General features: G+C 39.6%; 1 protein-coding gene across 2 annotated transcripts; it reads right to left on the bottom strand.

Moving 5' to 3' along the window:
• Positions 1–19233: 19233 nt before the first annotated feature.
• Positions 19234–72058, bottom strand: LOC306865287 (leucine zipper transcription factor-like protein 1). Of its 2 annotated transcripts, none has more exons than XM_079409820.1 (10): positions 71814–72058; positions 70791–70915; positions 70482–70676; positions 26202–26259; positions 22861–22932; positions 22688–22753; positions 22242–22319; positions 21466–21642; positions 21044–21147; positions 19234–20941 (listed from the first exon to the last, which is right to left on the bottom strand). In XM_079409820.1, exons 1-10 carry the CDS (start codon positions 71814–71816, stop codon positions 20923–20925), a joined length of 897 nt encoding a protein of 298 aa, XP_079265946.1. In that variant the 5' UTR covers positions 71817–72058; the 3' UTR covers positions 19234–20922. The 2 variants fall into 2 exon arrangements, with proteins under 2 accessions (XP_079265946.1, XP_079265947.1); XM_079409821.1 differs by having other exon boundaries at positions 21466–21624.
• Between the last annotated feature and the right edge of the window lie 56687 nt (positions 72059–128745).

The following is a 128745-nucleotide window of genomic DNA, read 5'->3' as shown; positions in this document are numbered from 1 at the left end:
ATTTGCTGGTGTTTTGTCTATTTGCATGTGTTTTCTGAAGTTGCAGCGCGTTGAGCTCTCTCGGCCACCGTAGTTTAATTTTCCTTATTACTTCCCCCCTTGCGCAATGGTCAAAACCATGCGCATCTGCAATGAGAATATTCAAAAGTGAGGTTAGTGCGACAATTTGTCCTTCATGTGCACGCCAGATGTCTTGTGAGTCGTTTTTAGCTCCCCTTTGGTGCCACATTGATCGTTCATAGGGGCCTGCTTGTTGTTGAATTCAAATTATATCATCCAATTGCCTCCACACTGCTCCAAATAGATGACATACACCATGAGCATATGCTGAATCCGTGAAAATATTGGCTGTTTGTCCTTTCGCTAACTGACATGCAGCTGTAAGAGCTTTTAATTCTGCTAATTGAGCAGTACAAGGTTGTACACAATGTTGTGATATCACAGGTACAAATTCTTCTACAAAGTCCTGTATGATTTACTACATGGCCTCTAATGCTTGAACCATCTACAAAGTAAGTGACTTCTGCTTCAGGGATGGGTGTTGATTCAAGATCAGGTCATAATCTTGTAAATGCTAATGAGTCATTCACACAATCATGGGGTTTTCCTTCAAAAACCAAAGGAATTAATTCAGATGGATTAACTGTTTGGCAACTTTTTATAGTAACATCTGGATATGTGAGTAGGGATGAATAGGCCAGAATTTGAGCTTGAATCAGAACAAATTTCCGTTGTTCTAATAATTTCCCAATTTTGTGATGAGTATAAATAGTTACTTGGTACCCCATGGTTATTGTGGATGCTTTTTCATAAGCATAATATACTGCTGTCAGGCCTTGTTGGTAACATGGTGGGTAACCCTGTGCTACATTATCCAACTTTGTGCTGTAATAAGCTATAGGCAGTTTTTTCCTCTCACTACAGGTCTCTTGCATCAGTACAGCTGCTGCATAACCATCAGCTCTATTTGCCACATACAAATGAATTTTTTTAGAGTAGTCAGCCATTCCCAATGTAGGGGCTTGTTGTAGTTCTTTTTTTATAGTCTCAAATGCTATTAAGGCATCTGTGTTCCATTGTAATGGATTACTTAAATGTTGCAATCCTGCTTGTTTCATGATTTCTCTCAATGGCCCTGTCTTCACTGCATAGTCTTCTATCCAGTCGGCACTAAAGCCAGTCATTCCTAGGAAAGTCATCATTTGTCCTACTGTTTGAGGCAATGGTGTTTTACTTACGCCTTCTAATTGAGCTGGCGCTATAGCTCGCGTGCCAAATGCAATCAATCTTCCCAAGTATTCAACTTGAGGCTGGCAATACTGTATTTAGTTTTTGGACACTTTATGACCTCCTTGTGCTAATTTCTTCAAGACCTTAATAGAATCTTGATGACATTGTTCTAGTGATGTAGAACAAATAATCAAATCATCCATATATTGTAATAGTGTACTGTCTATTGTAAGACCTTCTAAATCTGCTTTTAGAATTTGATTGAATAAATGTGCTGAATGTTTAAACCCTTGTGGGATTCTGGTATACGTATACTGTTTACCAGCATATGTGAAAGCAAATAAATATATACTCTCTTCTGCTAGTGGAACACTGAAGTAGGCCAAACAGAGATCAATTACTGTAAAGTATTTTGCATCAGGAGGGACATTCGCCAGTAGCGTGTGCGGGTTTGGTACCTCAGCTGGCATATCCTCTACTATTTCATTGTTTGCCCGTAAATCATGCACAAGACACCTGTTTTTGTCTGCTTTTATCACAGGCATAATTGGAGTGTTACAATAACTATTTGTTTCTATTAATACTCCTGCCTTCACTAACCCTTCAATACTGTTTTTTATACCTGTTTCAGCATCAGGACGCAAAGGGTATTGCGATTTTCTGGTTGTACTCTCACTGGGTTTGCTGATTTTATTAATCCTATATCTGAGTATAGGATTAATCCTATATTAATCCTATATCTGAGTCATGTTGGGACCATAGTTCAGTTGGTACCTGCCGCTCTACTTCCTTAAATAGTGCAGTGTCAGGAATGTCTATTAATTCAAATGTGGCAGTTTCTTTTGACTAATAACCACTTCCTGATGAATTCCCATCAAACTAGTTGCACACAAAATTTTGATGTGATTTTTGTCAGCTGAGTGAAAAATCAAAGGATGTTCTGTTGGTTCCCATTTGCTTTGTTCTGCTTTTTTCATCATTGGTCCTAAATCTTTTGCTTCCCAATTTTTTCCTACATATACTGCAATATGTGGGACAGAATCAGTTACACTGAACCATTTTTTAACAAATTCACAATCTGACATATTTAAAGCTGCTCCCCGTTTACCTATTATGATGTACTGTGAGACTGTTTGAATTTGTTGTCCTTTTGTTTCTTCCTGCCATTTTTGTTCTATTATTTCATCTCTTTCGGCATCAAACATCATTGTGCAATGAAATTCTGATTTTGGCAACTGAGCTTCTGGTATCGGAGCTTCAATAAACTTTCCCCATTTATTGACTGTTTGTCTAACATCTTGTTCTATCTGTTCTATCCAATAAACATTTGCTTTTGGCTCTACAACCATCATTTGAGTTTCTACTCCAATTGTGTCTATATAGACTCCTTCTGGAGAACACCAAATTTGTAGCCCCAATTTACATAATGCATCTCTCCCTAACAAATTAACAGGAGTCTGATTTGACACAAGAATGGGATTTGTTACACTTTGATTTTTTGTTTGTAGACACACTGGAGCTGTCATCGGAATTAGCTGCATTTGTCTTGAGAATCCTATTGTCTTTGCGAATTTTCCAGACAAGGGGAGATGTGAGGCATAATTTGAATTTACTCAAGTGTAAACAGCTCTTGTGTCCAACATCATTGGTGTGACTTTTCCCTCTATCTTAATTTGCAGAATAGGCTCTTGATCAGCTTTAGTTGTTAAAATTGGAAGCTGACTCTCCCCTGTAGGATTCTCTGGGCACCCCTAATAGCCTTGATTGGGACCTCCCCAAGGGTTTACTGGGCCCTGTGATGGACCTGCTGGGCTGCTGCCAACTCTCCCCCCTTCCACCCCGAAGTGGCTGTTGCCATGGATTGGTGGGACAATCAATTTTGTTATGTCCGAGTTGTCCACATCCCCAGCACATTCCTGGAGGACCAGTATACAGCTTGCCTCTTCCTCTCTGTCCTCTTTGTACTAGTTTCCTTTTCCAACCCATTGTCTCTGGTTGTTGAGTATAGACATTAATGATGGGTACAGGAATGTGGTGTGCATTTGGAGGGACCGCTGCAGATGGGCTCGGCTGAATACCTGCTTGAGGAGTATTTACTAGAGACATCAATGACATTTGTTCTGATTCTTCTTTCTTTATTGTAGCTTGAATCTTTTTCTTGTTCGTTTTTGTCAGTTCTTCAAGTTGTAACTGAGTTAATTTTCTCTGTAGCTCTTTCTCTTGGGTCTTGAGCTTCTGTTCATTTTTTCTGTGCGGTTCCACTGCATGGGACACATGGTCACAGAATTCTTTGTGAGTTTTAGAGTTTAAGCCGACCACGTCCTCTAGCCTGCTCTTAACAGCTTGTGGCATGGCATCAATCACAGCATTTCTAAACAGTGTTGCCATTAATGGGTCTCCTTCTGGATTTCTTTCAGTCTCTTGTTTCCATCTTTTTAGCTGTCTCTGAACATATGTGGTTGGATTTTCTGTTTCCCCCAGCTGTTCTCCCTTTAATGATTTAGGGTCTAGTCTAATCGAGTACTCAGCACGCAGTGCCTGCCACACTGCTGGACGGAATGCATCAAAAACAGGTCCATCCATGTAGTGAGAGTCCACAGCTCTGTTTAGATTGGATGCTTGAAGAATTTCTTCCATCTTTGCTCCTCCCATAATCTTTGCTAGAAGTGCTTTAATGTCCCCCACAGCTAAAAATTTGCCCATAGTTTCTTCTTCAAACACCTTAATCCACTTTCCAGCCCCCTCATGAATATCTGGGAGGCGACTGACCAGCCCATCGAGGTCCTGTGAGGCCCAGGGGACATACTGTCCCTGTGCACCCTTGATTAAAATTGGGAGTTGTGCAGCCAGTGGTCAGTCCCCTTTTCTCTGCCCTGTGCCCATTTTCCTGTATCAAATGATTCCTCACTTTCATTCACATCCTCACTACTGTCAAACAACTTATTTCTCCCTCTCTCTAATTTACTTGCCTCTTGTATTTTTTTCCCTGATTCTTTCATTTTCTTCTCTATTTCTTTTTCCTTGGCTACTACTTGTGCTTCAATTTCCCTATCTTTTCTCCTCATCTCTTCTAACATTTCTTCATATTCCATTTTGCCTTCCTGGTTTGTTTTCATAATTTCTAATGCTATGCATGCCTGTCTATAACAATCTATTGGTAAATATCCTTCACTTTCTTTTCTCTGTCGCCTCTTTGTTTTTACATCTGGTTCCTGTTTTCCTTCCAACTCTACTTGTCCTTCCATTTGCATTTCTCCCGACACTTCTACCGTACCCTTAAGTATTGGTAACTGTCCCTCTGGGGGCAGATATGGGGGTGGTTTAGAAAACAACTTTTCCTTTTTCTTTGTCTCTTTGTCTGCCTCCTTTAGTATTTTCCTTACCTGTTTTAAACTTTTTAATGCGTCATTCCCTTCCTTTTTAAACATGGCTAACACTTCGTTCTCTTTTTCCCTTTTTGCTTCTCTATTTTCTCTACATCAAATGTCCCTTCTTTTGGCCATTTTGTCATCATATTCTGAGTTCTCTTCTGCCATTTGTTTGAGACCATATTTATCAGTTCTTTACACAGTGAATATTTTAATCCTAATATTAACTTACTACTTTTCCCACTTAATTTAACTATTTTATCCAATGTTTTCCTCTTTATTTTGTGACTTGCATCTTTAAACCTAGTTTTTTTTATTCTGCCTGATGCATGTACACTTTCTGTATGAGTTAACCTGTTACCGTTCACCAGAGCGACCTCGCACTGAACGCTCTTTGTTTGCATGTGTCATTGTTTTCTAATAGAATAAATTAAACGGGACAAAGTTAATCTTGACAAACTATATATCATTCTGAGGGTCTAAGCCTCAAGCATCGACGACAGATCGCTGTTTTTCGATGGAAAGCTTATAAGGAATGAGTGGCACAAATTTGCTACATTTGTGTAAGCAGTACACATCCAAACACGCAGAGTAAAAAAGCCGTACGTACCTTTATCATTGTAATAACGAGCCACAAACACGTCCACTGCTGAAATCCCAGTTTAGTTAGAGAAGTAAGGGTCCACAGAACAACATCCCAGCGAGCACTTTTAGTCCAGCGAAACAATAACGTTGTAATAAGGATGAATATTCCTTTGTTTACGGTTCATTTCTTCAGAGAGTTATTGTTCGCGTCCGTTATGGAATAAATTACGCTCAAAAACAGCGTCTTGGTGGTAAAAAAACAAAACGGTGTTGCAGCATACGGTTTTACAAACATAATGAGACCGTCTACGGAAAAAAAGTCTCAGAAAAGCGGAATATAGATTATTTGAATTTGGCGCTCCCTCCTGCCGGCAGTGAACAGTTGAACTGTCATCTGAGCGGGGCGTAACTTAGCGATCTGCTTTATCCATAAAAAACTGTTTTTTTTTTTTCTACATTTTTTATATGTGTGTGTGTGTGTATTGTGTGGGGAATGTGGCCGTGTCTGCATGATTATAATATGTATGGACGCACATCAGCGTGTTTATTAGCGACTCTATGACGGCTATCATTGTGATTCATTGATCAGCTATTATTGATTATATGGCCCATCTGTATGATTATCATCTGAATGGAAGCACATCAGCGTGTGTTTACTGACTCTATGACCATGTCTGGCAATATCACTTCACGTCTGGCAGTGATATTTATCATTGTAATAACGAATAACGAAGAATACTTCAGTATACATACTATATACAAAGCATTTTTTTTCTATTTTTTTTCCTTTTTTATTACTCAAATAATTATTTTTGTATTTTTTAGTGCTCAAATAAATCTGTCTATTATTTTATAATTGAAAAACTATGCAGGAACATGTATAATGATGGTTATTTTTCCTCAAACAGGGGGGTGGGGGGACTATAAATAGTTTCAGAAAAAATATTGCAGGAATCTCATTTTTCATGGTATCTTCTTCAAATTTGAAATATGAACTCATGAGACACATGGCTTTCGATCCATTACTTTTCTGGATTGCTCCAGGACTTATTTCATGTATTTGTATATGAAATAAAAAAACATTCAGTGTGGAAAAATATTTTTCAAGGCACGTCAGTGCCTATAACTTTTTATCTTTTTGAGCATTATCAGCTTTGGATGATAGATAGTAAAGCCCAGAGTCTCTTCTTTCCAAAGATACCTAATTTGTTTGTGTAAGCACACTTTGTCACAAACTGTTACCATTTTAATTTAGGTAGGTTATTTTCACCTGCGAGGCCCTAAATGGGGGTGAAGGTTAACAGGTTAATAGTTTCAACTCTATTTTATAATCACTCAATATCCAAAACTACAAAAAATAATTTTTATATTTATTTTTACTTCTCTTCTATTTTTAAAAATTATTTTGTCCGCCCTTAAAATATTTTTAATATACTTTTTTAACTTAATGCCTTGATCTCACTTCTGCTGCTTTGATCTTAGAAATGTTCTCCTTTTCTATCACACAGATCTCTACAATGTAAAAGCTTATAACAAATCTTAATTCAATTTTTATTGATATAAATTGTTCCTAAACACATTCACTCCTTCTAGTCCCTTTATTCACACAGGGCTCATTCTTTCATTCTTTGTCCCCTTATTTATAGGGCTTATACAGTCATTCATCCCTCTCAGGTGCGGCACTGGCTGCGTCCCGTCCAAGGGTGCGCAGCTTTTACCCACCTAATACAGAATTTATTTATTTTTCACACAACCACAATCATTCACGCAGACACAGACATTAAAACAGACAACACTACACTCTTCTTGAGCGACCTGTCAGTTCTACTCGCTCTTTTACTGATAACCTTCCTCGACAGACAGTAAAAAAAACAGCACTCTGTAGGATTTTTGCCTGCCCGTGCAGTCCCCTGTTTTCCTCCTACAACTTTAACAGAGCGGTATCCGAAGGACTTTGCGTGCTTTCCTATACTTTATCTGCTTAAAGTTTACGTCATCCATCAAAGGCCCTCTTGACAGTAAACAGATGTTTACATGCAATTAGTTATTCAGGAATCAAACCTCCTTTTCTTTCTTTTTTCTTTAAATTTGGAAGAGCAATTTTAAGTGTCCTCACCACCAAGGGCAGACCAGCAAACAACACAAACTAATTATATAAACAAAACTGCTTACCTGTTTTTATAGTGGCCACCGTTTGTGGTTCTTGTCAAAGTTCTGCCCAAAGTGGTCGCCCACCCTGTTGCTCCTTTCCAATCATGTTTGTGATGCCAATTTATGGTGGCTTCTGCCTTTTCTATGAAGAATCACTCTCAGAGTCTTGGGGTTTTGATGCCAGAAGATAGACTTTATTACAAAAGAGAATAAAGCCGAGACGTTTTCTGCAGAAAAGCTCTCCAGAATGTTCTCTGTGTCCTCTTTAAATAGTTTTTCCTCTAGGCATGTTCAGTACATTTCATACATATGCGTTTTACCTTTTTTGGCTTTATTCCTTATACATATGTTCCCTCCCTAGAGAGAAGGGGCTCCTAGCCGTGTTTATAGTAAGGAAAGAGGCCCCCTTTGTATGTTTACATATGTTTCCTATCCCGAGGGTCAGCACATTCCATCCATGCAGGCCTCCGACACACAGGCATATGATTATAATGGAAGAATAGCTTAATACATATATGGCTAAATTCACATTAATTATACTTGATTAATTCATATTTTGACTAATAAAAATCTTCTACACTACTCGCCTATCGTGATCCGCGACAACTTTCTTTTGATCTCTCATCTCCCCTTTAATAAGATCCAGTTTAGAGCATAGCGACTGAACAATTGACATGTGAGAAGTGAACTCCTTCCACATCACCGTCAAATCAATTCTTAGAATGTCCTAACAGAGTTCATCATCTTGTCCACCGTCGTGTTCGGTGGCTTGGATTTCTTCTTAATCTAAGAAGCCGACAGAGAAAATTCCTGCTATTTCTAACTGTATGCCATCAGTGAAAATTTTATTAATGAACAAAACTTAAAACAAATGAAAAAAATCTGCAAAAAAGGACCAAAGGTACGGAGCTCTCAAGTGAGACTAGGTTCATGAGCACGCCACGTGACTCCCCGATGGAGTATAATTAACAAGAAAACTGTTAATGTAATTAGGTCCTTGCCCATTACAGGCTATATCCGTAATAAGAAGGACATTATAATTCATTCTAAATTTTATAGGAAGCCAGTGCAGTGTAACTAAAACTGGTGTTATATGCTCTCTTTTTTCAGTTCTACTCAACAGCCGAGCTGCCGAATTTTGGATAAGCTGAAGTCTATTAATTGATTTTTGTGAAAGACCAGCAAAAAGTGCATTGCAGTAGTCAAGTCTGCTTTAGATGGAAGCATTAATTAATTTTTCTGCATCTTTCTGGTTTAAAACAGGTCGAATTTTATGAATGTTCCTTAAATGAAAAAATGTTTTTATCAGTAATGATAAATGGTCTGGTCCAGTAATGGTCTGAAAAAGGTAACTGAGACACACAAATATCCTCAATATTTAATCCTGTCGTTATTACAAGATCTAATGTGTTACCATGCTGATGAGTGGGTTGCTTAATGTGTTGGGTGAGTTTAAAACTATCCAAAAGAGTCAAGAGCTCCCTAGCCTTGGAGTCATTCTCTTTATTATGAATATTCAAATCCCCACTCAAAATTATTTCATCAAGTCTATTAATACAATGTTAAATCAATTCTGATAATTCCTGAAAAAATGTCGGTACATATTTTGGTGGATAACAAGCATTGATAATTCACCTTTAAGCTCAAAAGCTAGATATTCGAAAGTTGCAAACTCACCCAAATCAATGTCATTACACAAACTGCAAAGAGAAAATAACTGCTAATCCACCACCCTTCCTGTTTTGTCTGACCGACTGGTAATAATTAAAAGCCTCTTCAGTGTTGTTACACCAGTAATATTATTGAGCCACGTTTCAACTGAAAGCATACAGTTAAGCTGTAAACTGAGCATCTTCGCTTCTTCTAGTACTCTGCCTGACTCTTATTTTTGGACTGTTTCTACATTATACATTACAATTACAATTGTCCTCAGTACCAGTACTGTTGCTTTCCCTACGAAGCTTAATGCTACATCCGTGAACTCGCTGACGTCAGAGGAACTCGCCCGGAACATGTCCCAGTCAACGTCATCAAGCGCCGCCTGCAGCATAGTCTCTGACTGGGAGGACCAGCGCGTCACTACTCTCTGCACCGGAGGTTCCTGAACGAGCCTTTGTTTGTATGTATTTGTATTGTTTGTATTGTTGGTGTTAGAAAAATGGCGGCATGGTCCAATTTGCCAAAAGCCGGTAGTGAGCGGGCTTTGTAGGCATCCTTGAACTGAGTGTAGCAATGATCCAGTGTGTTTGGTCCTCTAGTTGGACAGGATACGTGTTGATGGAAGTTCGGCATGACCTGTCTGAGGTTGGCTTTGTTAAAGTCCCCCGCGATGATGAAGGCAGCGTCAGGATGTTTGTTAATGTAGCCGCTGAGCACATCGTGAAGCTTAGACAAAGCCAAGCCGGTGTCCGCCTGTGGTGGAATGTACACAGCAGTAACAATGATCGATGAAAACTCCCGGGGCAGATAAAATGGGCGGCAAATAATGGAAAGATGTTCCAGATGAGGCGAGCAGGAACGTGACAGAATGGAGATATTCCTGGGATCACACCATTTCTTGTTGATCATGAAACATACTCCTCCACTCCTGGATTTACCGGCCTCTGCTGTTCTGTCCGTCCGAAAGACAGAGAAGTTATCACTTGGCATAACAGCAGTGTCCGGGACCATGGATGAAAGCCACGTTTCTGACAAACAAAGGATGTTACAGTCCCTTATGTCCCGTTGGAAACTAACCCTGGCTCTAAGATCGTCCATCTTATTCTCCAAGGATTGGACATTAGCGAGGAGAATGCTTGGAAGAGGAGGACTGTGAGCCCTTTTCCTGAGTCTGACTCGAATTCCAGCGCGCTTTCCGCGGTGTTTCTTGATCCGTCGCCTCGGGGGGGTATTGTTTATCTCCGCGTTCCGAAGAATCTCCAGAGGCCACGCAGGATTCGTGGATAAAGTGTCCTGAAGCAGGTTGGTGTAGCGGTTTCCAATGTCCAAAAGTGTTTCTATGTTGTAGGTGATCAGTGCCGACGTGAGATGTGTAAAAAGAGAAAGTAAAACTAAGTAAAAAAGAAAGTTGATGCAAAATCTCAGCGGAGCGACCCGAACGGCGTCCGAACACAGCGGCGCCATCTTGTTGAATCTCAATATATTTTATGCATATAATATCATCACACCTGACTGCATTTAAGGCACAGAACCAGAGAAATATATGTAAACCATACACTCTTAACATTCTAGTTACTGATTTTCTTATCAGGACTGACACCATGTTACCTTAACATCAATTTTTCCTTCTGCATTGGCAGAAAATAGAATTGTTTTACATTCGTTTGCACTGGAATGTCTGTTTGAAACATTTATCTGGAGGAGTGCATTCATATTCATACACATAGGAACTATAATTAAACAAACACAAATATAATATGAATAATCAAAAATATGAACATCATAACTTGCTAACTGGAGCCTGTTTGAATCAAATTAAATGCATTTCACGAGCACATGCATCCATTTCACAGTGTCCACAAAATGTCGGACGATCTACGCATTTTCAATATTTGTACAAACCGAAACATTTATACACTACATGTCTACAACGTGAACATACACATAGGAATTATATGACTCATTAATTATATGCATATTTTTCAAGTAGGGCTCGCTGCATCCTGCGGTGGACATCCAACCCTGCCCACATCCAAGTGTGACATCATATTGGTAGGTTTAGGGGTGGAGATGGGGTGGGTTTAGGGATCAGGGCGTGGAGATGGGTAGGTTTAGGTAAATGTAAGGTGGGAGGAGTTGGATCTGGATCTTTTTTCTCTCCAATACGGTATGAAATGAAATGTGGAGGATGTTAACAGTGACAAGATGATTGACAGGCCAGTTTACAGTGACAGGGTGCGTGTAACAGATGCGACAGAGCGGTCCCTTAAAGACACAGTTGTGTGACGTTATAGTATGTCCCAAAGCTTGCCTACTCTTCCACTACACACTCAAAAGTGTGTACTTTTTCTTCACCAAAAGAGTACTACACTTTAAGGGCGTAGTATAAGTAGGCACATTGGGACGCAGCATATGATATTTACTTGACATTTTTCAGCTTCCCAATACATTTGACATATGTAAGATACAAAACAGTATATGGTTTTGTGCTTAATAAACAAACTCCATCTAGTCCAAATTGCAGCAGCTAGAGTTTTTACTAGAACCAGGAAGTATGACCATATTAGCCTGGTTCTGTCAACACTGTACTGGCTCCCTATTAAGCATTGTATACATTTTAAAATCTTGCTAATTACTTATAATTCTCTGAATGGTTTAGCTCCTCGGTACTTGAGCAAGCTCTTATTGCATTATAGTCCATGTCCACTGCATTCTCAAAACTCTGGCCATTTGATAATACCTATAGAATATCAAAAGCAACTGCGGGTGGCAGATCCTTTTCCTATTTAGCACAGAAACTCTGGAACAATCTATCTAGTGTTGTTCAGGAGGCAGACACACTCTGTCAGTTTGTATCTAAATCAAAGACCCATCTCTTTAAGCTGGCTTACACATAACACGCTAACACATTTCTATTAGTGATGTTCGGTTTTTGAACGAATCGTTCTTTTGAGCCGGTTCTCAGGAAGTAACAGGTCGAGCCGGTTCACAAATTGAACTGAAATTGAACTTTAGTTCTGGGTTGTTGTTTTTTTTTTTTTTTACTTAAAAATATTAATAATACAAATATAATAAATTAATGGCAATAATCAGCAAAATGATTTAACACAAATAATTTTTTTTATGTTTCAATTTGTGTTGACACAAATGACTTATTTGAATTTTTCATTGAACATGGCACTGAGTTGTTAGAAAAGAAATGCGTAGAGACGTTGTTGCTTGATGACGTCAGGAACCTACGAAACCGGCTTTTTGAACCGGTTCAATGAGCCAATCTGTCCAAAAAGAGCTGGTTTGCAGAAATGACTTTGCATCACTAATTTCTATTATTCAAATCCTTTAAAGCAGGGGTGTCAAACTCAATTCCTGGAGGGCCACAGCCCTGCAGAGTTTAGCTCCAACCATAATTAAACATCCCTGATCCAGCTAATCAAGTCCTTCAGGCTCAATTGAAAACTACATGGTTTGTGTGTTGGAGCAGGGTTGGAACTAAATTTGGAACTCCAGGAACGGAGTTTGACACCCCTGCAAAATTGTGTTTTGATTTATGTCATTTGAACTTCCTTATAATGATCATTAACCTGTTAACCTTCAACCCCATTTGTGGCCTCGCAGGTGAAAATAACCTACCTAAATTAAAATGGTAACAGTTTGTGACAAAGTGTGCTTACACAAACAAATTAGGTATCTTTGGAAAGAAGAGACTCTGGGCTTTACTATCTATCATCCAGAGTTGATAATGCTCAAAAAGATAAAAAGTTATAGGCACTGACGTGCCTTGAAAAATATTTTTCCACACTGAATGTTTTTTTATTTCATATACAAATACATGAAATAAGTCCTGGAGCAATCCAGAAAAGTAATGGATCGAAAGCCATGTGTCTCATGAGTTCATATTTCAAATTTGAAGAAGATACCATGAAAAATGAGATTCCTGCAATATTTTTTCTGAAACTATTTATAGTCCCCCCCCACCCCCCTGTTTGAGAAAAAATAACCACCAAATGGATTGCAGAATTATACAAGCTATTTTAGTCATTATACATATTCCTGCATAGTTTTTCAATTATAAAATAATAGACAGATTTATTTGAGCACTAAAAAATACAAAAATAATTATTTGAGTAATAAAAAAGGAAAAAAAATAGAAAAAAAATGCTTTGTATATAGTATGTATACTGAAGTATTCTTCGTTATTCGTTATTACAATGATAAATATCACTGCCAGACGTGAAGTGATATTGGCAGACATGGTCATAGAGTCAGTAAACACACGCCGATGTGCTTCCATTCAGATTATAATCAAACAGATGGGCCATATAATCAATAATAGCTGATCAATGAATCACAATGATAGCCGTCATAGAGTCGCTAATAAACACGCTGATGTGCGTCCATACATATTATAATCATGCAGACACGGCCACATTCCCCACACAATACACACACACACATATAAAAATGTAGAAGAAAAAAAAAAACAGTTTTTTACGGATAAAGCAGATCGCTAAGTTATGCCCCGCTCAGATGACAGTTGCGTCACAGAAGCATCACTGCCGGCAGGAGGGAGCGCCAAATTCAAATAATCTATATTCCGCTTTTCTGAGACTTTTTTTCCGTAGATGGTCTCATTATGTCTGTAAAACCGTATGCTGCAACACAGTGTTGTTTTTTTTACCACCAAGACGCTGTTTTTGAGCGTAATTTATTCCATAACGGACGCGAACAATAACTCTCTGAAGAAATGAAACGTAAACAAAGGAATATTCATCCTTATTACAACGTTATTGTTTCGCTGGACTAAAAGTGCTCGCTGGGATGTTGTTCTGTGGACCCTTACCTCTCTAACTAAACTGGGATTTCAGCAGTGGACGCATTTGTGGCTCGTTATTACAATGATAAAGGTACGTACTGCTTTTTTACTCTGCGTGTTTGGATGTGTACTGCTTACACAAATGTAGCAAATTTGTGCCACTCATTCCTTATAAGCTTTCCATCGAAAAACAGCGATCTGTCGTCGATGCTTGAGGCTTAGACCCTCAGAATGATATATAGTTTGTCAAGATTAACTTTGTCCCGTTTAATTTATTCTATTAGAAAACAATGACACATGCAAACAAAGAGCGTTCAGTGCGACGTCGCTCTGGTGAACGTTAACAGGTTAATGTCTTTAAAATTACGTTTCATGCACTAGTATATAACCGAAGCTATAGGTTGTGAAATCAAACATTAGAGTTACAAACGACCTGCTCTTGGCCATGGTTGTATCTCTTTGTTAGTGCTACTGGATCTTAGCGCCGCTTTGACACTATCGTTCTTTTAAATGGACTGGAAAATTATGCTGGCATTAGAGGAAAGGGAAAGGGAAGTGGTGTGTGGCCAAGTATGGTGACCCATACTCGGAATTTGTGCTCTGCATTTAACCCATCCAAGTGTACACACTGTAGTGAACATACACCCGGAGCAGTGGGCATCCAATGCTGCAGTGCCTGGGGAGCAGTTGGGGGTTCGGTGCCTTGCTCAAGGGTCTCACCTCAGTCGTGGTATTGACTGGCGGACCTGAGACTCGAACCCATGACCTTCGGATTACAACTCTCTATCCATTAGGCCACGACTGCCCTTGACTGGAAGTGCACTGGCATGGTTCAAATCGTATTTATCTGACCGCCATCAATTCGTGGCAGTAAATGAAGAGGTATCATACCAATCACAAGTGTAGTATGGAGTACCTCAAGGCTCAGTACTATGCCCCTTATTTTTCACGCTTTACATGTTACCCTTGGGAGATATCATTAGGAAACATGGTGTTAGCTTTCACTGTTATGCTGATGATACTCCGCTCTATATTTCTTCGCGACACAATAAAACATACAAATTTGCAAAACTAACTAAATTTATTGTTGATATCAAAAATGTGGCTATCCCAAGCCAGCCGGCGTCAGTCAAGTTCGCAGTTAGTTCATCAGTCAAGTTCGCAGGCTGCTCATCAGTCAAATATGCGGGCCGCCGCTCGCTCATGCTCGCCAGCCATTCCGAAGTCAAGCCACCGGCTGCGGCTCCCTCAAGCCCGCCAGCCGCTCCGACGTCAAGCCCCCTGGCTGCGGCTCCCTTCAGTTCCTGTGGATCCAGTTCCCCAGTTTCAGCCAGGAGTGCCGTTCCCAGTTCCGGAGGATCCAGTTCCGTAGTCACGGCCAGGAGTGCCGCTCTCTGTTCCAGAGAGTCTATTGCAGGCTCCAGCCCCTGACCAGAGTCATGTCCCCACAAGTATTGTCCACAGGAACTGTTTTAAATTAATCCAGTCTTGTCGGTCTTGTCTGTTGGGGTTCTCGTGTTGCCTTGACAGAAGCGGTCCCTGAAATCACCCCTGAGAGGGCCCCTGACTCCACGTCCAGCCCAAGGAGGGCCGTTGTGTACCCGTCCTGCCCAGAGAGGGCCTCAGATTCCGAGTCTAGCCCTAAGTGGGCTCCTGTTCCTGTTGATAGCCCAAGGAGGGCTCTTGACGAAGACCGCCTGCCATGGTCTCCAGAGCTCCCAGCTCCGCCATGGTCTCTAGAGCTCGCTGCTCCGCCATTGCACAGGAGTCCCCTGGTCTGTTCTGGAAGCCTCCCCCGTGTCTGTCCTGAGGGGCCTCCAGAGTGCAAGCCCACCCCACCTCCCCGTTGGATGTTAGGAGGCGTGGGGACGCGCCTTCAGGGAGGGGGGAATACTGTCAGTCCTGTGTCCTGTCTTGTGTTGTATTTTTCTATCTTTGTGCTCCCCAGGACCTTGGTTTCCCTCTTGTATATGCAATAATGCAGCGGTCTGAAAAGAGCTATTCTATAGATATTGTTATACCACGTCACATTAATACACCAAACGTAAATTACTACAATTATTCTCCTGCCTTTTGAAAATAAAAAATGAATGAGAATTTACATCCCATTCAGTCAAAATGACTGATTAGGATTATTTGTAGAGCAATCTTATGATTTGAAATGATTTGTTGCTGTCTTTTTGGGTGGAACTTCCCCAAACCAGAAGCACCTCCCATACACAGTAGGCTCGTTAGGAAAAAGGTAGAGAGCCTACTGTAAATGCGATACACAAATTTAAAGGGAAAATAAGCATATATAACAAACAAATATAGCCCTAATAACTTAATATACTATTATTATTATTATTATTAAATAAAAATACATGATCAGTTAGATTTATAAGACTGTGGAATGGATAAAAATGTTTTATCCATCTCTGGTAATCCCAGGTTGCTATGGTCACGCAGGTTTGTTTACACATTAAACTCATGGCCAAGCCATGAGTAAAATATGTCGTTCCCTCAGTCGTGGCCACCTGAAATGGATGATGTTCCCTCAACATAGGATTGTCGCCAAGGCCCACGACGTTACCTCGACAAAATCTCATGGCCACAACATTTTATCACGTTCCCATGAGTTTATATGACACTCCCACTAATTAATATTTCGTGGCCACGACATATCACGTTCCCATGAGTTAATATGTCGTGGCCTCAACAAAACTAAGTGAACCGAACATGTCCCTTCCCACCCACCCTATTTAACAATATTTCAGTGGTTTGTTCTTTATTCAGAAATGCCATAAACCAGTACCATTGTTTATCTGGGGTTTGAATACTCACACCAAGCCTTCTGTATCCTTTATCCTTTGTTTACACGACCACACATAGAAGAGTCAATGAAGAGTTTTATTTGTATACAGAGTACAAATCACTCAGTCATCTCCAACGAGGGCTGTAGGGTTATTTGTGCCTGTTACTTGACTTCTTGAGGCCTCTAAAATTGGTCACAGCCTTACAAAGAACCAATAGTAATTTATCATTAGTATTATTAATAATTACTATTAATATTATTACTAACCCTAAAATTATTTTACCCTGAAATCCAGTAAGTCTGGAATTCATGTGACCCTGGACCACAAAAGTTGCTGGGGTATATTTAAAATATATTGAATGGGTCAAAATTATCCTTTTTTCTTTTATGCCAAACATCATTAGGATATTAAGTAGAGATCATGTTCCATGAAGATATTTTGTAAATTTCTTACTGTAAATATATCAAAACTTCATTTTCAATTAGTAATATGCATTGCTAAGAACTTCATTTGGACAACTTTAAAGGCGATTTTCTCAATATTTAGATTTTTTGCACCCTCAGATTCCAGATTTTTAAATAGTTGTATCTCAGGCAAATATTGTCCTATCCCAACAAACCATACATCAATGGAAAGCTTATTTGTTCAGATTTCAGACACTTAGGACTGGGTTTGTGGTCCAGGTTCGCATATAATTTAATACACTAAATTAAATTCTGGTAGTAGCCTATTACTTCCATGACAATTCAATCATTTCTGCCAACAACCGTTTTACAAGCAAAATGTTTCAGGGTTTAATATTACAGGGTTGAAGGTCAGTGCAAAAAAGATGTTCTCCATCTTCGTTTTATGAATTTCTCTTGCGCTATATATATAAAAACTCCTCGCACCGCTGCTGCTGTATAATTAGGATAATCATATTATAGAATTACCCTTCACAATACAATACGAAAAAACCTTCTAAAACATACAGTTAGGTCCATATATATTTGGAAACAAGGCACAATTTTTGTTATTTTAGCTGTTGACCAAAACATATTTAAGTTACAGTTATATAATGCATATTAGCTTTAAAGTGCACACTCTGAACTTTTATTATGAGGTTATACTCATCAAAATTGGAGGAAAGTTTAAGGAATTACAGCCCTTTAATATGTAACTCCCCCTTTTTCAAGGGACCCTTTTTTTAATTGTACAATTGACTCAAAAGCTTCATGGACAGTTGTGGGCTATTCCTTCATTATTTCTACATCAACTGAGCAGGTAAAAGGTCTGGAGTTGATTCTAAGTGTGGCATTTGCTTTTGGAAGCTGTTGCTGTGAACCCACATCATGCGGTCAAATGAGCTCTCCATGCAAGTGAAACAGACAATTGTTAGGCTTCAAAAACAAACAAATCCATCAGAGAGATAGCGGAAACATTAGGAATAGCCAAATCAACAGTTTGGTATATTCTGAGAAAAAAGGTGCGCTCAGCAACATAAAAAGGCCTGGACGTCCATGCAAGACAACAGAGGTGGATGATCTGAGGATCCTTTCCGTGGTAAAGAAAAATCCTTTCACAACATCCAGTGAAGTTAAGAACACTCTCCAGGAGGTAGGTTTTCTTGATTGTGGACTGGCAAAGTCCACAATCAAGAAAAGACTTCAGAAGAGCAATAACACAGGGTTCACCACAAGGTACAAACCATTCATAAGCCTCAGGAACAGAAAGGCCATATTAGACTTTCCCAAAAGAACATCTAAAAAGGCCAAACCACTTCTGGAAAAGCATTCTTTGGACGGATGAAACTAAGATCAACCTGTACCAGAATGATAATAAGAAAAAAAGTATGGAGAAGGCTTAGAAAAACTCATGATCCAAAGTACACAAAGGCAGCGTGATGGCATGGGCATGCATGGTTTCCAGTGACACTGGTTCACTGGTGTTTATTGATGACGTGACAGAAGACAGAAGCAGCCAGATGAATTCTTAAGTGTATAGGGATATACTGTCTGCCCAGATTCAGCCAAATGCAGAAAAGTTGATTGGATGGTGCGTCATTGTACAAGTGGACAATGACTTAAAACATACAGCAAAAACAATTCAGGAGATTTTGAAGGTAAAAAAAAGTGTAATATTCTGCAATGGCCAAGTCAATCACCTAATCTCAACCAGATTGAGCATGCATTTCACTTATTAAAGAAAAAACTAAACGCAGAAAGACCCATAAACAAACAACAACTGACGTCAGCTGCAGTAAAGGCCTGGCAAAGCATCACAAAGGAGGAACCCCAGTCCTTGGTGATTTCCATGACTTCCAGGCTTAAGGGAGTTTTGGTTCCTTGCCGCTGTCGCCTCTGGCTTGCTCAGTCGAGGACACTTAATTTCTAGCGAATTATCGTCAATTTGATTTCACAGATACTATTTAAACTAAACTGAGCTACACAATGACATCTCTGAATTCAATAATGAAATGCCTTTAACTGAAAATTGAATGTTTAATCTTATTACTATACATTACTGACACTCTATCCTCCAATCTGATACTGTTAAGTGCTTTGACACAATCTGTATTGTTAAAAGCGCTATATAAACAAAGGTGACTTGACTTGACTATGCCTGTTTAAGCAAATGAGGCCAACTGCATAATGATCTGATGAACAAAGACATTTAATAGATCCAAAAAAAAAAGAAAGATAATTCAGAACACCAATGCTGTAAAAACTTTACGAACTCATGTGCACGACTGCATTTGACAATATTACATCGCTACAATATTACATTCACACGATAAAAGACCCCAACCACAGGTGGAGTCATATCACCCCTGCACTGCTGTTCCAGTGAAGTCTTACAAAAATATACTGTGGATAGCATAGAAATATACAATGAATGTGCTATATAAGAAACATTTTAAAGAACTTGTGTCTCCACTGATGTAAAGACTGCATTCAGTTTCTAATTGGCCTGTAGTGTTAAAATGTATATATGTTTCAGCTTTTCAAACTGACCTCTAAGTTGACAAAATCTTTCAAAAGATTCAAAGTAATAGGAAGAGTAAAGGTCAACACAAAGTATGTGTTTGTAATGTCATTAAAGGAAATTAACATTAAATGAATAGTTTACCCAAAAATGAACATTTGCTGAATATTTATTCACCCTCAATCCAAGATGTGTTTCCTCCTTCGTCAGAACAGATCTGGAGGAATTTAGCTTCACTCACTGACCAATTGTCATGACTCCAGTTCATCAGTAAACATCTTATAAAGCTGTTTGTTTGTAAGAAACAATTCCATCATTAATTATTTTTTAAATTCAAATGAGTCTACAGTTTATAAAATTGGTTTCCACGGTGAAAAGGTCATCTTGACTGAATCATAAAAGAAATATACACAGATCAAGCACTGTTTAAAAATGAAGAGAGGCTAAAACCCTTCTAAACAAATATGTTGGAAGATTTTGATGTGAGAGGACAATGGGGGATTGACGTTTTAACTGAAGGAAGCATTTTTATGGATTATGCACTTGTTTTTGGCCACAAGCAATGGTTTAAAGGTAAAATGCCTTGATGGACTTGTTTCTTACAAACACGCTTTTCACTCCACAAGACATGAATTGATCGACTGGAGTTATTTGGATTAGTGGATTGTTGTGATGTTTTTATCAGCTGCTTAAACTATTATTCTGATGACAACCATTCACTGCGTGAATTCACATTCAATTGCTGAGCAAGTGATGCAATGCTAAATTTATCCTACATCTGGGGGTGAGTACATTTTAATTTTGGGTGAACCATCCCTTTAATAAAAACACTTTCACTACAAACTATTTATTTTTTTTAAAGAAAATTTTTTTGATGCCATAGGGTTGTTCTTAATTATAAAATTATATACAGACAAATTTATGTATAGGTTATATACTTGTTGATACAGCTAAACCTCCTAGTAGATGAATGTGATTAATGTATGTATACAAACATAAAACAGAAATAATTAAATTATTTAATGCACAGATATGTACTTCTTTGAAACAATGTTTGACAAGAGTGTCGAGCTGTATTTTTCCAGAAGGGAGCAAAGCTATGGGCAATACATTTCCTCCAAAGCAAAGTGAACCCACAAAATATATGAATATATGAGGGTACTTGCTTTCTTTCAGGTAACCAGCTGTAAATACTGAAAGTACAGAGAGGTGATGAATAACTAGTTAACTGTAGTGTGAATGTCCAAATAATATTTCGAATCCACTGTAAACCATACAACAAGTTGTAGCTGATACATCAGATCCAGTAGTGGTAATATTTGTTGACCTCTTCATTTGTGTTCTTGTGAGTTAAAATTCACTCATCTGATTCATACCTGAGGAGGGAATATAATGCAACAAATTCATAAATATATTTAATTAAAATCAAAGGCAGTTCTCACAACATTTCAGTGATGGTCATAATAGAGAAACTGTACCTTTGTAATCTCTTTCTCAGATCTTTAATCTGTTCATTCTTTTTAGTGAGAATCTCCTTCATGTTGCGGTAAGCAGCCGTCTGCTGAAATTTCTTCTCCAGTTCCTTAATGGGTAAATAAGCATAATATTATTCATCAAACACATCAACCTTCACTTAAATATTTATAAACATATACATTTATAAACAATAATAATTACTGTTATTAATAATACTTGATTAATCAAGTAATTAAATTATTTGAAATAATGAATCGAGTAGGTCTGTAAACGAGACTTCAACAGTGTTTTTATAGGTTAAAGTTGACTTTCATGTGTCGAAATAAACTGAATATGTATCTGTTTTTTGCAATGTGATTTCAGTGTGAACAATCAGAAATTCAGATTAGTGTCTGATAAGTGCTACAGCGCTGAATAAGTGTACCTTCTCAGCAAGAGAAAGTTGCTCCTGGACACGGAGCAGGTCATGTTTGGCAGATACCAGGCAGTCCTGCAGGTCTTTCTGAGAAGCAACGTTGGCATTCAGGGTCTTTTCAAAGTCAGCCTGCATTGCTGCAACTGTGCCTTCCAGATTTGTTATCTCCTGAGTGTGTATTGCAGACTATTAAAGAAAATGCCTGTAAATATTTTGTCATTATACTGCTGTGTGTACAATTTACAAAAAAATAAATAAAATAAAATTTACATGCATATATCATACTGTACACTTTGCAATAAAATTAAAACAGCACATACCACAGAGTTTCCATGAAGCCAAACAAAAAGTTATATAAAAAAAGAGGTGAGAAAAAAAAACAAAAAAACAAACAAACTCATAAACAACAAAAAGTAAGTCATGTTACCAACAGTCTAAAATTGCCAGTTTAGCTCAGTCAGTGATATACAGTATTTAAAGCCCAAAGTATACTCTGGCAGTCCGTGTTCCACATAACACAATTTTCATCACCAGAAGTGTCTGCGGACATCCGCACACATCATCCACATGCAGCCCAATTTTGATGTCTGTGCAGACGATCTGCATACAACAGCGCAGACGCGAGGTTAGTGTTGAGACCAAATGAGTCCACTAAGTGGTACTGCGCGTGTGTCAAACTTGTTCATCCGCGGTTGAGTATACTTTAAAATCTGCGTGGACACAGCTACAGCTGTGCACGATACAGAGCGGAACACGGAAAAACAAGTATACCTGGGCCTTTATACCTGTTGATCTCCTTGGCTCTTCTGAAGGTCTTTCAAGGCTCTCTCCGCTTTTGACTTGTCATCCAGAGCACTCATGGCCTACAATACAACAGTTATAAAGGCAACACAAAAAATAATGTACAATAAAGGGCCCCTAAATCTATTTAGACATTGTCAAAATTAAAAAGGTCTTAATGTTATTGCATTAGATACAAAATATCAAATTTAATTTTCCTTTTATTTAAAGAAATGTACCACAACTTTTAAAGTTTTTAAACGTAAGCACACTTTTAAAGCAAAATATAAAAAAATATATATCTGCTGGTTTTTAATAATAAAAAAAAAAGAAGCAAGTTTCAGGGACCACAGTATATATCAAGTTTACCAATTTAGTACAGACATTCTTAGATTTAAAAATTTTTAGTTAAACATTATTATTAATATTATTATTATCACCATCTCTTCACCTGAGATTCCAAAGTTCTGAGTCTAGCTTTCAGTTTGTCATTGTCCTCTTGTAGTCTGGAAATCTCCTAAAAAAGAAAGTAAAAAAAGAGCTTCTTTATATACAGAACCTGTGTACATATTTGATTTGTTCAAAAAATAATAATAATAATAAATTTAAAAAAAATAATAATACCTTCTGGAGTAGTTCAGACACACCTCCTTCATTCAGAGGTGCTAATTTTGGCTTACTAGACTCCTGATTTACCTAAAAGCAAATAAAATAGATGCTTAATGTAATTCACTATTCAATGTCATATAGTACGGTCATTTTTATGAAAAATAAAAATTTGAGTGTTGTGGTTTATCAGCTTTGAAGCCATTAATATTGCTCATCTAAGGTACTCCTAAAAACCTGCTAAATAAACTCAACTTAATGCATTTCATGGGGTCTTTAAATAAATAATCTTTACGTTGAACCCATGAACTTGTGACCATGACACTGATTGGCTTCATCACTCTGTCTCCTCTCCACCAGTAAGCTGGTGTGTGGTGGGCGTTCTGGCGCACTATGGCTGCCGTCGCATCATCCAGGTGGATGCTGCACACTGGTAGTGGACGAGGAGACACCACCCCTCACAATGTAGAGCGCTTTGAGTGCTTAGAAAAAGCAGAAAAGCGCTATATAAATGTAATGAATTATGACAAGATACTAAGGGAATTTTAAGGGAAGTTTATTTGCTATCATTATAAGATTCGCACGAAAAGCTAAGAACATCACATCTTATGACCAGTGTTGGGGGTAACGCATTACAAGTAATGCAAGTTACATAATCAGATTACTTTTATTAAACTATACTTTTTCTAATAAGTAACACAGTTACTTTGTTTCCCATGTCTTGACTGACTGCTCTCATATTGCCATGTTGAGAGAAATCAGGAGTAAGTGCAGAGGCGTTGTGCGTGCTGTGTGAATATGATGCTTACTGTAGTTCTAGACTAAATATGAACATGTATTTACAGAATGACATATTCAGTATTCCTCAAAATGAATAAAACCAGTCAAATGCAAACTCAGAATATTATAGAAACCTGCAATAATTAAATGTTAAATAAGACAAAAACATTTATATATTTAATCCCATTTTATTAACCAATGTCTTTGCTACTGACCTTCAATGATCCAATTCAATCATACTAAGCAAAAATGACACATTTGTGTTTATTATTATTATTTATTATGACACATTTTTGTTATTGCTGAATCGTGTTGAACTTTCTTCTCCTGTATATTTTCGAACTCAATTTGTTTGAGCTGTACAGACATGAATTTACATTTCTTTCAGCTTGGGACATATTATTTTCACTTTTGTTGTGAAAAGAGCTTTTACATTTGTAAAAGAAGAACTTTTTATATTAAAATCAAACAAGCAAGCCCTTCCCAGATTTAAAAAGTAACTCAAAAGTAACAGTGCATTACTTTCCATAAAATGTAACCAAGTAACACGATTAGTTACTTTTGCGGCAGTAACGCAATATTGTAATGCATTACTTTTAAAAGTAACTTTCCCCAACACTGGCCATGACAGTCTAGAAGGACAAAAGATGTATTTCACACATTAACCTGAAAAATGTGTGAATTCTGAGCAGGCTGCCAATGTCATATATAATCAGTGGTGGAAATGGGGGGGGACGCGGGGGGACGGAGTCCGGGGAGTGAATTTCGAGGGGGGACGGCGTTTCATTTCCAACTGGTTAGATTTATTTGAAAATTAAAATGATTTCTATATTATATCCATTCAAAAGACTACAAAAGCGATCCCAGTTCTGCATAAACCGTAATGCAGTGCAGACTAAACAAAATGTAGCGGGATATTTGTGTCTATGGTTTGCTGGGCAATGCCGTCTTTGATTGGCCATCAAGAGCAGACTGCAGCCAATGGAAATGCTTCTCTATTGCTGCACATGCTGCTCCTCACAGCACAGATCGTGAAAGCAGACTGCAGTTTGTCATTCATTGTAACAAACAAAGTGTAGAAATAATAGATTCAGTTTGCAGTGTAGAGAGCTTCATTCACTAAAATAGAAGTTTGTGAGATCGTGATGAACTTAATGATTATAAAGAGTTTGCAAATGTGAAATTGAATTATTACAACAGATTTATACATTATTGATTTTATTCAAAAGTTAATATAAAGCGACTTACATTTTAGGAACACTTGTCTGATCTGTTGAGAACTATTTTGTTGATGAAATAAAGTCACAGCTGAGCCACTGCGCATCTCCAAGCAAACAGTGCTGTTTCAATTATGAATGAATCTTTGTTTTTGAACAAATCTAGTGAGTCGATGATTCTATGATCCATTCATAAAGAGAGTCACTTGCTTCATTCCTGAATGAATCAGCAGTTTGAACGAATCGATTAGATGAATGATTCAGTGACAGACAGTGACTTGCTGCCACCTACTGGGAGTTTCATTTTTAAAGTATACATTTTAATTGTTTAATGTTTCTGTATTCAATCTCATAACATTGTTTTTATTAAATATATTAATGCTACCTCTGAGTCTTGTTAAAAAGTCTGTAAATATTCCACATTTGTGCTCTTCTGTTCCGTGCAAAGATTAATTGTTGATGCTGATTTCAGGTCTTCCTGATTGTATCTTATTATTTTAAATGAATTTATTGTTTAATAATTTATTTATTTTTTACAAAAAGTTAATAAATTAATTTTGGCACAACATATGACATACATTTAATAAAGATAAAAATGGCATTACAAAAGGTTAAAAAAATACTTTAAGGAGTCAAACATCATCTTATAATAGTAAGTTTAATTTCTGTCATTGATCAGAAGTTGTTCCTAATTTCTTTCTTTATTTTTTTAAGTAGAAGCACTAGTGCTCCTGAAAAGAAACGTAAGTGTAGAGTCCTTAAGAATGTAATGTTACCTTTTAAAACTAATTGAAAAGGTTTTTGCAAAGTGTAAACTATGAAATATAATCTACAAATCATGCAATACTGTACCGCTAAATAAGACGTGTTTTGAGGGCTTAGCTAATCAGGCCAATGAGAGACAATCATTCTAATATTTTATGAAATCATCAGTTCATTTCACTAATCAATGTTTTTTTGTTTGTTTTTTATTAAACACAAGAGGTCATTAATAATAATTATATTATAAGATGCACAAATTCAAACACAACGCATCTTTAATTTGGGCAGAATTGCAGGTGCCTGTCTTAATGTACAAGAAGGTTTAGAGAAAATATGACATAAATTCTTAATAAATGTTTTCATAGATTATAAATGTTTTTATGATAAAATACATCCAAAAGGTAATCTAAAATTACCATTGTTATATAATGTGCCATGTCAAGACCTGTCGTCAAGTCAATATTATTTGTATAGCGCTTTTAACAATGCAAATTGTGTCAAAGCTTATTTACATCGGCTTGATATAAAGCTGGGTGGCTTTATATCAGCTTTACAGTATTTAGACGCGGAAATAGTTTGTCGAAATAGCAATGAGCTCACCTTGCTGTTGGCTTTGAAATCAGTCTTCTCAAACTCAGCTACTTGCTCCAGTAATTCTCTAATAGGATAATAAAAAATAAAAAAAATAAAAAAAAAACAGGGAATGAGAGAAATGTAAGGATTCGTTATGAATTTGGCACAACAGATGATTATAGATCATCTAATTACAGATAACCTAATAATAAATAGTTATAATTAACTTTAAAGGAGTCAAACCATAAGGATACATACTTCTATCTTATAGTATATGTATATATATATATATATATATATATATATATATATGTATATGTATATGTATATATATATATATATATGTATATATATATATATATATATATATATATATTAGGGCTGTCAACATTAACTCGTTAACGCATGTGATTAATCTAAACATTTTAATGCGTTAATATTTATTAATGCAAATTAATCGTTTGATAAGGTTTGACCCCAACTTTTTGCCATCATCGCAGCGCGGAAGGAAATCATTACCTGCGTCCCAATGTGCACGCTATCCATCCTAAATTCTATGTGATATTAGTAATTTTCAATACTATTTAGGGCAGATAGGGTGTTTGCACACTGGGACGCAGGGATTGTGTGATTATAAAGCGCCGGGCTCGACAAAAGTGAAGCGAACGCAGAGAGAGAGAGCGAGTATCCGAGAGAGAGAGAGCGAGAGAGAGAGAGAGAGAGAGTGCGTGAGAGATATGTATACTCATATGTGATAAGGGTACAGCGAACCAGTGTTGCCAGGGTTGCGGTTTTTCCGCACAATTGGGCTATTTTGAAAATACAGTGGCGGGAAAAATTACAGAGCCGTGGGTTGTGGTTTTTGGGGCTACTTTTATAATGTACCGCAGCCGCCCAAAGTTTATATATACACATGTGATCGCAAAAGGAAGTTATTACAAACCCTCAATGGTGGTTTAAAGTGAGTTCTGAGTAAAAGTGTACTATTAATCTCATAAATTGTCTTATGTAGCATAATGCTAATGTTAGCGCTAATGCACCTGCAGAATAGGTCCAATTATTCTTCATAATGCATTTTATCATAATACTTCATGTAAGGTCGCACAAAAATGTTTTGTTATATTTATTTAGAAATACTTTTGATAATAGTTGGGTAAATGTGTACTGGGATTGAAGCAATGTGGCTTGGTAAACGTTTTATTGTCAGTATAAAGGCTGATAATGGCTGAATTAAAACAAAAGAATAATAAGGATTATGTCTCATACCTGGCAGAGATGTGAAAGGTTAGGTTCCTTAAACTAGTTTGTCATGCATTCCTTTATTTCAACACATTTACAGGTAAGTAAATTTTAATCGATTGACAGCACTAATATATATATATAAGGAAGGAAAAGTGTGTATGATCTGTATATGTATACATATATGTATAGCATTTAGACATTTAGCAGAATATCCAAGCTGCTCTTTTCCATACATTCAATCCAAGTGAATGGGGACAGGAACTTTCAAGCTTCAGAAATGTCACAAAAAAAAAAAAAAAAAAAAACTATCATTGATATCACTGAAGTAATCAATATAACTATTACTAGTCCATTTAAGTCTTCTACAGAGCCCCTAAAGGGACATTTGCAAAAAATAAAGAATAAAGACTTTCGCGTGCGCAAGAGAAACGTTTCACGTGAGAACGAGAAACTATTGCTTGTGCATGAGAAACTATCGCGTGCTCACGAGAAACTTTCGTGTGCGCAGGAGAAACTTTTTGCGAGCTCAAGCGTTACAGTTTCCGTTTCCGTCACTTCTTCCATCTTACAAAGAAGAAAACAAGAGCATGCATGCACATGAATTAGCCTAATTGAGATCTATTTTGGCCTTCAATACGAAAACATTGTTTCTGTTCTTGCCTTTGGACACAGAGAAATCATCACTGAATGGCATAAGAACAGCTTCTTCCCTCAGGCTATATTCTAGCTGAACAATACATAGCCTAACATCTCAGGACTGTACATCTGTATGTAATTTCTCAAAACTTTTCATCTGTAAAATAGCACATTCATAATTCTTTAAATTTTCTCTATATTTTGTACATAACTTCCTAAAATATTTGCACGTTCATAATTCTATTAGATCTATATTTAATTACCATATAGCTATAATATATATATATATATATATATATATATATATATATATATATATATCAAGTTCAAGTTCAAGTTGAGCTTTATTGTCATTCCGCTACATGTGGGGACATACAGTGGAACGAAATGTCGTGTCTCGCAGGACCACGGTGCTACATAAATACAGACATACAACAATGAAGTAAAAAAAACACTATAAACCTATACACTACTAACAGATTTAACTATAAGTATACTATATATAACTATTTACCCTATACAAACTAAAAGAATAAAGGATAAAAAATACAACTATACGAATGCTTCACATAAATATTACCCTATACAAACTAAAAAATAGAAGATAAAAAATACAAACTATACGAATGCTTCACAAATACTGTACATGTGCAAAGAGAGACATTTGAGTCAGCAGCTGGTTGGGGAACAGTGCAGGATGATTTGTAGTGCATGAGCAAGTAAACATACATATATTGCTGAGTCTTTTGTGAGATTGTGCACACGCAGCAGTGTGTGTAAGTGTCCATAGTGCACATAGTGTAAAGTGTAAGTGTCCATAGTGCACATAGTGTAAAGTGTGAGTGTCCATAGTGTAAAGTGTCCATAGTGTAAAGAAAAAAAATAAATAAAAATAATTAAAGTTCCATACAGTTTTTCTTTGGTGTGGTAAGGTTTGGGGTGGGGGGTGGTCCATGTTCAGGAGGTAGGGGTTTGCATGGGGTTTCATGGGGTTTCAGAGGGGGGCGGGGTGGTTTGAGTTCAGGGCTCTCACAGCCTGGGGGAAAAAGCTGTTGAGCAGTCTGGCGGAGCGGGCTCTGATGCTCCGGTACCGTCTTCCTGATGGTAGGAGCTGGAAGAGACTGTGGGAGGGATGGGTGGAGTCCTTCACGATGCTGTTGGTTTTGCTGGAGCATCGTGTAAGGAAGATGTCCAGGATGGAGGGGAGAGGGGCACCGATGATCTTTGCAGCTGTGTTCACTGTCCGCTGGAGGGTCTTGCGGTCAGCAGCACTGCAGTTCCCGTACCAGACAGTGATGCAGCTGGTCAGCACACTCTCAATGGTGCCTCTGTAGAATGTGGTGAGGATGGGTGGAGGGAGACTTGCTCTTTTCAGCCGGCGGAGAAAGTGTAGGCGCTGTTGTGCCTTTTTGGAGAGTGACATGGTGTTGGTGGTCCAGGTGAGATCCTCTGTGATGTGCACCCCCAGGAATTTAGTGCTGCTGACTCTCTCCACAGTCGAGCTGTCGATGGTCAGTGGGGGGTGGTCAACGGAGTTTCTCCTGAAGTCCATCACAACCTCCTTTGTCTTCTCCACATTGAGGGACAGATTGTTTGTGCCACACCATTCAGCCAGCTGTGCCACTTCCTCTCTGTAGTGCGTTTCATCGTTGTTGCTGATGAGACCTACCACTGTTGTGTCATCAGCAAACTTGATGATGTGGTTGGAGCTGAACTTGGCAGTGCAGTCGTGGGTCAGCAGTGTGAAGAGCAGCGGGCTGAGCACACAGCCTTGTGGGGCACCTGTGCTCAGTGTTGTAGTGCTCGAGGTGTTGTTGCCGACACGGACTGACTGAGGTCTTCCAGGTAGAAAGTCCAGGATCCAGTTACAGAGGGAATTGTTAAAGCCCAGCAGGTTTATCTTATTTATGAGCTGTTGTGGGATTATTGTGTTGAATGCCGAGCTGAAGTCAATGAACAGCATTCTAACATAGGAGTCTTTATTTTCTAGGTGGGTAAGAGCCAGGTGGAGGGTGGAGGAAATTGCATCGTCCGTAGAGCGGTTTGGACGGTATGCAAACTGGAGCGGGTCGAGTGTGTTGGGGAGGCTGGTTTTGATGTTATGCATGACTAGCCTCTCAAAGCACTTCATCATGATTGGAGTCAGTGCTATGGGACGGTAGTCATTGAGACAGGACACAGGTGATTTATTTGGTACCGGTATGATTGTTGTGGATTTGAAACACGTGGGGACGACTGCCTGGCTCAGCGAGGTGTTGAAGATATCTGTTAGGACATCTGTCAGCTGTGCAGCACAGTCTCTCAGAACACGGCCAGGTATGTTGTCAGGACCCGCAGCCTTGCGTGGGTTAATCCTAGATAGGGTCTTCCTTACGTCGGCTGGAGACAGACAGAGCGCCCGGTCGTTGGGAGGTGTGGGCAGTTTTTGTGCAGGTGTGTCATTCTGCATTTCAAACCGTGAATAAAAGTGGTTGAGTGCATCGGGGAGGGATGTGTCCTCATCACAGGCCTGTGGCGGGGGCTTGTAGTCAGTGATGGTCTGAATGGCTTGCCACAGGCTCCGTGTGTCTCTGCTGTCTGTGAAGTGGTTGTTGATTTTTTGGGCATATGACCGTTTTGCTTTTTTGATGCCACAGGACAGATTGGCTCTTGCTGTTTTGAGGGCTGCTTTATCTCCTGATCTGAATGCTTCATCTCTGGTCTTTAGCAGCCCACGAACCTCTGCTGTCATCCATGGCTTCTGGTTTGCACATGTGGTGATGGTCTTGGTGACTGTCACATCATCAGTGCACTTTTTGATGTAAGCAGTCACAGTTTCAGTGTACTCATTCAGGTCTGTGTGGTTGTTGTAGGTGGCTGCCTCTTTAAACATGTTCCAGTCTGTGTCCTGGAAGCAGTCCTGCAGTGCTGAGGTGGCATTGTCTGGCCATACTGTGATCTGCTTTTCAACCGGTTTGGTGAGTTTGAGAAGTGGTCTATATGCTGGGATTAGCATAACAGTGATGTGGTCGGAGTACCCGAGGTGGGGGCGGGGTTCAGCCTTGTAAGAGTTCTTAACTGTTGTGTAAACAAAGTCCAGTGTGTTGTTTCCCCTTGTTGCAAAGTTCACATGTTGGTAGAACTTTGGCAAAACTGTCTTTAAGTTTGCGTGGTTGAAGTCACCGGCTATGATGAAAAAGCCGTCGGGGTTTTTTGTTTGTTGTTCACTGATGGCGCTATACAGTTCACGAAGCGCGTCCTTAGCGTTTGCACACGGGGGGATGTAAACCACAACGATAACAATGGCCGTGAACTCCCGCGGCAGATAGAACGGTCGACACTTCACAACCATAAACTCCACCAGCGATGAACAGTGTTTTGATAATACCGCAGCATTGTTACACCAGTCTTTGTTGATATACACACACAAGCCACCTCCGCGTGTCTTACCAGACAGTGATGAATCTCTGTCCGCTCGGAAGCTGGTTAGTCCGTGTAATTGAATGGCGGAGTCCGGGATGTTGTCGTTTAGCCATGTTTCGGTGAAAACAAACACGCAACAGTCCCTTGCCTCATGCTGTGTAGATCGACTGAGTTGAATTAAGTCCAGTTTGTTTTCCAGAGAGCGGACGTTTGAGAGCATGAGTGTTGGAAGAGCCGGTCTTGAGGGGTTAGCTCTTAGCCTAGCTCGTATACCTCCGCGCTTACCGCGCTTCCGTCCTCTCTCACACCGCTTGCGACGCTGCCTTGTGCGGGTAGCGTCAGTAGGCGAGGCCGCGGTCTCGAGGTCCGGCTCCAGCAGTAAACAAAGGCCTCGTAGCTTCTCAGTAGCCGCCGGCGAGAGTTGGTGTACGTAAGCGTTGCTGATATCCAAAAGACTTTGGCGATCACAGATGAATTCTGGGGTGATTTCCTTAAGAGTTAGCGGTAAACTGACACTATTTGGAGACGAACAGACGACATTAAACGACATAAAAGCACCGTCTTTGGGACCCGGAGCAGCCGCAGCGATCGATCACGCGGCCATCTTCCTTCCTTCTTCCGAGATATATATAAAATTTACTGTCTATTCTGTTTACTATTAGTGTTATATTTCATTCTATTACCTTAAATTATATGTATGTCTGCATGTCTGTACTTTCTCCACTGGATGCCCCTGTCATCAATGTTTTATAATATTCTTACTTCTCAAGATCAAAACATCCTTTATTAAACCACTTTGTCTGATTTAATGTATCTTTGCAGATTGCGGAGAAATGCTGATTCAGCCTCATACTCCACAAACTGCTCTAACGTAATACAAAATTAAAGTCAGCAGAATTGTTTTGTTTTCATCAGCATGTTTTCATCAGTTTGAAAATCATATTTCACTGGTTTGGACTCATGTCATCCAGAATTTGATATGAATATTCACAAAGCTGGAATGCTGCACTTTGCAACAATAGGCCTACAACTTGTGCTGAGAAGCAGCAGCCATCGACCAGAAGCGAGCAGAGAAAAGGAACTCCTCTCATATATATGTGCAGTCAGTCGATTAATAAAAATAGATCATTAATTGCCCTTTTTGTTTTTGTTTTTTTCTTCTCTGAAATCCGCATTGGTCTTTTCGCGACGATTAAATGTTTAATTTTACTTCTAAAATGCTTGTTAAACCAGTTTAAATGAAATATTGTAAACATGTTTAAACAGTGAAATATGTTGTATTAGGAACTGTATTTAACGAAAATTTAGGGAAAGAAAGAAAGAAAAATGTCAAAGAAAAAAAAACAAAAATGAAATGAAACTAACAGCAGTTATTGAAAACCTAAGGCTGGCCGCACACTAGAGGATTTTAAGCCCGATTTTAAGGAGATGGTCCTCACTGCAGAACACAAGATCCAGGGGGCGTGGTTGAATCTAGATCCAACTCCTCCCACTTTACATATACCTAAACCTACCCGTCACCCCCTGATCCCTAAACCCACCAATCCCCACCCCTAAACCACCATCTCCACCCCCTAGATGTGGATCCAACCCCGCCCCCTGGATCTTTGTTCTGCAGTGAGGGGCTACTGATTTTAAGGCCGATTTGCGTAGCCCGATTCACAGCTTGTCACAAACAATTTTTTGTGGTGTCATTACGATTATTTTTCTTCTCCCGATCGAGAAGGAGTGTCGCCGAACTCAAATCATAAATATAAAACATGTTCGATGTATATTTTATTAATGCTTGAAAAAATACAGAACAAAAGTGCCAAGGGTAAACATAAAAAAGAATATGTATAAAACGTACATATTAACTATACATGCATGTATATAATCAACAAATAAAATAATGAAAGGCCTTACTAAATCACAAATAGATTCACAGTTTTTACAGCTGTTTTGTTTGTACTCTCCTTAATGGTGCTTATATAGATATCTAATTCCTTAAGTACCACAGAAAAAATAGGTTTCTGATTGCTGAATTTACAATGATGAATATGAAACTTAAGTATAATCAAGAGAATAATTATGTAAGCCTCATTTTCAAACTTCTTGTCATAGTTCAAAAAAACAAGTATTACATGTTCATATAGTAAAAGAAAGTTGCATAACACTTTATAAATTTATAAATCTAGAAACCTCCCACCATAACCTCTTTGTCTATTGACAATGCCAGAAAATATGTACCGTTTCAGGGTGTCGTGAAAAGAATGAACAATTTACATCTATATCTTCAATAAATCTGGATTAAAAATGCTTAGCAGGGTAATATTTATGCAGTATCTTAAATGAAATTTCTTTAATTTTATTTGTAATGAAATATTTATTAGGTAATACCCAAACTTTCCTCCAATTAATATTTCTGATTAACTTAGACCAATAGAAAATAGCACTTGGCTAACTAACAATTTATTTTTGAAACAATAAAGGTACAGCCTTATAATTATTTTTTGCTAGATGAAAAACAAATTATGCCACAGAAAGTATCAGCAGGGTGAAGTAAAGAAGCATGTTTAGAGTATGAAATACCTCTACATAAAGACACAATACTAGAAGAGATAGCTCCAATTACAAAGGCATATTCTTTTGGGGTTAAGGGAAATTAAAATATGAAAGAAATTCATAAGTCATTAAAGACCCCTGAGAATTCAACAACTGTCCTACCAAAAGAATCCCTTTATCAAACCTGGTTTTCATAAATATACTCTTGTGTTTATACAGAATATTACAATTATTCCAGATATAATACTGGTGTGGAGAAAAATTGTGCTTGTAAATTAACTTCCACCCCAAAAGTACTTGCCTATGAAAAGCTGACAATTTAACAGGCAGTTTTTCAATTTTGTAATCACACATTAACAAAAATTAGACCAAATTGGTCAAAAACAGTACTAGATACGGAATTCCACACAGAAGAAAAGTTAATTTTGAAAGTGTTATTTAAGATTGAAAAATCTAAATAATCAAGACCACCATTTCTATATGAATTAACTATCACAGATGTTTTATTTTATTGCAAACGGTTTTTCCACAGAAAATTAACATTAACATTACATTGTTTGATCAATTATCTTATTTATTTTACTATCTGAATGAATTGAGGAAGCAACATACAGTCATGGCCAATAATATCGACACCCTTGGTAAATATGATCAAAGAAGGCTGTGGAAATTTATCTGCAATGTTAATACTTTTGGGATAAAAAAAAAAAAGGAATCCATGTGTACAATGAAATACACTGCTGTATTTTTGATGTTGTGGGCCTATATTTCTGCTGGAGGTCCTGGACATCTTGTTTAGACACATGGCATCATGGATTCTATCAAACAGCAACAGATAAAAAAAATCAATAAGTGACTGACTCTGTTAGAAATCTTATAATGGGCCATGTTTGGATCTTCCAACCACACAATAATCCAAACACAAACCTCGAAAACAACACAACAATGGGTCACTGAGCACAAAACCAAGCTTCTGCTATGGCCATTCCAGAGCTCTGATCTGAACCCTATAGAAAATGAGTGGGGTGAACTGAAGAGAAGCAGCACCGTCATGGAGCTGTGAATCTGAAGGATCTGGAGAGATTCTGGATGAAGGAATGGTCTCTGATCTCTTGTCAGGTGTTCTCTAACCTCATCAGGCATTATAGGAGAACATTTAGAGCTGTTAAACTGGCAAATGGAGGTTTCAAAAAGTATTGAATAAAAGGGTGCCGTTAATTGTGGCCAATGTATATTAGAGAAAAACATTTATTTCATAATGATATTTCCCCCATTTTAAATTCTTATTATCCAATGAAAGGTTAGATTTTTGCGAATTTTTAAAATAAAAGATCAAAAGGATGAACAATGCAGATTAGTTTTCATAGCCTTCTTTGAACATATTTACCAAGGGTGCCGATATTTTTGGCCATGACTGTAGGTAAGCTTAGAAATGCCTTCTGCTGTAGCCAGCAGAACAAGACCTTTAAGAGATAAATCTCTCTGTAACCAAAAATTAAATCTGTTCTTTACTTTTTTGGAGATAGTCATTGGAGGATCCTTTACAGGAATGTTACATATGGATTTGTCATGGCAACTATCGTACTATCGGTTCCCTGAGATACGGAACGAGTACTGCGTCTTGCTAAAGACGCTATGGGAAAAAGCCTTTTTTCCCCTTTACTGAAGCCTTATTCAATCACGCAGTGAAACTGCACGATCATTGGTTCGTGCAGTGTGTTAAAAACGAACCAATGTGTCGGCAGCGGAGCTGCACGAGCCTATGGCGACGGAGCCCGCCAGAATGGGCGGGGTTATCTGGCTATATAATCGGCCGTCTCGCCATAGGATCCTCAGGTTTACTTCGACTGAAGCGACGACTGAGTCGTGCAGCTACCTGGCACGGCAAAGTACGCAGTACTCGTTCCGTATCTCAGGGAACCGAGGTTACGATAGTAACCGAGTACGTTCCCTATCGATACTCCACTCGTACTGCGTCTTGCTAAAGACGCTATGGGAACACAATTCAATCACGCCGTGCTATGGTAGAGGAACGACTGTGTAAAATAGCTCCATAAGCATTCCATGCTCAGAGGGAAGTAGTATACTCGGGCTAAAGCGAGCTGAGCTCATAGAGGTCACGCTCGGCCCGGGTCATTCCATGTATTCCTCACATACTCAGCACTTTCAGGGCTAAGATATGTAAGGAACCCATCAGAGAGCTTGAGTGCCCATGCAGTCAAGAGTCCTCCGTTAGGGTTGTTCCCACAACGTAAGTCATACTCATCTAAGCAGATAGGACCCTGGCCTGCAAGGCTGGTACATCCAGCATATAAAACTTTGCAAATGTGGACGGCGAGGCCCAGCCGGCCGCCGCACAAATGTCTGTAATGGACACACCGCTAGACCAGGCCCATGACGAGGCAATGCCTCTAGTCGAATGGGCTCATACTCCAATGGGGCATTGAAGGCCCAAGGAAGAGTAAGCCAGCGTAACGGCATCCACTATCCATTAGAGAGTCTCTGCTTCGTGACCGGAAGCCCTTTGGCGCGGTTACCGAAGCTAACAAAGAGCTGTTCCGTTTGCCTGAAGGAGGCGGAACGCTCAAAGTAGATCCGTAGGGCTAACAGGGCATAACAAAATTAACTCCCAGTCCACCTCGGAGGGAGGAAGCGCGGAGAGTGTGATGACCTGAGCTCTGAACGGAGTGGAAAGTACCTTAGGTACGTATCCATGCCTTGGTTTTAGGACGACCTTGGAGTCGTTTGGCCCAAATTCCAGGCAGGCAGGGCTCACAGAGAGCGCCTGCAGGTCTCCTACTCGCTTGACTGATGCTAGTGCTAGTAGCAGAGCAGTCTTCAGCGACAGTGACCGAAGGGCTGCAGCTGGGTCAGCTCTGACATCCAAGGCTGGTTCTCCCACAGGGGGGCCACCAACAAGACCTTGTGTCGTTGATCCCTGATTCGCCTGATGACCTGAGGAATCAGAGCGATCGGAGGGAATGCATAAAGGAGGAGGTTGGGCCAGTCGTGGGCCAACGCGTCCTTGACCTTCGAATAATAGGCTGGGCAGTGAGAGTTGTCTTTGGAGGCGAAAAGGTCTACTTCGGCCTTGCCAAAGATTCTCCAGATCATTCGAACCGTCTGCGGATGGAGCATCCACTCTTCTGAGGGGACGTTGCTCCGTGATAACATATCCGCTCCTTGGTTCAATCTGCCCGGCAAATGTGCTGCTCTCAGCGAGCGCAATTTGAGCTGAGCCCACTCCAGAAGTCGCTCTACCATAAGGAAGAGGCGCTTTGAGGAGCGACCTCCCTGGTGATTTACGTAGGACACCACTGACATGTTGTCTGAGCGGATCAGCACATGTCGTTCCTTTAGCTCTGGCAGGAAAAACTGGCAGGCTCGACACACTGCTAGCATTTCTAAGCAGTTGATGTGGAGGTTCCGCTCCGCCTTTGACCAAAGGCGAAAGGTCGGTTTGCCTTCGCACAGCGCCCCCCAACCCATGTTGGAGGCGTCTGTCTTGACAACTTTCCTGCTGCAGACCATCCCTATGGTCACACCCTTTCTGAACCATCGTGGGTTCTTCCAGGGGGCCAGGGCCGTTACACAGGCCTGGCTCACCCTGATGTGTAGGCGACCGTGTCGCCATGCGTGGGGCGGAACCCGTGGTTTCAACCAGCGCTGAAGGTGCCGCATGCGAAGCAGGCCCAACTGTAGCACCGGCGATGCTGCTGCCATGAGGCCCAGCATCCTCTGAAACGCTTTGACGGGGCGAGCGGTGCCGCTCTGGAAGGAGGCTGCGAGCTTTTGAATGGCCAGAGCGCGTTCCGGCGCTAGCACAGCTCTCATCTGAGCTGAGTCCAAAACTGTTCCCAGAAAAGACACCCGTCGGCTGAAACAGCGCGCTCTTGGCAAAATTGACCCTGAGCCCCAGGCATTCTAGGTGGCTGAGGAGGAGGGCTCTGTGTGAGAGTAGTTGTACCTCTGACTGGGCCAGAATGTGCCAGTTGTCGAGGTAATTGAGAATGCGGATTCCCATCTGCCTGAGAGGGGAAAGAGCCGCGTCCATGCACTTCGTAAAAGTGCGTGGGGCCAGGGACAGTCCAAAAGGAAGGACCGTGTACTGATAAGCCACTCCCTCGAAGGCGAATCTCAAGAATCGTCTGTGATGGGGGGCTATCTGGACGTGCAAGTATGCGTCTTTCAGGTCCAGGGAACAGAACCAGTCCTCTGAGCGAATATGCGCGAGGATCTGCTTCAGTGTGATCATCCTGAACGACCTCCTCATGAGGGCGCGATTCAGGCGTCTGAGATCGAGGATGGGTCGGAGGCCGCCATCCTTCTTGGGAACGAGGAAGTAACGGCTGTAAAAGCCTGATTCGCTCTGAGCTGGAGGAACCATTTCTATGGCTCCTTTTTCCAGCAGCGTCATCACTTCTGAACGTAGAACGTGAGCGTTCTCGCCGTCTACAGAAGTGGAGACCACGCCGCTGAAGCGCGGGGGTCTGCGAGCGAATTGGAGTGAGTAACCTCGTTCTATTATCCGTATAACCCATTCTGACACTCCGGGGATGGCCCTCCAGGCCTTGGCCCGTGTGGCAAGGGGCTGGATAAACTCGAGCGATCGACTGCACAGAGGCAGGGCGCTCGGGAGAGGAGGAAGAGGAAACCCATAGCCTCGTTCTATTATCCTTGTATCCCACTCTGACACTCCGGGGATGGCCTGCCAGGCCTCGGCCTGTGTGGTCAGGAGTTGAATTTGTTTCGAGGGGCAGGCCGCCTAGCGGGGACCTGAAGCTCGTGATAAGAGGGAGAGGAATGTGCTCTCTTTTGAAAATGTTTGTGTTTTATTTCCTTGCTATAACAGCGATCAGTTGTGTGGGTGCTTTTTGAAAGGGCCCAGTGTTCACAACAGTATTACCACAAACTCATTGCCATCGTAGTGGATGAGGGGAGGGGCCATCTTCACTAAAGAAGGCGAGCCGAGATCAAAGAGTGAAACGCGGGGCTGCGCTGGCGTAAATTAACTCAAGCTTGATCGCTCGAACCCTGGAACTTGCAGTTTCTTCCCCGAGATAACTGGGAGAGTAGAAACACTAGAGCAGGGGAGGCGTGGCCACCTTCATTGAAGAAAGGCACCTTGAGGCGGCAGGGACAGACTGACGCTTTCATAATGAAAGTAGCGCTGGCAGATCAAAGAGCTGCAAGAGGCGCTAATCCTTAGTGTAAACACACTGGCAGATCAAAGATTGTATGCAGAGTGAAAAACGCGGGGCTATGCCGGCGCGAAAAATCACTCAAGCCTTTTTTTTTTTTTTTTTTATATCCGTCTCCTTCTGTGACTGGGAGGTGACTGGGAGAAGAGAAACGCGCAGTGCAGCATGTTACAATGTGCACAGAAGGATTGAGACACTCAATGTAATGAGAGGCGCTAATCCACACGCGAAAAATCACTCAAACCTGAACGCTCAGCCCCGCGATTTTACCGTCTTTTTCTCCGAGGTGACTGGGAGAAAATAAACGTAAGAGGGGGGGGCCGCCCAGCGCAGCATTTTACAATGCGCGCAGAAGGATTGAGCCACTCAATGTAATGGCTTCTTGGGATCAGCGAAGGCGAGATATCGTCGCTGAAGGAGAAGAAATCTGAGGATCCTATGGCGAGACGGCCGATTATATAGCCAGATAACCCCGCCCATTCTGGCAGGATCTGGCGGGCTCCATCGCCATAGGCTCGTGCAGCTCCGCTGCCGACACATTGGTTCGTTTTTAACACACTGCACGAACCAATGATCGTGCAGTTTCACTGCGTGATTGAATAAGGCTTCAGTAAAGGAGAAAAAAGGCTTTTTCCCATAGCGTCTTTAACAAGACGCGCTACGAGTGGAGTATCGATAGGGAACCAAATAAACAGTAGTTTAATCAAGAGCAGCGAGTGATTCCGTATTTTCTTTTAATGTATGATTAACATTGAGACAGATCTATATTAAAGGTGCAAAAGGATTGTCTTCAGAAACATTTTTTGTTATACTGGTTGAAAGTCTCTTCACATCCCGATAGCAATCATTAAAGTAAGTGGTCTAAATGTATTTATCTGTATTAATATATTCTGTGGAAGGGGTAGGACAAAGAAATCCGAGCTCGGCCCGAGCTTTTTAATAGTCTTTCCTACCTGCCTGTCAACGTATGTATTTGCATACCTCTGCGCACCCTGTTCCCGCAGACAGGATACATCATCAGCGTGTTCATGCACGCTGTGCAGACAGAGCGAGAATGGCAGGCAAACATCAACAAGCCGATCTTCCTTCTTGGTATTGTAGCACTTTTACTAACTGTGCTATAAAGTTTTCTCACCGGTGAATGACACGTGATGTAGCCCAGCGGTTCCCAATTCCAGTCCTCGTGCCCCCCGCTCTGCATATTTTGCATGTCTCGCTTAGTTAACACACCTGAATCAGATAACCAGCTCGTTAGAAGAGAGCTACGTGCATGAACTGTGTTCCAGTTGACATGCTCCCTACACAGTGTTCATTGCTCCCTACTCCCTGAGCAGGGAAAATCCGTTGAAGTATATTTCACTTCGGAACATTCACTCACGGATTTGCGCTGTGCAGCATCTTCACACACAGAAAAAACTTACTAGAGAAGTGTGAAGTGTGACATAATATAGCTCTGTAAATAAATACAATTTAAATTCACATCTCGCACACTTTAATGGAACATCTACGCTCGCTTTGAACTGGAATCATGCCGGAATATCTGGTGATGTCCACTTCGCAGGGCACTTATGACTTACGGTTGAATAGAACAAACGTCAGACGTGACAAGATATACATATGAAATGTGCAGAGCAGGGAGGGCACAAGGACTGTAATTGGAAACCGTTGATGTAGCCTATTGCAGGGCTTGACGCTTACCTATTCCCCAAGGAGCACATGTGCTCCTAAGTCAAAAAATTTAGGAGCGCATTAAAAACATTTAGGGGCGCAATGCAAATTTTTCTAATTAGGTGTTTTAGCTTAATAAGGGGATACAAAGAGACATTTACAAGCACCATTATTTAATTTATCAGAATACAGAAAGTACACAAGGTTTTTAAATAATTTTACTTCAGACACTTTAATAGGCTAATTATGTAATTAGTTATAATCCTATTAGACTGTGTCGGTATAAAATTTTCACAATAATCATTGAAGCTTTTGTCACGGTATATGTTTTTGTTTTTAAATCACAATATATAATTTCTAAGTGAAAAAAAGTGTTGTCGTCCTAACAGGTTAAATAACTTTATTAAAGATAATTTACTAAAATACTTTTATAAAAAAAACATAAAAATATAAAGTAAACAAGTGTTTCAAGATTAGAGTGCAAAAGATTGTTCAAATGAACGAAAGAACAATAGGTAAGTAAGTCCCATTTGTTAACATTAGTTAAAGCAGGTTAACATTAACTAAAAATGTGCAATAGCTAATTGTTGCAGTAGTTAATATTCTTTGTTAATGTTGATTAATAAAAAATACAACTATGTTAGTTAATGTTAGCTCCATTGAATTATATTAAGACAACTTTTGATTTTATAATGTATTATTAAAAGTTGAAATTAAGATAGCATTATTAATAAATGCAGTCATTGTTTTTTTCATGTTAACTAATGGAACTTGTGTTACTGAACAATAATAACGAATCAGTCGTTGATATATAGATAGGCCCACTGTTCTCTATTATAGATCAGTGGATGGGCCATGTTTTAGCTTAGAAAAAATGTTTGAAAATAAATAGCTCATTAAGTCTTTAAGTCAGAATTATTTGATGCTATTGTGAAGATTAAAGCGAATATAAATATCTAAATGACTAAGTGTGAAACATTATTTACACAGTTTTAGGAAAGTAGCGCAGCTGATTTGTTTACTGGGTTACCGGGGTAACGGCAGCGGCAGCGCCCTCTAGTGGCGAATGTGCGTCATTCAGCGCGTCTTCACTTTAACTCGCTCCGCTTTTCTTCTCATCTGTGCTCATTTAAATTAAACCGCTGCCTTTTTAAAGTTCTAAAGTAATCATATGAGGCTGCATCGCAATTTTTCCATAAATAAACAGAATAAATTAATACATTTGTTATAGGCTACTGTATAAGTTTTGTATTTTGTTTTGTATTCGCACTTGCGCTCCTAAATACATTTTCCAGTTCGCACACATCTATTTTTAGTCGCAAATGCGAGTGAAATGCTCGCACTGTCGAGCCCTGTATTGTAATAATTTAATGTTGTCTCTGGTATTCTGTTTTTTCAGTGTATGTGTGTTCAGGGGGCATGGCTTTTACTAATTTAAGGTAATATAATGAAATATAAGGCTAATAATAAACAGAATAGACAAATTAATAAAATAATAACTACATGGTAATACAAATATAGATAAAATAGAATTATGAATGTGCAAATGTTTTAGGAGGTTATGTACAAAATATAGAGAAAATAGAAATAATTATGAATGTGCTATTTTACAGATGAGAAGTTTTGAGAAGTTATGTACAGATGTACAGTCCTGAGATGTTAGGCTATGTATTGTTCAGGTGGAATATAGCCAAAGGGAAAATGCTGTTCTTATGCCATTCAGTGATGATTTATCTGTGTCCAAATTAGGGTTGTTCCGATTCCAATACTACTATCGGAAATTCCACCGATACCACAAAAAATTCTGGCATCGGTATTGGCGAGTACTTGAACCTACAGTATGTACCGATCCGATAACATTTTCTTAAACAAGACCTATAGTTATGCACGCTAGCATTGCTTAATGCTGAAAATTGGAAATCAATTATTCTTCGCTTAAGCAACCACTATTTAGAGCAGCGAAGAAGAAATACAAATGTGCCAGTAAATCACTCGCATATGCGACTAAATCTTCACCCTGGGCGACTAAATGTCTAATATTAGCCACTGGCTAATAAATGCTCAGATTTTACTCGCCAGTGTGTGAGTTGGAGGCTATGTATAAGCTTAGCACATATATATTGTCACTCGCCGAACACTCTAATCGCGCGCTTCAGAGTTTCACTCTCCATCAAGCGATTTATCTTTCACATCATCTGAATGGATGCGCAACGCACCTGTATTTGACGTTCCGTAAACTCTAGTGTGAAGTGCACGACTCGCCGTCACTTTGCTTTTTTCCTCACACGCAGAGAGAGAGAGAGCGGGGAGCGAGAGATTCTTACATGTAGCGCATCAATTCTGCATGGTATGTAAACAACATTTTTTGTTGTATTTTCCTATCAAAATAACGGCGTTCCTTTGAATTCTTCAGATTAACTGCCGGGTTCTCTCTGGTAGTAGGCGGAGCTAATGTGCAAACGACAATCTCATTGGCTGGCGCTCACCTATTATCGTCCCTGTTTTGATTTCAGCAAATCAGTTCCAGCCAATGCAGACAACGTGATTAACATTCATGAATCCAGCAGCTCCTTAATCTTTAGTCCATTTTATATTGTTCTTAGTGGAATTCATAGTATGATTAGTATCTTATCTTATCATATCAATATATGTATATTATTATAGGCTGATAGAGAAGGTTTCAGAATTAGACACACGCATCCAAACTTTAGTTGAGGATAGTAAGAATGTGAGGGCTGTAGATACTGCTTTGGATGCGACTAGCTCAGGGAGTCCTGTACATTGTTCGGTTCTGGTTGAGCCCGTCCAGCAGGGCAGCTGGGTGACTGTAAGTCAGCCTAGTCGCAGGTCAAAATACCGCTCTTCCGTTCCGATCAGAACATCAAACAGGTTCTCCCCACTCAGTGACGCACCCACTGAGAAACCTGATGAAAGTGCCCTAGTAATTGGTGATTCTATTGTACGGAACATGAAAATAGAGACACCAGCCACCATAGTCCAATGTTTACCGGGAGCCAGAGTGCCTGACATCTTGGCAAATTTAAAAGTGCTGGCTAGCTTGTTTTGTTTAGGCGGCTAATTCTATTCTTCGCTTTTTTTGCTGCTCACAAGATGGCGCCAGTGTGTGCGGCCAGCCGTCTGTCGCTTCCAGCTTTATGGATGTTTGTTTTGTTTTTATTTATTGTTTTAAATACTGCAGACTCTTTACTGGTGTATGATCGCCAAACACTTCTTGACCTTAGATCAGCTATGGAAAATACAGCGATCTATAATGGTAATAGGGGTGGAAAATACAATTCACAACCTCCTCTGCTCCTGCGTGGATTACCTGTCTATCTCTGTCGGATGTGCTCTCTCGGGAGGAAGAAGCGATCCAGACGCCGTGGTAAACGAGGTGGTCTGTTGGTGAAAGTAAAGACTCAAATGGCTTTGTTCCCAAATGCTGATCCTCGGTGGATTTTATCGGGTCTTGACGTGGATTGCCGACGGTATGTGCCTCGCCGTTCTTGGGATTCCGCGTATAAGTGGCTGGTACCTGTACCTGTAACAGGTGTGGATATGGAGCCTCCGGTCGATATTCATCGGTCACCCCGTCTTAGACGAGGTGGTGTGGATGCCTCTCTACTCCGGCCTTTTGACCGTGAATCTCTGTCGGCGAAAGACCCAACTCCAGTGAGGATAGCCTTGGTGAATGCTAGGTCACTAGCTAATAAGTCTTTCATTTTGAATGACTTTTTTACGTCTAAGGACCTGGACATGTTGTGTGTAACTGAGACCTGGATTGGTGTTGGTGAGTCGAGTGTCTTCTCTGAAGTTCTACCACTTAACTGTACATATTTTAATTCTCCACGGCTTACGGGTCGAGGAGGTGGAGTAGCAACTATTTTTAAAGAACATTTTAACTGCCGGCGACTGTCATCTTACTCATATTCCAGCTTTGAACTCAGTGCTTTTGAACTAGGTTTGGGTTATCCTGTGTTGTGCGCTGTTGTTTATCGTCCACCCAAATATAACAAGGATTTTATTGATGACTTTTCTGACTTTTTGGCTGGAATTATGCTAAATTATGATCGGGTCTTAATTGTTGGGGATTTTAATATTCACGTGTGCTGCCCCACCAAACCTTTGGCCAAAGCTTTTTTAAATCTTGTGGACTCATTTAATTTAACTCAGTCTGTGTCAAGTCATACACATACGTGTGGGCACATTTTAGACTTGGTTCTATCATATGGCTTATCTATTGGTAATATTGAAGTTTGTGACGCTACCTTTTCTGATCATTTGCCTGTTGTATTTGAGATATGTATTTCTTATGCTGCTAAAGTGTCTTCTGTAATCCGTCGCCGTCGGACGATTAACCCCTTAACTGCTCAGTTGTTCTCTGATGCCTTTAATGATGAATACTTAATGTCCACACATGGCCTTAACACCGATGATTTAACCTCATTGTTCTTTTCAACCTGTCAAGGCATTTTGGACATAGTGGCCCCGTTTAGGACAGTTCGAGAAAAACTAAGAGTTCAACCGTGGCTGAATGCTACTACTCGAGCTGTAAGGCTTGAGTGTAGAAGGGCGGAACGCCGCTGGAAGAAGGATAAATTGCAGATTTCTTTTAATATTTTAAAGGAGAACTTGTCTAAATATCAAAAAACTGTTAGATCCGAAAAATCTAAGTACCTCTCTAATGTTATCTGTAATAATTCTCATAAGCCAGCTGTGTTGTTCAGTACTATTAATGTTGTATTGAACACTCCCCAAGCTACTTGTTTAGTGCCTTCTGTTGACATGTGTGAGGACTTTTTACACTTTTTTATTGACAAGATTGAGGCTGTTAGAACTAATATTAATGCCCCATCAATGTTTTCATATATTTCCACTGAGTGCTCGGCCATTTTTAATCAGTTTGAGCCGGTGTCTCTTGCCTCATTGAGAGAGATCATTGTTAAAATGAGATCATCCTCAGGTGGCATGGATATTGTTCCTCCCTGTCTCTTAAAAGATTCTTTTGAAACAATTGGGCCAAAAATTCTTGCAATTATTAATAGTAGCCTGGTTTCTGGAGATTTTCCTAAGTTTTTTAAACATGCAGTGGTGGAACCAGTAATCAAAAAATCTAATCTGGATTCATCCGTTTTTGCTAATTTCAGACCCATCTCGAAACTTTCATTTCTTTCCAAACTACTGGAGAAGGTAGTGTTTGGACAACTGTATTCATTCCTAGATTTACATGGCATTCATGAAATGTTTCAGTCCGGTTTTAAATCCATTCATAGTACAGAAACTGCACTGCTGAAGGTTTTTAATGATTTATTACTTGCTACTGATTCAGGGGATTATGCGATTTTGATTTTACTGGACCTCACGGCTGCATTTGATACTGTGGATCATAATATTTTGATTACACGTTTAGAACAGTGTGTTGGAATTAAGGGTACTGCGTTGGGATGGTTTAGATCCTATTTGCATGAAAGAACTTTTTCAGTTCGGTTTGGAGAGTTTGTCTCCTCAACTGCTTCTTTCACATGTGGGGTCCCCCAGGGCTCCATTTTGGGACCTATTTTGTTTTCCTTGTATATGCTTCCTTTGGGACAGATTTTTAGGAAGTTTGGTATTTCCTTTCATTGCTATGCAGATGACACGCAAATTTATCTGCCATTGAAACGAGAAGATATCAGTTCTCTAGCGCCTCTAATGCAGTGCCTAGAGGAAATTAAGGCCTGGATGGCACTAAATTTCCTAAATTTTAATGAAAACAAAACTGAAGTTATCCTGTTTACTCCGGGAGGTATCTGTGATTCAGTTGGTTTGGACCTTGGTGAATTGAATCCATTTGTGAAGCCCTATGTTAAAAATTTAGGAGTTATCTTGGATAGTGATTTTAAATTGGATAAACAGATTAACTCTGTAGTTAAATCTAGTTTTTTCCAGTTGAGACAACTTACCAAGGTAAAATCTTTTCTGTCTCCTAAAGACTTTCAAAGAATTTTACATATCTTTGTTTCAACTCGTTTGGATTACTGCAATGGCCTTTATATAGGCATTAGTCAGGCCTCTCTTTCTAGACTACAGATGGTCCAGAATGCGGCAGCTCGTCTGCTGACTGGTACACGAAAGATGGAACATATCTCCCCGGTTCTGGCTTCCCTTCATTGGTTACCTGTCCGTTTTAGGATTAATTTTAAGATTCTGGTTTTTGTTTTTAAAGCTCTTAATGGGGTAGCACCTACATATTTGTCCGATTTGATTAAGCCATACGTTCCATTAAGAGCACTTAGGTCTGCTGACCATTTGCTTTTGGTTGTCCCGCTGGCAAGGCTGAAGAGCAGGGGTGACCGGGCCTTTGCAGTTGCGGCACCGAAGCTCTGGAACAGCTTGCCCCTCTACATTAGACAGGCTCAAACACTTGTTGTCTTTAAATCTAGCCTAAAAGCGTATTTTTATAGTTTGGCATTTAACGCTATGTGAGAGCTGCTTCTTTTTATTGTTTTATTGTCTCTTAGTGTTTTTTAGTGTCACTGGTTGTATCATTTTTCTTATTACTTATTGCATGTACAGCACTTTGATAAACACTTGTTGTTTTAAAAAAAGTGCTTTATAAATAAACTTTGACTTGACTTGACTTGACTAATGCTAAACGTAAATTTTGTAAGATTGTTATCCATGTCGACGCTAATGATGTTCGACTTCGCCAGTCGGAGATCACTAAAAATAATGTTAAAGAGGTGTGTGAACTTGCAAGTACAATGACACTGTAATATGCTCTGGTCCGCGCCCTGCTTACCGTGGCGATGAGATTCATAGCAGACTGTCGTCACTCAATGGTTGGATGTCTAAGTGGTGCCCGCAGAATAACATAGACTTTATAGACAATTGGACGAGTTTTTGGGGCAGACCTAACCTGTTGAAAAGAGATGATGTTCATCCCTCCTGGGGTGGTGCCGCTCTTCTCTCTAGAATTATGGCACATAGTCTTAAGAGTTCGTACTTGACTAACTGGGGCTCAGGTCAGGAAGCAGACAGACTGGCTAAACCGATCGTCTGCTAGCCGCCTCACGTCACAGAAGTCAGTTAATTCTCAGCACATAGAGTTTCCTTCACCTAGATATCACACTATAGAGACTGTGTCTGTTCCCCGAACTAGAAAATACAGAAAACATCCAAACCAAATTAAGAGTAACAATTTAATTGATGTTCAACAAATAAAAAATGTTTACAATACAGAGAAACAATTGATAAAGCTTGGCTTACTGAATATCAGGTCCCTTTCTACAAAAGCACTTTTTGTAAATGATTTGATCAATGATAATAATCTAGATTTGCTCTGTTTGACTGAAACATGGCTAAAACCAGATGAATACATTACTTTAAATGAGTCCACCCCCCAAGATTACTGCTATAAAAATGAGCCACGTCCAGTGGTGGAAAGAGTACTGAAAATATATACTCAAGTAAAAGTACCATTACTACCATTACAGTAGTTTGAGTAGAGTAAAAGTACTTGTCCAAAAAAACTACTTGAGTAAGAGTAAAAGAGTAGCCTATTTAAAAGTACTCATGAGTATTGAGTAGTGAGTACTGAGCTGTGGATTCTACCCCGTCATAATGTGCACTGCAATTTATACATGTGTGACCCTGGAGCACATAAGCAGTCTTAAGTCGCTGAGGTATATTTGTAGCAATAGCCAAAAATACATTGTATGGGTCAAAATTTTTGATTCTTCTTTTATGCCAAAAATCATTAGGATATTAAGTAAAGATCATGTTCCATGAAGATATCTTGTAAATTTCCTACCGTAAATATATCAAAACTTCATTTTTGATTAGTAATATGCATTGCTAAGAACTTAATTTGGACAACTTTAACCCTCTGATGGTTTTAATTTCTGTCGCCTATAGTTTTTTTTGGGGTCTCCAGAGACAGATAATAGTTTTTTTTTTTTTACAAATGTAATTTTACTCTGTTTGTTCATGTTTTTACTCAACATTTGTGCAGTTTTTGGAGGATTTATGATATCTTTTAAATTTCTATAAATAACTAAAATATTTATTTAAATTACAAATTTACAAAAAAACAGCATTTGATGTAAAATTCACTTTATAAAAGGCCCAGATTTCTAACTTTCATTCATGGGGATAACATGGATCATTTTAAATGATTTAATGTAACATTTATACCCATTTTTTGGAAAATGCAGTTTTAAAATAAAAAAAAATCACTTTAACCACTATATGCTATAGTGCTCCACTATATGCTATTTGCTATTTGAGAGACCTGAAAGATATCTTTTCACAAGTTGGATTCAGTTGGATTCATATCTAAATATTATAAAATCACAATTATAACAAAAATAAAATATTTTTTGTCAAAGTTTAATATTTTTTGTACTGAAAAAACCCAGTTTTTCAATAATGTTACATTATGATTAGAATCAAACCTGAACAAAATGTTACAAAGACAAATGTTGGAGTCTTAAGATTTTATCATTTATTTCAATTATCTATTTTTAATATAATTCTACAATTTTAATCAACATTTCAGTTACTAACTGTAACAGAACAAAAATGAACAGAAATGAACAGTTATATTACATATGAACACATGAACTGAACAGCAATAACAAGTGAGCAAATAAAGCAGTAAAAAGATAAAATTTAGTAAAAGAAATCAAACAACGAGGAACAATAAGTGTGTGTGTGTGTGTGTGTGTGAGAGAGTGTGTGAGTACACATTGTCGGTGTCAGTGTCACCAATTTATTTTTGTGGTGGTACTGCATTTTGGATGATTTTATTTTACAAATGATAAGAGAACAGTTTTTATAGTCTCAAAAATGTGTTCCTCTATATGTGTGTGTGTGTGTGTGTGTGTGTGTGTTGTGAGCAATATAATTTAGCATTGTGGATGTTTTTTGCATTGGTGGAAGTGTGCCACTTCATTTGTGCCATTTCTGTCGATGTGTTCTGCGTTGTTTCTGATTTTGATGATGAATTTTGTCTATTTTGATTGCGGGGTCTCCAGAGACCCCGAAAACCACGGGTGTCACAAATTTTGTCACGCTAACATAAAAACAGATATCATTCCAATTTTTTTTTTTTTTTGTAGATCTAGAAAGTGTTGAGAGCCGTAGAAGGTTTCATACCATTTGGACAAAGGGAACATTTTTTAAAAATTGAGCAAAAGTCATTTGGGGTCAAAAAGACCCCGTAAACCATCTTAAAGGAGATTTTCTCAATATTTAGATTTTTTTGCTCCCTCAGATTCCAGATTTTCAAATAGTTGTATCTCAGCCAAATATTGTCCTATCCTAACAAACCATACATCAATGGAAAGCTTATTTACTCAGCTTTGTATAGATGATGTTTTGAAAAATTGTCACTTATGGTTTTGTGGTCCAGGGTCACCTTTAAAAAAACTTTGTACATTCTGGAATTCACATGATCTTGTTTGTCATAAAGAATGTAGAATATCTATAATCCAGCAGTTTTGATTGATTTTGACTGCCAACTCTTTAAAACACATCAAAACAGCACGGAAACAGTATTCAGTTGAAGAAAAGATAGAAGTTATTCTCAGTACAATTATCCCCATTTAAATCATAAAGTTTGAAAAATAGATTTAAAATAATGTGTAAGGCCACTGAGAGCATGCTGTTGTTGCACATAAAATATTAATGTTTAGAACAGTGCAAATACAAACACCATTAGAAGCTCATAGTTCAGCATCACACACCATGATATGGGTTAAAATGAGAGCCCATTTCTCTCCAAAACGGTGCCAGTTTTAGCGTTTTGCAATAAAGAAACAAGACTTGATAATTTGTTACAATTTTAACAAATGCACATTGTTCTAGAAGTATGGCATCATGTACATACAGTATACATTACTCGAATTGTTATGTCGATAAAAAAATGTGTAAGGAAAAATGCATTAAAGTATTTCTGGGGAAAATGTTTCAAAAGAAAACACAAACGCACGTCTCTTGCTGAGCCGCGGCGGTCTCGGTGAATCAGCAGCATCCACAACTGAATGCAACAAAAAGTGTTGAACTTGCACGAGTGCACATGCTAAATGAAGGCGGATTTAATAAAATGGATAAAAAAAGATAAATTAAAAAATCATTTATTAATGAGCTGCAGTTTTATTACATCACGCGCTGACACAGATGCAGTATTAACGCCACAGGTCATCAATAAGGTGCAGATTGGTCCTCAATTTGAGTACAATATTGCAAACTGTTTTACAGTGTTTCCAACACACTTTTTCACAGCGCGCATCACACGCTCAAACTCATCAAAAGTCAACAAGTTCAACAAGCAAAAACTTATCCAAGTGACTGCAGCTGAACGCGCGTGAGGAAGCAGCGCAAATCGCGCGGCTCTTAAGTGAGTGGGAATTTACTGAACGTGGCACTTGTACGCAATACCCGCAACCTCACACCAAATTTCAGGTCGTGTAGATAGGCAAGCATATATACAAATCATTTAGTAAGCAGAAATCCAAAATTTACCTTAACATATTAGAGGAAGATGTGACTGCATTGATGCTTGAGGAATGCACTTCCAGCAGCCATGATAGACAGCAGCTGGCGATTAAAGTTTTCTATGCACAATTTGATTTGACGAAAGTCACGAGACTATCTCCCTATCCAATCATATTAATGGATAAAAATAAAATTAAAATAAGCATGTAACGACCACAAACGGAGGAAAATAGCGGAGTAAAAGTACCGATACATCACTTAAAATGTACTCAAGTAAAAGTAAAAGTCCACAATTTTTAAACTACTCAAAGTACAATTACTGATAAAAACTACTTAATTACTGTAACGTGAGTATTTGTAATTCGTTACTTCACACCACTGGCCACGTCCAAAAGGTAAAGGGGGAGGTGTTGCTACAACTTATAGAAATATTCTCAGTATTTCTCAGAGGGCAGGCTTTAAGTATAACTTGTTTGAAGTTATGATGCTGTGTATAACATTATCTAGAAAAACACGTGTTAGTAATAAATCCCCTGTGATGTTTGTACTGGCTACTGTATACAGGCCACCAGGGCACCACACAGACTTTATTAAAGAATTTGCTGATTTTTTGAGTTAGTACTGGCTACAGATAAAGTCTTAATTGTTGGCGATTTTAATATCCATGTCGATAATGAAAAAGATGCATTAGGATCAGCATTCATAGACATTCTGAACTCTATTGTGGTTAGACAAGACGTTTCCGGACCTACTCATTGTCGAAATCATACTCTAGATTTAATACTGTCACATGGAATTGATGTTAGTGGTGTTGAAATTCTGCAGCAAAGTGATGATATCTCAGATCATTATCTAGTCTTGTGTAAACTCCATATAGCTAAAACTGTAAATTCTACTCCTTGTTACAAGTATGGTTGAACCATCACCTCTACCACAAAAGACTGCTTTGTAAGTAATCTTCCTGATTTATCTCAATACCTCAGCATATCCAACAGCGCAGAAAAACTTAATGTAACAGAAACTATGGGCTCTCTCTTTTCTAGCACTTTAGATACAGTTGCTCCTTTACGCTTAAGGAAGATCAAAGAAAACAGTCCGACTCTGTGGTATAATGAGCACACTCGCACCTTAAAGAGAGCAGCGCCGAAAATGGAGCACAGATGGAGGAATACAAAACTAGAGGTATTTTGTATAGCCTGGCGGGAAAATACCCTATCCTACAGAAAAGCATTAACTGTTAGATCTGATTACTTTTCGTCTCTTCTAGAAGAAAACAAACATAACCCCCGGTATTTATTCAATACAGTCACTAAATTAACGAAAAATAAAGCATCAACAGGTGTTGGCATTTCCCAAAAGCACAGCAGTAATGACTTTATGAACTACTTTACTTCCAAGATAGATTCTATCAGAGATAAAATTGTAACCATGCAGCCGTCAGCTACAATATCGCATCAGATAGTGCACTATAGATCTCCTGAGGAACAATTCCACTCATTCTCTACTATAGGAGAGGAAGAATTGTATAAATTTGTTAAATTATCTAAACCAACAACATGTATGTTAGACCCTATTCCATCTAAACTACTAAAAGAGCTGCTTCCAGAAGTCATAGATCCTCTTTTGGCTATTATTAATTCATCACTGTCATTAGGATATGTCCCCAAAACCTTCAAATTGGCTGTTATTAAGCCTGTCATTAAAAAACCACAACTTGACCCCAAAAATCTAGTTAATTACAGACCGATCTTAAATCTCCCTTTTCTGTCAATGATACTAGAAAAGGTAGTATCCTCGCAATTATATTCCTTCTTAGAGAAAAATAGTATTTGTAAGGAATTCCAGTCAGGATTTAGACTGTATCAGTACTGAGACTGCTCTCATTAGAGTTACAAATGACCTGCTTCTATCATCTGATCGTGGTTGTATCTCTTTATTAGTTCTACTGGATCTTAGCGCTGCGTTCGACACTATCGACCACAACATTCTTTTAAATAGACTAGAACACTTTGTTGGCATTAGTGGAAGTGCATTAGCATGGTTCAAATCGCACTTATCTGAACGTCATCAGTTCGTAGCAATGAATGAAGAGGTATCATATCGATCACAAGTGCAGTACGGAGTACCTCAAGGCTCAGTACTAGGGCCGTTACTTTTCACGCTTTACATGTTACCCTTGAGAGATATTATCAGGAGACATGGTGTTAGCTTTCACTGTTATGCTGATGATACTCAGCTCTATATTTCTTCGCGGCCCAGTGAAACACACCAAATTGAGAAACTAACGGAATGCATAGTCGATATAAAAAACTGGATGAGTAACTTCTTACTGCTAAATTCTGAAAACACAGAGGTGTTAATTATCAGACCTAAAAACCCCACATGTAATAACCTAGAACACTATCTAACACTTGAAGGCTGCTCTTTCAATTCTCAAGGTTAGACTATTGTAATGCTTTATTGGGTGGTTGTTCTGCACGCTTGATCAACAAATTACAGTTGGTCCAAAATGCAGCAGCTAGAGTCCTTACTAGAACCAGGAAGTACGACCATATTAGCCCGGTTCTGTCAACACTGCATTGGCTCCCTATCAAACATCGTATAGATTTTAAAATCTTGTTAATTACTTATAAAGCCCTGAATGGCTTAGCTCCTCAGTACTTGAGTGAGCTCTTATCACATTATAGTCCTCCACGTCTGCTGCATTGTCAAAACTCTGGCCATTTGATAATACCTAGAATATCAAAAACGACTGTGGGCGGCAGATCCTTTTTTAGCAGCCAAACTCTGAAACTGAATACTGTTCGGGAGGCAGACACACTCTGTCAGTTTAAATCTAGATTAAAGGCACATTTCTTTAACCTGGCTTACACATAACACTGTAGCTTTCCTGTAGCGCAAATAGTAGAGCATGGTGCTAGCAACGTCAAGGTCATGGGTTCGATTCCCAGGGAAAGCAAGAGCTGATAAAATGTAAAAACTGTAACTTGAATGCGATGTAAGTCGCTTTGGATAAAAGCGTCTGCTAAATGCATAAATGTAAATAACACACTAATACGCTTCTATTATTCAAATCCATTAAAGGATTGTTAGGCTGCATTAATTAGATCAATCGGAACCAGGAACACTCCCCATAACACATGATGTACTCGTTATATCATAAGAAGAATGGCATCTACGCCATATCATAAGAAGAATGGCATCTAATATTTGTCTGTTTCTATTCTGTTTCTCAGTCCGTGTCCGGATCAGATGGTGGATCAGCACCCAGAGATGACCTCTACAGCCCTGAACGTCAGCGGAGACCAGGACACCTAGATGAGCGCCAGAGACAGATCCTCAGTGAGGACACCGCCACTTAGACAGCCATCGGGAAAAGACCACTGGAACCAGTTGAGCCCTTACAATCTGACTTTGCTGCAGTTGGAATTGAACTGCTGGTTCGTTTGGCTAGAGGAGAACTGGCCCCCCAACTGAGCCTGGTTTCTCCCAAGGTTTTTTCTCCATTCTGTCACCGATAAGAGTTTTGGTTCCTTGCCGCTGTCGCCTCTGGCTTGCTTAGTTGGGGACACTTCATTTCCAGCGATATCGTCGACCTGATTGCAAAGACACTATTTAAACTGAACTGAGCTGGATGATGACATCACTGAATTCAATAATGAAATGCCTTTAACTGAAAATCTTTTTTTAAGCTTTTAATTTTACATTATTGACACAATTTTCCTTTTTTGATGTTGTGCAGTTGCTTTGACACAATTTACATTGTTAAAAGTGCTATATAAATAAAGGTGACTTGACTTATTATATACGTATATATATATATATATATATATATATATATATATATATATATATATATATATATATATATATATATATACGAAATATGAGGGGACCGAAAACCACTCAGTATCTGGTGTGACCACCATTTTCCTCACACAGTGCAACACATCTCCTTCACATAGAGTTGATCAGGTTGTCCACTCCTCTTCAATAGCTGTGCGAAGTTGCTGGATATTGGCAGGAACTGGAACACACTGTCATATATGCCGATCCAGAGCATCCCAAACATGTTCAATGGGTGACATGTCCGGTGAGTATGCTGGCCATGCAAGAACTGGGATGTTTTCAGCTTCCAGGAATTGAGTACAGATCCTTGCAACATGGGGCCGTGCATTATCATGCTGCAACATGAGGTGATGATCGTGGATGAATGGCACAACAATGGGCCTCAGGATCTCGTCATGGTATCTCTGTGCATTCAAAATGCCATCAATAAAATACACCTGTGTTCGTTGTCCATAACATACACCTGCCCATACCATAACCCCACCGCCACCATATGGGCCACTCGATCCTCAACGTTGACATCAGCAAACCGCTCACCCACACGACGCCATATGCGCTGTCTGCCATCTGTCCTGTAGAGGGAAAACCGGGATTCATCCGTGAAGAGAACACCTCTTCAAAGTGCCAGACACCATGGAATGTGAGCATTTGCCCACTCAAGTCGATTACGATGGCGAACTGCAGTCAGGTCAAGACCCCAATGAAAACGACGAGCATGCAGATGAGCTTCCCTAAGACGGTTTCTGACAGTTTTTGCAGGAATTCTTCTTTGCAGCAGCTGTCCGGGTGGCTGGTCTCAGACGATCTTGGAGGTGAAGATGCTGGATGTGGAGGTTCTGGGCTGGTGTGGTCGTGAAGCCGGTTGGATGTACTGCCAAATTCTCTGAAACGCCTTTGGAGATGGTTTATGGTAGAGAAATTAACATTCAATTCACAGGCAACAGCTCTGGTGGACATTTCTGCAGTCAGCATGCCAATTGCACGCTCCCTCAAAACTCACGACATCTGTGGCATTGTGCCCTGTGAAAAAACTGCACATTTTAGAGTGGCCTTTTATTGTTGCCAGCCTAAGGCCCACCTGTGCAATAATCATGCTGTCTAATCAGCATCTTGATATGCCACAACTGTGAGGTGGATGGATTATCTCGGCAAAGGAGAAGTGCTCACTAACACAGATTTAGACAGATTTGTGAACAACATTTGAGAGAAATAGGCCTTTTGTGTACATAGAAAAAGTCTTAGATCTTTGCGTTAAATAGGGGCAAAAACAAAAGTGTTGCCTTTATAATTTTGTTCAGTATATACAGGTGCTGGTCATAAAATTTGAATATCATGAAAAAGTTGATTTATTTCAGTAATACCATTCAAAAAGTCAAACTTGTATATTAGATTCATTCATTACACACAGACTGATATATTTCAAATGTTTATTTCCTTTAATTTTGATGATTATAACTGACAACTAATGAAAGTCACAAATTCAGTATCTCAGAAAATTAGAATATCAATTAAGACCAATGCAAAAAAAAATATTTTTAGAAATGTTGGCCAACTGAAAAGTATGAACATGAAAAGTATGAGCATGTACAGCACTCAATATTTAGTTGGGGTTCTTTTGGCCTGGATTACTGCAGCAATGCGGCGTGGCATGGAGTCGATCAGTCTGTGGCACTGCTCAGGTGTTATGAGAGTCCATGTTGCTCTGATAGTGGCCTTCAGCTCTTCTGAATTGCATCTTCCTCTTCACAATACCCCATAGGTTTTCTATGGGGTTAAGGTCAGGCGAGTTTGCTGGCCAATCAAGAACAGGGATACCATGGTCCTTAAACCAGGTACTGGTAGCTTTGGCAGTGTGTGCAGGTGCCAAGTCCTGTTGGAAAATGAAATCTGCATCTCCATAAAGTTGGTCAGCAGCAGGAAGCATGAAGTGCTCTAAAACTTCCTGGTAGACGACTGCATTGACCTTGGACCTCAGAAAACACAATGGACCAACACCAGCAGATGACATGGCACCCCAAACCATCAATGACTGTGGAAACTTTACACTGGACCTCAAGCAACGTGGATTATGTGCCTCTCCTCTCTTCCTCCAGACTCTGGGACCTTGATTTCCAAAGGAAATGCAAAATTTACTTTCATCAGAGAACATAACTTTGGACCACTCAGCAGCAGTCCAGTCAAGACGCTTCTGACGCCGTCTCTTGTTCAAGAGTGGCTTGACACAAGGAATGCGACAGCTGAAACCCATGTCTTGCATACGTCTGTGCGTGGTGGTTCTTGAAGCACTGACTCCAGCTGCAGTCCACTCTTTGTGAATCTCCCCCACATTTTTGAATGGATTTTGTTTCACAATCCTCTCCAGGGTGCGGTTATCCCTATTGCTTGTACACTTTTTTCTACCACATCTTGTCCTTCCCTTCGCCTCTCTATTAATGTGCTTGGACACAGAGCTCTGTTAACAGCCAGCCTCTTTAGCCTTTTGTGTCTTGCCCTCCTTGTGCAAGGTGTCAATGGTCGTCTTTTGGACAACTGTCAAGTCAGCAGTCTTCCCCATGATTGTGTAGCCTACAGAACTAGACTGAGAGACCATTTAAAGGCTTTTGCAGGTGTTTTGAGTTAATTAGCTGATTAGAGTGTGGCACCAGGGGTCTTCAATATTGAACATTTTCACAATATTCTAATTTTCTGAGATACTGAATTTGGGACTTTCATTAGTTGTCAGTTATAATCATCAAAATTAAAGGAAATAAACATTTGAAATATATCAGTCTGTGTGTAGTGAATGAATCTAATATACAAGTTTCACTTTTTGAATGGTATTACTGAAATAAATCAACTTTTTCATGATATTCTAATTTTATGACCAGCACCTGTATATGGTGAAGCACACCATAAAATAATTGTATCAGTTCATACAGGGTTAGTAGTACGTACAGCTGTATAATAACCAGATACACACTCAGGTATCGGATCAGTACTCGGTATCAGCCGATACCCTGAGCCTAGGTATTGGAATCGGTATCGGGAAGGGAAAAAGGGTATCGGAACATCTCTAGTCCAAATGCAAGTACAGAAACAATGTTTTCATATTGAAGGCCAAAATAGATCTCAATTAGGCTAATTCATGCGCATGCATGCTCTTGTTTTCTTCTTTGTAAGATGGCAGAAGAAACACAACCAGAAATTGTAACGCGTGAGCTTGCAAAAAGTTTCTCATGCGCACAAAAAGTTTCTCATGAGCGCGCGATAGTTACTTGTGCGCACGCTAGTGTTGTCTTTGGCGGCCTGTTTTAATTTTAGTTTTAGTCTAGTCTTTGTGTGAAGCTGTAATTTTATTTTGTATTAGTTTTAGTCACGTTCATACTCTAGTCAAGTTTTAGTCAACTAAAAGTCTGAGCATTTTAGTAATTAGTAGAATTATCCATGACTATTTTCATCTAGTTTTAGTCAATGAAAACTGATGACATTTAGTCTAGTTTTAGTCAATGAAAATTGCATTTTAGTCTCTTTTTAGTAATGCAATTCTATTTAACCCAGTCAATATAATATAAGTACCTTGTAGCAGTGGCATACCGTGGGGTTTTAGACTACATGTACACATCTTACACATCTCTGTTACAGCTAACGCAGCTATATATATATATATACACATATTATGCCGCACACAGGCTCTCAACAAACAATGACGGCTGATCAACTATTTTAATATTAGGCTAGATTGGGGTGGGTTAAATGCAGTGGTGTGAAGTAACGAATTACAAATACTCACGTTACAGTAATTAAGTAGTTTTTATCAGTAATTGTACTTTTTTGAGTAGTTTAAAAATTGTGGATTTTTACTTTAGTACATTTTAAGTGATTTAAGTGAAGTCATTTTAAGACTGCTTATGTGCTCCAGGGTCACACATGTATAAATTGCAGTGTACAGTGTTTATTATGACGGGGTAGAATCCACAGCTCAGTACTCACTACTCAATACTCATGAGTACTTTTAAATAGGCTACTCTTTTACTCTTACTCAAGTAGTTTTTTTGGACAAGTACTTTTACTCTACTCAAACTACATTTTTTGGAAGGTAATGGTACTTTTACTTGAGTATATATTTTCAGTACTCTTTCCACCACTGGTTAAATGCAGAGTAAATTTACCTACATGGTCAGTAAAAGTAATCCGCCAATACACAGGCCACTATGCACATTCACGTCACTCTATGACGACGCGCCCAAAGCAGCAAAACTGCACAAACGCTGGACATCCACACACCACACCACAGTATTATCAACGCTCCACGTACACCTCCATAATAATGTGCATGATACAATACTCATCAAATAATAAAGCACTCACCTGTCACTTCTTAATAAAGTCCCTGGGTCTATTGTTCCGTGTGCCTTTACTCGGATTTAAAAGTAAACACAGCCAACAAAATAACTTGTGCTCGGTGCTAGCTGTTAGCCACTCATAGTTGCAATCTTTGAAATGGTGCATAAAACCTTTGCTGGCTTTTGTTAGCGAGTTCACTTTGGGTGTAGGTCTTCCTTTCTCAGTTATTCTCTTTTGTCTACAAAAGAGCGCCTTGAAAAAGGCGATTTTAGTAGATCGGCAACAAGATCTGGTGTAGGCGCCGATGACTGCAGCTGTCATTTTCTTTTCATTTACTTTCATCACTTTCATGACCCAGGGCAGGCTGTCATTTAAAGTCAAAATTTGATTGGCTGATGATTCTGTCACTAATGCTTGTAACAAATCAGATGTGACACCTTTCAACAAAAGGGTAGCACTATCTGTAGTGCTGGCCTCTGACTTTTATGTAGGATATTCCAGTTCAACCTCAACTAAACTAATCATAGGCAATTTAGCGGACATTACACAAATGAAAATGATACCTAAATAATCAAAAACATTTTTCACACAATTTTATTTTTTATAGGGACAGCAGAGAAGGCCCTGCTTCCCCTGACGGCCCACCACTGCGCTAGTAGTATAGACGAAACCAAAATTTTCTTTTAGCCAAACCCATTTTAAACAAGGTTATCTTATTATATTATTGTTACCTTATAGACTTAAGAATACATCCATTCCAGACAAGGAAGACACTCGGATTTGAATTTACAACATTTATTTTACCAACCAAACATGTTAACATGCTTGTTGTCGTCTTCTAAATAATGCCGCGAGTGGGGCTTGAGGAAGTGACGTCGCCTGCGTCTGCACAGTGCAACCTGATGCAGCCCCAGAAGTGAGACACAGGAAACCAAAATACTGCAAAATAATAATAATTAGGAATGCACAATATTTATCGGACAGATAAATTATTGACCGATATGGGTGAAAATTACGTCATTATTATTGCTGCGATAAATAAATGAAATCCGATAACTAGATCCAATAAAGTATGCTTGCTGGTAAATCAATCAGTCAGTCTGATTTATCTGAGATTCATCTTCTTTCTGAGTGCAAGTGACCGCAGCTTTAAACTGCAGTGACTCTCAGACTGTGTCGCGCTCATTACATCATCATTTGTGAACATGTCTTCGTCAGTCTGGAAGTTTTTCTCGGTAGCAGAGGAAGACAATGCCATTGCTATTTGCAATGCATGTTCAGCGAGGATTCCGAGAGGAGGAAAAAAGGCGTCAAGTTTTAACACAACAAATCTTATATAAAATGGTTTAACAGAACTATGACAGAACTATGGTTTCTCTGCAATAACTCATTAACAACAAAGTTATATTCAAGTATTTCATGCATTAAGAAATGCATCTATTCAACCTTACACAAAAATAAAAACATTTGAAGAGTCAGGACTGATGTTTGCTATTATAGCTAGGCCAGAGCTACTAAAATATCAGTGAATCTTAGATTTTGTATTCTCCTGGGTGCATAAACTGCAGATTATATGAAAATTATAATATAAAAAACTTTTTGGGTGTCGGTATCGGTCATGAGACGGACTTAATTATCGTATCGGATAAAACGTTTCATATCGTGCATCCCTAATAATAATAATAACGCGACTAAATGAGACGAAATAACGTTATAACATTTTGTTTCGTCTCGTTTTGGTCAACGAAAATGAAGAGACATTTTAGCATAGTTTTTATTTTGTAAACCACATTTAGTCTCGTTTTTATTCGTCAACAATATTGCATTATATATTTAATTATAGTCATCGTCACATGACCAGCATTTACGTTGCGTCTCCTGTTGTTTTCATCACATGATAAAGGTTCGTTGACGATGATATTTAGTCAAATTTTCGTTGACGAAAGCAACACTAGCGCACGCCATAGTTTCTTGTTCTCGCGCAAAACATTTCTCATGCAAACGCGAAAGTCTTCATTTTTTATTTTTTGCAAATGTTTCTTTAGGGGCTCCGTAATAAAGTGCAGTCAATCGATTAAAAAAATAGCTAAGTAATCGCACTTTTTTTTCTGAAATCCGCATCAATCTTTTCGCAACGATTAAATGTTGAATTTTACTTCTAAAATGCTTGTTAAACCAGTTTAAATTAATATATTGTATATATGTTTAAACGGTAAAATATGTTGTATTAGGAACTGTATTTAACGAAAATAAAGGCATTTAGGCAAAGAAAGAAAGAAAAAGAAAAATGTCAAAGAAATTAAAAACGAAATTGAAAAGAAACTAACAGCAGTTATTGAAAACCTAACTGAAGTCAAGTCAAGTCTGCTTTATTGTCAATTCTTCCACATGTACGGCACATACATACAGAGAATTGAAATTGCTTTACTCTCAGACCCTTAATACAGTTATTTATCTCTTTTTATTTTTCTACAATGTCCTCAGACTGATAAGCTCCTCTTGCACAATATATATATATATATATATATATATATACACACATATACACTCTATACATATACACATATAGTTGGGCAAAAAAGTATTTAGTCAGCCACCAATTGGGCAAGTTCTCCCACTTAAAAAGATGAGAGAATTAATATACAGTTAACATTTAAGACACTGACAGTAGACATTCAAATACAGATAAATACAGTTTAAACATATGTACATACAACTATACAGATATACAATGAGGACATTGTAGAAAAATAAAAAGAGATAGATAAAGTGGCATAAGGCACATGGCAGATAGAGTGCAAACCAGTTAAATAAAACAAAACTGTGCAGATATACAGTTGGGCAAAAAAGTATTTAGTCAGTCACCAATTGTGCAAGTTCTCCCACTTAAAAAGATGAGAGAGGCCTGTAATTTTCATCATAGGTACACTTCAACTATGAGAGACAGAATTGGGGGAACGAATCTAGGAAATCACATTGTAGGATTTTTAATGAATTAATTGGTAAATTCCTCTAAAATAAGTATTTGGTCACCTACAAACAAGCAAGATTTCTGGCTCTCACAGACCTGTAACTTCTTTAAGAGGCTCCTCTGTCCTCCACTCGTTACCTGTATTAATGGCACCTGTTTGAACTCTTTATCAGTATAAAAGACACCTGTCCACAACCTCAAACAGTCACATTCCAAACTCCACTAGGGCCAAGACCAAAGAGCTGTCGAAGGACACCAGAAACAAAATTGTAGACCTGCACCAGGCTGGGAAGACTGAATCTGCTGAATCTGAATAGGCAAGCAGCTTGGTGTGAAGAAATCAACTGTGGGAGCAATTATTAGACAATGGAAGACATACAAGACCACTGATAATCTCCCTCGATCTGGGGCTCCACGCAAGATCTCACCCTGTGGGGTCAAAAATGATCACAAGAACGGGGAGCAAAAATCCCAGAACCACACGGGGGGGACCTAGTGAATGACCTGCAGAGAGCTGGGACCAAAGTAACAAAGGCTACCATCAGTAACACACTATGCCGCCAGGGACTCAAATCCTGCAGTGCCAGACGTGTCCCCCTGCTTAAGCCAGTACATGTCCGGGCCCGTCTGAAGTTTGCTAGAGAGCATTTGGATGATCCAGAAGAAGATTGGGAGAATGTCATATGGTCAGATGAAACCAAAATATAACTTTTTGGTAAAAACTTGTTGGGGCTGTTTTTCTGAAAAGGGACAAGGACGACTGATCCGTGTAAAGGAAAGAATGAATGGGGCCATGTGTCGTGAGATTTTGAGTGAAAACCTTCTTCCATCAGCAAGGGCATTGAAGATGAAACGTGGCTGGGTCTTTCAGCATGACAATGATCCCAAACACACCGCCCGGGCAACGAAGGAGTGGCTTTGTAAGAAGTATTTCAAGGTCCTGGAGTGGCCTAGCCAGTCTCCAGATCTCAACCCCATAGAAAATCTTTGGAGGTAGTTGAAAGTCCGTGTTGCCCAGCGACAGCCCCAAAAGATCACTGCTCTAGAGGAGATCTGCATGGAGGAATGGGCCAAAATACCAGCAACAGTGTGTGAAAACCTTGTGAAGACTTACAGAAAACGTTTGACCTCTGTCATTGCCAACAAAGGGTATATAACAAATTACTGAGATGAACTTTTGTTATTGACCAAATACTTATTTTCCACCATAATTTGCAAATAAATTCTTTAAAAATCAGACAATGTGATTTCCTGGATTCTTTCCCCCATTCTGTCTCTCATAGTTGAAGTGTACCTATGATGAAAATTACAGGCTTCTCTCATCTTTTTAAGTGGGAGAACTTGCACAATTGGTGGCTGACTAAATACTTTTTTGCCCAACTGTATGTGTATATGTATAGAGTGTATATATATATATATATATATATATATATATATATATATATATATATATATATATATATATTGTGCAAGAGGAGCTTATCAGTCTGAGGACATTGTAGAAAAATAAAAAGAGATAAATAAAGTGGCATAAGGCACATGGCAGAATAGATAGAGTGCAAACCAGTTAAATAAAACAAAACTGTGCAGATATATGTGTAGTGCAAGAAGAGCTTATCAGTCTGTTAAAGTGACAAAAGAATAGTCTTTTTATCAGACTATCCAAAGAGGTAGTTTGCAGTCAATGCCGGATGAGGTAGTGATCAGTTCAATGCTGCACAAGTGACAGGTGTTGGTCACAGTTTTTAAGTGGGTGGAAGGTCCTGGGGATGTGGGGAGCTGGGGGGGGGGGGGGGGGGGGGGTTGTAGTATCAAAGTTCAGTGTTGCATGGGGTAAAAGAGGGGAGGGGGGGCAGGGACGGGAGGGAGTTCAGCTTCCTTCAGTCTGCTGGTCCTCGCCTGGAGACTCCGCAGTCTCCTCCCTGATGGCAGCAAGAAGAAGCTGTGTGTCAGGTGGGTGGGATCACCTGCAATGCAGAGGGCTTTGCGGGTGAGACGGGTGCTGTAGATGTCCTGGAGGGAGGGGAGAGAGACACCAACGATCTTCTCAGCTGCTCTCACTATGCGTTGAAGTGACTTGCGGCAGGATGCGTTGCAAGCGCCATACCACACAGTGATGCAGCTAGTTAGGATGCTCTCGATGGTGCCTCTGTAGAAGGTGCACATGATGGGGGCCGGGGCTCTGGCTCTTCTCAGTTTGCGGAGGAAGTGGAGACGCTGCTGTGCTTTCTTGGCCAGTGCTACAGTGTTGTTAGTCCAGGAGAGGTCCTCTGTAATGTGCACACCCAGGAACTTGGTGCTGCTCACTCTCTCCACAGTCGCACCGTTGATGGTCAGAGGGGCATGCTGAGTGTGTACTCTCCTGAAGTCAACAACAATCTCCTTCGTCTTCTCCACATTCAGAGAGAGATTGTTGTCACTGCACCACCCGGCCAGGCGGCTCACCTCGCTCCTGTAGTTTGTCTCATCTCTGTTGCTAATGAGACCCCCCACAGTCATGTCATCCGCAAACTTAATGAAAAGGTTGGAGTTGTGTGACGGTGTGCAGTCGTGGGTCAGCAGAGTGAAGAGGAGGGGGTTCAGCACACATCCTTGGGGGGCCCCAGTGTTCAGTGTGATGGTGCTGGATGTGTTAATGCCGACCCGTACTGCCTGAGGTCAGGAAGTCCAACAGCCAGTTGCACAGAGAGGTGTTGAGCCCCAGCTGGACCAGTTTGTGAGTGAGCTGTTGAGGGATGATTGTGTTGAATGCTGAACTGAAGTCTATGAACAGCATCCTGACATATGTGTCTTTTTTGTCCAGATTGTTGTTGTTGTGTGTTGCAGCCTGTTTAAACATATTCCAGTCAGTGGTGTCAAAACAGTCTTGAAGTGCCTCTGACGACCCTTCCGGCCACACTTGAATCTGTTTGTGTATTGGTTTGATGGCTTTAACGAGCGGTCTGTATGCAGGCATTAGCATTACAGTGATGTGGTCTGAGGCTCCGAGGTGGGGGAGGGCCTTGTAAGCTACTCTCTGGGTGGTGTAAACAAAGTCCAAAGTATTTTTTTCCCTTGTTGGAAAGTCTGTGTGTTGATGTATTTTTGGGAACACACTCTTTAAGTCTGCGTGGTTGAAATCCCCAGCCAGGATGAGAAAAGCATCTGGGTGGGCTGTCTGCTGCTCACTGGTGTGTTGGTACAGGTCATTTAGTGCCTCACTCCTGTTGTTGTTGTTGTAGCTGGGAGGGATGTATACAGCAACGAGCAGTATGGCTGTATATTCCCTCGGTAGATAGAACGGCCGGCACTTAATAATCATAAACTCCACCAAGGGTGAGCAGTGTTTGCAGACCACAACAGCGTCGCGGCACCATGCATCATTGATGTAAACACAAAGCCCGCCGCCGCGGATCTTACCTCCCTCGACGAGAGCTCTGTCAGCTCGATAGCATGTTAGCTGGTCGAGCTCTATGGCGCAGCCCGGTACGCTGTTGTTAAGCCATGTTTCCGTAAACACAAAAACCCAACAGTCTCTTACAGTCCTCTGAGTAGAGCGAAGTAGTCAGATGTAGTCCAGTTTATTGTCCAAAGAGCGTACGTTCGCCAGTACGATGGTGGGGATAGCTGGCTTGTGTGGGTTGGCCGCTAGCCTAGCTCGGATACCTCCGCGCTTACCCCTCTTCTGCTTCCTCTCACGCTGCTTGTAGCGCCTCCGCTGTGGGCGAGATGCAGTAGTGGGGGTCGGTGATGGAATGGGCTTTCGGAGCAGACCGAGGTCCCGCAGCTCTTTAAGTTTAACTCTAAAAATGTGATTCTGCCGACATCGAGCAGAAACTCACGACTGTATGCGCGCTTAAAGACAGGTAGATGTGACGAAGATGTACAAAAACATTGCGACTTACAAGACAAAAAACACAAAAACACCGTTCTATCGGGAGAGATAGAAGCCGCTGCGTCTGTGCGCACCGCCATTTTGAGAGGTAACACCTGAAGTAATAATTATCAAAAATAAATAATCGCTTTCGATTATATACATATTTAACTGGCTTTTAAAGTTTTATGTGGGACAATAGACTATTGCCATATCGAAATCCAAAATTTTAGCTTTTATACTGTAGCAAATAATCGCTTCTAGACCTCAAAATGCATTTTAAATGTCAGAATCAGAAAGAGCTTTGTTGTTAAATGTGTTTACACACAAAAACACAAGAAATTCATCTTGGTGACAGGAGCATCCAGTGGAGAAAGTACAGAGAGTGCAGACATAAATATAATTTAAGGTAATAGAATGAAATATAAGGCTAATAATAAACAGAATAGACAATACATAAAAAAAAAATAATAACTATATGGTAATAAAAATATAGATAAAATAGAATTATGAATGCAAATGTTTTAGGAGGTTATGTACAAAATATAGAGAAAATAGAAAGAATTATGAAAGTGCTATTTTACAGATGAAAAGTTTTGAGAAGTTATGTACAGATGTACAATCATGAGATGTTAGGCTATGTATTGTTCAGGTGGAATATAGCCTGAGTGAAAAAAGCTGTTCAGTGATGATTTATCTGTGTCCAAATGCAAGAACAGAAACAATGTTTTTTGTATTGAAGGCCAAAATAGATCTCAATTAGGCCAATTCATGCGCATGCATGCTCTAGTTTTCTTCTTTGTAAGATGGCAGAAGAGATGCAACCGGAAACTGTAACGCGTGAGCTCGTAAAACGTTTCTAGTGCGCACACGAAATGTTTTTTGTGAGCACGTGATAGTTTCTCGTTCTCATGCAAAACGTTTCTCGTGTGCATGCAAAAGTGTTCAATTTTTATTTTTTGCAAATGTCCCTTTAGGGGCTCCACAGTCTTCCACTGAAGTTATGAATACTTTTGAACATTGTGTAGCACCTGCAGCTCTACATGTCCTTCAAAATGACCTCAACATGAGAAAAATTGTATTTTTTATACAGCCTGTTTAATTCTAAGGCACAGAGGGAAGAAAATAGTCATAAAAAAACAATATTATGACTGTTTTAGCTCAGAATTAAAGTACTGACTTTTTAGTGGACAGTAGGGATAAACAAAATAATGGGGGGAAAAGTGTAAGACTATTCTAAATGCAGAAAAACATTTATACATATCTCAAAGCCACAGAAAAGACACTTCAATGACAAAGGCAGTTGCACCTGCTCGGACCCTCGGTTGTAGGTGGAGTCAAAGAAGACAGTGAGTAAGAGCCTCTAAAAAACACATGTCAGTTACACTGTTCTAAAAGGAAAAATAAAGCCCCTCCTTCTCCTTGTGAAAACAGTTTGTGGTAGGCAAACATTTAGCTGTATACACAGTCTGTGAAGATTGCGGTGTACACATAGGACGTGCAAATATGGGTGTTTTCCCTCTGTGTGAGGCCCATCCCTGATGTATCAAGGAGGGAGGATCATACACAAACACATACAGCTGTTTACGTATTTAAAAGAGATAAAACGCACTCGAACACGAACATACTGCACAAGCAACATATTACAGAACACAGTTTTTATGTGTGTAAATGCTACTTAGTTCTCTCAGATCTGTGTCTATAATTTTGACTGTAGTCCATTTGACTTTTTACAAGTCTTCGAAAGTTATATGTTTTATGACTATGTGAGGAGAAAAGTGAAAGAGGAGAAAAATATGGTTTCAATCAAGATGAAGGTAATGATGACAGATTTCATGTTTAGGTGAACTGTCCCTTTAAGCTGTGGTTCTCAACATTTTTTACTTGACCCCAACATTTTGCTGATGCACACCAGTGGAATTAGACTGGTCTCAATAATAATTCACACAAAATATAAGACACACGCACACACACACATGCACCTCCAAATCCACATGCACAAAAAAACTATTTTCGTGCACAAAAATTATTTCACCAGTTCGCCTGCCCATCCAGTTCTGTTAATGGTAAAAAAACTTGGTTTGCTGTCCTCAATGGAGGCTTGAACCCGAGGCTCGGCTTGAGCTCGGAGTTCAACCACCCATTGCGGTACAACCTAGTGTAGGGATCCCGGAAGAATTGACACTGGGACGGTGCAATGAGTGCTGCTTATATAGGCTTGTAATGATGATTGTCAGGACGGAATGATTAGGCTCCTCCCGAAACTACGTTTGGAACTTCATACATTTTTATACATTTATTATATAGATTAGATGTCCTAGGCTGATGTTACGTGGTATTCTCAAATGTCTTCATCATCAACAAAGTGATGACCTTGCTTTGAGTGAAAGTATGACTTTCAGTTGACCTTTCAGCATGAGGCTCAACCAGAGCGGTGGAAAGGATGTGGCTTTGACAATGGAGTGGGTGAATGGGTCACATTTACTGACAGATCCTGCCTCACAGATTTGACCTCTTGAGAGAAATAAGGCATTCTGCCTCCAATTCTAAGCTCTTCCAAAAGTATTCTAATTCAGTCCAGTGATTAGCACAATGAGTTATGAATATAGACAAGTACTACACTACAACTTTGTTATAGGTCAGTTTATGATGTACAGGTTTTTGCATTCAGTGACTGCATGGTAGCAACTGTTGGAATGATTTATTAATCAGTACCCCAACAGTATGTATTCTTTGTTATCAGACTAGCACTAGATGGCTTTGTGAAGAAGTAGGGTACGGAAGTGCCTCAATGACATCTTCTCTCATCTTCTGTGCTTCTGTTTCTCTCCTCCACCAGTAACAGTCCAGTTCTTGTTCATCAGTATGCAGTTTCCACGCTGAATATCTTCAATGAACTTCCTCCATTCCTGGTTCATGCCACAAAAAAATAAGCTACACCTTGAGGTTCAACAAACTCCTACTAGCCAAAAGCCAGTCTACAGTGGCACCTAGAAACTTTTACAACCCAATAGTCCCAATTACGTTCTACCATCATTCCACCATTCATGCTTATAAAATCCAGTCAAAATTCTATTTCAGAGCTTTTCACATTTTGTAGATATTCCACATTAGTATGCATTTTGAAGTAGAGTTTTGCCTAAATACTTCTATCAATCTACAAAATCTACTACCGGCAGATTCATTTCAAAAACTTTCTGCCTGAAAGCTGAACCCACCCCTTGAAAATAGTTACACAATTTTCAAAAAATTATTTGAAAAAGTTAAAATTATTTTTGACTTAGCTATGCAAGTGTCTTATATCACTCCACAGCCTTTTTCATGTCACACAATAAAATACATTCAACTCAAATAAAATGTGTTTTTAATTTGCAAGTAGCCGTTTAATGGGGTATATTTTACATTATTACACTTAAACTAAAAATACTACCTAATAAATAAGCTTTGACACAATCTGCATTGTTAAAAGCGCTATACAAATAATAGTGACTTGACTTAAATATACACAAAATATAGACTATTTTTATGATGTAAGAAGCAACAGTTTGTTTGTTTGTTAATAGTTTAACCCCATGCCAGCTACCATCATATTTATGGTAAGAAAAGAAAGAAAAAATAAAGAAAGAAAAAATTGATAGATATAGACTATATATAGGTTTTTAAAAGTAGTAAGCGTTATTTAGTTATTTTGCATGTAAGAGTTATTTAGCATGTTATGCTCCTGTTTATTTGTATTACTAGATGGTTTGTTTCCTGCATTAAAGTTGCTATGAAACAGAAATATCACCAAACCTTCTCTTCCGTATTGTGATGGATATCCAATTGTAATGGATTATTGGAAAAGAAAAATGAAGAATGCAAGCTTGCAGGGGTGGGGTTTAAGCAAACTAAATAATTGGAGAAGTCTCACATACGTCACCAGATCCAGTACTGACATTTTGATTAAGCTTTATAAGGCCAATTAAAAAATAAAACAAAATTAAATAGCATATACACTAATTAATTGTTCACAATAACATTTAGATGCACTTAGAAAACAGATATGGTGAATTTTTTATTTAATGCTGAATTTAAAGCATTTGAGTTTTCATTGTTCTTAATGTAAACATACTTCCACTTAACCTCTTCCATCTCCTCACCTGTTTTCCAGCTCAGAAATGTCTGTTTGCAATCTTAGGTAGAATTTCTCTGCCTGGGAAAATAGTTGTCGCAGGAGCAGCACATTAGTGTGAGCTGTGTTTATGAGTTCCATCTCCACTTCTCCACGCACCAGCACCTGCAGCCCATCCAGCATGTCAGATACCTCATCCACCGTATATGTCTCCTCCATGAGCCTTTAATATGGATGTAGAGAGGGAAAAAAAAAAAGTCAGAAAGGAACATTTGAAAACAGTAGCTAAAAGAGAGTTACTGCTAATACATCAGTGACATAGGCTGCAGTCCCTCACCTGCTGTCTTTCAGGTCTTGGAAGCAGGAGTCGATTGTCTTTAGTCTCAGTGCCTGTTTAGAGCGGGCAAAGCGCATGTAGTTTATCACCTCATTCTGATGATGCTCATTAAACCCAAAATCCGCCTGTAGGTAAAGGCAAAGAATATTACATTTAATGGCCATCTAGACTTTAAAGACAAATTTTGTAGCAAAAAATATGCTACAGAGAACAGCGCCTCCTTCTGCTTACATGACACTTTAACATCAATCTACTATACTGAGAACTAAAAGAATTTCATTGTAAAGTTCTCACTAGAACTTTGAAGCTGACTTTCATGTCTGGTTTAAAGATGTTAAACAAAGTTATATGTATACAGTTAAATAACCTTACATCAAACACTGAAATGGCAAGTTCATGTGATAGGAATTATGTGAATTTTCCAATTCATGCAGTAATTTTTAAGAACAGAAAATAGTTTATTATATGGTTATAGTTTTATGGTTATTATTATTATTGTCTAGCCTATATGGTGTATCTTATTCATGCAGTGTTTAATTAAAACGAAAAACACTGTTTAATTATATCAATAATGATAGCATAGGGGAGTGATTACTGTTTGATCTGCAAAATATTATGATGATTTTATAATTATGATAATGAAATTATTATGATTTGATATTGCTTGTGGCAATTTTTAATGAATCAACAAATACAATATAACAGAAGATCAAAAAAAGTAACATACAGCAAAGAACAATTATAATAATAATAATAATAATATATTAAGTAAACAACTGAATAAACAGATATATAATGGTATTAATATCATTAACTTTACAACAAGACGTCATCTTACAGATCTAGCTAGTCTTTCCGTGCCGTCCCCTCTTTAAATTGGTTATTTTAGAGATCAGATCAGTTTATTGCTCAGAAATAAAACGTAACGTTAGTTGAATAAACTGGTAAAATATAGCCACACGACTGATTTGTTGTCTAATTTTCCTCCAGCTAACGTTAATGTTAGCTGGCTAAGCTACTTACCATTACAGCAGGGTGATGCAGAAGAGTTTTAAGGTGGCAAGAAGAAAAATAAACGTCACCAGAATTAAATATAGAGCGTTAACATAAGGTTCAAATGTCAAAAGGCACTGTCATGAAAATAGACTGGGAATGATGTGAAGGACTGTAAGATTTGTTATGAACGTTAGCGAGAAGAGCCTTGATGTGCTTCTGGGTTGCGTTTGGAAACCGAACAGCGTCACTCCGTTACTAACGACACTAGAAACAGAGCGCATGCCCAGTAGCAAAGTCTCTTTACGACAAGTCATGTCACTCGGCGGCCATCTTTGAAACGCCTCTCGGGCATCCAAAGTGCAGCTCCTATCACTTTGTATGGGGAAACATCAAATTCTCCAAAACTGTTCACTAAGCTTAAGATTAAATTTCATATTTGAAATCACCAATGAAATCGGACAACAACTGTGTCATAAATGTTGTTTCTTTTGCTCAAATAGCGTTATAAAAATCTTATTTCTCAGGCTAGATCAGCCAGTGCGCATGCGCAGTCCTGAGCGCGCGTCTCAGAGCGCTGACAGTTTCTATAGCAACCGGGACTTCTAGCTGCAGTGACGCGCTGACTTTACCGATTAGCAATTGGCTCTTTCATTCAGAAGGCGGGGCTTCCTGCGATTGAGCGGCCACATTGAGCGTTGCATGTTTCTCCATTCAAAACTATATGAGTGACACGTCTTTGCCCAGTAGTTTTCTTCCTCTTTTTTCTTTTATTGGCAACCGCACTTAACATTGCATTACTGCTATCATCAGGTAGCTTGGATCAGAAGCATTTGCTATATCTCTTAACATTTATAGGCTATAAAAAAAAATTAAATTAAATGAAAAAAACACTGGCACCACGTGTTCAGCTGCTCCAGTTTCCACCCGTTATCCTCCTTTCCCTTCTACCCACATTATATCTTACCCGCATCTTCTACCTCTCTATATACAGTTCCCTCCATAAGTATTGGAACATTAAAGACAAAATTGCTCTGTTGGCAATAAAATATCATTACAAGTGTATTGTAAATAATATAATGGACATATACTTAAAATAATTGTGTAAGTAGTAAAACAAAATAAACGCAAAAGTGTTTTAAGTTCAGAAATGTTTTCAATCCCCTTCCCTTGCCTCACAGTGGTTTGGTCCACTGCCTCCCTTGTCAAAAAATCCTATAGGATTCCAATAGGAAAATTGTATAGGATTCCAATTGGAATTTCTATCGTATTTTGGAACCATTCCTATAGGACAAGACATAAATATCCTGATAGCAGCACTAAATTCCTGGGGGTGCACATCACAGAGGATCTCACCTGGACCACCAACACCATGTCACTCTCCAAAAAGGCACAACAGCGCCTACACTTTCTCCGCCGGCTGAAAAGAGCAAGTCTCCCTCCACCCATCCTCACCACATTCTACAGAGGCACCATTGAGAGTGTGCTGACCAGCTGCATCACTGTCTGGTACGGGAACTGCAGTGCTGCTGATCGCAAGACCCTCCAGCGGACAGTGAACACAGCTGCAAAGATCATCGGTGCCCCTCTCCCCTCCATCCTGGACATCTTCCTTACACGATGCTCCAGCAAAACCAACAGCATCGTGAAGGACTCCACCCATCCCTCCCACAGTCTCTTCCAGCTCCTACCATCAGGAAGACGGTACCGGAGCATCAGAGCCCGCTCCGCCAGACTGCTCAACAGCTTTTTCCCCCAGGCTGTGAGAGCCCTGAACTCAAACCACCCCGCCCCCCTCTGAAACCCCATGCAAACCTCTACCTCCTGAACATGGACCACCCCCCACCCCAAACCTTACCACACCAAAGAAAAACTGTATGGAACTTTAATTATTTTTTTTTATTTTTTTTATTCTTATTTTTCTTTACACTATGGACACTCTCCTCTATGTGCACTATGGACACTTTACACTATGGACACTCACACTCTACACTATGTGCACTATGGACACTTACACTTTACACTATGTGCACTATGGACACTTACACACACTGCTGCGTGTGCACAATCTCACAAAAAACTCAGCAATATATGTATGTTTACATGCTCATGCACTACAAATCATCCTGCACTGTTCCCCAACAAGCTGCTGACTCAAATGTCTCTCTTTGCACATGTACAGTATTTGTGAAGCATTCGTAGTTTGTATTTTTTATCTTCTATTTTTTAGTTTGTATAGGGTAATATCTATGTGAAGCATTCGTATAGTTGTATTTTTTATCCTTTTTAGTTTGTATAGGGTAAATACTTATATATAGTATACTTATAGTTAAATCTGTTAGTAGTGTATAGGTTTATAGTGTTTTTTTTTTTACTTCATTGTTGTAATGTCTGTATTTATGTAGCACCGTGGTCCTGCGAGACACGACATTTCGTTCCACTGCATGTCCCCACATGTAGCGGAATGACAATAAAGCTCAACTTGACTTGACTTGACTTGAACCGTTCCTATAGGATTCCGATAGGAATGGTCTTATAGGACAAGACAAATATCCTGTAGGATCAATCCTATTGGATTTGAATTGGATCCAATTGGGCGACTGTTTATGTCTATAGCCTACGGGAATTTATTATTATTATTACTAACAAATAGTACTTCCAGTTTGCTTAAACTCACCTTGATGTAGAAATGGTTCATTGTATGTTGTGCAACCTGCAGTAACATTATTATTAGCCACAACCGGCGACGGGCCGAGTGACTGCGGACGGCGGGTTGGCCTTCCCCGCGAAACAGCGAACTAGAGGGGGCCGCGGACGGCGGCGTGATACCTACGGTGGGTGGGCTTTCCCCACAGACCGCAGCGTGACTCCCGCGAACGGTGGGCAAAAACACAGGAACAAAAAAAAAAAACACTAGAAAAAAACTGAACAAAACAATACTAGGTGAAGGGACGACGATTACTGTATTGGTCTGGTCTTCTGTCACGGTGCACACAGCAGGGAGAAACAAGGAACACGGAGGCGAGGATGTAACTCAAAACAAAGGACGTTAATGTCGACATCAACGTAGGGCAAGACAGGGCAAGGCAGACATCGACATCAAACACCGAGGAGTAACAAGTAGACCAGACGAAATAACATTGATCAGACAGAACTATAAATACACAGCATAATGAGACAGACACGGCTAGACACAAATAAACTAATGATTACATTAGACAAGGACAGGAAACAAACCAAATAAGGACGCAAGAGGCAGGAACACATGACACACAGGACAGAGGTCTGACAGTTATAGCAACAGTTTGGACAGGACCCTTTTCTATTCTAACATGACAGTGCCTCTGTGTAAGGTGTTGGGGAATTGCAGTTAAAGCCCATGAACCAGGTACGATGAACAAAGACCAGGAGTCAGATTGCGATTAATTAAATAAATTTACTGAAGAAATAGTTTACAGTTTCATCTGCAGAAGACAGCTTTAATACTCGCACGGAGTTCGTAGGCCGTTCTGCTTTACAGTACAAAAATCACCACAATTATTCCCTGATGGTTGCTAGTTACGTCAATGCATAAGTCATCAAATTTCTGATTGGTTCCAAAACCTAGATAAACTTCCACATATGGACGCAAGCTTGAAGCATATCTTCTGATTACTATTTTAGTGACAAGTGATCAGAGGTCCGACGCAATACGTCTCTCCAAAGACGTATATCTGATATGCTGGACATCGACAGCGGAACGTTTGTCCTGGGACTGTCTGAGCTTGTACAGACAGATACTAACACACATACTCAGAGAAACACGTATCGTACTTCAAGGTTGCCTCGGCCCTAAACCTTATCGGGCATGGTTAATTCAATTCAATTCAAGTTTATTTGTATAGCGCTTTTTACGATACAAATCGTTGCAAAGCAGCTCTACAGGAATTTAAGTTTCCACAATATATTTATATATTGCAGAACCTTAATATGTTTGACTTATGGCAAAATTTGGTAATTCTGTATGTTGTCTGAGCTAGGGCTGGGCGATATGGCTGAAAACTGTATCACAATATCAGTGTTTCATATCGGTCGATATCGATAATTATTGATTTTTTTTTAAGGTGGTACATCAAGTTCGTGGTATTACCAGTCTTGGCGGGGACGACGGTCTTGCATAATTTGCAGACGACATTTGGTCTGACTACGGTCAGACTTATAATATCCAAAAAACTGCCATACTGGCGAGCTGACTTTCTCTTTTATTTACAATTTTCTCGCTCGCTGCGGCACTCATTTTCTGCTTATGAAGAGGAATCCAGCAGACCAGCCAATAGGGTCTGGCTGCAGACGTGCACTCCAGTGCTTGACGCTTACCTTTTCCCCAAGGAGCACATGTGCTCCTAAGTCAAAATATTTAGGAGCGCATTAAAAAAATTTAGGGGAGACTTCCGCTTCCGGCCGAATGGAGTGAGCAGCGAAGTTAGGCAGCTCCGCAAAAGTCTTAACAATTTAAATATCCTGGGTCAACGAACATCGCCCTTTGTCAGCAATTCACCTATAAAAATAAGTTAAGACAATATTTGATATGAAGGGCACTCGGAAATACACACAAAAAACTCTACAAGCCACACCCGCACCGGTTGGCACTGCTCCGGCTAACGATGTCTCTGCTAACAAGACCTCAGCCGATACTGCGAAGGCTGTTGCAGCACAATCTGACAAAACCCTGGCTAACACTGCTCCAGCTAGTGAAGCTCTGGTCTGCTCACAAGATGAAGGCGGAATGGCGGAAGAAGAAACACCTCTCTCTGTGGGAATATTTCGAAGGGAACTACATGCCTACCGCGAAAATTTAAAGAATGATATTAAAGCGGAAATCGAGAAGATATACACAATGACATCTCATCGCTACGGGAGGAAGCTAAAGCAGACATCAACACGCTTCGAAATGAACTTTCACAGAAAATAGAAACATTGCATAGGGCCCACACTGAAACAGCAGACACACAGAGAGAGATGGAAAGATCTCTCTGTGATGTTTCGGACAAAATAACCGCCATGGACAAAGCACACGCAACCTTACAGAAAGACTACAATAAACTGCAAGAAAAATACATGGACCTGGAGAACAGAAGTCGCAGGCAAAACCTACGCGTGGTGGGACTTAGCGAAGATATAGAAGCAGGGAACCCAAGCCGCTTTATAGCGGAGTTTTTTTCAGAAGTGCTCGGCGAAGAAAACTTTGAATCACCAATCCTAATAGATCGAGCTCATAGAACCCTGGCCCCTAAGCCCCGAGCAGGAGAGCGTCCGAGAGCGATGATAGCTCGCCTACATTACTACACCGACAGGGAGAAGATTCTGCAACTATCCAGGAGCAAAGGCAACTTATTTTACAAAGGATCACCTGTGCATATTTTTCCGGATATGAGTCCAGAGGTCAGCAAGCTGCGAGCTTCTTTCAACCCAGTTAAGGTGAAACTACGCAACGCTGGAATACCCTACAGTCTGTACTACCCGGCAAAATTGATCATAACGATGGACAACACCAAACATTCGTTCACTGACCCAGGGGCAGCTGAAAAATTTATCAAAACCCGGGCCCCATCTGCACAGGGAGTAGAGGATTAAAGGTAGTTGAGTATTCCTTTCAACATATAAGTGTGATGCCACCAAGGAAAACATATTAAAAGACACTTCTCTTTTGCCTATAACACATGGTTTAGAGGATATTGGAATAAGGTTGATTTAACAAAAAGATAAGGAGGGGAAGAAAAAATATGTGTAGACGGGTGGAATAGCTGGAGGTGTGAGTGTGTGTGTATATGCGTGGGTGTATGTAGGTATATGCATACGTATATTTATTTTACTGTATTTTATTTTTATTTTATTTTTATCCTACCCCTTTAAAGTTTTGTTTATTATTTATTTATTTTCTATTTATCTATTTTCTATGCATATTGGACAACAATCTGATTTAAATTTCACGTTTGGGGAAGGGTGTAAGGAGTCGAAATTTAATTACTATACTAGATTTGATTTGTGTTTACTTTTATTCAATAAGAGTGGGCCTCAACTACAAGTGATCTGACCCAGGAGTATATAGTATACAACTTTAGGAGTTAAGTGGTAAGTTAAGTGTCCACAGACTTAGGGATTAGGGACTTAGGGATCTTTACGAAGATCTTTTTGGTTCTTTGTTTTTACCCTAGCAAGTTTAGTTTAGGGATGTTGAAAAAGTTCATATGTTCACACTTTGTTCTACTTCAGAGGATGTCACAAGATTGTTTTCACTGCCATGCATTAATTAAATATGACCAAGGTTAACACCGTGTTGGCTAAAACAAATCCGCACAACTTGGTCAAATTTGTAACTTGGAATTGCAAAGGGCTTAATGGAACCATAAAGCGGTGTAATATTTTAGCACATTTGAAAAAAATAGATATGGATATTTGCTTTCTACAAGAAACGCACTTGAAAAATCAGGATCACAACAGATTACGCAATAAATGGATTGGACAGATATTTCACTCTAACTTCGGTGCAAAGAGTAGGGGTACAGCAATATTAATAAAAAAAACAATACCGTTTATCGCTTCAAAGATTATACCGGATTCTCAAGGCAGATTCATCATTGTCACTGGTAAACTTTACGATAATTTGATCACTTTAGTAAATGTATATGCGCCCAACGTTGATGACGAACAATTTATAAACTCATTGTTATCAAAAATACCTGACATGGACTCTCATCAACTGATAATTGGGGGAGATTTTAATTTAGTGCTTGATTCTGACCTGGATCACGTAGACAGGTTACTGTGACTAAAATGGCAAAAAGTGTTAAGAAATTTATGAATACTTATAAAATAATAGATCCATGGAGAACCCTGCACCCCAACACACGGCAATATTCTTATTACTTCCCAGTTCATCAGACTTATACCAGAATAGATTACTTTTTAATAGATAGTAAACTCTTTCAACAAACGAAACATTGTAATTATGAAACACTAATGTTGTCAGACCATAGTCCTCTAACTCTGCATTTAACTTTCGGATATAATCACACATCGAGGATCTGGAGGTTTGATAGCAGCGTACTATCAAGCAAAGAAGGAATAGAAGAAATAAAAAAATCACATAAATTTGTATTTATCATTTAATGACACTCCAGATGTCACAAAATCCACCCTCTGGGAAGCGCTAAAGGCATTCATTAGAGGCCAAGTAATTTCATGGAAAAGCCTGAAAAATAAGCAACAAAGGGAAAGAGAAACGCAACTAAAAAAAGAAAACAGATAGACAGCATTCATCTAGTCCCTCAGTTATTCTACATAAAAAAAGCTGGCTCTGCAGACAGAACTGGAATTGGTATACACTACAAAAACAGTTAAAATGTTGACCAAAGCAAAGCATAGATATTATGAACAAGGGGAAAGAATGGGCAAGATTTTGGCTCAACAAATTAAAAAACAAACTGCATCAAGGATGATTACGGAAATCCGCATGGATTCAGGCCAAGTTACAAGAGACCTACAGGAGATAAATGATACATTTAAATATTTTTATAAAAAAACTATACACTTCAGAATCCAAGAAGAACCCCACACTCATAGATATGTTTTTTGATAAAATGTCTATTCCAACAATTAGTTTAGAAAATCTAGAACAACTGGAAAAACCCATAACAAAGCAGGAAATTGAACAAGCTATAAACAGTATGCAAAATTCTAAAGCACCTGGTCCAGACGGCTATACTTCAGAATTTTACAAAGCCTTTAAAGAGCAGATCTCGATATTGCTGTTAGATGTATTCAATGAAGCCTTACATAGGGGCTCTCTACCTCCAACATTTTACCATGCAAGCATCTCTCTTATTCACAAAAAAGACAAGGACCCCTTAGACCCCGCGTCTTATTTTTTTGGGAAGTCGTGGCCTAATGGTTAGAGAGTCGGACTCGTAATCGAAAGGTTGCGGGTTCGAATCCCCGGCCGGCAGGAATTGTAGGTGGGGGGAGTGAATGTACAGCGCTCTCTCCACCCTCAATACCACGACTGAGGTGCCCTTGAGCAAGGCACCGAACCCCCAATTGCTCCCCGGGCGCCGCAGCATGGCTGCCCACTGCTCCGGGTGTGTGTTCACGGTGTGTGTGTGTGTGTGTGTGTGTGTGTGTGTGTGCATTTGTTCACTACTCACTGCTGTGTGTGTGCACTTGGATGGGTTAAACGCAGAGCACCAATTTCGAGTATGGGTCACCATACTTGACAATACGTCACGACTTTCACTTTTTTTCACTTTATAGACCGGTGAGCTTACTCAACGTAGACAATAAAATACTTGCAAAAATTGTAGCTACACGACTGGAAACAATCTTGCCGACAATCATTTCACAGGACCAAACTGGGTTTATCAAAAACAGACAGTTGTTTTTTAATATTAGAAGATTACTAAATATAATTCACACTCAGTAAAAAAAAAATCTACATCCTGAAATTTTACTCTCATTGGATGCGGAAAAAGCCTTTGATAGGGTCGAATGGGATTATCTCTTTTCGACCCTGTCAAAGTTCGGATTTGGCCCAAAAATTATATCTTTGGTAAAATTATTATATGCCCAACCCCATGCTTCAGTGCAGACAAACAGTGTGCATTCAACTTATTTCCCTCTCAGCCGCTCGACTAGACAGGGCTGCCCGCTCTCGCCATTACTTTTTGCAATAGCCATTGAACCCCTGGCCCTTTTATTACGGGCAATTGAGGAGTTCATTGGGATTAAAAAGGGAAAAACGGAACATAAAGTTTCTTTATACGCGGACGATCTGTTACTATGTATTTCAAACCCTGTTAAATCTGTTCCTGTGATTATTGGAAATTTTGAAGGAATTTGGAGCAATATCAGGTTACAAATTGAATTTATCAAAAAGTACGTTATTTCCAATTAATTCGAAAGCCCGTATGAATACTAGGGTGTTTAATATCTTTGCCTTTTCAATCTCAACTGAATTTAAATATCTTGGGATAAATATTACGCAGGATTATAACGGCCTCTTTAAGCACAACTTTTTGAAATTATATGATCAAACGAAAAAGGATATAGATACATGGAAGAATCTACCACTTTCATTAGCAGGTCGAATAAATATTATTAGAATGAATGTTCTGCCCAAGTTTCTGTTCTTGTTCCAATGTATTCCTATTTGGATAGCCAAGGCATTTTTTAATAAACTAGATTCCCTCATGTCATATTTTATATGGAATGGAAAAACTCCAAGAATCAAGAAAATGTTCTTGCAAAGACCAACTTGTAGGGGAGGAATGGGATTACCCTGTTTCCGACGTTACTACTGGTCATGTAATATCCGCTCAATGTCGTTTTGGCTGTCCACTCAAGGGACTGATTGGAGTAGGATAGAGAATGAAAGCTGTTATCCCTCCTCGTTAAAAGCATTACTTTATTCAGCTCTGCCTATTTCAAAGCAAAAACTTGAGAATCCGATAGGTTCTCATTCAGTTAAAATCTGGTCCCAGATTAGGATGCATTACGGATGGAGGGGTATGTCAGCTTTAAGCCCATTGATAAATAACCACACATTTCCTCCATCAGTCTTAAATATAACATCTCTTCAGTGGGAACATAAAGGTATTCGATGTATAAAAGATTTATTTATAGAAAATATATTTCCCACATTCAAACAATTACAGAGCAAATATAGATTGGAAAGTAAAGATTTCTTCAAATACCTACAGATCCGAAGTTTTGTTAAGGGCTCATTTCCGTCTTTCCCTAATCAGCCCCCAAACTCCGCAATGGAAACAGTGTTTTTGTCTAATCCATTTCAAAGAGGGCTAATTGCTAAAATCCACAATGTGCTATCACAGGAAGAAACAACACCTACACTGGACCATTTGAAAAGAGCCTGGCAAGATGACTTAGGGGTGTCTATTACAGACAATCAATGGTCAAAAGCCCAAAGAAATGTTCATTCTACCTCTGTATGTATTAGACATGGTCTTTTGCAGTTCAAGGTGCTACACAGATTGCATTTATCCAAATTAAAGTTGTCAAAGATGTTTCCTTCCATTAGTCCTTCTTGTGATAGATGTTTACAAGGGCCAGCCTCCCTTGCACATATGTTTTGGAATTGTCCTCACATTACGACCTATTGGAACACTATATTTCAAACCCTTTCCAAGATTTTGAAAATACAGCTTAAGCCAGAACCAATCTGGGCTCTTTTTGGTGTGAAACCAGTCAATGTACAACTTTCGGACACCCAAAATAGCATGGTTTGCTTTGTGACCTTGTTAGCGCGGAGATTGATTCTCTTGTGTTGGAAACAGAAAATGCCCCCTGCTCATTCAGCCTTAATGAAAGACATAATGGTTCATTTGAAATTGGAAAAAATTAAATACTTGTTGAGGGGGAAGTCTAAAATATTTTATTCAATGTGGCAAACTTTCATAGATTACTTTGGTGAGAATGTTTGATTGATTGGCTTAGCATGGAAATGGCAATGATGTCCTCTGATGTCTGTTGTTTGTTAATGTGTTTTTGTTTTTCTGTATTTGATATGCAAAAAACCTCAATAAAGAGAATTATAAAAAAAAAAAAAAAAAAAAAAAAATTTAGGGGCGCAATGCCAATTTTTCAAATGATGTGTTTTAGCTTAATAAGGGGATACAAAGAGACATTTACAAGCACAATTATTTAATTTATCAGAATAAAGAAAGTACACAAGGTTTTTAAATAATTTTACTTCAGACACTATTTAATAGGCTAATTATGTAATTAGTTATAATCCTATTAAACTGTGTCTGTATAAATTTTTCACATTAATCATTGAAGCTTTTGTCACGGTATGTTTTTGTTTTTAAATCACAATATATAATTTCTAAGTGAAAAAAAGTGTTGTCCTCGTAACAGGTTAAATAACTTTAAAGATAATTTATTAAAAGACTTTTATAAAAAATACATAAAAATATAAAGTAAACAAGTGTTTCAAGATTAGAGTGCAAAAGATTGTTGAAATGAACGAAAGAACAATAGGTAAGTAAGGTCACATTTGTTAACATTAGTTAAAGCAGGTTAACATTAACTAAAAATGTGCAATAGCTAATTGTTGCAGTAGTTAATATTCTTTGTTAATGTTGATTAATAAAAAATACAACTATGTTAGTTAATGTTGACAACTTTTGATTTTATAATGTATTATTAAAAGTTGAAATTAAGATAGCATTATTAATAAATGCAGTCATTGTTTTTTTCATGTTAACTAATGGAACTTGTGTTACTGAACAATAATAACGAATCAGTCGTTGATATATAGATTCTAGGTTCTCTATTATAGATCAGTGGATGGGCCATGTTTTAGCTTAGAAAAAATGTTTGAAAATAAATAGCTCATTAAGTCTTTAAGTAAGAATTATTTGATGCTATTGTGAAGACTAAAGCGAATATAAATATCTAAATGACTGTGAGTGTGAAACATTATTTACACAGTTTTAGGAAAGTAGGGCAGCTGATTTGTTTACTGGGTTACCGGGGTAACGGCAGCGGCAGCGCCCTCTAGTGGCGAATGTGCGTCATTCAGCGCGTCTTCACTTTAACGCGCTCCGCTTTTCTTCTCATCTGTGCTCATTTAAATCAAACCGTTGCCTTTTTAAAGTTCTAAAGTAATCATATAAGGCTGCATCCCAATTTTTCCATAAATAAACAGAATAAATTAATACGTTTGTTATAGGCTACTGTATAAGTTAGGCTGTTTTGTATTTTGTTTTGTATTCGCACTTGTGCTCCTAAATACATTTTCCAGTTCGCACACATCTATTTTTAGTCGCAAATGCGAGTGAAATGCTCGCACTGTCGAGCCCTGCACTCTCAGCCGCGCGTGCGCACTTAGACACGAGACAACGATATGGCGCAACCAAACAGGATACTGTTACATGATTGGCTGTTAGCGTGTCACTCCCTACGTTGCTAGGTTACCAGAGAGCGAGTGCCTTTGTTAATGCAACCAAACTTGCTTCGCAGCCTTTGTTTTCTTCCGACGAAGAATAAAAAATATTGAACGTTTTATCGAACACATTTTTTATTGATATCGTTCACGTGTGTATCGCGATACATATCGTTATCGTTTTATCGCCCAGCCCTAGTCTGAGCGTTGGCATCCTCCGAAGTCCTCTGAGGGGTTGGCATCATCTTTCTCAGGTGTTCGGTCATCTCAGATCATTTAAGGGTTGGATCCAGACTGAATCTTCTGTAATTCCTAGTTACCATGGGATGTTAATCCCGTGGCAGAAACAGAGAAACAAATAGAGACATAATTAGCGTAGCTGCTGTTCCATCTAAGCAAAAATTATTTGTTCAACCCAAGATAAAGAATAATAATAATGTACATTTGATCAGATATAACTGCAGTACAAGATAATAAGATGCATTATGTGAATGCTTGGCTAAAGAGATGTGTCTTTAATCTAGATTTAAACAGATAGAGTGTGTCTGAACCCCGAACGTTATCAGGAAGGCTATTCTAGAGTTTGGGAGCCAAATGTAAAAAAGCTCTACCTCCTTTAGTGGACTTTGCTATTCTAGGTACTACCAAAAGTCCAGAGTTTTGCGACCTTAGGGAGCGGGTTGGATTGTAGCGTGGTAGAAGACAAGTTAGGTACGCAGGAGCTAAACCATTTAGGGCCTTATAGGCAAGTAATAACATTTTGTAAATGATACGGAACTTAATAGGTAGCCAGTGCAGAGACTGTAAAATTGGGGTAATATGATCATATTTTCTTGACCTGGTAAGAACTCTAGCCGCTGCATTTTCAAAGGACAAGTTGCTGTCTAATATAACACCCAGATTTTTAACTTTGGAGGACGTAAAAGTACATCCATCTAGTTGCAAATTGTAACCCAAGAGATTCTGTGTACTATTTTTAGGTCCAATGAGTAATATCTCTGTCTTATCTGAATTTAATAGGAGGAAATTATTGGTCATCCAATCTTTTAAATTTTTTACACAATCTATTAGCTTAGATAGTTTAGAAGTTTCATCTGGTCTTGTTGAGATATATAGTTGAGTATCATCAGCATAACAATAAAAACTAATCCCGTATTTTCTAATAATATTACCAAGAGGCAACATGTATATTGAAAATAGCTGAGGACCTAGGACAGATCCTTGTGGTACTCCATACTTTACTGGTGATAATTGTGATGACTCTCCTTTTAAATGAACAAAGTGGTAGCGATCGGACAGGTAGGATCTAAACCATCTTAAAGCCTGCCCTTGAATACCAGTATAGTTTTGTAATCGATCTATGAGTATGTCATGGTCTATAGTGTCGAACGCAGCACTAAGATCAAGTAATAATAGCAATGAGATGCAGCCTTGGTCATTTGTAATTTTAACAAGTGCAGTTTCTGTACTATGGTGAAGCCTGAAACCTGACTGAAATTCTTCATAGAGATAATTTTTTTGCAAGAAGGAGCACAATTGAGCAGACACCACTTTTTCAAAAATTTTAGACATAAACGGAAGATTTGAAATGGGTCTGTAATTTGCCAGTTGTTTAGAATCTAGTTTTTAGAATCTGGTTTCTTAATAAGAGGCTTAATAACCGCCAGCTTGAATGGTTTTGGGACGTGACCTAAAGATAACGATGAGTTAATAATATTGAGAAGCGGTTCTTCTGCTACAGGTAACAACTCTTTCAGTAGTTTAGTGGGTACAGGATCTAATAAACATGTTGTTGGTTTAGATGCACTGATAAGTTTATTTAGCTCTTCCTGTCCTATAGTTGTAAAGCACTGCAGTTTTTCTTTGGGTGTGATGAAGCTGAAATACTAGACGCAGTAGAATCTACATTTGATATTGTATTTCTGATGTTATCTATTTTATCAGTAAAGAAATTGATAAAGTCATTACTATTAAACTGTGAGGGAATATTTAGATCGGGCGGTGTCTGTTTATTTGTTAATCTAGCCACTGTGCTAAATAAGAACCTTGGATTGTTTTGGTTATTTTTTATGAGTTTGCGGATATGCTATGCCCTGGCAGCTTTTAGAGCCTGTCTATAGCTGGACATACTGTTTTTCCACGCAATTCTAAAAACTTCCAAGTTAGTTTTTCTCCATTTGCGATCAAGATTACAAGTTTCTTTCTTGAGAGAATGGGTATAACTGTTGTACCATGGCGCAGTACGTTTTTCTCTAACCTTTTTCAATTTGAGGGGGGCAACAGCTTCTAATGTATTAGAGAAGATAGTGCCCATGTTGCTAGTCATTTCGTCTAGTTCATGTGTATTTATGGGTACACAGAGCAGTTGAGATAGATCAGGCAGGTTATTTGTGAATCTGTCTTTGGTGGCTGGAACAATAGTTCTGCCCAGACGATAACGCGGAGCCATATAACCAATATCAGTAATACGCAGCATGCACGATACAAGGAAATGATCAGTAACATCATCACTTTGAGGTACGATATCGGTAAGATCAATTCCATGCGATATAATTAAATCTAGCGTATGATTAAAACGATGAGTGGGCCCGGTGACGTTTTGCTTGACTCCAAAACAGTTTATTAGGTCAGTAAACGCAAGTCCTAACGCATCATTTGTATTATCAACGTGAATTTTAAAATCTCCGACAATTAGCACTTTATCAACATTAACCAATAAGATCTGACAGGAAATCTGCAAGTTCTTTTAGGAAATCTGTATATGGCAGTGGCGGTCTATACACAGTAGCCAGAGCAAAAGATAAGAGATTTCTTTTGCATATCTAACAGTATAACATTAAGCATAAGTATTTCGAATGAGTTAAACCTCCTGTATCCTATTTTCTGAGTAACATTGAGAATATCACTATATATTGTTGCCACACCGCCGCCACGACCAGTCTGACGGGGCTCATGTTTATAACAGTAGCTTGGTGGAGTAGACTCATTTAGACCAAAATATTCATTTGGTTTCAGCCAGGTTTCAGTCAGGCAGAGTACTTCAAAATTATTATCTGTGATCATTTCATTTACAATAACTGCTTTGGGTGCGAGTGATCTAATATTTAGGAGCCCAAGCTTTAAAAATTGTTTTTGTTAATTTATTTTGCGTTTTTCTGGTTTAATCACGATCAGATTTTTTCTAGATCCTGCATTAAATTTATATTTTGACCTCGCTATTCGGGGAACAGACACAGTCTGTATAGATTGGACAACGCAAGTACTTCTATCATTTAAGTGGGTAGAACGAAAGTCATCATAGTAGTTATTTGAGAATTGGCTTACTAGTCAGATGGAGCGTAGCGTCCTGGAGATGTTGTCTGACAGGAGTTCCGCTCCGACTCTGCTGGGGTGCAGGCCATCAGCACGGAAGGACGCTCCCAGAAAAGATTCCAGTTATTAACAAAGAGCAGTTTCTGTTCTTTACACCATGACAATAACCATTCGTTTAAAGCAAACAGTCTACTGAACCTTTCGCTTCCTCGTCGATACATGGGAGGCGGTGTAGCAGTCGATTCCGTTCCCCTTTGGAATTCCTGTTCCCCCTCGACGAAGCGTGTTTGCTTAGTGGGTTGCCAGGTCTGCGTAATATAACTCATACAAATTGCTACTTTCAAATGCCTTGCTACAATGCAGCGTAATAAAATTATTGTCACGATCCCGTTAATGGTCTGTGGTTTTTCTTATTCTTGCAATTGTTCCTTTGTTTTTGTCTAATGTCTGAGTTAATGCAGTTGAATTTTGCATATACAATTTAGCCTAAATTGTCGGTGCAGACATCTAAACTTGATGCCTCATATCATAGACTATATTTAATAAATTATAATATTTAATCTATCAGTCCTCTAAATAATAACTTAATGGCATATACTGAATTTGAACACTTAACATAATTGTCACAAGAAGGTCTCAATTTGGTATGTGCTCAGAATCTGTGAAGACAACACTTTTTAAAGCATACTGTACCCCTATGTACAGGTGCTGGTCATAAAATTAGAATATCATGAAAAAGTTGATTTATTTCAGTAATACCATTCAAAAAGTGAAACTTGTATATTCGATTAATTCATTACACACAGACTGATATATTTCCAATGTTTATTTCCTTTCATTTTGATGATTATAACTGACAACTAATGAAAGTCCCAAATTCAGTATCTCAGAAAATTAGAATATCAATTAAGACCAATGCAAAAAAAATGATTTTTAGACATGTTGGCCAACTGAAAAGTATGAACATGAAAAATATGAGCATGTACAGCACTCAATATTTAGTTGGGGCTCCTTTGGCCTGGATTACTGCAGCAATGCGGCGTGGCATGGAGTCGATCAGTCTGTGGCACTGCTCAGGTGTTATGAGAGCCCATGTTGCTCTGATAGTGGCCTTCAGCTCTTCTGAATTGTTGGGTCTGGCGTATTGCATCTTCCTCTTCACAATACCCCATAGATTTTCTATGGGGTTAAGGTCAGGCGAGTTTGCTGGCCAATCAAGAACAGGGATACCATGGTCCTTAAACCAGGTACTGGTAGCTTTGGCAGTATGTGCAGGTGCCAAGTCCTGTTGGAAAATGAAATCTGCATCTCCATAAAGTTGGTCAGCAGCAGGAAGCATGAAGTGCTCTAAAACTTCCTGGTAGACGGCTGCGTTGACCTTGGACCTCAGAAAACACAATGGACTAACACCAGCAGATGACATGGCACCCCAAACCATCAATGACTGTGGAAACTTTACACTGGACCTCAAGCAACGTGGATTATGTGCCTCTCCTCTCTTCCTCCAGACTCTGGGACCTTGATTTCCAAAGGAAATGCAAAATTTACTTTCATCAGAGAACATAACTTTGGACCACTCAGCAACAGTCCAGTCAAGACGCTTCTGACGCTGTCTCTTGTTCAAGAGTGGCTTGACACAAGGAATGCGACAGCTGAAACCCATGTCTTGCATACGTCTGTGCGTGGTGGTTCTTGAAGCACTGACTCCAGCTGCAGTCCACTCTTTGTGAATCTACCCCACATTTTTGAATGTGTTTTGTTTCACAATCCTCTCCAGGGTGCGGTTATCCCTATTGCTTGTACACTTTTTTCTACCACATCTTGTCCTTCCCTTAATTTTTGCACTAATCCCTTATTGTGATGTCTGGGAATTTTGCATATTAGGCTTTATACCCATCCAAAAAAAAAAGCCATTCTGCTTGACCCACTTGGAGAGTCTGACAACAAGAAGAAAATGTGTTTGGAAAAAACAAGGTATTTAATTCGCCAATCTGATGTAGTGTTTTTGGGAAGTTGTGTATGATTGAAAGAATGGAAAAATGTGTTTATAGAGCAATGATGAGAAAAAAGGGAATTCCAGTTTCACACTGGGTGTGTGAAAGTCTGTCTCATCCACGTCAGATGGATGCTACATCATGTGGTGTGTTTGCTTTGAAGGTGTGTGACATGGCACATATGAAATGTTCATTGAAATAGGAGGATTTGTTTAATTTCTTTAAACTTTTTTTTCAGTTTGCAGAACATATTCTGCTAAATACCAACATTGACTTCTCCAATGCACCACAAGACGTAGCCCAACTCAGACTGGAGATTGCATCAACACTGCTTGACCAATCTGGTATTTATTATTTTTACTTAACCATGAATGTAATTGACATGCCGTTTGATGTGCATCACTTTCATAAGTGTTTTGAAAATTAGACCTAAAAAAAAAAAATGATACCCTGTCCATTGTACTGTACCTCAAAGATGACCTAAGTGACCTGTGTCACTTTTGTGGGGAAGCAGAAACATTTGATGACTCGGATGCAGATGATCTCTGGGTAACCAATTTATTTATTAAATTGGTGTGGTTTATTAAGGAATAAACTAGCACAACTGCTGACAATGTTACTAACATTATTATTTTTACAGATTTCCTGTGATGACTGTGGGCGATGGTTCCATATGGGTTGTGTTAATAATCCATCCACAGAAAAAAATTACAAATGCTTTTCTTGCAATAAATCAAACAGAATTTTAAAACCATTGGTTTTGTAGTCTTTTTTTTTTGGAAAAATTGTTACACCTTCCGCAAAATTTGGCTCTTTATTTCACTCAAAATTAAGTGACATTTAAAAACATACAGACATTGTGTTTCAAATAGGCCTGCGCTACAGAGTTCTGCATAATAACCAAAGCCTAAAACATTACGCTTAAATCGGTTGTAAGTTGGGGAAAAACCTCGCTACTTAAATGCATTTTCAAGTTTCGGAGAAAAGACGGTATTTTGAACCATTTGACTTTCCGTACATCCAGATGCGCTTCTTGCGCACACTAGTTCTGATCGTACGTTTGGTAAATAGGCAACTACGCAAGAATTGTAGTATGGTTGCGTAAAGGGAAACAGACATTCCAAGTGAACATAATCGACTGCTACAGCGATCCTGACACAATGGTCGTCGTCGCGGGCGAAATGCTGCGTACCGTCTCGATCAGGCTCCTGAAGATAGATAGATAGATAGATAGATAAGAGTTAGATGATAGATAGATGTTAATGGCTGGAAGCGCTTAGCAGCGCGATCAGAGCAGGAGCCGACCTTTCAAACAGCGCGCGAGCAAGCAACGAGAGCACGAAGAGCATGAAGAGCACAGACAATGGGTGGGCGTCTGTCTTTTAACGGGCTGACTTAAGTCCGCCTCTTTTGCTGTTTGATCCAATCCCAAGTGTCCCTGTAGGGCGGAGCCCCGCCCCGCACGGCTTCTTTCCGTGCATACATTATCTGCTCCGTTATTTTAACACACGAAGAAACTATTGAAAGCAGATTTCTATACGTTTTGTAATCATATCTTATGATGATGAAAGACAATTTCCATCCACACCAGATTATTGCTGATGAAATCAGCTTTCATTCTAAATCAAACACCAAGTGTTTTGCACACCCAAAGTACATATATCAATTGTATCTATTTCATAGATGAAACGATCCTTAATTCTAAATAATCACACCAAGCATGTGAAACTAAACAATAGTGATCAGGAAAAATTAGACATCAAAAGCTTACAAGAATACATAGGTTCCAATAACACAACAAGCTTCATTTCATGACATACAACTTGAATATATATTGTAAATATATTGTATATATTGCTTCTGAGTATATTGCTTTAATAGCAGGAACAATTATACTTTGTTCTTTTTGCAATCCTTAAGCAAGATTTGAGTCTCTTTGTCTGTTACTAAGAAGAAACTGATTGTTCAAATATGAGAGAGAGAGGGGTTGTCCGGGGGTCACGAGTGTTCCGTTGGACACGCATCTGGAGATCTTCTTAGCCCGGACATCGGTTGTAAAACCGTCTGCATGGTGGATACGATCATTGAATTACATGTTAAGCAATCAGGAGGTCGTGTCCAGCTCCAGAGGTCTTTGTCCTGTTTCTGGTTGAATTACCTTAAGTGATAAGAAACAACTGTGAAGTCCTGTTTTAAATACATTCCAGATTTTTCCACACATATGCCCCTTTGTTTTAGGGGTCTCGTGAGACGTTAAGGAGAGCAGAGCAGGATGCTTGAGCGCGGTGCTGGTTGTTAATTAACTTTTATGGCCACAGATAGGGAAAGTAGTATTTCCCCCAGAATGATGCCGTCCTGTTAATAGACCTGTGTATGTGTTTTTCGGCCAAGCTCTACAACATGAAAATCTGTCTTCGGCATAGCAAATAACATTTCATTTCATGAGAAAGAAAAATTTTTCACGTACTTCAGCTTTACTCTTAAAATTGCATAAACCAACTTTCTCTCATTGAGAAAGAAGCTTTTCAGCATCCGTGGCCTTGCTTTCTCTTTTTTTTTTTGCTTAGTTGCACTAAACATAGCATTAGTGTTCTTAGAAGCTCTAAACTAGTGTTCCCTATCGATACTCCACTCGTACTGAGTCTTGCTAAAGACGCTATGGGAAAAAGCCTTTTTCTCCTTTACTGAAGCCGTATTCAATCACGCAGTGAAACTGCATGACTATTGGTTCGTGCAGTGTGTTAAAAACGAACCAATAAACGAGCCTATGGGATCCTCAGTTTTCTTCTCCTTCAGTGACGACATCTCGCCTTCGCTGATCCCAAGAAGCCGCCATCGCCGTTGACATGCCTCGCAGCTGAGCCAGAGACCTCCTACACAGTAAATTTTGCAGTGTTAAATGAACTCTATTAGAGTTAAATTTAACACTCGGCCCGAGTGTATTTAGTCCCACTCATTATTGGTGTTAAATTGACTCTCGTCATAGTGTTACATTTTCAGAGTTAAATGAGCTCTATTTTGAGTAAAAAATTAACACTGCTCAACACTGATTAGTGTTACCAGAGTTTAACACTAGGGGAAATTAACTCTGTTCTGTGTTACCACAATTTAACTCTGCAGGAAAATTTACTCTAATTAGTGTTAATATTTCACTTATGTAGAGTTCATTTACATTTATAATAGTGAAAAATTCACCCATTTGGTGTTTTAAAAACAGAACAGAAAACAAGATTAACGACGTCAGATTTAAAACATTACAATGCTGTCATGCTCAAAAAACATACACCGTTACATGCACAAAAATACATCACGTCTGCATGAAATGACAATACATCACTATATTCAGTACCGAAACTGTTGAACCACCTAGCTAAGCAGCCTTGCTCTAACCTCAGCAATACAAGGACCTTCATTTTGCCAACATCTTTGTTGAACACAGTGGTCTGAATGAAAGTGTACATCTTGTGTAGAATAGTGTTATAAGTGTTGCCAAAAACAAAGTGTGCCTTAAGAAGTTTGTTCACCAAAAATTAGAATTCTCATTAATTACTCACCCTTATGTCATACCAAACCTATAAGACTTTAGTTCATATTCTGAACACAAATGAAGATATTTGTAATGAAATCTGGCAGACTTCCAGTCCAGTGGCCGCACGTGCTCCCCTCTCGGGTCCGGGAGCGAGTGGCGGCGGCTTCTTCCAGCGGCTTCGTCCTACTCCTTGGCCCCCGGAGCTTCTGGGGGATTAAACGGCCCGGCATCCTGGCCCGTCAGCCATAACGGGTGCGGCAGTCTTCCTTCTCGACGCTCCCTTCCTGGACCCGCGAGGACACCAGCGTGCATGCACGGGGAAGAGACCGGTCTCCTGAGGAGAAGCGTGCTCGGCATTTAAACGGCGGCGGTGATGAGGCTCTATTCACATCAGGTGCGCCTCATCACACGCCGCCAGCCCTGGCTGTTTCAGCGCCCCTCCTCTCACACACACCCACTCCCGTCGGGAGCCTGGTGAAGGGCGGCGAATACGGGACGGGGTGGTGATGATGATAAGGGGGGAGGCAGCCGACTCGTCACAATATATTATATTCACAACATATATTAAGGTGGTCACGACATGTATAAACTTTACTGTGTTATTGGAACGTATGATATTGTTGTAATCTTCTGATGCATAACGTCACCTGATGCCTAGTGTTCAGTTCACATGCTGGATGTGTTTATGTAGAATTCAGGATCGTTTCACGAGTTCACACTTACATATATTTAGCACGAGTTACGTAATGCGTATTTGGCGAGTATGGTAATACGTAGTTGGCGTGCTGTCCTGGGGAAGGGCTCTGAGCTCGGGAATGGCCCGAACCCAGAGTATCCCCCCGTGGTATGGTGAGAACTTAGTGATATTGGTGGAGAAGGGGTGGTGGAGGGATGCTGATAGACCGTCAAATGTGGAGGTATGTCAGCTGTATTTATGTCCGTGAGTTGATTGACTTGATTGCGTACCACTTGTGTTTAATTAGGCTAAGTATCTGACGTGCTCCTCCCGAACTTTGTTAATAAAACATAATTTCACGAGTTCACACTTACATATATTTAGCACGAGTTACGTAATGCGTATTTGGCGAGTATGGTAATACGTAGTTGGCGTGCTGTCCTGGGGAAGGGCTCTGAGCTCGGGAATGGCCCGAACCCAGAGTATCCCCCAAAAAGCAATGGGTGTAGGACAGCCGCCAGACAGATCCCCCCCAAAATACGCACTAGAGATCTGGCGGGAGCTAGTTACGAGGAGTGGCCAGTATTGCAGGGCCGGGGGAGCCTATGAGCGCTGAGGGAGCGCATTGGCATGCATGGTTAGGCCCCACCGGTCGCTGGTGTGAACTGCGTGGTTTAGGGCGACCGGTCGGGAGGGCTCAACCGAAGCTCAACGGTGTGCTCATCACGTTGGGACGGGTGAGCCCTGCCCGCCGATGGAGGAGCAGCTGGTTAAGGCCCTGACCAGGAGGACCCGAGTTGCCTGCAGTGGGATAGTTCACGGAGTCGGCGTACGGGCTCTACTGGCTGTCAGCCCCTGCTAATCAGAGGACAGAGGGCGGTTGTCTGGCCGAGGGGGCCCATGAAGCCTCCGGCTTGAGCTCAATACTCCAACGTCGGACAAGTGGGTCCCATCGGCTTGGCAGATAAAAAGAGTTTGGGACGCCCGGCAAGGACGCTCTCGCGACATCCGACGGGAGATCAAGACTCACGACATCGAATGGATGAGCCTCACTTGCGGGCGTCAAGCATAGGAGCCCACCGGGAGACCAGCGTCAACGACTGACACGAGATCAAGACTATAATGTCAGACGGATAGCCTCACCGACGAGTAGGGAGAAGAGAAAACCCGGAACTGGGAGGGCTCTCGCAGCATCCGATGGGAGATTGAGACTCACAGAGCATCGAACGGGTAAGCCTCGCCAGGCGGGGGGAAAAGGTGTGAGGCTAGAAGAGACAGTTGGACGGTGTTCGGCAGGCGGACGAGACCCTTGAAAGCTAGGCCTCGTCGCCCGTCGGACGGAAAATTAGGTGGGTGGCCAAGACCGACGCCGACGCTCTACGGGAGGCCAATACTCACTGAGTCTAACGGGTCGGTCTTGCCGACCGTAGGATGAAGCGGTAAGTTGTCTGGCTGTGATACTCTCGCCGACGCCCGACGGGAGCACAATACCCACTGTGTCGGACGGGTAAGCATCTCCAGCTGGACTTGAAAAGGTGAGGTTGTCTGGCCGGGAGGCTCTCGCCGGCGTCCGACGGGAGATCAAGACTCACTGTGTCAAACAGGTAAAGACGGAAAGGTAAAGTTAGGTCGGGACGCTTAGCCGACGTCAAACTGGTGGGCTTGCTCACCCGTTTGATGGGCCAGCGGCGCTGACGTAGGAGGAAAAGGTGAGGTTGTCCGGCCGGGAGGCTTTCACGACATCCGATGGGAGATCAATACTCACGAGTCGGATGTTTAAGCCTCGCCGGTGATGGACTGAAAGCTAATTTCTTGACCGACCGGATGAGTGGCTTTCGACGAGGGTTTGATATTGTGGCTTGAGCGGAAGGAAAATGAAAGTCTGTCTTGGCTGGGAGGGTCTCGCCGACGCCCGACAGGGGCACAATACTCACGGTGTCGGACGGGTAAGCCTGCTGAGCGTGGGACTTGAAAAGGTAAGGTTGTCTGGCCGGGATAGCTCTCACCGGCGTCCGTCAGGAGATCTGGCTCGCTGAGTCGGACAAGTGAAGACAGAAAGGTAGAGTTTGTGTGGTCGGGAGACCTCGCCGACATCTGTCTGGAGACTGGCACTCGCAGCATGGATGGGTAAGTCTGGCCGGCCGTAGGATGGAAAAGGTAAGCTTGTCTGGCTAGGGGGCTGTCGCCGGCGTCTGACGGGAGCTCAATGCTCGCTGTGTCAGATGGCTAGGCCTTGCTAGGCGAGAGACTAGAAAAGGTAAGGTTGTCTGGCCGGGAGGCTCTCGCCGGCGTCCGTCGGGAGATCAAGACTCGCTGTGACGGACAGGTAAAGACGGAAAAGATCAGGTTGTGTGGTCGGGAGGCTCTTGCCTAGCATCCGACTGGAGATGAAACTCGCAGTCTGGATGGGTAAGTCTCGCCGGCCGTGATATGGAAAAGGAGAGTTGTCTGGCTGGGGAGGCTCTTGCCGGCGTCCAGTGGGAGCATGATACTCACTGTCTCGGACGGGTAAGCGTCGCCAAGCGTGAGACTTGAAAAGGTAAGGTTGTCTGGCCGGGAGGCTCTCGCCGGCGTCCGTCGGGAGATCAAGACTCACTGTGACGGACAGGTAAAGACAGAAAGGTAAAGTTGGGTGGCCGGGAGGCACTTGCCGTCATCTGACTGGAGATGGAAGCTCACAGCCTGGATGGGTAAGACTCTCCGGCCGCAGGGTGGAAAAGGTAAGTTGTCTGGCTGGGAGGCTCTGGCTGGTGTTTGACAAGATGCGAAGATTCACGGTGTCAGAAGGCTGAGCCTCGCCAAGCGTGAGACTTGAAAAGGTAAGTTAAGAAAGGCTGGAAGGCTCGCACCAATTTTATTTATATATATATATTTTTTTTTTTTTTTTTTTTTTTTTTAACTCTCTCTCTCTCTCTCCTCTACGGTTTCGCTATAGAGAACTCTTAGGTCTGAGATAGTGGGGTTGGTGTCCGGATCGAAACGAGGATAAGATCGCACGGTGGCATATAGGCCATAGGTTCCCAACTCATCCCGGGGACCCCAAGCCACGGCACGCTCCGCATGCCCCCCCCCCCACTTGACACACCCGATCCAACTCATCAGCTCATTGATAGAGTCTGCAAGACTTGAAATGGGCGCAGCCCGTGAGAGAGTCACACAAAGACGCGCAGTGGCCGGGGGCCCCGAGAACCACCGATATAGACGATTGTCTAGCTATTGGAGCCCTCTGTAGGCTTTGGTGTAATGCGTATGTGCATAATATTGTTTAATACATTATATTAAGTTTAACAAAACCATATGTTACTTACTCCTGATACTTTATACAAATGATTATGGCCTATTGGGAAACTGATAGAAGCGTTAAAAAGGGAGAGTATGAGAAAAAGATGTGTGGGTCTGTGTTGCAAGCGGACGCAGCCTTGCGCTTGTCACTTGCTGTGGCTGTAGGCCACAGGAAGGGAGTCTGGAAAAACTTTTGTAGCCTGCGCTGCTAACGGAGGTAGCCTCACGCTAGTGTCTGCCACTGGAGGCTGCTGAAAAGGACAAAAAGGGGTTATTAGTAGCGGGAGGAAAAAGACTGAGATGTGTGGGCTTGTGTAGCAAGCGAAGACAGCCTCGTGCTTGCTTTTGCTGCTGTAGGCCACAGAAAGTGGCTTGAGATCTTAGCTGGACATGCCGGAATGTCCAGTTAGCCTGCGGCGGTGCCGATTTAGCCATTTGCACTACCCTAGTAACTTGTTTTTCAAGCAACTAGCAGCAAATGTGGTGATTTAAAAATTAAAGTGGTAAAGTAAATTATATATATTGGTCCACTGTGATCAATTGTGAAACTTCCTCTTCCACTGTTAGTTTTACCCACAAAACGAAAATTAATCTTATTCATCTTTTCTATCTATTTATTGAAATGCAATGTGTAAATTAATTATGGGTAAAAATGCTGGTGAAAAATAAGGATAGTTTGAGTAATCCCAGTGTGTATCCCAAGCACTTGCGCCATGGTTACATAGTGGCATTAACATTCAATGATGTCGCGACGTCCTTTAACAACTTTCATCAACAAATTACCTGCCTTTAGCGAATATACTTGATTATTTGGCAACACTGGTGGTTGCGCCGCTAGCGGAGGTTGCCTCGCGCATCTGGAAACAGAAGCTAGAGGCCCGGCTGCATGAGACGCTGCGGCAGGCAGAAACACGGTGAAGGCTGAGCCGAAGCAGGAAGCGAGTGAGGCTTTGCTGCGGTGAGAACTGGGGCGGGCCTGCGTTAAAGGCCTGCGGCAGAGACCCGACACTTGCGGAGAGCTGGGTCTTTAGCGGGACAATGGTGGTGTCTGCGAGGCGATTTCGGGCTTTCCTCGATCTATTGGCGGCTGGAGTGGATTTAGGAGTGAGGTTTGCGGGGTGATGGAAGATCGTGTAAATCTGCTTGTTTACCTTCCGCGAGGACGGTGCGTCGGAATTAATCAGTGTTTACCTCAGGCTTGAATACGATCTACATTCCGATCTGAGGAATAAAGCCAGGTTCGGACGGTAATTGTTTCTCATATGGACGTCTGTAAAGATTAATTTACATATCACCTCTCAGTGATAAAACTCATGGATTCGACGGCAATTTATTCACAGTGGAGGAGTGATTTCAGTGATCCTGCGAACGCGCTGCTCACGTGGCCAGTCACATGATTGTGTGCTGTAAATAGAATTTATTTTTATTATTATGTAAAATGTTATTATTCCAAGCATATTTTATAATGTATAATCCTATTTATTATTTGATTATTTAATCTCCTGTTTAGAATAGGGATACGTCCTATGGTTGTATACGCGATATCCGTTTATGATACACATTTTAAAATTGTATTGCATACTTGCCGCTGCCATAATAAAGACCCACTTCGAATGTTTACGTGCTTTTCTTCTCTTTCTGCTTTCACTCGCTGTGGTGGAGCAGTTATGAAGTATTATTCTTTTAAATACTTAACAGCATTTCAGAAAATATTTATGCAAATTACACCGAAGTACAACAGACGTACGGTGTTCGGGAGTGTTCAAAAAGGGGTTAAACGCTGAATTTGAATCGATTTCTTCTCGTAAACTCAGAGATGTGGATTCGGACGGCAATTAAATCACCAACTACCCCCTGTATATGGTGAAAATCACTTACGTCCCCCTGAGAAACAATTACCGTCAGAATCGGGCTTAAGACGCCGGTGGAGGAGAGCGTGTAGCTGGTTGAGCAGAGAGCAGTGGCCGTGTCTGGTGGAGAAAGACCGATCCTGGGGCCGGCAGATTGGCCGGAGGATCCGAAAAGATTCCCAGCATAGGTCTCGTGGTTTGGACGGGAGAAGCGGAGTCTGTGATGTAATAGCAAGAGGTGTGGACCGAATGCTGATAGACCGTCAAATGTGGAGGTATGTCAGCTGTATTTATGTCTGTGAGTTGATTGACTTGATTGCGTACCACTTGTGTTTAATTAGGCTAAGTATCTGACGTGCTCCTCCCGAACTTTGTTAATAAAACATCATTTAATCGATGCATTCACCGCGTAATGAATACAAAGGATATATTTATTTTTGTGCATATCAAATACGTAGGTGTTTGGTTTCAGATGAAAGCTGATTTCATTAATAGTAAGCTGGTATGGATGAAATTTGTTTGTTCTCATCAATGCATGATTACAATACGAATAGAAATCTGCTGTTAATAAGTTTTCATGTGATAAATAACTGAACAGATAATGTATGCACGGAGAGAGGCTGTGCAGGGCGGAGCTCCGCCCTACAGAAACACTTGCGATTGGATCAAACGCCCCACAGGACATCACGGCCGAGCATTGCAACTGAGACCAAGACTCAGTTAAACTTTGAGAGAAACTAACATCTGAAGCCAAAGAACTAAAACGACTTCCTGAGAGTGTCACCAAGTCAGAACGAAGCCAACCAACCACTGAAGAGTACCCTCGTGACAACGACCTCCCAAGCCACCAATCCGCGCACGGCCCGTCTCGAACTGAAAAAAAGAGCTGAATTCAACTGAAGGCAAAAGTAAGGCAAAATCTCCTAAATCTGCTGAAACTGGTTGTATTTATCTTTTAAGAGTAACGATACAAGAGTTCCCTCCGCGTGCGATTTCCCTCAGGTTGAAAACGAGCATTAGAACCTAAGACTCTCTTCAGATCAGAACAATCCATTGCAACGAATGTGTGTGTTTACGTCTTTTGTTTTGTGTTGCTTAGCTTAGTATTGTGTTAGAGTAGTGAAATAAACTTTGATTCTATTAAGAAATCTCATGTCTGTTGCTATGTGTTTTGTCAAATCTTAATTACTTGCCAAAAGATCGCGTTACCTGTGCTCATGAGCTTGATAACTAAAGTTAACTATTTGGTTTGTTTTATCGTTGGCCGCGAATAAGATAAACACAATGGTTAAAAGATGACGTGCTGATTTTAATACTGGCTGGACAAGTTGTTAATAAGGTATCGTTAACAAGGTATAAATTGGACATTCTGATTAATCTCAATTAATCATATAAATATTGACCCTTACGAGTGATTCCCTAAAAGCTAAAAATTAGAATAATGATTCTAATGATTAATGACCTACAATGCATAAAATTAAGGTTAAACCAATGGAGTCACATGGATTACTTTAATGATGTCATTACTACCTTTCTGGGCCTTGAATGTGCTAGTTGCGTGGACTCTCAATGTAAGGACAGAAATCTCTCAGATTTCATTAAAATATCTTCATTGGTGTTTTGAAGATGAACGAAAGTCTTACAGGTTTGGAACGACATTCGAGTGAGTAAATGATGACAGTTTTCATTTTTGGCCAAATTAACCCCATTAAACAGTTTGTCAAAGGCATCAAGAGAAGAGATTGACTTGCATGGAATGGTATGCTGATCAAAACTGAAGTACTGGTGAACTGAATAATTCTTCCCTGAGCCAGGAGACAGGGCTGAGCACTTCCAGTGATGTCTTGAATATGCTCCTCAATGCTTGTTCCACTCTGAAAAAACAAGCAAATTGCAGAGGACTATCACTGATATGTTAAATTTAAAAACTACAAAAAAATAATAATGAAAAACAAACCTTCTAGAAGATATCCCTACTTGAGACCTTTCCTGGGGCCTGTTCCATAAAACAAGTTTACCAAATAAGCCAGGCTTATTTCAGTAATTCTAACTTATTTTCACTTGATTTGGTTTCTAAAAGCAAAATTACCATAGCTCAAACTCAGTCACTGTGGCAACTTATGCTGGCAAACTAACCTGGTCCGGAGCAGGCTAACTGTCAGGCTAAGCTGAGCTCCTCTAACACTGACCAATAGGAACGCATCGATATAACCACTGACTCTCTCACATACAGTCAGTTTAATTTATTATCGGTCCAAAATAAAAGTATACAGAAAATACACCTTAAATAATCAAATAAATAAAAAATAGACTACAACCAACTGTATTTAATGTATTGAGCCCAAAATGTAGGTGAATGACATTTTAACATTGTGGCTACTTGTGCATGCAGTTGATCAGCAGTTTCTAGCCATGCAGCCTTTCTCTCTGAATTTATGACAGCTGTACCTTTTATGGTTATTAGAACATTAAAACATTACAATCTAAAATGGCTCTTTAAAGCATTAAAGCATAAAAACACAATCAAAAGTTAAAATCACTGAATTAAAAATGTAAATTTATAATAGAAATCAGAGTACATTTTAACTGATAAGAGGAACACACATTTAACTCATTTGAGCTAGTGATTAACAGTTGCTGCTATCATAAAAATACACTTATATGTAGGAAATTAAAATTCTATGCGTCACATTTAATGTCCAACAACAAATATTTTAGCAGAATGTATATTTTATTCAGAATTCTTGCGCTAGTATTCTATTCTGCTCTGTCTGTGTAACGCGCATGCGCGCAGCAGCGCTCGTTCTCTCGCATAAGCCTCGCCCACTCCTGACATTTCTGACATTTACAGATGTAAAAAATATACCTGTGACGTATCAGTTATGCACTGAGGAAAACACAATGTTTCAAATATTTCACAATGTTTCTTCGATCGAGTCTCGGGTTTGAGTCGTTCGTTCTTTTGTCACGTGACCACTTGCCGGATCAGTACATATCAAATAGGCTACTATAAAGTAAAACTGTATTTTTTGTATGTTGGATCATATTTAAGAATGATCATAAAATTATCAAAATATGTGTAATAAGCATTTTCCTAGAAATAAAAATGGTCTTAATTTTTTTGAATGCAAACATGCCTTAAAGCATGTTCTAAAATATAGCCACAGTGTTATTTTAAAGCATATTTATTTTGTTTTTAATTAAAAAAAGCCTAGCTTGTTGTGCAGTATTTTGTTTTAGTTTTTTAAGGCTCTGTGGCTTTAGTATATTTTAATTTTCTTGTATTTTTTATTTAGTTTTAAATTCATTTTGGAATAGTTATCCTCTTTGCTATAGCTTTTTCTGGCACAAAAATAAACAATAAAAAACAATTCAGGAGTGTGTACAGAGTGTTAATGTCTAAAGTGTCATATGTTACAAAAGTATAGTAACACTATAGTCCAATCTAAAGGGTTAACTCCAAAGACATAAATACAACAAGGTATTGTATTTTATGAAGATTAGACAAAAAAAAAACAAAGCATAACAAGTCAAGTCTGCTTTATTGTCAATTCTTCCACATGTACAGTACATACATACAGAGAACTGAAATTGCGTTACTCTCAGACCTTTGGTGCATACAGTTAACATTTAAGACACTGACAGTAGACGTTCAAATACAGATAAATACAGTTTAAACATATGTACATACAACTATACAGATATACAAATGAGGACATTTGTAGAAAAATAAAAAGAGATAAAGTGGCATAAGGCACATGGCAGAATAGATAGAGTGCAAACCAGTTAAATAAAACAAAACTGTGCAGATATATGTGTAGTGCAAGAAGAGGTTAACCAACTCGTTATCTTTTTTTACCACATGGTGTTATGGAAAAGAACCATGTGACAGAAATTAAAAGCAATAATTTGAGACCAGAAAAGCATCACATAACTGTAAGAGTAAATAATACTAATAATTCTAATAATAATAATAATGACTATGCACCCGTTTGTAAGGAAGGTTGTAAATTAACTAATTTCTCTGTCCAAAACTGTCACGTCACGTGACAAAAGAACGAACGACTGAACGAATCACTCCCCGAGACGACTCGTTCTTCCCGAGTCACATTAAAGATTCGTTCAAAATGAACAAATCGTTCAAGAACGACCCATCACTAATTTTCACCAACGCTAGAGGGCATTTTTCACTATTTGTTGTTAAGTTAACTCCTTAAGAGTAAACGGAGAGTAACACTGCTTAATTAACACTGACGATTTTACTGTGTACCTGCTGAGACGACGCTTCATTGTGCTCCAGCCCCGCAGAAGCCCCCCTGTCTGTTCGCTGCCACCATCCGGCGAATTCACGCGCTCTAAAAGAGTCAAATTAACGTCGTTGTTTCAAATGCCTGGCCGACATTGCGGCTCGTGCAGGGCTCCCCTGCACTCCGATGACGGCCACAGCGAGTGCGTTTCCTGCTTGGGGAAATCCCATGCAGATGCCGCGCTCGCTGGAACTGAATGCTCTCACTGCGAGAGTTTCAGTCTCGCCTCTCTGCGCTCGCGGATCGCTTTCTTTTCAGAGAGCGATCCCGCCCCTTGCGCCCTCCCGTTTTCTTCCTCCCAGGGACCTGTGAGGAAAAAATGGCGGGGCAGAGGATTTCAGCGCTCGGCTGAGAGCGAACTCATGCCGGCTCGAGTCCCGCTTGCCTCGTTTTCGCCACAGAGAGAGCATTCTCCTGTCCTTTTTTCCCAGCCCGACCAGCGTCCCTCCGCTGCCGCGAGCGATCTGGTCTCGTTCGGGAAAAGTGACGAAGAGCTGGCCGATGACAGCATGTCATTGGCAGCTTCTGATGCAGAGGAGCTGTCGGGCTTTGCTGTAGACTCCGCCCTCCCACATTCTTCAGCGCTACAGCTGAAGAAAAGGGATAAGAGAAGATTATTTAGATGAGTCAGTGGCTGCCCATCTCTGCCCACTCACTGCCATCGGCTGGAAGGCTAAAGCCACCCACTCGTCCAAGCCATGCAGGACCACTTCAGCGCTCGCTGGACGCTCCTATGCTTCAGCTGGACAGGCGGCTTCGGCGCTTCACTCTATGGCGGTTCTACAGGTCTATCAGGCCAAACTCCTCGCTGCTTTGGACGAGTCTGATACTGATCCTGCGACTCTCAGGGAACTGAGAAGTGCAACAGACCTGGCTTTGCGCGCCACTAAGACCACCGCCCAGGTGATAGGACGGTCCATGGCCAGCCTAGTGGTGCTCGATTGCCACCTGTGGCTCACGCTGACAGAGATCAAGGATGCAGACAGGGTCTCCTGTCCAGCCGCGGCCAGACCGCCCACCAAGCAGCCTCTCTTAAAAAAACCTCTTGTCACCCCGCTCATTGCCGGGTGCAGAGCACATTGTGTCTGTTGCAAACACAGGGCCCGTACAAGCGTCCTTGCAACCGTCCATTGTTATAACGGGCAGAATAAAACACAAACATTCTCAAAGAGAGAGCAAATTCCCTCTTCCTTCCCTCACGAACGTCCTGCCTCCGTGCAGTCGATCGCTCGAGTTTATCCAGCCCCTTGCCATGCGGGCCGAGGCCTGGAGGGCCATCCCCGGAGTGTCAGAATGGGTTATACGGATAATAGAACGAGGTTACTCACTCCAATTCGCTCGCAGACCCCCGCGCTTCAGCGCCGTGGTCTCCACTTCTGTAGACGGCGAAAACGCTCACGTTCTACATTCAGAAGTGATGACGCTGCTGGAAAAAGGAGCCATAGAAATGGTTCCTGCAGCTCAGAGCGAATCAGGCTTTTACAGCAGTTACTTCCTCATTCCCAAGAAGGATGGCGGCCTCCGGCCCATCCTCGATCTCAGACGCCTGAATCGCGCCCTCATGAGGAGGTCGTTCAGGATGATCACACTGAAGCAGATCCTCTCACAAATTCGCTCAGAGGACTGGTTCTGTTCCCTGGATCTGAAAGACGCATATTTTCACGTCCAGATAGCCCCCATCACAGACGATTCTTGAGATTCGCCTTCGAGGGAGTGGCTTATCAGTACACGGTCCTTCCCTTTGGACTGTCCCTGGCCCCACGCACTTTTACGAAGTGCATCTACACGGCTCTTTCCCCTCTCAGGCAGATGGGAATCCGCATTCTCAATTACCTCGACGACTGGCTCATTCTGGCGCAGTCAGAGGTACAACTACTCTCACACAGAGCCCTCCTCCTCAGCCACCTAGAATGCCTGGGGCTCAGGGTCAATTTTGCCAACGGGTGACGTTTCTGGGAACAGTTTTGGACTCAGCTCAGATGAGAGCTGTGCTAGAGCCGGAACGCGCTCTGGCCATTCAAAAGCTCCCAGCCTCCTTCCAGAGCGGCACCGTTCGCCCCGTCAAAGTGTTTCAGAGGATGTTGGGCCTCATGGCCGCAGCATCGCCGGTGCTACAGTTGGGCCTGCTTCGCATGCGGCCCCTTCAGCGCTGGTTGAAACCACAGGGTCCGCCCCACGCATGACGACACGGTCGCCTACATATCAGGGTGAGCCAGGCCTGTGTAACAGCCCTGGCTCCCTGGAAGAACCCACGATGGTTCAGAAAGGGTGTGACCATAGGGATGGTCTGCAGCAGGAAAGTTGTCACGACAGATGCCTCCAACATGGGTTGGGGGGGCGCTGTGCGAAGGCAAACCGACCTTTGGCCTTTGGTCGAAGGCGGAGCAGAACCTCCACATCAACTGCTTAGAGATGCTAGCAGTCTGTCGAGCCTGCCAGTTTTTCCTGCCAGAGCTAAAGGGACGACATGTGCTGATCCGCTCAGACAACATGTCAGTGGTGTCCTACGTAAATCACCAGGGAGGTCTCTCCTCGAAGCGCCTCTTCCTTATGGTAGAGCGACTTCTGGAGTGGGCTTAGCTCAACTTGCGCTCGCTGAGAGCAGCACATTTGCCAGGCACATTGAACCAAGGAGCGGATATGTTATCACGGAGCAACGTCCCCTCAGAGGAGTGAATGATCCATCCGCAGATGGTTCGAATGATCTGGAGAATTTTTGGCAAGGCCGAAGTAGACCTTTTCGCCTCCAAAGACAACTCTCACTGCCCAGCCTATTATTCGAAGGTCAAGGACGCGTTGGCCCACGACTGGCCCAACCTCCTCCTTTATGCATTCCCTCCGATCGCTCTGATTCCTCAGGTCATCAGGCGAATCAGGGAACAACGACACAAGGTCTTGTTGGTGGCACCCCTGCGGGAGAACCAGCCTTGGATGCCAGAGCTGACCCAGCTGCTAACCGCAGCCCCCTGGCCCGTGCCCCTGAAACGAGACCACCTCTCTCAAGCGAACGGTTTATTGTAGCACCCTCGTAGGCTCCCGAACTGTGGGCGCTTCACCTCTGGTCGCTCAGCTGGAGCCTACCAGCCTCCCAGAACGAGTGCTAAATACCATTTCTGAGGCTAGAGCCCCGTCTACGAGACTCCTCTATGCTCTTAAATGGGCAGTTTTCTCCGAATGGTGTCTAAACCTCTACAACTGAGTTGGCGGTGATTCTGTCCTTCCTGCCGGAACTGCTGGATAAAGGACGCTCTTCCTCCACACTCAGGGTGTTCGTATTGGCTATAGCGGCCTTCCACACCGCTATCGCGGGCCAATCAGTGGGCAGGGACAATGCTGAAAAAATTACTTTCCAAAATATATAAAATTATAACTAATTCAAATAAAACCATAACTTTACCAACAATCAAATGGGAAAAATACCTTTTTATTGATCCCGATGCCGATTTCTGGACTCAAATCTATCGTCCGCTTTCTAAGGGGTGCCAAGAGGCTGAATCCGCCTCGGCCCCATACTGTCCCTACGTGGGACTTACCCACTGTGCTGAGGGCCCTCCTTTTGAGCCGCTCCAGTCCACGAACCTTACATTTACATTTATTCATTTAGCTGACGCTTTTATCCAAAGCGACTTACAATTGCTATATATGTCAGAGGTCGCACGCCTCTGGAGCAACTAGGGGTTAAGTGTCTTGCTCAGGGACACATTGGTGTCTCACAGTGGATTCGAACCCGGGTCTCTCACACCAAAGGCATGTGTTTTATCCACTGCGCCATCACCACCTTCAGTCACTGTCGCTGAAGACTGCTCTGCTACTAGCACTAGCATCAGTCAAGCGAGTAGGAGACCTGCAGGCGCTCTCTGTGAGCCCTGCCTGCCTGGAATTTGGGCCAAACGACTCCAAGGTCGTCCTAAAACCAAGGCATGGATACGTACCTAAGGTACTTTCCACTCCGTTCAGAGCTCAGGTCATCACACTCTCCGCTCTTCCTCCCTCCGAGGAGGACCGGGAGTTAATTTTGTTATGCCCTGTTAGAGCCGTACGGATCTACTTTGAGCGTTCTGCCTCCTTCAGGCGCACGGAACAGCTCTTTGTTAGCTTCGGTAACCGCGCCAAAGGTCTTCCGGTCACAAATCAGAGACTCTCTAAGTGGATAGTGGATGCCGTTACGCTGGCTTACTCTTCCTTGGGCCTTCAATGCCCCATTGGAGTACAAGCCCATTCGACTAGAGGCATTGCCTCGTCATGGGCCTGGTCTAGCGGTGTGTCCATTACAGACATTTGTGCGGCGGCTGGCTGGGCCTCGCCGTCCACATTTGCAAGGTTTTAGAAGCTGGATGTACCGGCCTTGCAGGCCAAAGTCCTATCTGCTTAGATGAGTATGACTTACGTTGTGGGAACAACCCTAACGGATAACTCTTGACTGCATGGGCACTCAAGCTCTCTGATGGGTTCCTTACATATCTCAGCCCTGAAAGTGCTGAGTATGCGAGGAATACATGGAATGACCCGGGCCGAGCATTAGCTCTATGAGCTCAGCTCGCTTTAGCCCGAGTTTACTACTTCCCTCTGACCATGGAATGCTTATGGAGGTATTTTACACAGTCGTTCCTCTACCATAGCACAGCGTGATTGAATTGTGTTCCCACAGCGTCTTTAGCAAGACACAGTACGAGTGGAGTGTCGATAGGGAACGTACTCGGTTACTATCGTAACCTCGGTTCCCTGAGATACGGAACGAGTACTGCGTACTTTGCTGTGCCAGGTAGCTGCACGACTCAGTCGTCGCTTCAGTCGAAGTAAACCTGAGGATCCTATGGTGAGACGGCCGATTATATAGCCAGATAACCCCGCCCATTCTGGCGGGATCTGGCGGGCTCCGTCACCATAGGCTCGTGCAGCTCCGCTGCCGACACATTGGTTTGTTTTTAACACACTGCACAAACCAATAGTCGTGCAGTTTCACTGCGTGATTGAATAAGGCTTCAGTAAAGGAGAAAAAACAATTTTCCCATAGCGTCTTTAGCAAGACGCAGTACACGTTCCGTATCTCAGGGAACCGAGATTACGATAGTAACCGAGTACGATTCTGTGCACTGAAGCTCTAACATCACTTGCTCTGCAAAAAAACTCTTACAGATGAAAATCTGTCTTCTGCATTGCAAATAACATTTCATTTCATGAGAAAGAAACATCTTTCACGTACTTCATCTTTACTCTTAAAATTGCATAAACCATCTGTCTCTCACTGAGACAGAAGCATTTCAGCATCTGTGGCCTTGCTTTCTCTTTATTTGCTTAGTTGCACTATACAGAGCATTAGTGTTCTTAGAAGCTCTAAACTAGTGACTCTTTGCATTGAAGCGCTAACATGACTTGCTCTGCAAAAAAACTCTAACACATGAAAATCTGTCTTCTACATTGCAAATAGCATTTCATTTCATGAGAAAGAAACATTTTTCACGTACTTCAGCTTTACTGTTAAAATTGCTTAAATCCACTTTCTCACTGAGAAAGAAGCTTTTTAGCATCTGTGGCCTTGCTTTCTCTTCATTTGCTTAGTTGCACTTAACACAGCGTTAGTGTTCTTAAAAGCTCCAAATTAGTGATTCTGTGCATTGAAGCTGTAATTTGACTTTCTCTGCAAAAAAAGCTCTAAAACACGAAAATCTGTCTTCTGCATTGCAAATAACTACCTTTCATGTGAAAGAAACATCTTTCATGTACTTAAGCTTTACTCTTAAAATTGCATAAAACCACTTTCTCTCACTGAGAAAGATGCTTTTCACCTTATGTGGCCTTGCTTTCTCTTCATTTGCTTAGTTGCACTAAATACAGCGTTAGTGTTCTTAGAAACTCCAAATTAGTGACTCTGACCATTTATCCTGTAACTTGACTTTCTCTGCAAAAAAGCTCTAAAGCATGAAAATCTGTCTTCTGCATTGCAAATAACTGCATTTCATGAGAAAGAAACATCTTTCATGTACTTAAGCTTTACTCTTAAAATTGCATTAAAAAACTTTCACTGAGAAAGAAGCTTTTCAGCACAGGTGGCCTTGCTTTCTCTTCATTTTCTTAGTTGCACTAAACACAGCATTAGTGTTCTTAGAAGCTCCAAATTAGTGACTATGTGCATTGAAGCTGTAACTTGACTTTCTCTGCAAAAAAGCTCTAAAACATGAAAATCTGTCTCCTGCATTGCAAATAACATTACATTTCATGAAAATGAAACATCTTTCATGTACCAGCATTAGTGTTCTTAGAAGCTCCAGATTAGTGACTCTGACCATTTATCCTGTAACTTGACTTTGCAAAAAAGTTCTAAAACATGAAAATCTGTCTCCTGTATTGCAAATAACTACCTTTCATGAGCAAGAAACCTCTTTCATGTACTCTTAAAATTGCATGAATCAACTTTCTCTCACTGAGAAAGAAGATTTCATTATATGTAGCCTTGCTTTCTCTTCATTTGCTTAGTTGCACTAAATACAGCATTAGTGTTCTTAGAAGCTCCAAATTAGTGACTCTGACCATTTATCCTATAACTTGACTTTCTCTGCAAACAAGTTCTAGAACATGAAAATCTTTCTCCTGCATTGCAAATAACATTACATTTCATGAAAAAGAAACATCTTTCATATACTTAAGCTTTACTCTTAAAATTGCATAAACCAACTTTCTCTCACTGAGATAGATGCTTTTCATCATATGTGGCCTTGCTTTCGCTTCATTTGAACTAAATACAGCATTAGCTTTCTTAGAACCTCCAAATTGGAGACTCTGTGCATTTAACCTGTAACTTGACTTTCTCTGCAAAAAAGTTCTAAAACATGAAAATCTTTCTCCTGCATTGCAAATAACATTACATTTCATGAAAAATAAACATCTTTCATATACTTAAGCTTTACTCTTAAAATTGCATAAACCAACTTTCTGTCACTGAGAAAGAAGATTTCATCATATGTGGCCTTGCTTTCTCTTCATTTGCTTAGTTGCACTAAATACAGCATTAGTGTTATATTTAGTGTTGAAAATCTGTCTTCTGCATTGCAAATAACTACCTTTCATGAGAAAATATCTTTCATATACTTGCGTTAGTGTTCTTAAAAGCTCCAAATTAGTGACTCTGTGCATTGAAGCTGTAATTTGACTTTCTCTGCAAAAAAGCTCTAAAACATGAAAAGCTGTCTTCTGCATTGCAAATAACATTACGTTTCATGAAAAGAAACATCTTTCATGTACTCTTAAAATTGCACGAATCAACTTTCTCTCACTGAGAAAAAATATTTCATCATATGTGGCCTTGCTTTCTCTTCATTTTCTTAGTTGCACTAAACACAGTATTAGTGTTCTTAAAAGCTCCAAATTAGTGACTCTGTGCATTGAAGCTGTAACGTGACTTTCTCTGCAAAAAAGCTCTAAAACATGAAAATCTGTCTTCTGCATTGCAAATAACATTACATTTCATGAGAAAGAAACATCTTTCATGTATTTAAGCTTTACTCTTAAAATTGCATGAATCAACTTTCTCTCATGAGAAAGAATCTTTTCAGTGTTTGTGGCCTTACTTTCTCTTCATTTGCTTAGTTGCACTAAACACAGCATTAGTGTTCTTAGAGGCTCTAAACTAGTGATTTTCTGCATTGAAGCTCTGACATGAATTGCTCTGCAAAAAGCTCCAAAACATGAAAATCTGTCTTCTGCATTGCAAATAACATTACATTTCATGAGAAAGAAACATCTTTCATGGACTTAAGCTTTACTCTTAAAATTGCATAAAACAACTTTCTCTCACTGAGAAAGAAGGTTTTCAGCATCTGTGGCCTTGAGTTCTCTTCACTTGCTTAGTTGCACTAAACACAGCATAAACACAGCATTAGTGTTCTTAGAAGCCCTAAATAGTGATTTTGTGCATTGAAGCTCTGACATGACTTGCTCTGCAAAAAGCTCCAAAACATGAAAATCTGTCTTCTGCATTGCAAATAACATTACATTTCATGAGAAAGAAACATCTTTCATGTACTTAAGGTTTACTCTTAAAACTGCATAAACCAACTTTCGCTCACTGAGAAAGAAGTTTTCAGCATCTGTGGCCTTGATTTCTCTTCAATTGCTTAGCTGCACTAAACACAGCATAAACACAGCAATAGTGTTCTTAGAGGCTCTAAACTAGTGATTTTCTGCATTGAAGCTCTGACATGACTTGCTCTGCAAAAAGCTCCAAAACATGAAAATCTGTCTTCTGCATTGCAAATAACATTACATTTCATGAGAAAGAAACATCTTTCATGTACTTAAGGTTTACTCTTAAAACTGCATAAACCAACTTTCTCTCACTGAGAAAGTTTTCAGCATCTGTGGCCTTGATTTCTCTTCATTTGCTTAGTTGCACTAAACACAGCATAAACACAGCAATAGTGTTCTTAGAGGCTCTAAACTAGTGATTTTCTGCATTGAAGCTCTGACATGACTTGCTCTGCAAAAAGCTCCAAAACATGAAAATCTGTCTTCTGCATTGCAAATAACATTACATTTCATGAGAAAGAAACATCTTTCATGTACTTAAGGTTTACTCTTAAAACTGCATAAACCAACTTTCTCTCACTGAGAAAGAAGTTTTCAGCATCTGTGGCCTTGATTTCTCTTCAATTGCTTAGTTGCACTAAACACAGCATTAGTGTTCTTAGAAGCCGTAAATAGTGATTTTGTGCATTGAAGTTCTGACATGACTTGCTCTGCAAAAAGCTCCAAAACATGAAAATCTGTCTTCTGCATTGCAAATAACATTACATTTCATGAGAAAGAAACATCTTTCATGGACTTAAGCTTTACTCTTAAAATTGCATAAACCAAATTTCTCTCACTGAGAAAGAAGGTTTTCAGCATCTGTGGCCTTGAGTTCTCTTCATTTGCTTAGTTGCACTAAACACAGCATAAACACAGCAATAGTGTTCTTAGAGGCTCTAAACTAGTGATTTTCTGCATTGAAGCTCTGACATGACTTGCTCTGCAAAAAGCTCCAAAACATGAAAAGCTGTCTTCTGCATTGCAAATAACATTACATTTCATGAGAAAGAAACATCTTTCATGGACTTAAGCTTTACTCTTAAAATTGCATAAACCAACTTTCTCTCACTGAGAAAGAAGGTTTTAAGCATCTGTGGCCTTGAGTTTTCACTTGCTTAGTTGCACTAAACACAGCATAGACACAGCATTAGTGTTCTTAGAAGCCCTAAATAGTGATTTTGTGCATTGAAGCTCTGACATGACTTGCTCTGCAAAAAGCTCCAAAACATGATAATCTGTCTTCTGCATTGCAAATAACATTACATTTCATGAGAAAGAAACATCTTTCATGTACTTAAGGTTTACTCTTAAAACTGCATAAACCAACTTTCTCTCACTGAGAAAGAAGTTTTCAGCATCTGTGGCCTTGATTTCACTTCAATTGCTTAGTTGCACTAAACACAGCATAAACACAGCAATAGTGTTCTTAGAGGCTCTAAACTAGTGATTTTCTGCATTGAAGCTCTGACATGACTTGCTCTGCAAAAAGCTCCAAAACATGAAAATCTGTCTTCTGCATTGCAAATAACATTACATTTCATGAGAAAGAAACATCTTTCATGGACTTAAGCTTTACTCTTAAAATTGCATAAACCAACTTTCTCTCACTGAGAAAGAAGGTTTTCAGCATCTGTGGCCTTAATTTCTCTTCATTTGCTTAGTTGCACTAAACACAGCATAAACACAGCAATAGTGTTCTTAGAGGCTCTAAACTAGTGATTTTCTGCATTGAAGCTCTGACATGACTTGCTCTGCAAAAAGCTCCAAAACATGAAAATCAGTCTTCTGCATTGCAAATGCCATTACATTTCATGAGAAAGAAACATCTTTCATGTACTTAAGGTTTACTCTTAAAATTGCATAAACCAACTTTCTCTCACTGAGAAAGAAGGTTTTCAGCATCTGTGGCCTTGATTTCTCTTCAATTGCTTAGTTGCACTAAACACAGCATTAGTGTTCTTAGAGGCTCTAAACTAGTGATTTTCTGCATTGAAGCTCTGACATGACTTGCTCTGCAAAAAGCTCCAAAACATGAAAATCTGTCTTCTGCATTGCAAATAACATTACATTTCATGAGAAAGAAACATCTTTCATGTACTTAAGGTTTACTCTTAAAACTGCATAAACCAACTTTCTCTCACTAAGAAAGAAGTTTTCAGCATCTGTGGCCTTGATTTCTCTTCAATTGCTTAGTTGCACTAAACACAGCATTAGTGTTCTTAGAGGCTCTAAACTAGTGATTTTCTGCATTGAAGCTCTGACATGAATTGCTCTGCAAAAAGCTCCAAAACATGAAAATCTGTCTTCTGCATTGCAAATAACATTACATTTCATGAGAAAGAAACATCTTTCATGGACTTAAGCTTTACTCTTAAAATTGCATAAAACAACTTTCTCTCTCTGAGAAAGAAGGTTTTCAGCATCTGTGGCCTTGAGTTCTCTTCACTTGCTTACTTGCACTAAACACAGCATAAACACAGCATTAGTGTTCTTAGAAGCCCTAAATAGTGATTTTGTGCATTGAAGCTCTGACATGACTTGCTCTGCAAAAAGCTCCAAAACATGAAAATCTGTCTTCTGCATTGCAAATAACATTACATTTCATGAGAAAGAAACATCTTTCATGTACTTAAGGTTTACTCTTAAAACTGCATAAACCAACTTTCTCTCACTGAGAAAGAAGTTTTCAGCATCTGTGGCCTTGATTTCTCTTCAATTGCTTAGTTGCACTAAACACAGCATAAACACAGCATTAGTGTTCTTAGAAGCCGTAAATAGTGATTTTGTGCATTGAAGCGCTAAAATGACTTGCTCTGCAAAAAGTTCCAAAACATGAAAATCTGTCTTCTGCATTGCAAATAACATTACATTTCATGAGAAAGAAACATCTTTCATGTACTTAAGGTTTACTCTTAAAATTGCATAAACCAACTTTCTCTCACTGAGAAAGAAGGTTTTCAGCATCTGTGGCCTTAATTTCTCTTCATTTGCTTAGTTGCACTAAACACAGCAATAGTGTTCTTAGAAGCCCTAAATAGTGATTTTGTGCATTGAAGCTCTGACATGACTTGCTCTGCAAAAAGCTCCAAAACATGAAAATCTGTCTTCTGCATTGCAAATAACATTACATTTCATGAGAAAGAAACATCTTTCATGTACTTAAGGTTTACTCTTAAAACTGCATAAACCAACTTTCTCTCACTGAGAAAGAAGTTTTCACCATCTGTGGCCTTGATTTCTCTTCAATTGCTTAGCTGCACTAAACACAGCATAAACACAGCAATAGTGTTCTTAGAGGCTCTAAACTAGTGATTTTCTGCATTGAAGCTCTGACATGACTTGCTTTGCAAAAAGCTCCAAAACATGAAAATCTGTCTTCTGCATTGCAAATAACATTATATTTCATGAGAAAGAAACATCTTTCATGTACTTAAGGTTTACTCTTAAAATTGCATAAACCAACTTTCTCTAACTGAGAAAGAAGTTTTCAGCATCTGTGGCCTTGATTTCTCTTCAATTGCTTAGTTGCACTAAACACAGCATTAGTGTTCTTACAGGCTCTAAACTAGTGATTTTCTGCATTGAAGCTCTGACATGACTTGCTCTGCAAAAAGCTCCAAAACATGAAAATCTGTCTTCTGCATTGCAAATAACATTACATTTCATGAGAAAGAAACATCTTTCATGGACTTAAGCTTTACTCTTAAAATTGCATAAACCAAATTTCTCTCACTGAGAAAGAAGGTTTTCAGCATCTGTGGCCTTGAGTTCTCTTCATTTGCTTAGTTGCACTAAACACAGTATAAACACAGCATTAGTGTTCTTAGAAGCCGTAAATAGTGATTTTGTGCATTGAAGTTCTGACATGACTTGCTCTGCAAAAAGCTCCAAAACATGAAAATCTGTCTTTTGCATTGCAAATAACATTACATTTCATGAGAAAGAAACATCTTTCATGTACTTAAGGTTTACTCTTAAAACTGCATAAACCAACTTTCTCTCACTGAGAAAGAAGTTTTCAGCATCTGTGGCCTTGATTTCTCTTCAATTGCTTAGCTGCACTAAACACAGCAATAGTGTTCTTAGAGGCTCTAAACTAGTGATTTTCTGCATTGAAGCTCTGACATGACTTGCTCTGCAAAAAGCTCCAAAACATGAAAATCTGTCTTCTGCATTGCAAATAACATTACATTTCATGAGAAAGAAACATCTTTCATGTACTTAAGGTTTACTCTTAAAACTGCATAAACCAACTTTCTCTCACTGAGAAAGTTTTCAGCATCTGTGGCCTTGATTTCTCTTCATTTGCTTAGTTGCACTAAACACAGCATAAACACAGCATTAGTGTTCTTAGAAGCCGTAAATAGTGATTTTGTGCATTGAAGCGCTAAAATGACTTGCTCTGCAAAAAGTTCCAAAACATGAAAATCTGTCTTCTGCATTGCAAATAACATTACATTTCATGAGAAAGAAACATCTTTCATGTACTTAAGGTTTACTCTTAAAATTGCATAAACCAACTTTCTCTCACTGAGAAAGAAGGTTTTCAGCATCTGTGGCCTTAATTTCTCTTCATTTGCTTAGTTGCACTAAACACAGCATAAACACAGCAATAGTGTTCTTAGAGGCTCTAAACTAGTGATTTTCTGCATTGAAGCTCTGACATGACTTGCTCTGCAAAAAGCTCCAAAACATGAAAATCAGTCTTCTGCATTGCAAATGACATTACATTTCATGAGAAAGAAACATCTTTCATGTACTTAAGGTTTACTCTTAAAATTGCATAAACCAACTTTCTCTCACTGAGAAAGAAGGTTTTCAGCATCTGTGGCCTTGATTTCTCTTCAATTGCTTAGTTGCACTAAACACAGCATTAGTGTTCTTAGAGGCTCTAAACTAGTGATTTTCTGCATTGAAGCTCTGACATGACTTGCTCTGCAAAAAGCTCCAAAACATGAAAATCTGTCTTCTGCATTGCAAATAACATTACATTTCATGAGAAAGAAACATCTTTCATGGACTTAAGCTTTACTCTTAAAATTGCATAAACCAACTTTCTCTCACTGAGAAAGAAGGTTTTAAGCATCTGTGGCCTTGAGTTCTCTTCACTTGCTTAGTTGCACTAAACACAGCATAAACACAGCATTAGTGTTCTTAGAAGCCCTAAATAGTGATTTTGTGCATTGAAGCTCTGACATGACTTGCTCTGCAAAAAGCTCCAAAATATGAAAATCTGTCTTCTGCATTGCAAATAACATTACATTTCATGAGAAAGAAACATCTTTCATGTACTTAAGGTTTACTCTGAAAACTGCATAAACCAACTTTCTCTCACTGAGAAAGAAGTTTTCAGCATCTGTGGCCTTGATTTCTCTTCAATTGCTTAGTTGCACTAAACACAGCATTAGTGTTCTTAGAGGCTCTAAACTAGTGATTTTCTGCATTGAAGCTCTGACATGACTTGCTCTGCAAAAAGCTCCAAAACATGAAAATCTGTCTTCTGCATTGCAAATAACATTACATTTCATGAGAAAGAAACATCTTTCATGGACTTAAGCTTTACTCGTAAAATTGCATAAACCAACTTTCTCTCACTGAGAAAGAAGGTTTTAAGCATCTGTGGCCTTGAGTTCTCTTCACTTGCTTAGTTGCACTAAACACAGCATAGACACAGCATTAGTGTTCTTAGAAGCCCTAAATAGTGATTTTGTGCATTGAAGCTCTGACATGACTTGCTCTGCAAAAAGCTCCAAAACATGAAAATCTGTCTTCTGCATTGCAAATAACATTACATTTCATGAGAAAGAAACATCTTTCATGTACTTAAGGTTTACTCTTAAAACTGCATAAACCAACTTTCTCTCACTAAGAAAGAAGTTTTCAGCATCTGTGGCCTTGATTTCTCTTCAATTGCTTAGTTGCACTAAACACAGCATTAGTGTTCTTAGAGGCTCTAAACTAGTGATTTTCTGCATTGAAGCTCTGACATGAATTGCTCTGCAAAAAGCTCCAAAACATGAAAATCTGTCTTCTGCATTGCAAATAACATTACATTTCATGACAAAGAAACATCTTTCATGGACTTAAGCTTTACTCTTAAAATTGCATAAAACAACTTTCTCTCACTGAGAAAGAAGGTTTTCAGCATCTGTGGCCTTGAGTTCTCTTCACTTGCTTAGTTGCACTAAACAAAGCATAAACACAGCATTAGTGTTCTTAGAAGCCCTAAATAGTGATTTTGTGCATTGAAGCTCTGACATGACTTGCTCTGCAAAAAGCTCCAAAACATGAAAATCTGTCTTCTGCATTGCAAATAGCATTACATTTCATGAGAAAGAAACATCTTTCATGTACTTAAGGTTTACTCTTAAAACTGCATAAACCAACTTTCTCTCACTGAGAAAGAAGTTTTCAGCATCTGTGGCCTTGATTTCACTTCAATTGCTTAGTTGCACTAAACACAGCATAAACACAGCAATAGTGTTCTTAGAGGCTCTAAACTAGTGATTTTCTGCATTGAAGCTCTGACATGACTTGCTCTGCAAAAAGCTCCAAAACATGAAAATCTGTCTTCTGCATTGCAAATAACATTACATTTCATGAGAAAGAAACATCTTTCATGGACTTAAGCTTTACTCTTAAAATTGCATAAACCAACTTTCTCTCACTGAGAAAGAAGGTTTTCAGCATCTGTGGCCTTGAGTTTTCACTTGCTTAGTTGCACTAAACACAGCATAGACACAGCATTAGTGTTCTTAGAAGCCCTAAATAGTGATTTTGTGCATTGAAGCTCTGACATGACTTGCTCTGCAAAAAGCTCCAAAACATGATAATCTGTCTTCTGCATTGCAAATAACATTACATTTCATGAGAAAGAAACATCTTTCATGTACTTAAGGTTTACTCTTAAAACTGCATAAACCAACTTTCTCTCACTGAGAAAGAAGTTTTCAGCATCTGTGGCCTTGATTTCACTTCAATTGCTTAGTTGCACTAAACACAGCATAAACACAGCAATAGTGTTCTTAGAGGCTCTAAACTAGTGATTTTCTGCATTGAAGCTCTGACATGACTTGCTCTGCAAAAAGCTCCAAAACATGAAAATCTGTCTTCTGCATTGCAAATAACATTACATTTCATGAGAAAGAAACATCTTTCATGGACTTAAGCTTTACTCTTAAAATTGCATAAACCAACTTTCTCTCACTGAGAAAGAAGGTTTTCAGCATCTGTGGCCTTAATTTCTCTTCATTTGCTTAGTTGCACTAAACACAGCATAAACACAGCAATAGTGTTCTTAGAGGCTCTAAACTAGTGATTTTCTGCATTGAAGCTCTGACATGACTTGCTCTGCAAAAAGCTCCAAAACATGAAAATCAGTCTTCTGCATTGCAAATGACATTACATTTCATGAGAAAGAAACATCTTTCATGTACTTAAGGTTTACTCTTAAAATTGCATAAACCAACTTTCTCTCACTGAGAAAGAAGGTTTTCAGCATCTGTGGCCTTGATTTCTCTTCAATTGCTTAGTTGCACTAAACACAGCATTAGTGTTCTTAGAGGCTCTAAACTAGTGATTTTCTGCATTGAAGCTCTGACATGACTTGCTCTGCAAAAAGCTCCAAAACATGAAAATCTGTCTTCTGCATTACAAATAACATTACATTTCATGAGAAAGAAACATCTTTCATGGACTTAAGCTTTACTCTTAAAATTGCATAAACCAACTTTCTCTCACTGAGAAAGAAGGTTTTAAGCATCTGTGGCCTTGAGTTCTCTTCACTTGCTTAGTTGCACTAAACACAGCATAAACACAGCATTAGTGTTCTTAGAAGCCCTAAATAGTGATTTTGTGCATTGAAGCTCTGACATGACTTGCTCTGCAAAAAGCTCCAAAATATGAAAATCTGTCTTCTGCATTGCAAATAACATTACATTTCATGAGAAAGAAACATCTTTCATGTACTTAAGGTTTACTCTGAAAACTGCATAAACCAACTTTCTCTCACTGAGAAAGAAGTTTTCAGCATCTGTGGCCTTGATTTCTCTTCAATTGCTTAGTTGCACTAAACACAGCATTAGTGTTCTTAGAGGCTCTAAACTAGTGATTTTCTGCATTGAAGCTCTGACATGACTTGCTCTGCAAAAAGCTCCAAAACATGAAAATCTGTCTTCTGCATTGCAAATAACATTACATTTCATGAGAAAGAAACATCTTTCATGGACTTAAGCTTTACTCTTAAAATTGCATAAACCAACTTTCTCTCACTGAGAAAGAAGGTTTTAAGCATCTGTGGCCTTGAGTTCTCTTCACTTGCTTAGTTGCACTAAACACAGCATAAACACAGCATTAGTGTTCTTAGAGGCTCTAAACTAGTGATTTTCCGCATTGAAGCTCTGACATGACTTGCTCTGCAAAAAGCTCCAAAACATGAAAATCTGTCTTCTGCATTGCAAATAACATTACATTTCATGAGAAAGAAACATCTTTCATGGACTTAAGCTTTACTCTTAAAATTGCATAAACCAACTTTCTCTCACTGAGAAAGAAGGTTTTAAGCATCTGTGGCCTTGAGTTCTCTTCACTTGCTTAGTTGCACTAAACACAGCATAAACACAGCATTAGTGTTCTTAGAGGCTCTAAACTAGTGATTTTCCGCATTGAAGCTCTGACATGACTTGCTCTGCAAAAAGCTCCAAAACATGAAAATCTGTCTTCTGCATTGCAAATAACATTACATTTCATGAGAAAGAAACATCTTTCATGTACTTAAGGTTTACTCTTAAAATTGCATAAACCAACTTTCTCTCACTGAGAAAGAAGGTTTTCAGCATCTGTGGCCTTGATTTCTCTTCAATTGCTTAGTTGCACTAAACACAGCATTAGTGTTCTTAGAAGCCGTAAATAGTGATTTTGTGCATTGAAGTTCTGACATGACTTGCTCTGCAAAAAGCTCCAAAACATGAAAATCTGTCTTTTGCATTGCAAATAACATTACATTTCATGAGAAAGAAACATCTTTCATGTACTTAAGGTTTACTCTTAAAACTGCATAAACCAACTTTCTCTCACTGAGAAAGAAGTTTTCAGCATCTGTGGCCTTGATTTCTCTTCAATTGCTTAGCTGCACTAAACACAGCAATAGTGTTCTTAGAGGCTCTAAACTAGTGATTTTCTGCATTGAAGCTCTGACATGACTTGCTCTGCAAAAAGCTCCAAAACATGAAAATCTGTCTTCTGCATTGCAAATAACATTACATTTCATGAGAAAGAAACATCTTTCATGGACTTAAGCTTTACTCTTAAAATTGCATAAACCAACTTTCTCTCACTGAGAAAGAAGGTTTTCAGCATCTGTGGCCTTAATTTCTCTTCATTTGCTTAGTTGCACTAAACACAGCATAAACACAGCAATAGTGTTCTTAGAGGCTCTAAACTAGTGATTTTCTGCATTGAAGCTCTGACATGACTTGCTCTGCAAAAAGCTCCAAAACATGAAAATCAGTCTTCTGCATTACAAATAACATTACATTTCATGAGAAAGAAACATCTTTCATGGACTTAAGCTTTACTCTTAAAATTGCATAAACCAACTTTCTCTCACTGAGAAAGAAGGTTTTAAGCATCTGTGGCCTTGAGTTCTCTTCACTTGCTTAGTTGCACTAAACACAGCATAAACACAGCATTAGTGTTCTTAGAAGCCCTAAATAGTGATTTTGTGCATTGAAGCTCTGACATGACTTGCTCTGCAAAAAGCTCCAAAATATGAAAATCTGTCTTCTGCATTGCAAATAACATTACATTTCATGAGAAAGAAACATCTTTCATGTACTTAAGGTTTACTCTGAAAACTGCATAAACCAACTTTCTCTCACTGAGAAGGAAGTTTTCAGCATCTGTGGCCTTGATTTCTCTTCAATTGCTTAGTTGCACTAAACACAGCATTAGTGTTCTTAGAGGCTCTAAACTAGTGATTTTCTGCATTGAAGCTCTGACATGACTTGCTCTGCAAAAAGCTCCAAAACATGAAAATCTGTCTTCTGCATTGCAAATAACATTACATTTCATGAGAAAGAAACATCTTTCATGGACTTAAGCTTTACTCTTAAAATTGCATAAACCAACTTTCTCTCACTGAGAAAGAAGGTTTTAAGCATCTGTGGCCTTGAGTTCTCTTCACTTGCTTAGTTGCACTAAACACAGCATAGACACAGCATTAGTGTTCTTAGAAGCCCTAAATAGTGATTTTGTGCATTGAAGCTCTGACATGACTTGCTCTGCAAAAAGCTCCAAAACATGAAAATCTGTCTTCTGCATTGCAAATAACATTACATTTCATGAGAAAGAAACATCTTTCATGTACTTAAGGTTTACTCTTAAAACTGCATAAACCAACTTTCTCTCACTAGAAAGAAGTTTTCAGCATCTGTGGCCTTGATTTCGCTTCAATTGCTTAGTTGCACTAAACACAGCATTAGTGTTCTTAGAGGCTCTAAACTAGTGATTTTCTGCATTGAAGCTCTGACATGAATTGCTCTGCAAAAAGCTCCAAAACATGAAAATCTGTCTTCTGCATTGCAAATAACATTACATTTCATGACAAAGAAACATCTTTCATGGACTTAAGCTTTACTCTTAAAATTGCATAAAACAACTTTCTCTCACTGAGAAAGAAGGTTTTCAGCATCTGTGGCCTTGAGTTCTCTTCACTTGCTTAGTTGCACTAAACAAAGCATAAACACAGCAATAGTGTTCTTAGAGGCTCTAAACTAGTGATTTTCTGCATTGAAGCTCTGACATGACTTGCTTTGCAAAAAGCTCCAAAACATGAAAATCTGTCTTCTGCATTGCAAATAACATTATATTTCATGAGAAAGAAACATCTTTCATGTACTTAAGGTTTACTCTTAAAATTGCATAAACCAACTTTCTCTAACTGAGAAAGAAGTTTTCAGCATCTGTGGCCTTGATTTCTCTTCAATTGCTTAGTTGCACTAAACACAGCATTAGTGTTCTTACAGGCTCTAAACTAGTGATTTTCTGCATTGAAGCTCTGACATGACTTGCTCTGCAAAAAGCTCCAAAACATGAAAATCTGTCTTCTGCATTGCAAATAACATTACATTTCATGAGAAAGAAACATCTTTCATGGACTTAAGCTTTACTCTTAAAATTGCATAAACCAAATTTCTCTCACTGAGAAAGAAGGTTTTCAGCATCTGTGGCCTTGAGTTCTCTTCATTTGCTTAGTTGCACTAAACACAGTATAAACACAGCATTAGTGTTCTTAGAAGCCGTAAATAGTGATTTTGTGCATTGAAGTTCTGACATGACTTGCTCTGCAAAAAGCTCCAAAACATGAAAATCTGTCTTTTGCATTGCAAATAACATTACATTTCATGAGAAAGAAACATCTTTCATGTACTTAAGGTTTACTCTTAAAACTGCATAAACCAACTTTCTCTCACTGAGAAAGAAGTTTTCAGCATCTGTGGCCTTGATTTCTCTTCAATTGCTTAGCTGCACTAAACACAGCAATAGTGTTCTTAGAGGCTCTAAACTAGTGATTTTCTGCATTGAAGCTCTGACATGACTTGCTCTGCAAAAAGCTCCAAAACATGAAAATCTGTCTTCTGCATTGCAAATAACATTACATTTCATGAGAAAGAAACATCTTTCATGTACTTAAGGTTTACTCTTAAAACTGCATAAACCAACTTTCTCTCACTGAGAAAGTTTTCAGCATCTGTGGCCTTGATTTCTCTTCATTTGCTTAGTTGCACTAAACACAGCATAAACACAGCATTAGTGTTCTTAGAAGCCGTAAATAGTGATTTTGTGCATTGAAGCGCTAAAATGACTTGCTCTGCAAAAAGTTCCAAAACATGAAAATCTGTCTTCTGCATTGCAAATAACATTACATTTCATGAGAAAGAAACATCTTTCATGTACTTAAGGTTTACTCTTAAAATTGCATAAACCAACTTTCTCTCACTGAGAAAGAAGGTTTTCAGCATCTGTGGCCTTAATTTCTCTTCATTTGCTTAGTTGCACTAAACACAGCATAAACACAGCAATAGTGTTCTTAGAGGCTCTAAACTAGTGATTTTCTGCATTGAAGCTCTGACATGACTTGCTCTGCAAAAAGCTCCAAAACATGAAAATCTGTCTTCTGCATTGCAAATAACATTACATTTCATGAGAAAGAAACATCTTTCATGGACTTAAGCTTTACTCTTAAAATTGCATAAACCAACTTTCTCTCACTGAGAAAGAAGGTTTTAAGCATCTGTGGCCTTGAGTTCTCTTCACTTGCTTAGTTGCACTAAACACAGCATAGACACAGCATTAGTGTTCTTAGAAGCCCTAAATAGTGATTTTGTGCATTGAAGCTCTGACATGACTTGCTCTGCAAAAAGCTCCAAAACATGAAAATCTGTCTTCTGCATTGCAAATAACATTACATTTCATGAGAAAGAAACATCTTTCATGGACTTAAGCTTTACTCTTAAAATTGCATAAACCAACTTTCTCTCACTGAGAAAGAAGGTTTTAAGCATCTGTGGCCTTGAGTTTTCACTTGCTTAGTTGCACTAAAAACAGCATAGACACAGCATTAGTGTTCTTAGAAGCCCTAAATAGTGATTTACTCTTAAAACTGCATAAACCAACTTTCTCTCACTGAGAAAGAAGTTTTCAGCATCTGTGGCCTTGATTTCACTTCAATTGCTTAGTTGCACTAAACACAGCATAAACACAGCAATAGTATTCTTAGAGGCTCTAAACTAGTGATTTTCTGCATTGAAGCTCTGACATGACTTGCTCTGCAAAAAGCTCCAAAACATGAAAATCTGTCTTCTGCATTGCAAATAACATTACATTTCATGAGAAAGAAACATCTTTCATGGACTTAAGCTTTACTCTTAAAATTGCATAAACCAACTTTCTCTCACTGAGAAAGAAGGTTTTAAGCATCTGTGGCCTTGAGTTCTCTTCACTTGCTTAGTTGCACTAAACACAGCATAAACACAGCATTAGTGTTCTTAGAGGCTCTAAACTAGTGATTTTCCGCATTGAAGCTCTGACATGACTTGCTCTGCAAAAAGCTCCAAAACATGAAAATCTGTCTTCTGCATTGCAAATAACATTACATTTCATGAGAAAGAAACATCTTTCATGTACTTAAGGTTTACTCTTAAAATTGCATAAACCAACTTTCTCTCACTGAGAAAGAAGGTTTTCAGCATCTGTGGCCTTGATTTCTCTTCAATTGCTTAGTTGCACTAAACACAGCATTAGTGTTCTTAGAAGCCGTAAATAGTGATTTTGTGCATTGAAGTTCTGACATGACTTGCTCTGCAAAAAGCTCCAAAACATGAAAATCTGTCTTTTGCATTGCAAATAACATTACATTTCATGAGAAAGAAACATCTTTCATGTACTTAAGGTTTACTCTTAAAACTGCATAAACCAACTTTCTCTCACTGAGAAAGAAGTTTTCAGCATCTGTGGCCTTGATTTCTCTTCAATTGCTTAGCTGCACTAAACACAGCAATAGTGTTCTTAGAGGCTCTAAACTAGTGATTTTCTGCATTGAAGCTCTGACATGACTTGCTCTGCAAAAAGCTCCAAAACATGAAAATCTGTCTTCTGCATTGCAAATAACATTACATTTCATGAGAAAGAAACATCTTTCATGGACTTAAGCTTTACTCTTAAAATTGCATAAACCAACTTTCTCTCACTGAGAAAGAAGGTTTTCAGCATCTGTGGCCTTAATTTCTCTTCATTTGCTTAGTTGCACTAAACACAGCATAAACACAGCAATAGTGTTCTTAGAGGCTCTAAACTAGTGATTTTCTGCATTGAAGCTCTGACATGACTTGCTCTGCAAAAAGCTCCAAAACATGAAAATCAGTCTTCTGCATTACAAATAACATTACATTTCATGAGAAAGAAACATCTTTCATGGACTTAAGCTTTACTCTTAAAATTGCATAAACCAACTTTCTCTCACTGAGAAAGAAGGTTTTAAGCATCTGTGGCCTTGAGTTCTCTTCACTTGCTTAGTTGCACTAAACACAGCATAAACACAGCATTAGTGTTCTTAGAAGCCCTAAATAGTGATTTTGTGCATTGAAGCTCTGACATGACTTGCTCTGCAAAAAGCTCCAAAATATGAAAATCTGTCTTCTGCATTGCAAATAACATTACATTTCATGAGAAAGAAACATCTTTCATGTACTTAAGGTTTACTCTGAAAACTGCATAAACCAACTTTCTCTCACTGAGAAGGAAGTTTTCAGCATCTGTGGCCTTGATTTCTCTTCAATTGCTTAGTTGCACTAAACACAGCATTAGTGTTCTTAGAGGCTCTAAACTAGTGATTTTCTGCATTGAAGCTCTGACATGACTTGCTCTGCAAAAAGCTCCAAAACATGAAAATCTGTCTTCTGCATTGCAAATAACATTACATTTCATGAGAAAGAAACATCTTTCATGGACTTAAGCTTTACTCTTAAAATTGCATAAACCAACTTTCTCTCACTGAGAAAGAAGGTTTTAAGCATCTGTGGCCTTGAGTTCTCTTCACTTGCTTAGTTGCACTAAACACAGCATAGACACAGCATTAGTGTTCTTAGAAGCCCTAAATAGTGATTTTGTGCATTGAAGCTCTGACATGACTTGCTCTGCAAAAAGCTCCAAAACATGAAAATCTGTCTTCTGCATTGCAAATAACATTACATTTCATGAGAAAGAAACATCTTTCATGTACTTAAGGTTTACTCTTAAAACTGCATAAACCAACTTTCTCTCACTAGAAAGAAGTTTTCAGCATCTGTGGCCTTGATTTCGCTTCAATTGCTTAGTTGCACTAAACACAGCATTAGTGTTCTTAGAGGCTCTAAACTAGTGATTTTCTGCATTGAAGCTCTGACATGAATTGCTCTGCAAAAAGCTCCAAAACATGAAAATCTGTCTTCTGCATTGCAAATAACATTACATTTCATGAGAAAGAAACATCTTTCATGGACTTAAGCTTTACTCTTAAAATTGCATAAAACAACTTTCTCTCACTGAGAAAGAAGGTTTTCAGCATCTGTGGCCTTGAGTTCTCTTCACTTGCTTAGTTGCACTAAACAAAGCATAAACACAGCAATAGTGTTCTTAGAGGCTCTAAACTAGTGATTTTCTGCATTGAAGCTCTGACATGACTTGCTTTGCAAAAAGCTCCAAAACATGAAAATCTGTCTTCTGCATTGCAAATAACATTATATTTCATGAGAAAGAAACATCTTTCATGTACTTAAGGTTTACTCTTAAAATTGCATAAACCAACTTTCTCTAACTGAGAAAGAAGTTTTCAGCATCTGTGGCCTTGATTTCTCTTCAATTGCTTAGTTGCACTAAACACAGCATTAGTGTTCTTACAGGCTCTAAACTAGTGATTTTCTGCATTGAAGCTCTGACATGACTTGCTCTGCAAAAAGCTCCAAAACATGAAAATCTGTCTTCTGCATTGCAAATAACATTACATTTCATGAGAAAGAAACATCTTTCATGGACTTAAGCTTTACTCTTAAAATTGCATAAACCAAATTTCTCTCACTGAGAAAGAAGGTTTTCAGCATCTGTGGCCTTGAGTTCTCTTCATTTGCTTAGTTGCACTAAACACAGTATAAACACAGCATTAGTGTTCTTAGAAGCCGTAAATAGTGATTTTGTGCATTGAAGTTCTGACATGACTTGCTCTGCAAAAAGCTCCAAAACATGAAAATCTGTCTTTTGCATTGCAAATAACATTACATTTCATGAGAAAGAAACATCTTTCATGTACTTAAGGTTTACTCTTAAAACTGCATAAACCAACTTTCTCTCACTGAGAAAGAAGTTTTCAGCATCTGTGGCCTTGATTTCTCTTCAATTGCTTAGCTGCACTAAACACAGCAATAGTGTTCTTAGAGGCTCTAAACTAGTGATTTTCTGCATTGAAGCTCTGACATGACTTGCTCTGCAAAAAGCTCCAAAACATGAAAATCTGTCTTCTGCATTGCAAATAACATTACATTTCATGAGAAAGAAACATCTTTCATGTACTTAAGGTTTACTCTTAAAACTGCATAAACCAACTTTCTCTCACTGAGAAAGTTTTCAGCATCTGTGGCCTTGATTTCTCTTCATTTGCTTAGTTGCACTAAACACAGCATAAACACAGCATTAGTGTTCTTAGAAGCCGTAAATAGTGATTTTGTGCATTGAAGCGCTAAAATGACTTGCTCTGCAAAAAGTTCCAAAACATGAAAATCTGTCTTCTGCATTGCAAATAACATTACATTTCATGAGAAAGAAACATCTTTCATGTACTTAAGGTTTACTCTTAAAATTGCATAAACCAACTTTCTCTCACTGAGAAAGAAGGTTTTCAGCATCTGTGGCCTTAATTTCTCTTCATTTGCTTAGTTGCACTAAACACAGCATAAACACAGCAATAGTGTTCTTAGAGGCTCTAAACTAGTGATTTTCTGCATTGAAGCTCTGACATGACTTGCTCTGCAAAAAGCTCCAAAACATGAAAATCTGTCTTCTGCATTGCAAATAACATTACATTTCATGAGAAAGAAACATCTTTCATGGACTTAAGCTTTACTCTTAAAATTGCATAAACCAACTTTCTCTCACTGAGAAAGAAGGTTTTAAGCATCTGTGGCCTTGAGTTCTCTTCACTTGCTTAGTTGCACTAAACACAGCATAGACACAGCATTAGTGTTCTTAGAAGCCCTAAATAGTGATTTTGTGCATTGAAGCTCTGACATGACTTGCTCTGCAAAAAGCTCCAAAACATGAAAATCTGTCTTCTGCATTGCAAATAACATTACATTTCATGAGAAAGAAACATCTTTCATGGACTTAAGCTTTACTCTTAAAATTGCATAAACCAACTTTCTCTCACTGAGAAAGAAGGTTTTAAGCATCTGTGGCCTTGAGTTTTCACTTGCTTAGTTGCACTAAACACAGCATAGACACAGCATTAGTGTTCTTAGAAGCCCTAAATAGTGATTTACTCTTAAAACTGCATAAACCAACTTTCTCTCACTGAGAAAGAAGTTTTCAGCATCTGTGGCCTTGATTTCACTTCAATTGCTTAGTTGCACTAAACACAGCATAAACACAGCAATAGTATTCTTAGAGGCTCTAAACTAGTGATTTTCTGCATTGAAGCTCTGACATGACTTGCTCTGCAAAAAGCTCCAAAACATGAAAATCTGTCTTCTGCATTGCAAATAACATTACATTTCATGAGAAAGAAACATCTTTCATGGACTTAAGCTTTACTCTTAAAATTGCATAAACCAACTTTCTCTCACTGAGAAAGAAGGTTTTCAGCATCTGTGGCCTTAATTTCTCTTCATTTGCTTAGTTGCACTAAACACAGCATAAACACAGCAATAGTGTTCTTAGAGGCTCTAAACTAGTGATTTTCTGCATTGAAGCTCTGACATGACTTGCTCTGCAAAAAGCTCCAAAACATGAAAATCAGTCTTCTGCATTGCAAATAACATTACATTTCATGAGAAAGAAACATCTTTCATGTACTTAAGGTTTACTCTTAAAATTGCATAAACCAACTTTCTCTCACTGAGAAAGAAGTTTTCAGCATCTGTGGCCTTGATTTCACTTCAATTGCTTAGTTGCACTAAACACAGCATTAGTGTTCTTAGAGGCTCTAAACTAGTGATTTTCTGCATTGAAGCTCTGACATGAATTGCTCTGCAAAAAGCTCCAAAACATGAAAATCTCTGCATTGCAAATAACATTACATTTCATGAGAAAGAAACATCTTTCATGTACTTAAGGTTTACTCTTAAAACTGCATAAACCAACTTTCTCTCACTGAGAAAGAAGTTTTCAGCATCTGTGGCCTTGATTTCACTTCAATTGCTTAGTTGCACTAAACACAGCATAAACACAGCAATAGTGTTCTTAGAGGCTCTAAACTAGTGAT

Source organism: Barbus barbus (assembly GCF_936440315.1).
Source record: "Barbus barbus genome assembly, chromosome: 46".
In the NCBI taxonomy this organism is placed as follows: Eukaryota; Metazoa; Chordata; class Actinopteri; order Cypriniformes; family Cyprinidae; genus Barbus; species Barbus barbus.
The sequence above is the reverse complement of the archived record's forward strand: the minus strand, read 5'-3'. Positions and strand labels throughout refer to the sequence as shown.

Bases quoted from the DNA above. Each gene is read 5' to 3' on its own strand.
- LOC306865287 (XM_079409820.1), bottom strand. The intron at 22,754-22,860 runs GTATTATTATTT...TTTCTTTTTTAG, and splicing joins TGTCTGAACTACTCCAGAAG to GAGATTTCCAGACTACAAGA. The intron at 21,148-21,465 runs GTACACTTATTC...TTACCCATTAAG, and splicing joins AACTTTCTCTTGCTGAGAAG to GAACTGGAGAAGAAATTTCA.